The sequence below is a fragment of the Pseudonaja textilis genome, chromosome Z, assembly GCF_049901715.1.
Source record: "Pseudonaja textilis isolate UNSWEBS1 chromosome Z, rPseTex1.2, whole genome shotgun sequence".
NCBI lineage: Eukaryota > Metazoa > Chordata > Lepidosauria > Squamata > Elapidae > Pseudonaja > Pseudonaja textilis.
In genome coordinates, this window is record NC_142008.1 from 132,934,157 (window position 1) to 133,078,335 (window position 144,179).

General features: G+C 40.9%; 2 protein-coding genes across 7 annotated transcripts in view; both read right to left on the reverse strand.

Moving 5' to 3' along the window:
- Nucleotides 1-5,310: 5,310 nt before the first annotated feature.
- TTYH1 (tweety family member 1) lies at nt 5,311-96,036 on the reverse strand. 6 transcript variants are annotated; one of them, XM_026712035.2, is made up of 14 exons: nt 95,697-96,036; nt 64,246-64,418; nt 40,501-40,612; nt 35,911-36,131; nt 33,980-34,075; nt 25,267-25,339; nt 16,717-16,792; nt 15,244-15,299; nt 13,932-14,024; nt 13,692-13,784; nt 11,882-12,024; nt 9,919-10,110; nt 7,419-7,497; nt 5,311-6,113 (listed from the first exon to the last, which is right to left on the reverse strand). In XM_026712035.2, the coding sequence occupies exons 1-14, from the start codon at nt 95,820-95,822 to the stop codon at nt 6,033-6,035; spliced, it is 1,614 nt and encodes a 537-aa protein (XP_026567820.1). In that variant the 5' UTR covers nt 95,823-96,036; the 3' UTR covers nt 5,311-6,032. The 6 variants fall into 6 exon arrangements, with proteins under 6 accessions (XP_026567820.1, XP_026567822.1, XP_087774085.1 ...); XM_026712037.2 differs by having other exon boundaries at nt 10,062-10,110; nt 95,697-95,957; XM_087917959.1 differs by lacking the exon at nt 95,697-96,036 and adding an exon at nt 44,239-44,312 and having other exon boundaries at nt 64,246-64,351.
- Nucleotides 96,037-133,869: 37,833 nt separating this feature from the next.
- LOC148124416 (uncharacterized) overlaps nt 133,870-144,179 on the reverse strand; it is a 12,743-nt gene continuing 2,433 nt past the window's right edge. The window contains 3 exon segments of the mRNA XM_087917316.1: nt 133,870-134,058; nt 134,675-134,717; nt 143,404-143,689. Of these exon segments, the coding sequence (XP_087773442.1) occupies nt 133,870-134,058; nt 134,675-134,717; nt 143,404-143,689 (518 nt within the window).

Sequence of the window (144,179 nt, forward strand, 5' to 3'; positions counted from 1 at the left end):
TGGGGGATCAACACGGGATGTTATCTCAGGACATGGGAGAAGATGCAGGTTGTGACCTACATCCATCTCAGTGTCTTTGGACCGTTTGTTTTATTGTATCCTAATTTTCCTTGTGAAGAGACAAAAGTGGGGAAAGAGACTCGAGCTCCCTTGCCTTGAAGATCCAGAAGAAAAACAAAACACACATGACATAAAGAAGGAAACTTTCTCTCCCCTTTTCTCTTTTACCAGCTTCATAACTTTAGTAGCTGGCAAAAATTTTGGGGGATAGTTGGACTTGTTTTTCCATTAATATCACGGTAATATTTTGGTTTCTGTAGTCTATCAGTCACTGTTGCAGATCCCATTTACCAGATGTAAAGAGTACTCTATCCTTTCTGAAAGCAATTATCCCTTCCCCTCCCTTTTTTTTCCTTTTTACAATTTTCCTACCCAAAAAAGAATGGTTGCTTTATAGCATGATCAACTTTTCCTGGCTCTTGGTCAAAACAGTTGACTTCTGTATGCACTGGCTTCTGTACCACCCGGTGCCTGGATCCATCTGCAGCACTTCATACTCCATTTCTAGGGTGACATTCCAGTATTTGAGAGCTGCTACAAAGAGAAGAGGGGATCAACTTATCTTCTCTAAAGCACCAGAAGGCAGGACAAGAAGCAATGGATGTTTTGGAAGTTATGATTCACCCCTCTCCTTGGAAAAGAAAGGGACAGGAAAATTCCCATAAAAGAAAAGAGAAGTAGAAAATCTGGCAGAGATTCAACCCTCACCCTTGTCAATGGGGCCATTAAAAGCTGAAGCCAGTCTATTCTCCACAACAAAGGAAGGATAAAATTACATGAGCCAGCACATCCAAATACCATGGGATACAGAGAAAAACCCTACAAATTAGCTAATACCCCCCTTTCCCCTAGAAATCGAATAGATGGCAAACTATAAAATTGTGAAAACAGCAAAAGCAAACACCCAAAAGGAACAGAAATCAAGCCAAAGTAATTAAGAACTTTAGACACACGAGAAAAGGAGATATTCACCAAAACACAGTAATAAAAAACATGGAGGAACCAGACAGGCAGGAAGAAAAGAATTAAACCATAATAGCAAACCTAAGGCATAAACAGAAAGCTCAGGATATTGCAAGAAAATGCAAACTGATTAATTACAGGGAACGAGCAGCTACAAAGGGCCAGGAAAAACAGAGATTGGACTATAAAACAATTATTTATTTGCTTTCCGCCCAGATCCCAGGACGGAAGAACCCAAACAGGTTTTAAACACCATAAAAAAAACCAATCACACATGCCAAATCAAAAGACTTCAAAGGTTCACATGCCAAATAAGAGTTTAAAAGGGGTTTTTACAGTTCAACAGGCTAGCCTCAGGAATCCTGCCTTTGCCTTTTCTTAACTGGTTCCTGCTTCCAACGTAGCTGATTTCCAATCATTTTGTAGTAAATCTCCCAGCAGGGAAATTTGAATTCATAAAGGGAAAAAGCTCTGCCTTTCAATGATCCTTAAATAGAAAGGTTTCTTTTTTCCTTTCAGCAGATGGAAACTAATCAAGAAGAGAAGCAACCTGGAAGGAGAAACTTCCTAACAGTGAGAACAATTAACAAGTGGAAGAGCTGGCCTTCAGAAGTTGTGGATGCTTCATCACTGGAGGTTTTTAAGAAGAGACTGGATAGCAAATTGTCTGAAATGGTATAGGGTCTCCAGCTCAAACAGGGGGTTAGACAGGGGTGGGATTCTACCAGTTCGCATCTATTCGCTGGAACCAGTTGTTATCATTCTAAGCAGTTCGGAGAATCAGTTGTTAGAAGAAATTACTGGCCTAATCCTGTAAGGAAGGCAGGAAGGAAACATTCTGATGTTGCTTACAGAAACTGGCTCTCCATTAACCCTTATTACATTCTTGGCAGGACTAGACTTCCTGTCTCAGGACCGTCTCTAGAGGTTTTTTTCCCTCCTTTGCTGGTACTTTGCTTGTGTGGAGTGACCATTCAAAATTGCAATGGCACTGAAAAAAGTGACGTGACATTTTTCACACTTATGACTGTTGCAGCATCCCCACAGTCATGAGAGGCCAGGCGAGGAGATGCGTGCCTCGATGTGAGTGATATTGAGTTGGCCACTCCCAGCCAATAACATGACCACCAAGCCACGCACACCAACTAAGCCACGCCCACAGAACCGGTTGTTAAAAAATTTGAATCTCACCCCTGGGGTTAGACTAAAAAGACCTCGAAACTCCCTTCCAATTCCATTCTGAATCTGATTTGAAGACAAGACAAGAAGCAAAGGATGGAAACTCATCAATGAGAGAATAAACCTAGAACTAAGGACAAATTTTCTAACAGAATAATTAACCAGTGGAATGACATGCCTCCAGACATTGGGGTGCTCTGACACTGGAGGCTTTTAAGAAGAGATAAGGTTTACTGCCTGAGCTGGGTTGGACTAGAAGACCTCCAACTTGATTATTGTTTTATGTTATTATTCTATATAGGAAAAAATCTGAAATCTGAACTCATTAGCTGCATGAATGGAAAAACATTTGCTCAAATGGACCTGTTATAACTATATTTTTGCAGGTGTTTTAGTTGAAAACGATTCTTGGAGCAAAAGTTGGTTGAATCGTGAGGTTTAAATGTAATACTGGGAGTGCTTCAAATATGGCTGCCCAGTGCTGCTCCCTCAAGTCTTCTGCTTCTCCTTGCAATGGTCACCTACTCGTCATCTTGAATATTTCTCTATTTTCTTGCTCTAGCAAGTTTAGATAACTTTAGATTTTCAAAGAAAGACGGTGATGAAGTGGATAGTCTTCCTGAGGAAATGTCTGTAGAGATTCTCAGTCATTCAGATCATAGTTGTCTCCAAGATGTTTTTATTTAATTTTTTTGAAAAGGCAACTGGACTGTTTTTTCCTTGAAGAGGAAGAAGAAAACATTTCACTTCTCATCCAAGAAGCTCCATCAGTTCTGACAGGGGGCACGGGTGGAAAGATAGGGACAGACAGTTGAGACTGGACCGTGTGTGTGTGTGTGTGTGTGTGTGTGTGTGTGTGTGTGTGTGTGTAAAGATAGGTTTTGATAGAATGGTGAGGGGTGGGGGGGAGAGGAGAGGAATGGAAGGATTATATTTTTTGCAGTCATTGTTAGCTCTCCAAGGGAGTTCAGAGCAGGGGGAGGTATCTGTGCCCTCAGGGTCACCTGAATCAGGGTGCAATTGATTGTGAAATTTTCTTGGAATTGCTGCAAGGGCTGCGTCGTAGACTGGAGATAGGTGATGTCTTATTCCTCTTGCTGTGTAAAGGGACCGGTGTTCAATTCCAACACAGATAAATTATTTTACCCTTCTTTCAAACCAATGGGCCTCTTTATCCAAATTGTGGACTTTGCTATCTTCAAAAAGAATGGCCTTTGCCTTTCAAAAGCAGATGGACCACTGAATCTTGTCTTGATGGGTTTGATCTCCTATATTGTGCTATCTGATTGTGAAATGAGGAAATTTTATTTTATCCCCTATCACATTGGCCTCCCATCATGGTCAGGATTAGCACTGGATTTTGGTATCCTTGTATATTTGTCCAAACATTCTAATAAGGCTCATGTCAGGGCCAGCTCAAGAACAACATAGAATAATCCAGCCAAAAGTTCAGTTTTTATTTGCTTATGTCCAACAGACAAAATCATGTCAGACTAAACCTTTAATACTAGTAGTGATAGAATGGATATACCTTGGGAAATTCTATTCTCTTTCTCTGCCTCCTGCACAACTCCCAGCTGTGTTATGTCTTGTCACCTTCCTCTCTGGTCATTGGGGTCATTCAGATTTTTGTGAATGGAAAATTCACAAAAGAAGATTCTGAAAGTTGTTTGCATTAGCGTACCGACTTACTCTTTGTTTAAAAGTGAAATAATCTTAATAAAAGAAAAAGTGTGCCAGCCTCCAGGCAGTTAGGTTTTGGATCTTGAGGGTAGGGGTGAGGTTAATCATCAGGCATTGCTTGGAGTGCCAGATCAGGTATTTTTAAATGGTGCAGGCCTTAGCCAAGGGAAATGAGTTGTAAGGGATGGTACCTACAGAGGTGGAGGAGGTAGAACACATTCCAAGGAGAGGCAGGAGCCCCTAAAATGCAGTAACTTGACTCGGGGGCAGAGGTGGGTATTCAGCACGTTCTGACCAGTTCTGGAGAACCGGTAGTGAAAATTTTGAGTAGTTCGGAAAACCAGCAAATGGAGATCTTGCAGTATCCTTCCCCTGCCATGCCCACCAAGCCATGCCCACAGAACAGGTTAAAAATTTTTAATTCCACCACTGCTCGGGGGGTGGTGGTGGTGATGTCCGAACTTTAAAACCAGGTCATCAGTAGTTTTTGAGGAGGAGTCTATTATAACTTTGAACAGTTGCTAAACAACCACTTGTAAGTCGAGGACTACCTGTAAGTAGGCAAAGTGGTTGTAGTTCAGTACTTACTATTCCAGACAAAAGATAAAAGAGAAAGTCGGTAGAGGATGTTTAACAGTGAATTAATGGGAGTGACAATGGGAGGGAACAGCATCATCAGGTTGCTTAACACTTTTCTCAACCCCTGTGGTGGTCATTTTGTGAATGAACAAGCCCTCTATGAGAGCCCCTTTCTTCACACTGAACATGCAAATGGAGTCCAAATTGGTTGAGACAATACTGTTCAACAGCAATGTAACAATAGATGACTTAACCCAGGGTCCCCAACTCTTGGGCTGCGGCCCACTTCCAGGCCTGGAGGCATTCAGAACTGGGCTGCAGAAGTGATGGGTGCATGCATGCATCCCCACTTGCAGGAGCAGCAGTAAGCTGCTCACCACTTGTATAGAACCATCCTTTCAACCTCCCCAACCAGAAAATCTAGGGGAACTCTGATTTAACCCATGGCTCAACACTGGCAGGAAGCATTGTCATGTAATCAGATAAACTTGGAGTTTGCTATGGCTGAAGAGGACCCAGAATGGGCCTTGCCGGAATCTCTTCAAACCTGGAAGAAGGCTCATTTATGCTTCTTATGTTGGATAATATAATTCTAAATGAAATCAGAAGAAGAAAGATACTCATTTGTGACTGGATCAATCAACATCGTTCAGACAGTAGTTGAGGACTACTTGCACCTATATATGCTCTCGACATATACTCTTAATGTTCTTCGATCATTCCTCCCCGTAACGTGCCTCCCTCCACCAAGATGAGGTAGTGTAGCAGTATATTCTGTAGACATCCCCGGGATTGCATATTCTTTCGCACTGTTGTGTGCGTGCAAAATCAGAGATGGACACCATGTAAAATAAAGTTTCCCTTTTATTTTAAACTGGGCAAGTTCCAAATGCTTGTTAGTGTGGGGGTGGGGGTGGGGGGTTCTAATTAGGAACAAGGAGGCTGATAGGGAAGCAAGGGTAGCTCTGGGCCCCTAATGGATTCTCCTATTCTCTCAATTCTCTTGGTAGGACCCAGTGGTGTCCTCCATTTTTCCTGCACGCCCATGGTCAGAGCAGGGCGCATCCCTCTCTAGCTGGGTGGCTTTTGCTGTTTTGCCTCCATCGTCCATATACTCTTTCGATCCACCTCTCATGCCTGCACTCATGCAGTGCTTTTATTTATTTTTCCACAAAAACCACACACTTTTAAATAGATAAACGTCAATTTCTATTTTGAAATTAGCTCCGCTTCCAATTATTTTCTGTCATTCACCCTTTCCTAGGGCTCGCACTCGTTCTGTCTCTCAACCATGTCTCTCTTTATTTACCTTTCTTAATGTATTCATACTGCTCATCCCCACCACTGAAGGTTTCCCGGCCTAAGGAATATTCTCTCCCTCCCTCCCCTTTTCCTTTCCTTTCTTAGAGAAGGTAGGCTATTGAAGAGATTCAAGTGAAGGAGCAGGGGGCACCTGGTGAAAAAGGCTCACTTAAGTTGTATTCTAGCAAATGTTTGGGTCGGGGAGGGGTCTCTCTGTGTTAGTTGGGGGGTGGTGTGCATCTGGGTTGGGGTTTTCTGGACTGCATCTAGGACTGTAATCCGGTCTGGCAGGGGAGGACCACTTCTTCGCTAGCACCGACATAAGACGCTCGCATGCTGGGAGAATACTATGGAATGATAAAAAGAGAGGAGCGAGGAAGTTAATAACCAAGCAATATTAGAACAGCAGTTATTCTACCTTTTCAATCTGCCCCTTTCCAGGTGAGTTGGGAGCTGCAATTTTTAAATCTCCAACCAACATACTGGCTGAGTATTCTGGTAGTTATATTTGTAGAAACATTGAGAGGTGGGTATTTGGTTAAATCATGGGTCCCCTACCCCTGGGCTGCAACCCACTACTGGGCCGCAGACTGTTCAAAACTGGGCCAAGGGAGAAATGAGCAAGCGTGCACATGAACCTCCGTTTGCACAAACGGAGGACACTTGCACTCGTGCATGTTCCACTTGTGAGAACAGAGGATGCTCGTGCTCATGAGTGAAGCTCTGCTTGCATGAGTATCTTCTGTTTGTGTGAGTGGAACTTTGCGCACGAGCACGAGCATGTTCCGCTTGCACGTGAAGCTTGCACAAATGGAGCTGTGTGTGCCCCTGCCCCTCACATGCCCCGCCACATGCTGGGCCACCAAGCTGGAAAAGTTGGGGACCGCTGAGTCAAATAATTAAGTAGCTCTGGAACTGTGTATAGCTTCAGATCTTTTTGATGGCCCCAAGTTACCCCAAATTCTTCTCATCCAAAAATAAAGAGTTAAATAGATGTATGTTGCCTCAGGCTAAATACACCTATGTTAACTAAATTTACAAACCAGGCATGAAATTGTGAAAACTCTGCCCTGCTTCCTCTGGTGTCAGCAGCACCTGCAAACCCCCTCAGAACCACCTCCACCCTGCCCAAAGCAAAGAAAGCTCAGAAGACATACAACTTGTGCTGTAAAAAAAAAAAGGGTTGCCTTCCCCCACATTATAAAACTGATTCAACCCATTTTGACCAAAGGAATAAAAAAAGTAATTTTGCTACTAATTCTGTTATTTAAGTGATTGTCTAGTCATCCAGCTCATGTTTTCCAAAAGGCAGCTGGACTTTCTTGGTTTTTCTTTGAAAATGTTTTACTTCTTGTGCAAGAAGCACCTTCAGTTCCTGAAAGTTCTTCAGTGCTGAAGAAGCTTCTTGGATGAGAAGTGAGATGTCTTCAAAGGAAAAAAAACAAAACACCTTTGGGTCGGTTTAGGTGATTATTATTATTTTGAGAATCTTACACATCGGACATATATGCATCAGGTTTTCAACCCCCCACAATTCAGCATGGATCACAAAACCAAAGCCACTTGTTGTGTCTCTTCTCTGTCATAGCCTACAACTGATGATGGGCTGCATTTGGTTACCACGTATGGAGGAGTCCATGCTTCTGACTTACCGAAGGGGGTGGGGAATGACGGTCAATGAGAGAGATGCTCTCAAATTGAGGACTGCCACTGTACGAAGCGCTTTGACTCCTGCAAGGGACACCAAGAAAGATGCTGATAACAAATCCCTCCCTCCCCAAGCCAAGCTACCTAAGCTCTGGAAGGTCAGTCCATTACTTCATAAATACTAGAAATATTATTTTATTGGACATCAGCAACTTTCTGGAGGACCTCTACAAAAATGTCTATGTCAGGGGTCCACGACTCAGTGTCGGGCTGCAGTCCGTTCAGAACCAGGCTGCGGAAGTGATGAACGAGCACATGCATGAAGCTGCATTTGTGAAAAATGGTCTGTCCCGCCCCACCACCTCCATCGGCCCACCAAATCAGAAAGATTGGGGACCGCTGGTCTAAGTGACCATTGAAATGAAGGCCCTTGGTCTATTTAGATCGCATGAAAATAAACCATAGCCTGGATTATACAGTAAATCCTAGGTTCATCATGACATGTTTGGTCTTTTTTATTTGGAGGAGTAGATATATGCCCCATCTCACTATTGTCAACATATAGAATTTTTTCTATATGACATGAGAATTCCAAATAGAGATCATCTCCACTTTTAAAAAAATGTAAGAAGAAGATCAAGGATCTCAAGATTTGCATACTTATCTCTATTTGGAGAGTATATTTATATAGGGAGGGGCAATACCTGCTTCTCCAATATAAAAATAGAAGTTGCAGCCCAATAAGTTAATTAGGTAAACACAATTTATTTGACTATGCATTTTATCCGAATTGCACTCCAGAGAATGGGGCATGAAAAGCAGTGAAAAGGTTAAGGACTGAGGAGAAAAGAATAAAACAGTAGCAGTCAGTTTTGCTTAGTTTGGAAAGATAAGATAGTGTAGACCAGGGGTCTCCAACCTTGGCAGCTTTAAGACTTGTGGACTTCAACTCCCAGAGTTCCTCAGCCAGCAAAGCTCTGGCAGTTGAAGTCCACAAGTCTTAAAGTTGCCAAGGTTGGAAACCCCTGGAACTCCAATGTAGAAAATCTGGAGTAGGAAAAGGACGAGTCACTGGGAACACATTAGAGATAGTGAAGGGACTTGAGTGGTATTTCCAGAAGACCATTTTGATAAATGGATCATCTTAGGCTGGGCCAGGAATGGAAAGTGATACATAGGGCTGGCTCGCCATTATGGAAACAAGATGGAAAACATAATAAAAAAAATACAAGTGAAGAAAACAAAGGAATTAATGATTCCATCTCTATGGAAAACTGCTTTAGTGGGATCACTCCTGGTGATACCCTAATAAAAGACATCTAAAATGGTGTTTAATGGATAGGAGCAATATGGAACAGACTGCATCTGCAGGCAATAAAGCCTTCTTCATGAGGTGTTTATATCCTTTTTTTTTTGAGAGTGAGCAACAGAATTTCATTTTTAATATGTGCCAGTGTGCTCACAGTAAAAAAAAAATGACAATTAAAGTTATCTCATCTCTATCATCTCTCATCTCATCTCATCTTCTTATGTTTAAACAGATGCTGGAAGGTACAACAGATTCCTGTATGGGTCAGGGAGTCAGACAACATGATCTCCCAGACCCCTCAAAATCTGTATACTTTATGAAACTAAGAGTAAGAAGAATTAAATAAGCTGCTTAGATGTTTCTGAAGGAAATGGGGTGACAGTATAATGCAGTGTATGAAATAAACATTCCTTCTCCTACTCTGGTGATCCAGACAGTAGGAAATATAGATAGTCCTCAACTTACAACAGGTTGTTTAGTGACTGTTCGAAGTTACTTATGGCCACTGCAACATCCTCATGGTCATATAATCAAAATTCAGATGCCTGGCAATTGACTGATATTTATGATGGTTGCAGCATCCCGGGTTATGTGATCTCCTTTTGCGACCTTCTGGCATGCAAAATCAATGGGGAAGCCAGATTTGCTTAACAACCGTGTTAGTAACTTAACAACTGCAGTGATTCACCTAACAAGGGTGGCAAGAAAAGTCGTGAAATGGAGCAAAATTCACTTAACAAAAAAAAAAAAAAAAATTGGGGCTCAATTATGGTCGCAAATCAAGGACTATCTATCAGCTTTCCCAAATCTCCTATTATTCTCAATTCTTTAAACTTCAAAATGGCTAAACAATGTTGACCATCGCATCTGCCCTTCTCCTTGATTAGGGAGCCCAGATGAGGTGGTTTCAGACAACTAAAGCAGCACCGGGGAAGGAGAATGAATGAGATGAGGAAAATGCCAGGGAAGGAGGCAAGAAGGAGGGAGGAGGTGAGGGGAAAGGAGCTTGAAGAGGTAGAGGGAACAATCCATTCCTGATTTTGGGGGTGGGGGAGTCTGTCCTCCCTTCCCCCTCCCCCTCACGCGCTCGGATCTGGGCCACTGGGGGCCGCTCCATACCCCTCCCGCTTTGCAGGGGGTATTAAGACCAAGCACGTGGGGAGGGGGTTGGGAGGTGGGGGTTGGGGGTTACTCACATGTACTGTGAGATGGGGGCGTTGGAAATGGGGGGGGCTGAAAGGCGCAGGCTGCCCCGGCTGCCCCAGCTTGAACAGTGGCCAAAGGAGCTGGGCAGGCTGGGCCCAGCCCCCCCTGTGCGCACTGTTGGCGGTCTACATGCCTGGGGCGTGAAAGGGTCGTCATCCTCCATGTCGTCATAGTCCGAGTCCCTATGCAGGAATTCAGGGCGGGGGGAAAGGGGGGGGAAAGAAGCAAAGGAGTGAGTAACAAGGAAAGAGTCACCTAGTCTAATGATTGTGAAGAAAAACTACGGTCCTAGGGCATCTATCCAGAAAACAAGAGTTTGTGCCAAAACAAGCATCTAGGTTTTTCTTATTTTTCTTGCATTGGACTGCTGTCCCTTTAGGCCAGGGGTGGAGAACAATGGCCCGTTTTTATGACTTGTGGACTTCAACTCCCAGAATTCCTGACCCAACATGGCTATCTTAAGAATTCTGGGAGTTGAAGTCCACAAGTCCTAAAAGAGGCCATTGTTCCCTACCCCCACTTTAATGTGTAAATTCAGAACAGGAAAACAGGACAACCTGGCCCAATCTTCTGGCTCAATCTGATCTAGTTCACAGATTTTACATGTCAAATAAGACACACTCTAGTTTCATTTGGACTTCCGATCCCAGAATTTTCAACACACCCTTTTGTTTACAGACGTGAAGTGGGATAACCAAAGTTAACGAACAGTTAAAGTTTCATTCTGAAAGGGATCATCTTGCTGTGTATTTTCTATATCAGGGATGTGCAATATTTTTGGCCTATGTGTGGCCTACTGAGGATCATCCTCTTTTAACAACCCCATAATCACCTGTGGGGTAAAGTCTGGGTAATTGAATGGAGTGAGTGTTTACTGGTCAGATGTCCTTCCTGGTACCAATGCAGAGGGTTATTTTTCCCCCCAGCACATATATTCTCAGTGTGCCCAGAGAGAGAAATAGCTGCCTCTACCTGTGATCAAACTCACAGCCTCCTGATTGTGAGACAAGAGGTCCACCTCTAGGCCACCGTACTTGAGTGGCCTACTGAGGATGTATGCCAAAAAATAGGCAGGGTTTGGACAAAACCAAGATTTTACTGATATACCATTTAAAGTTGAATAACCTTTCACATTTAAGTTCTTTAATTTTAATTAAATACAACTAGTATGATTTAATTGCCTACTGGTAGTCCTCGACTTACAAGTGTTCATTTAGTGCAAGGGTCTTCAAACTTGGCAAGTTGAAGATTTGTGGACTTCAACTCCCAGAACTGCTGAACTAACATGACTGGAGGGGGAATTCTGGGAGTTGAAGTCCACCAGTCTTAAAGGAGTCAAGTTTGAAGACCCTTGATTTAGTGACTGTTCAAAGTTACAACTGCACTGAAAAAGTGAGGGTTTTCACACTTACAGCTGTTGCAGCACCCCCTTAGTCACGTGATCAAGATTCAGCTGCTTGGCAACTGCTTCATACTTATGACAGCTGCAATGTCCTGGAGTCGTGTGATCATCTTTTACCACTTTCTAACAAGCAAAGTCAATGGGAAATCCAGATTCACTGGACAACTATGTTACTAACTTAACAACTGCAATGATTCACTTAAAAACTGTGGCAAGGAAGGTGGTAAAATGGGGCAAACAAACATCTCACTTAGCAACATACATTTTGGGCTCAATTGTGGTGGTAAGTCAAGGACTACCTGTACTTCATAGTTCCTTCCTCTGGTTATATTAAAAGCTACAATGTGGTGGCTGATTTTGGAGAAGCCTGTGGCCCTGCCTTCAAGGCTTGGGCATTGATACAGATCCCGAGAACTGTGGTTATTCATATCTACAGCAACTACCATCAGTGTGTTTGAACAGGATACATTTCTTTTTGCCTGATCTGGTGCAGTTTCTGCCTGCCTAGAATGGAGGCTCACAATTCTCACACACTGGATATCAGCACTCACCTGTTCTGGAACCTCTTCCAAGCCCGGGGCAGACTACAGACTGCTGTGGTGAAGGAAAGGGCAGAGAGGAAGGAGAAGAGGAGGAGGAAAAGCAATCCCTCCATGCCATCATAGCACAGCCCTTTCAGGCCATCCACATAGTCCTAGGAGACACAGGAAATGACATAGAGGTAGTTCCAGATGGATGTTTAAAGTCTATTGGCAATGATTCCTGGTTTCTGGGTATCAGGATATCCAGATGGGACATTATACTTTTTAATCACTAATCCACATTTTCTCTCTCTTTTACAACCTTTTTTTAATGGGAATTATTCACTCCATCTGAAACACTAAGATGAGAATGACAGGTCTATAAAGTTACGATTATGCCATAGCTCTTTCATTTTCTAGATTTATTACAGCAATAGCAGTTAGATTTATATACCACTTCATAGTGCTTTACAGCCATCTCTAAGCGGTTTGTAGAGTCAGCATATTACCCCCAACAATCTGGGTCCTCATTTTACCCACCTCGGAAGGCTGGAAGGCTGAGTCAACTTTGACCCAGTGAGAATCGAACTGCTGGCAGTCGGCAGTCAACAGAATTAGCCTGCAGTATTACTTTCTAATCACTGCACCACCACAGCTCTTCATGGAAGAGGCTTTGATATCTGGACTGATGCTTATAATCTCTCCACTGTTCACACTCGCTGGTTGTGAGCCTGTGTACCGATGTTTCAAATCCTTGTGTATAAAACTGCTTATAAAATTACAGGATGCCATAAGTGTCATGTTGAGATTGTGCCATGTTGAGATTGCTCCATTTTGGTTTGGATGGAAAACAGCTCATATGAAAAGGAACCACACCCTTATGATGTAGAGAGGAAGTCATAGGACTCCCCCTATACATCATGGTCAGGATCTGGGGATCCATTGTTTTCTATCCTTGCCCATGACTGGGCATGCTGGGGTTGATGGAAATAGAAATCAAAAATATTTGGAGAGCAACAAGCTATAAATTCTTGTTATAGATCAGGGGTGTCAATCTCAAGGCTCAAGGGCCAGATCCAGCCTGTGGGGTGCTTAGATCTGGCCTGCGGGGGCAACCTGGAAACAGCAACGGACTGGCCCACAGTGCCTCTGCCAACAAAAATGGAGCTCAGGTGGGCCGTGTGTGGCTGCCCCGCACTCCGTTTTTGCTGGCAGAGGACTGCAGGAGGCCATTGTGGTCTTCATTTTCACTGGCAGACAACTATAAAAACAAACTAAAAACAAAACAAAAAGGAGAAATGTTTCCCCTTTTGCATTTGAGCATGCAAGAAGGGACAGGAAAGGAGAAAGGGAAAGAGGAAAGACAAAGACAAAGACAAAGAAGGGAAGATGGGAAGAGAGCAAGGAAGGAAAAACAAGGAAAGAGGGGATGGAAGAAGAAAGGAGAATAAAGAGGGAAGGAAAAAGAAGAAAAGGCAGGCAGGCAGGCAGGAGATTATAACGAGAATGAGGGAGGGTCTCAGGTACTTGGCCACCACAAGTACTCCTAGTACTTGGCCACCACAGGTGCCCCCGACACAAGAGACGTTGAACTGGCCATGTCCACCATTCCCATGCCTCTCCCAGCCATGCCCCCCGCCTGGCCCTCCAAGTTCAAACACAACCCTGATGCGGCCCTCAATGAAATCGAGTTTGACACCCCTTTCTGCAGATGATGATACCGTTACTATGCATGCATGCCCATTGTATCAAGATCTTAAAATGTACACAGAAATATTAAGAAATGTTATGCAGAATGGATGGAGCAATTAAATGACAAATAAGAGTAATTATGGGGTACCTTATGAAGTCCCCGGCAGTTGAGGAGAGCTACAAGATGATGGAAATTACTTTCTGTGATGTTCAAGGTACTCTGGATGGATACGATGTTCTTCTGTAATGAACGAACAGTGTGAATGAGGACACAGTTGCCCTAATTTGCAGCCTTCCCTTCCCCTCTGGCTAGCCTCCCATAACTTTTCCCTCTCCAAAAGAATCGTGCAATCCCACACCCCTTTCTCTCTGAACATTTCCCACTGACCTCAGCTGCTGGGAAGTGGGGGATGGCTTCCCTCTCCAATCCGTACAGCTGAGAATGTATGTTGGATAGTGCCCTCTGACACACCGTGAGTCTCTATAGTAGAGTTGGCAAGAAAGGAATGAGAGAAAAACACACCGTGTGCGTAGTCCTTGACTTGCAATCACAATTGCAACCAGAAAATTCATTGTTAGGTGGTGCAGCCATTAGCTAGGCATCTGGTGAGCCGGGCAGTCGATTTTAATATATCTATATCTATATCTATATCTATATCTATATCTATATCTATATCTATATCTATATCTATATCTATCTATATACACACACACATATATATATATATATATATATATATATATATATATATATATATATATACCCGCAAGAACCTCAGAAAATATATATGTATATGTATATGTATATATATATATATGTACATATACATACACATACACACACACACACACACACACACACACACACAAACATATATATATATAGCCTGATGATGGCAGATGAGATTCTGCCGGAACGTTGCTACAACTTTAAAAGCACAACTACAATGACGTGGGAAAATACCCAAACAAAGCTGAATGCCATACATGTAAGTACCCGCGAAAACTTAAGATAGATATAGATATAGATATAGATATAGATATAGATATAGATATAGATATAGATATAGATATATCCATGGCTGTAAAGTAAATCACCCCAATCATTAAACAAAGTGTCACATGATTGTGTTTTGTGATTCTGAGTTTGCTTATCAGAAGCTGGCTGCTAAGCTCTCAAATGGACGCCATGTGGCCCTGGAACGCTGCAGCTATCATAAATATGAGCTGGCTGCCAGGCACCTAGATCACACGTTAGAAAGTGCCAGGACTGTTCATAAGTCATTTTTGTAATTTTGAATGGCCAGAAAACAAATGGTTGTAAGTCATTTGAGGTTAGCCAACTTACAAATCCCCAATAGAAGGAACCCTCAAATTGGGATATTCCTCCCTCCAAAAGTAAGTTTAAATTCTATCATGTTTTGCATGAAACCAGGGGATTTCAAACACAAGGCCATTTGCAAATCAACAAATGAAAATAATAAAAGCAAAAGTTTAACTTTTTTTTTTTTTTTTGTCTGCTGTTAGAGGAGAGCTGAGCTAGCCATCAAAATGATTTACGGATATGACTATTGTGCAATTTTACAACATGCTTGGATTTAGTTTTGGATTTAGTCTGAGAATTCAATACACCTTCCTAAAACTTCTGCAACATCCACACAAGTCACATATTATTTGAATAGAAAAGAGGGAATACTTACCTGTTGAAAAGGGTTGAAAATATCTTGGCTGCAGGTTAAATAGTATTGTAGGATTTCTACAGGGTCAAAGGAAAAGAAAAAAGGGCATCAAGATACTGGGTCCATCTAGACATTGGGCCTTTTAAATGCCTTCTTTGATCTCCTGAGTTTGTTTATCTAACATCTGTATATGTTCAGATGAGGTAGAGAAAGAAATATGCGCACACGCGTGCACGCACACCCTCAAGCAGCAAGAAAAACAGAGACCAGTAACCAAAATAAATTGTATTAAATAGCTACATCCTGGAAACTGTTGGAAAGAATTGGAATTGCACCTTTTCCCTGGGCCATGTGTGGGTTGAGCATTCTGGAAATTGCAACCCTGATGCATATTTATGAATTTCTACCCCTGCACCCTAAAATAAATTCTAAGCTCAAGGGTATCCAACTTTGGCAAATTTAAGACTTGTGGATTTCAATCTCCAGAATTCCCCAGCCAACATGGAAAGACTGGAAACCTCTGCTCTAGCTGTTTGATACCTTCATGACAGGCCAATATTTCAGCAGGCAGAACAAGTCACCTTGCTCTAGGACATTAGATGTGCATCATTTAAATGTGATGGTTTATTTTTAATAGCCAAGATGGTGAGGCTCATTCATTCGTATCTGTTTTTATTTTTATAAACAACTCAAGGCAGCAAACATATCTAATACTTCTTCCTCCTCCTATTTTCCCCACAACAACAACCCTGTGAGTTAGTTGGGCTGAGCAAGAGTGACTGGCCCAAAGTCACCCAGCCAGCTTTCCTGCCTGAGGATTACAACTCACCAGTTCCTGGTTTCTAGCCTGGAACCTAAAACAATAGACCAAACCAGGACCATAGTGTAAAGTTACTCCTTTGCTTCTTCATTATGTTCAAGGCCGGTGTGTTACCCACATTGACTGCTAAACTTGGAAAATTACTCTTTTTATTAAAGCTGCTCTGTTTTAAGTTGCCTTTTGAAGCTAGGAAATTTGAAAACAGCTGCCTTTTTAAAAAATGAAATAGCTGCCTCTTTTGAGTACACAAGGATACACACACACACACACACACACACACACACACACACAATATCAGACTTTTACTTCCTCCTAAAAAGCTCCCAAAGATGCTTTGTTTGCAAACAGAATTTTTTTAAAAAAAATCAAATTGCAGATTTTAATTGCTTAAACAAACTCAGCACAGATTTGCCAAGGACCTATAGTCCAGCTAACAGGTCAACGGAATTTTAATTTAAAATTAGTTTTTTAAAATTTAAAATCTTGCCAATGGTCGGGGGAAGGGGGATTTAATTTTTCTGGAGCTAAAACACAATGGTTGCTAGAGTTTGCACACTGCATTCTTGTTAGGAAGGTATTGTGCTACAGTGCAGCTTTGCAGCCTGGGAATTGTATTATCCCTGAATGCAAATCCAACATCTTTATTCCTTAAGGAGCAACAGATCCTGTCCTACCTGGACTAAGTCCAGTCCTGGCTTGGGTTGTGTTCATCACGTAGCCATCCGGCTCAAAGCAGAAATCACTCAGTCCCTAGAGGGGGCAAAAACAAAAGTTTTGGGGTTTTTTTTACCGCAGTGCATTTGGTTGCTGTCAATGTGCATAAATATTGACAAAGGTGGACTGGAGAAGGTCGAAGCTGGAGAACAATAGTGGGTCAGGCTCAATTTGATCAATATCCGAGACGACTAAGTAAAACTGTGGGAGAACTTCTACTTTTAAGGCATGGGTGAACCCGAAGATTATTGCTAAAAGATCGATAGCTATATGGGAAGACAGAAAAATACAGGTAGTGAAGGACTCAGGTTGGAATTAAGAAAGTTTGGTAAAGGAATTGCTGACACAGAAAGTTGCAGTTGTGATGAAAGTAACACACGGTGGGACATTACTGCCTAGCAACAAGAAAGTTACAAGTTAGAAGGACACGCTAGAAGGATGCTAGCTAAGGCACGTAGATATTTAAACTTAGGTAACCTCTAGCTTATTATATTACACATAGTCCTCAACTTACGACCACAATTGAGTCCAAAATGTATGCTGCTAACAAAGAAATTTGTTATGTGAGTTTTGCCCCATTTTATGAATTTTCTTGCCACATTTGTTAAGTGAATCACTGCAGTTGCTAAATTAGCAATCCGGTTAAGTGAATCTGACTTTTCCATTTGCTTGACAGAAGGTCGCAAAAGGTGATCACATGACACCGAGACACAGCAACTGTCGTAAATGTGAGTCAGTGGTTAAGCATCTGAATGTAAATCATGTGACCATGGGAATGCTACAATAGTCATAAGTCTGAAAAATGGTCACAAGTCACTTTTTTTCAGTGCCGTTGTAACTTTGAATGGTCACTAAGTGAACTGTTGTAAGTCAAGGACTGCCTATAGTACAGATACACAACTCTTTTGGTAAGAAAACTTCTTAGCATAAGCATGAAATGTGTGAAGAAGGAGGTAAAGCAGAAGAAACCAACCAAAAGAAACATGTGTCAAGGAACCAATGGTTGATTCTTAGGGTGTTAACTTCCTTAATCATAGCTGTATAAAATTTGTATTTGTGCATTGTTCAACGATCTTGGCTCCTTTAACTGCTAAGACCCTTTTGCTGAAGAACTCCAATAAAAGAAGCTAAAAATGCCATTCCTCGTGTCTGGTGGTCTTTATTGGCTTTGGTGCCAGGCTAGGACTTGTTTTGGGAACAACACTACTCCTCGACTTACAACCACAACTGAACCCCAAATTTCCATTGCTGAGCAAGGCAGTTAAGTGAGTTTTGCCCCATTTTACAGCCTTTCTTGTCACAGTTGTTAAGTAAATCACTGTGATTGTTAGCCATAGCGATAGCACTCAGACTTACATACCACTTCATGGCACTTCACAGCCTTCTCTAAACACAGTTTACAGAATCACAGCATTAGCCCAACAATCTGGGTCCTCATTTTATTGATCTCAGAAGCGTGGAAGGCTGAGTCAACCTTGAGCCGGTCAGGATTGAACTCCTGGAAGTTGGCAGAATTAGCGTGCAATACCGCATTCTAACCACTGCACAATCACAGTGCATTCACACATTGCCTGGCTTGTGTTGTTTTTTTACTCTTTATAATTTAAACATGGTTATTAAGTGAATCTGGCTTCCCCATTGACTTCGCTCATCAGAAGATTACAAAAAATGATCACATGACCCTGGGACACTGCAATTATCATAAATATATGCCAAGATTACAAATTTTGATTACATGACCATGGAGATGCTGCAATGGTCATAAATGTGAAAAGCAGTTATAAATCACTTTTTTTCAGTGCTGTGGTAACGTCAAATGGTCATTAAACGAATGATTGTAAGTCAAGGGCTATATGTATTATAGCAGGAGAGGACTGTCATGCCTCTGGTGGAGACTGACTTTGAGGGAGAGAAGGAACAGCCTACAGGGAGTGGAAGTGTGACTCTGGAGGTTGTGGAGGAGGCTGGGGAAGGGCAGAGGTCGGCTGGCAGTCAGAGGAGGACCCAGGCCCATCCCCTCTCCATCCTAGGGCACACAGGGAGGAGAGGATAAGGGAGAGATGTAGTCTTCTCGGGAGGAAATGGTTTGATTCTCTTCATGGGCTGCAGCTGTGACAATTGAATAAGAGTATGGACCTGCGTATGGGCGAACACTGGAAACAAAGTGTGGAAATATCTCTAGTTTATGGTTTCTCTCTGAGTTTGGCTCCTTCCCAGTGTGTGTTCTGTTATCTCCAGCCCTTATCTTGCCTGGCTTATGTTGTTTTTTACTCTTTATAATTTAAACGGCATTTTCCTCCTACTGGTAACTGCTCATGTGGGAGTTTTTTTGTCTCTAGTCAAGGATATTTGGCGCTTAGAAGCAAAGTGAAGGAATAAAAGGACCTTCATCTGTTTTTGGGGACTGTGTTTATTTTGTATCCCACCCTGGGTCATCACATGGACATTCTGGAGCCTTCTACAACTTTTAGGTCTTAACTCTTATCAGATTAGATCACAAAGCTACTGGCAAAGAATTTTGAGAATTATCTATAGTATCTAGAGAAATAAAGCTTGCTACATAGCAATAACACTTATATACTGCTTCACAGTGCTTCGCAGCCCTCTTTAAGAGGTTTACAGAGTCAGCCTATTGGCCCCAACAATCCAGGTCCTCATTTTACCAAACTCGGAAGGAGGGAAGGCTGAGTCAACCTTGAGCCAGTGAAAACTGCTGGCAGCTGGCAGTCAGCAGAAGTAGCCTGCAGTAGCCTCCATCCTCAGAGGAAAACATTCTGATAAAATCTCTATCAAGAACGCAGATAGAATGCCTCAAAATAAAACAAAAAGGCTTGCTTTTGATTTGCTAGAACATAGAAAAAAAGTCCTACAGCTTGGTTGGTGTGAAGTGGAACTTGGCAGCTATCAGAAAGGGACACTCACAATCAGTGGCCTTTGGACCCTACACTTTGCTATAATTCAGTTGGAAAAAAAGAGTGCTGGAACTAAAGGGGTAGAAGCTGGACTTGGTCATGATAAGCGTACAAACAATGAGGAGAAATGAATTGTAAAAAGTAAGGAAAGCCACAGAGTCTGGAAGAACCATCCCCTTGCTGGGAGAAGTAAAAAAGGAGTCACATTAGCTGCATTTGCAAACATATGACTTACTATTCACCATATTTAAGCCTCCCGCAGTGTGCTTGATTAATGGGTCAATGTCTTATGCAAACTCAGAAAAATGAGCTAATGGGGTAAACTGGGGTTAGAGCAGTCATGTGTAAATGTGTTGGCAAACACAACGTTAGAGAATAAAATAAAGTGAAAATACGTTTAATATTCTAGGCTTTTCTGACAATCTGATGATAAAAAAAACAAGAGATATGTAGGCCCATTAAAAAAAGAAACAGTTGATGAATTGGAGGAATGGGGATGATGCTGAAAAAACAGACAAGGATATTTAATTGGAATGTGCGAACTAAAGACATGGTTTGAGTTGAAGATTTCTGAATTTTTGCCTTCCTTACAAAGAAATGGGGAACCATGATAGTTAAATACAACTGTGAAAGAAAGATTTACATGGATTTTCTATGCTCTCCCTTCCTTCCAAAGGTCCTCCACTCAATTTCTTGCTTTGATTAAAAAAGAAAAAATAGAAAAAGCATAGCAAATCACTCAGATTGATTTGCAGTAGGGAAGGGTTATCGGCTGCCAGGTAACCAATAAAGAACTGCTATTGATAAAAGAGAATATTTGTAGCTCAGGGGTGGAACTGTGTGATTCTTGATACTCTCTGAGCTTAGCTGTTTTCTTGCAGATGTTTCATTATCCAACTAATGCTGTGATGATACTGCCTAGTTGAGTAATGAAACATCTGCAAGAAAACAACCAAGCTCCCTCTGCTTCTCTTTCCTTTAATTGGGAGAGAGGGGAATCAGGATTATGCTTTAACTAGCTGAGCTGTATGAGTCTCTAACAACAACAAAAAAATCTTCAGTTGGCTTGCTTTCCTCTTCTCTTTTTCCTTTCCTGCCATCTGTTTTTAGACTGTAAGATGGTTGGTTGTCTTTCGTCGAAGAGTATGGCCGAAACGGCTCAAATGAATGCATCAACAAAGGCACAATCGAGCTTTCTTCAAAGACAAGATGATCAACCAACAATGTGCAGGGAGCCTACCATTTTCACTATTGAGTTTGCAGACTCAGTTCCCAGAATCCACAAAGATGAGGCAGCCAAAATTCATTGACAACATCTGCTGGGGAGACGAAGAGTATGCTAAAATTTTGGATCAACTTGGGGTACCTAGGAACTCTTGTTCCTATTTTACTTCTTGGTCGGTGGAGGGGAAGTAACTTTGCCCATTTGAAGGACATCATAATTTTAGAACTCCTATTGTCCTACCACTCAAAATATTTATTATAACAAGTGCCTCCTCTCAATGCAAATATTTAGCTCCAAAATCACCCTGCTTCGACTCAGGCTGTTTGAAAAGGCATTGAAATTATGGGAGGTTCATCAACAGGGCTGGTGGGCACCAGATTGGAGGAGACAAATGAGAATAAGAGTACTTCCACATCTGTGGGGGGAGATACTTTATCTTAATGGGAGGTAGGCCTAAGCTGGCGGGGCGGAGGGTAGGGAGAGGGAGAGATTGATGACAGGTGTAAGATTTTGGATTTGGAATAGCATTGGGGTTGGGGGCTAAGTTAGCTTAATGGAGCAGAAGTGCAGTTTGGCAGGGGTGCAGCTCAGAGCGGGGCTTGCATACCGTTGAGAGAAGCACTTAAAGCACTCATTCTCAGAAGAGCAGAATTAAGAGGGGTTAGTGAGACAGATGGGAAATGCAAAGCTTTCTCTTATTTTCTCCAGGGACTCTGAATAACGCCTACTAATTAAAACATCGGTAAGGAGAGAGTGTAGGCATGGGTGTGCCCATATGTGTGTTGTATGTGTAAATATATACACGAAGAGGGTGAGAAAATCCCTTCCTCACCACCACCATTCCTCCCCCCACCCACTTCCAAATGCCACCATTCCCCTGGCTGAAAATGCCAGCAATTAAATTCTTGTGCTCCAGAGAACAGAAGACAGTTTCTCAGGCAAGACCACCAACCAGTTGGTTTGGCTCCTGTCCCTCTGATTACAGAAAGTTGCCTGGTGGGCAAAAACCATGCCAGTTTCTCTACGTGCAGTGGCAAGAAACACAACTGCATTTTTATTTTTCCTTACACTCAGGGCCTTTACGTTAGAAGTGCAAAGAAAGCGTCAGGAATTTCATGATGCTTGATACCTTTGGAATCCAGAATAACAAAATAACAGGGATGAAAGGGACCTTGGAGGTCTTCTAGTCCAACCCTTGCTCAAGTAGGAGATCCTATACCATTCCAGACAAATGGCTGTCCAATCTCTTCTTAAAAACTTCCAGTGTTGGAGCATCCGCAACTTCTGGAGGCAATGAGTTCCACTGATTAATTAATCTAACTGTCAGTATAGTTCTCCTTGGTTCTAGGTTGCTTCTCTCCTTGATTAATTTCCATCCGTTGCTCCATATCTTCTCCAGGATGGATTGGGCCAACCTCTTCCACCCTGCTCCCCTCTCATGCACCTTCCCTTTCATTTTTTGCAACCTGGCCCCCATGTCTTTCCTTGAAATCCCCCAAATTGCCTCTTAAATAAGATTCCTATCCTGCTAACCACAAACATTCCATGCTAAGATTGAATAGGTCTTTGAACTGGCCCAAGTTATGTACACCTGGATTTATGGAGGTACTCTGTTAGATGATGATTAGATCTTTAGTCGTTACAAAATCCAGTAATAGCTTTGCTTCATTTTCAGATTCTTCTGACTGGGGTACTAGATTTCTGCCTCCACCCCTCATCCTACTCTGATAGCATTAGCAATAACAATCTGTGCTTATAAATAAATAAAATGTGATGCCTTGCAATTATACAATTGCCCCAGGGCTAGCTCAAGTTTTGCTGAAGTTCACTAGAGACTTGTGTATCCAGAGAATATGAGGCATAGTCTCTTCAGGAGGGTATAATTATTCCATAGTTGCATAATAACTAAATATAGTGTAAAGCAGGGATCCCCAACCCCTGGTATAAGTTCAAGGCTGGGCTGCAGCCCATTCAGAATCGGACCCCAGAAGTGGTGTGGGCACAAAATTGCATTTGTGAAGGGGAAAAAATGAAACTCTGATTTTGGTTTTGTTGATTAGAAAGATTTGGTGTTATAGAAATGGCAAATATGTAAAAGCAAAAAGTTGAAATTGGAGTGTTTTTATCTTGTACTGTGCTAGGAAGAGTTGGAAGTCAATGCTCCCTTTTCTTCCTTTTTCTGTTCCCCCTTGTATTTCACACCCCATTTTCCCGTTCCCTTTCTTTCCCTATTTTCTTTCCTTTTTTATTGTATTTTATATAATAAAAATAAAAAATGGAAACTGCATTTGTGAAAATGGTGCATGCACGCGTGAAGCCATCCTCTCTCCACACCCTGCACCACCGCCGAGCCGGAAAATTTGGGGATCACTACTGTAAGCCACAGCCCCACCGTTATTATCTACCTCTGCTAAATTACCGATTCTATATGTGTGTTTGTCATGGCAAAGCATGCTTTATTTTAAAAAGGAAAGTAAAATGACATTGCAAAGGTGCTTTTTCAAAAGGCAAACGGACTTCTTTCTCCTTGAAGACGTTTCGCTCCTGACTGAAGTTTCTTGGAAGAGAAGTGACATGTATTCAGCTGCCTTTTGAAAAAGTATCTGTGGTACAACCATTACCTGGATGACTGAGAATCTCCATAGAAAGTAAAATGTCCATTATATGACTTGGTGTTCATGAATTTCAGCCTCTTGGGCTTTCAGGAGGGAGAACAGAAACAAAATGTTTCTGTTGATGGATGGAAATGCTTGCCTACAGATGGTAGCATGCTTTATTCTGTAACATATTTTATTCTGTACAAGCTGTCCGCTCTTTTTATATACTGTGGTTTCCGAGAGTATTCTGAACCATGATACTGTTCTGTCCTGATACCTCTCAAAGAACGCATATAGGTAGTCCTTGACTAAACAACTATTTCTTTAGTGACCCTCTAGAGTTATTGGCATTGAAAAAAGTGACTAACAGCCAGTTCTCAAACTCATGACTGTTGCAGGATTATCCACATTCACATGATCAAAATTTGGGTGCTTGGCAACCAACATCTATTTACGATGATTGCAATATTCTGAGAGGGTCACGTGATCATCATTTGCGACCTTCCCAGCTCGATTTTGACAAGCGAAGTCAGTGGGGAAAGCCAGATTTCCTTAACGGCTGCATGATTCACTTATTTGCAGTGATTCGCTTAACAACAGTGGCAAAAAAGGTCATAAAATCATGTGCAACTCACTTAATAATTGTCTTGCCTAGCAGTGGAAATTCTGGTCCTGCAGTGGTGCTAAGTTGAGGACTAACTGGACAGGTAATCCTCGACTTAGAATTCCAATTATGTTATCCGGTTACCAAATATCTTGCAGTCATAAATCATAGCAGTCATAAGTCAGTTCCAAACATGACCAGACCTGGTTTTATGACAATTTTTACAATGGTCATTAAGAATCACATGGCGGTAAGTCTGAATCCACTTTCCTGGGTGTTGTTTTTAAAAAAAATCAGAAATCAGCAAAACACTCACAAATTGTGGTCATGTAACCCCAGGCCACTACAACCAGTTGTAAATGTGAATCAGTTACAAGTCCCTGAAATGCAGTCGTAACCACAAAAGAGGGTACTTGTGTATGTTGTGTAAGTGTATGATATTTTATAGTGACCTGAAGTGTTTTGTGGACTGTAAGGCAGACTCTGAGGTTGTTATAATAACTCTGAACAGTTGACAAACAATCGGTCCTAAATTGAAGATTATCTGTACTACAGATTGTAAATGGTTACAGGATAGCCTCTTGCAGAGTTTGTGAATGTAGTGTAGCTTCATGTAGTGTAGTGAATGTAGTGTAACAGTAGAATAGCTTCCTATCCCTCAACCTAGCACTGTCTCCAGTTGTGTGGGAATCCAGTTTCCATAATTCCTAGCTAGTGTTTGATTCAGAATAGACTGGAGATCTATTGATAGTAGAACTCTCAACAAAATGTCCAGGCAAAAAAGATATCTACTGCAAACTCTATGTGGCATCAGGAAGGGCATCCAGCCAGTAAATGCTCGGCTTCTTCCAGTCACTCCGACACTACTCCGAATTAAGGGATTAGAGAGTCATAAAAAGGGAGTTTGATATTATCATGGCGATGTTACAAATATGCCACTATTTTCATGTATGAAACTTGGAATATATCAGCTCCTAAAGAGCTGGCCGTGTCACAAGTGAATTTCCCTTGGTTTGGTTTGTTGTAGATTCCTACACAGTTTGCTAATATTGCTAGTTTAACTCTAATTGCCCCCCTTCTCAGCTGGCACTCTCCCAAAATGCTGCTGATTAACATTTAGCCCTGACCAACATCACTCTCCAACCCTGCCTGCTTGCAGCCCCGTCACTCACCACAGCTGCTGCTGTCTCCAGCCCCATGGAGCCCCAGCTCAGAATGAGGACCAGGAAACTCATGACAGTCATCCTGTTAGCACAAAAACAAAACAAAAGCCATTCAGATGAGCATGGAGATCAAGATGGGGGCGGCAAGGGGGGTTAGGTTCTGCCTGGTAGTTTCCATATCTCCAAAAACTTCACGGAGAGCAAAAATGGTTTATTTTCATATCCTGCTAACCATGGCACCAAGGCCTGCTTCTAATCATTTTTTTTTTTAAGAAAAAAAAAAAGGCTGTCTTAATAACAGAGTCTTCATCTCATTCCCAGTCTATTCCAATGGCTACCTAAATTTATTCTTAGCTATTTCAGGGTAAAGTTAGTGCTTTCCATCTTTTCCCAGTATAAGTCTTGCTACGGGAACAATCTAAGATGCCCCATTCATGAAGATGATGAGGAGTCAAGAGCTATATCTATTTAATCTCCTATTCCATTGCAGCTGCTGAAGCCCATTTTGGACTGGGCTTCAGAAGAGAATGGCTATCTGTTTTAAGCAGATAGATCTGACACACACTTTCCAAAGCTCCATGCAGGCAACACATGGATTCACTGTATATAAAAGTAATCCTTGACTTAGTTGCTTACTTATTTATATTTCATATTTCTTAAGCCACCCATCTCCCTCAAAGAGAGGCTTTGGGTGGTGTACACTATCATATGAAATGCAAAATATTTTAAAACACTTATGCTATATTATATTACGTTCATATTATTGCTTGCTTTTTTTGATGTATTGTAAATGGTTTTGAACTACAAATCATTCAAATATATAAATATTTATTTAATTAATTAAAGCGATAAGCTGTTTACAGCTATTTTGCTTCAAATAAATGCACAGAGATGCCCCAGCGGCACATTGCAACAGGTATGGTTGGAGCAAAATCATGAAAGATGTTATGGCTTTTCCCACACTAAAATACTTTCTGTGTAAACCAGTGTTGGCTGGGGAATTCTGGGAATTGAAGTTCACACATGTTAAAGTTGCCAAGATTGAGAAACACTGCAGTAAACCATTTATAATATTGAAATGTTCCCTAAAGGGATTCATTTAAATTACAATTTTAAATGAGTATTTTAAATGACCTATTTTAAATGAGCATTATTACAGTCCACAACAACACTGTACACGATCTCTTTTTTTCCTTCATTTTTGTTTATAATGAAGCAATAAATGAGTTATAATATGCTAAGTAGGAAGCTAATAACAATCACTGAATTTTCCATATGAACGAATTTAGGGCTCATATAAGTCAAACTAGCTTATGATGTAATTGAGCCCAGAATTACAAATGTAAATCATTCCAGTCATTAAATATGTCACTGTGTGATTGTGCTCAATTTTGCCACCTTTTTTGCAGCAGCCGTTAAGTTAACCCATTGTCCTCAATGGGTGTTTTAGACCAGAAACTGGAAATAAATGCCGGTTTCTAGGGAGGGAAATGTCATAAAATTGCAGTCATGTGATCATGGGGCGTTAAGTATACACCGGTTGCCAAGTGCCCCAAAGAGGCTTTTTTTCTGAACTGAAGAAGCTTCTTGGATGAGAAGCGAAATGTCTTCAAGGAAAAACGAAGTCCAGTTATCTTTTGAAAAAAGCACTTTTCGGACAACTATGACCTGGATGATTGAGAATCTCCATAGACAAGTACCTAAAATGCAACCACATGATTATGGACGTAGGCCTGACTGTCAAAATTTAAAATTTGGGTTAATAGCCTTCGGGAGGTCTGTTGTAACTTCAAGCAGTCACTAAGTGAACAATCATAAGTAATATCCTGGATTAGGATATTGGCTGTCTTGTTATCGTTAGTCACGAAGTCATGTCCGCCCCATTGTGGACCATAGACAACATTCCTGCAAGCCTTCCTGTCCTCTACCATTCCCCCAGAGTCCATTTAAGCTCATACCAACTGTTTCAGTGGCTTTCTAGAAGTCCAATAAATGTGTTATTAAAATGTCTTGAATTCAAGAAGCTTTCTTGATGCAGCTCTCCTTATTTATTTTATTTTACTTATTTGATTTGTCAATCACTTACAGGATAATAGGTATAAGAATAAACATGAGTATGAATACAGGAAAATAGGTATGAATAAATGGGGACAATAGGACAGGGACGGTAGGCACGATTGTGCGCTTATACACGCCCCTTACAGACCTCTTAGGAATGGGGGGTGAGGTCAATAGTAGATGGTTTAAGGTTAAAGGAGTCGGGGTTTGAGGATGTAACAACAGAGTCAGGAAGTGCCTTCCACTCTGTTGCTGAAGTTGTACTTTCTGCAATCAAGTTTGGAGCAGTTTACATTGAGTTTGTATCTGTTGTGTGCTCTTGTATTGTTGCAGTTGAAGCTGAAGTGGTCATTGCATCATACCCTCCTCCCAGTCTATTTTTGGATGTGGTCTCTAAAAGACCCATAGACCCATGCTCAGAAATAGTCCTAGTGATAAGTTCTTAATGTCAACTCATAAAATATTTCTATGGTCTTTTTAGAATTGCCTACAGAAAGGAAGGGGGGAGCAGTGCAGTGCAAACCGAAACTGCGTTCCATAAATGTTTTCAAAGATAGTAACTAGGTGACTGAAGTTTCTCCTGTGCAAACTTCTAACTGGAGAGCATGATTGATGACTCTTGGCTATGAATGTGTCCCATTGGAGAATATGAATTACGATACACCCAGGGGGTGGGGGAAAACCAGGGTCATGGTTTTATGTGCCTTAGATTCGGCTACACCCAGGCAGTGCCGGACATTTTAACTCCCAATAAATCCCTTTTTTTAAGTTTTGGAAGTGTGGCTCGAGACTCATGATTTAAATGGGGGTAACTGCCAGAATCCTGACACCTAACATGAAGCACTTCCATACCAGTAACTTGACAGAACTTCTCCATCTTGAGCATTAAGATAAGAATGCTTGCAAGGCCCTATGCAGATTAGCATTCCTTTGTCAGGAGAGAGAAAATTATAGGTGGCCCTTGACTTACGACCACAATTGATCCCACAATTTCTCTCATTAAGTGAGTTTCCCCCCACTTTGCAGCCTTTCTCGCCCCAGTGGTTAAGTGAATCGTTGGAGTTGTTACATTAATAAGACAGTTGTTAAGTGAATCAGGCTTCCCCACTGTCCTTGCTTTCAGAAGGTTGCAAAAGGGGATCACATGATACCCCCCCCCCCCGGGACACTGCAACCGTCATGAGTCAGATGCCAAGCATCACCATTTTGATCCCATGAACATGGGGATCCTGCAAGGGTCGTCCGTTGAAAGATGATCATGAGTCACTTTTTTCAGTGCCATTGCAATTTCAAATGGCCACTAAACAAACTGGTGTAAGGTGAGGACGAACAATATGGTAGTAAATTTTCTGCACTAAAGCAGGGATCTGCAGCCTTAAACACTCGAAGAGCGATTTGGACCCGTTTCCCACAGGAAAAACACACACACACACACACACACCAGGAGCCACAAAACCTGAGTGGGCGTGGCCAACTCGATCACTTACTCCCACCCAGTCACATGACCCTCCCTAGCCACGCCTACCTAACTGGTCCTTAGGGCAGAGAACCGGTTGTTAAAAACACCAGGAAGCACAAAACCCTTTTGACATCTCTCTCTCTCCCCCCCTCCCATCCCTCTCTCTTTTCCCCCATCTCTCCCCCTCTCTCCTCCCCCTCTGTATCTCTCCTCTCTCCCTCTCTCTTTGTATCTCTCTCTCCCCCCTCTCTCTTCCCCTGTCTCTCTGTCTCTCTTTCCCCCTTTCACTTCCCCTCTCTCTGTATCTCTCTCTCTCTCTTTATGTCTCTTTCTCCCTCCCCCGCTCTTCCTTTCTCTCCGTCTCCTCTCTCCCCCTCTCTCTGTACTCTCTCCGTGTCTCTCTACGCTTGTGTGTTGTCTGTCTGTCTGTCTCTCTCTCTCTGTATCTGTCTCTCTCTTCCTCCCTTTCTCTGAATTTCTCCCCACTCTCCCTCTCTGTTTCCCCCTCTTTCTCTCCCTCTCTCTCTGTATCTCCCTCTCTATCTTCCCCCATCTCTCCCCCCTCTTTCTGTATCTCTCTACGTCTATGGTGTGCCTTTGTTGTGTTTTGGCGGACCCCAGCTGCTCACTTGAAGAGGGTATCCCTACTTGTGTGCACCCTCCCGGCCCTGCCGCAGCCACCCCTGGGGGTCATGACTAGAAGGAGGGAGAGGAGGAGGAGGGTTGCCGAAAAGGAAACCTTCACCGCAACTCGCACTAGCTCCCCAGCCAGTCCGAATTTCCCAAAAGTTGCCAAGAAGAAAGAAAAAGAGTAGCAAAGAGCCCCAAGGAGAGCTAGTTGGTTGGCCCAGCTTCAGAGAGAGAGAGAGAGAGAGAGAGAGAGAGAGAGAGAGAGAGAGAGAGAAGTTGACAGCCAAGCATCCTTGGTGAGTTCATTCTGGCTTTCTCTGAGCTTCTTTACTCCTCTAGCGGAGTGATGCTGTTGGCGACTTTCATTGAAAAGCATCCCCCGGGCAGTGAAAGTCCCCCATACAAGTTTTAAAGCCATGGCCGGCTGCTGTGGACCCATCCCCCTTTCCCGTTCCCACCCCGCCAGCCCTCAGGTAAGCGAGGCTGGCGTCAGTCGTGGCTGTGTCAGGCCAGGTTCTCGGGTCAGAGAGCAGCTTGTGAGTCTCCCCAAGTGACCGAGGCATGCCCAGCACCAACCAGGGCTGGAAGAAGCTCCAGCAAGAGTGAGGAATCAGAGAATCAGCCCCGGACACTTCTCCCTTCCCTGCTGTCGCCCTTATGTGCTCAGGCCAGGCGAGGAGTGACTGGGAGTGGCGGGCGAGTGGCGGGGTCATCCAGGGGTGGGACCACCAGACAGGGAGCCATAATAGAGGGCCCAAAGTACCCAATGCGACTCTGGAGCCACGGGTGCCAACACCTGGACTAAAGGAATGTACATTAACACAGCTAGGAAGAAGAGCCTCGCAGTCCGACCAATTGTGGGATGGTCACACCACAATAAAGATTACATCTGAATTTAAAAACAGCTTTTGAACTGAAAGGCACAGTTCTGGATCCAAGGGGAGCTTTTACACAATTGGCTGTGAATTTCATTATACAATTTCTGTGACTGAGCTGACGAACAAGGCTTTTCTGTCAAGTGATGTCTGACTAAGACGATACAAAGGAATGTTAACAATCACAATGATTGTAGGTGATGCTCCGCAGAGCAACAAGCCAGCAGGAGTGGGTTCGAGTACCAAAGAGACTTACTTAGGTACAGGGCCACATCAGTATTGCCAAACAGTGTACAGGTAGTTCTTGACTTACAACAGTTCATTTAGTGACTGTTGGAAGTTACAACAGCACTGAAAAAGTGACTTATGATCGTTTCTCACACTTATGACAATTGCAGCATCCCCGTGGTCAAGCATTTTACAGTCAGATGCTGAACAACTGAACAACTGGTTCACCTTTATGACAGTTGCAATGTCCTGGGGTCCTTTTGTGACCTTTTGACAAGGGGGAAGCCAGAGTAACTTAACAACATGGTTATTAATTTGATAACTGTAATGATTAACCTAACAAATGTGGCAAGAAAAGTCGTAAAATGAGGCAAAACCCATGTAATAAATTTCTCACAGCAACATAGTTTTTGTGCTCAGTTGGGGCAGTAATCTGTATTCCAAACCTTTTCCCACTTAAATCTACACATGAGACAAATATGTCTTAACAGCTTAATTTTCCTCCTGTTAAATGTCCCCCTGGTGTTCCCTTTGCCTTATCCCCCAGTCCTTACCTAAGCAGCCACCCTGATCTTCTCCCAAAGTCACATTGTTGTTCCAGGCAGTTTTAAACTGGGTACAATCCGAAGCGCTCCACCAACCATTCTGTTAATGTGGGCAGGTGATTGGTAGGAGATGCAATCAACCTGGGTATCAGCCTCCATGATGTTTGCTTGCTGTTGGCTGCCATAGAAACGGGGAGGGGGGAACTTTGGTATTTGGTGGGGGGAAAGTTTGCTGGAGAGTGGAGATAATTTCTGTGCGGACCAAGTGTCAGGGGATACTCTCGTGTTCACTGGGCAACTGCATGGACTTGTTTATGCCCAGCTAAGGTCAACCATCTTGGCATACCAGATTGGGCGGGGTGGTGGTGAAAACACCTGAAGATGTACCCCACATGACACCATACTCTCTGGAGATTGGACGTCCAGTCTGTGTCCTCGGGGGAGGGAACTTAGGATAACTTTCAATATATAAATTTTGCACCTGTTGTCTCAGTTCTTGCTTTTCTTTCATTGCTATCACTTCTAACTCAAAGTACCTTTTCTCTGCAAACATGGAAACATGGGGGATTTCTTTCTTGGGTTTTGAATAGAAGCATGCCCGACACTGGGTTTGATTGGGGAACTCAGGCTAATGTAGCCAGGTTGTTTTTAAGCATCTCACAGCTGGACAGCGCTCTTTGGGTATTAAATAAGGTTGTGGGGTGTCTGGGTGCTTGAAAACAAGCTTGGTTAACAACTATTGATAGGAGAGGTGAGGCTGTCTTGTCTGCCACACACCCTCCCCATTCAAGTGGGTCTGTTTTGGAATGCACTCATCAAAACATTGCAGAACCATGAGTGAGTTTTCACAGACAGCTAAACCACCATTCCAGTCAAAACTCACTTCCTTCCTAAGTCCCACATCCCATTTTAACGGAAATGATTGGAAGAGAGGTTCCCTCCCCCCACGTTTTGTCCCAAAGGTGATTTTTCAAAAGGCAACTGGACTTTACTATTTTCCTTAAAGATGTTTTGCTTCTCATCTAAGAAGCTTCTTCAATTCTGGCTGAATGGTAGAAGAGGAATTTCTATTCCTTGCAGTCATCTGGTCGTTAGCACTCTTTCTGGGAATCATTGAGATCACTTGAAGGGTTATCTCTGCCCTCAGGGCCACCTGATTAGTGCAAATAGGTGTGGAATCTTCTTGGAATGTTTCTTGGAAAGTTTCCACCCCCATTTGAACTATTGAAGTGACCCTAAGGGCACAGATAAACCTTCAAGTGGCCTCAATGACTCTCAGAAAGAGTGCTAATGACCAGAGGACTGCAAGGAATAGAAATCCTTCCACCCTCCACCATTCAGTAAGAACCGAAGAAGCTTCTTGGATGAGAAGCAAAATCTCTTCAGGGAAAAAGAAAGTTCAGTTTACCTTTTGAAAAAGCATCTTTGGAACAATTATGACTTGGATGACCGAGAATTTCCATAGATGTTTTTTCACTGAGGATGAAATTTTGGTATGGGAGGAAAACAAATTCTAAGGAATACATCAACCCTAAAACACAGTGGCTTTATAAGCAGGTATGATGGGCTGTGCAATCAGCAAGTTTTATACTGTATGGGTTTCTGCTGACTCATAAATAAAATTTTAACTCAGCAGTAGAGAATGGCCCTCTAGCTAAATCCATTTCCTCACCAGTGATTTATAACATTCTTCTACTGTCATTGTGCTGAGATAACAGTAATGAGGGCAGGCTTTATAACCGGCTGGGTTATACTACAAGATGCTGCAAATCACCAGGAAGGAATGGCCATGGTGTACTTTAAAAAAAAATGGCCTTGCAATGAGAAAAAAAAAATTAAGGAGAAGGGAATAGGAGATAATGACTTTATATCTGTAGGATATCAGATTGAGGAACCCAGTTGTAAACCAAAGTTGGAAATTACATACTCCTGAACCAAGGTGGGGTTTTTTTTTTTTTTTTGGTCTCAGTAGCACAGCATAGTAAACCTTGATTAACTAAACTGAATTAACTTAATAACACAGAAGCCTAATTGGCTCAGAAAGGTTTGCATAATTGTCTGACCAAACACATCTGGTGCAAACCCAGCGTATATGAGGTATTTTGATGTGCAAGGTAACAAAATCTGAAAAATCATTGGAATTGGATGGCATATAAATTTAACAAATCATTATAGTGGATTGTATGTTCAGACAGATGTCAAGGCTGGATTTAGCAGTTTTAGCTACTCTCCCAAGGACCTGGGATAATTAGATCTTGTCGGATGGTGTTAAAGGCATTTTTGCAGGTGGCAAGTTGTTCCAAGTAAAGCTGCCTTTTGCAATTGACTGGTGCTGATTTTTGTCAATAGCGATGGGGTTCAAATGGTAATCCAGATACTTTGGGTTTGCACAGAAAGCATCTTTAATTATTGGTAAATAACCATTTTTCCATTATTCCTGCAGCTACTGGCCCATTCGTTGCTCAACCAGGACTTGCTAAGTCCTGGTTTACCAGATGTCCAGGAAGTCCAATAACTAGCACAGTCCTATTATTATCAGATCTGCTATCCTGTGAGATATCCTGCTATCTTTGCAGCATAGCTGTGAATAAATTGAATATTGCAAAGTTATCTCTCCCCAGTTTGCAGAAAATTCAATTAATCAGTGTGACTCTTTAGAACTGATTATTAAACATCCCTGGATATCTTTATAATACCTCATTACCTGTGGTTATATCTGATAGCAACCGTTTCCTCTATCTACTAAAAATCCCAAGACATTGGCTATCTTTAAAAGAATTTGATTTATTCTTTTGCAGCCATAACTGGGATGGATGATAGAAGATCAACCTAAATCTCCCTTGATCTAGGACAGCTCTGATAAGTTTGCTCTTGCTTTGTGCCCCCAATTTCTGTGCCCAAGTATGCCCACCAGGTGGTGCACTCACACGATTACCAGCCATTTGATCTGCTTTGCCAGTCCTAGTAAGATGAGGAGACAGATGATAAGGTCCAAGAGCAGCAGTAAGATGTAGGCCAACCACCTGAGGAGGTTAGAGAGCAACACAGTGAGTAAAACTGAAGAAGTGTCCTAACGGTCAGAAAATTTCTCCTTATTCCTAGGCTGGATCTCTCCTTGGTTACTTTCCATCCATTGCTTCTTGTCCTGCCTTTAAGAGCTTTGGAAAATAGGTTGTCCCCCTCGTCTTTGTGGCAGGCCCTTTGATTTTGGAAGACCATCTTCCATCAGAGTCCACCTTCCATCTATTTTGCCCTATTGTGGCATCTTTCATGCCCAAACGTTTGCTGCCTCATTTTCAACCATCTCAGATAGGATCTAAGATTCTCCACTGAACCTGAAAGAGTCAGATGCTTTATGGACACCAATGTATACATAACCGTTTTTGTCATTTTTTACTGTGGGCACACTGGTACACATTAAAAATGAAATTCTGTTACCTGCTTTCAAAAATACATACATACATACATAACACACATGTACACATGCTAAATGCATACATGCATGTATGTATATGTACACATATACATACACACATATACATATAAATAGATGCATTATATATATATATACATATATACATATATATGTATATATATATATATACACACACACACAGACACACACACACAGACACGTGTGTGTGTGTATGTATGTATGTATAAAAACCACTGTCCATCTTAAATATATATCAGAAATAGGAAACTTGAGAGTTCGCGAAGTTGATACTATATATGGAACAAAACTGTGACCGGATCTGTATGTTCTGCTTAGGATACCATGAAGTTCCTTCCAAAAGGTAACAAGGAAAACCAGCGGTGAAGAAGATGTGTCACACCCCAGACAATCCTGCAGACCCTGCTCAAGCATCGCTTATAATATGCCATGTCCTGGATAGAAGGGAGTAAACTGCCAATAATCTTTTCTGCTGTCCTCACCACTCTCTGCACCACCATCCTGTCTGAAGCAGTAACGCTTCCAAACCAGACTGTGATGCAATATGACAGGAAGCTCTTGATTGTCCCTCTATAGAAAGTGGTAAGGACAGGGGGAGGAAGATGTACTTTTCTCATGCGGTGCAGAAAATGCAGGCACTGCTGTGCCCATTTCACCAGTGTCTTGCTGTTGAGCAACCAAGCCAACCTACGCATTAGCTGCACACCCAGAAACCTGATGCTGCTAACCACCTCCACCGCTGAATCACTAATACTCAAATAAGTGTGGCTGTGCCTGCCTTTTCTTAAGTTGATAGACAATTATCTCTTTAGTTTTTCCAACATTTAAAACAAGGCTGTTTTTATTACACCAAATTCACCAAATCCTTTACCTCCTGTATATATGGTAGGATTCAGCTGGTTCTCACCAGTTGTTAAATTACTCCCCTGCCCGCGCTATCAAAGTGGATGCTGGGTGCTGCGCTGCATTGCAATGGAGAAACAGGCCACAGAGCAGCCAACACAAGGGAAGGAGAAGGCCGCTGTCTCTTTTTCTTCTCCCTGCTCCTCCTTCCCTTGTGCCGGCCACTCAGTTGCCCATTTCTCCATTGCAGCGCAGTGCAGTACCCAGGATCCATTTTGGTAGCACAGAGTGTGTGTGTAATTTAAGAACCAGTTCACCCAGGGTCAGGTTGGGCCACATCACCGACGATAGACAACCTGATCTTGGGCAAACTGGTTGTTAAATTATTTGAGTTTTAGCACCCAGTCTCTGCTTTCAACTACGCACTGAAGCAGCTCCTTGTCTCAGCCACATAGAGGCCAGTCTTAGTTTCTGCAACTTTTCTTTCCTTAAGTTGGTTCCTGAACTGTGATCAGATTTATTTTCATTAAATTATAGCCACACCACAGGCTTGAATCTTACCGGTAGTCTTCCAAATAGCCAACTTGTTCTGCTAGGATGCTGGCTCCTCCGCGGGCATCTTTCCAGAAGGGGATGCCATCCAAGGTCTGTGCTACTGCCTCAGCCTGGCGGCGTGTGTTCCGAACCACAGCCACCAGTTCAGTCCTCTGAGACAGCGTCTCCTCAAGCTGTGTCAGTTCCCCCCGTACTGTGGCTGAAATAAGTGCCACAGTTTCAGAAACCTATATGGGTGTAAGAAGATAAACATGCTGAGATACACCAAGAGGAAGAGAGTCATGTATATTATATGGTGTTGTGAGACATTCATGGTCTTGGCAGCAAATTGTAGATGTTCATCTACATGAAAAACTACACAAACAAATTCATGACAGAGTATGTTATTTGCCAAAAGTTCCCACTTCACCAGATAGCTCACAGCCAAGCTGCTTCTCAAGAATATACTATTTTTCCCCACCCATCCAATTTAAAAGTGGGGCAACCACCAAGAGCTTCTGATGAGCCACTATGATGAATGGATGCCTCCTAGAAAAGAGGGACACATTGTGGCTGAAAATGGCACTTGAATGTGGGATTTGGCCTGCCAAAATCTCTTTGGAGAAAGAAGAGATCACAAAATTACCCCTATATGTATTCCAAACAGTTGTTTTTTGTGTGTGAGCTGTTGGCTTGCAATTGGCTAGGGGTCATTGGATTCTATTGTGCTTAGAGCTGCTAATGTTGCCTGTGCAAACTCTAAGTTTGACTGAGACACAGTTTTTAATCATTGCGTATTTAATTTTTTTAGTTGTTTTTTAAACAGTGAGAACCTTCAGACTAGTAAGTTTTATTGAAATCACCAGGTGAGTTTTCTTTAATCCTTTGAGGAAAAAAAATAACTACGAGTTTAAAGATTTGTAACAAAAAGATTTTTTTTAAGAATACACAACACCAGAATGATGTAGTCTTGGCTTTAGAAAATTTTAAACAGATTAAGAGCTCAAATGAACTTGATTTAAGACTTTGAAATGAATTGAAAGGATCCTTTCTCATGGGAAAATTTATATGTTCATACTTCAAAATAACTGATAAGACAAAGGTTGGACACCAGAGGGCACCAAACACTACTTTTAAAAAGTTGTTTTTTTTTAAATGAATGAGTGTAGGACAGGGGTGGGCAAACTACGGCCCGCGGGCCACATCTGGCCCGTTGGACTGTCCAATCTGGCCCACCCCTGAAAAAAAATCGCAGAGCGTGGCATATTGCCCTGCGCCGCGTGGCCCCCAAAGCTGCAAAACAGTGCAGAGCGGTCTTGGGGTAGGAACGAAAAGAAGAACTTTGCAAAGGCCTCAGCTGGGAGTTCGAAATCACCTTCGAGTGCGATTTCTCCGAAGGTGAGTCCCCGCTGATCCCCCTTTTTTTCCCGGGGCTTCCAGGCTTAAACTTTGCAAAGGCAAAGTTTGCAGGCGGGAGCGTCTTCTTGCCGAGGAGCGGGAAGGGTTCCGCCCGGCGGGCGGGTGGGCTGCTTGGAGGAGGCAACCCTGCAGCGGGTCATTGCCCACCCCTGGTGTAGGATGTTTTCAAGTTATTTATATTTTTGGAAGAACTAGAAATTAGAAAAACAAGCCCCCTTGAATAAAACTGAAATTGACTTACAGGTAGATTCAGAAAAGGTAACAACAAGGAAGATGAAATAATGTATTTACAAATGAACTTTAATGACTTAAAAGATGTGCAAATATTAAACTAGAAGAATGATGTGCATTTTATTTTTACATTGAATTTACAGATGAGATTTGCTGAAATTGCCACAGTAGAATTGCAAAAGGAGCTTGACAAAGACTTCCTTTGAGGAATATAATGATCATTGAGAGAAAGAATATATAGTATAATTTGTTTACTTGATCCATGTTAAAATAATGGGATGCTATTTGTAGTTAAAATGTATTTTAACCCAAGCTTTGAATTTTCCTTCCAAGGAATATCCTCCTGAATCCTTCCACCTTCAAAGATCAAGCAGATGGAACATCCATGATTGTGTCGTTGCTACCCTGGCATTAGAACACCCCTATCTTTCTTTCTTCGGATTCTTGCTCTTCTGACTTGCTTGATAACTTGTGTGTGTGTGTGTGTGTGTGTGTGTGTGTGGAGTAGAGGGTTGAGATTTTATCGCTGCAGGCTGTTCAGAATTTCATTCTATCAGCTGCTCTTACTTTATGAATGTTTTTATCAGATTTGATCATTGTATGCTTTTTGTTCTTAAGTACTTTGGGAGTCAGCACAAAGGTTATAAATATTTCAAAATAAACAACCTAGAAAATTGCAAATAGATTTCCAACAGAAAAATCATTATTTACCTTCCCTGCAGTAGATGGCTGCAAGAGAATGTACCATACCTATCACACTCTATGTTCATACCATGAAATCCAACTGGTTTAGTAGCCTTTGATGGGAAGTAACTGTGCCACATAAGGAGCCCCAGAATCCTTTGCAACATGCAAAAGTACTGTAGTGGGGTTTCCTCAGCAAATGAGTAAATATGAAAAAGACATTTGCTTTTGGTGGAAAGCATATGAAATGTATGAAAATAAAATACAAGCTTAAATTGTCTATGCAGTAATCCGTGCATCGCTGGTGATTCACAGGTTATGCAACTGCTTTTGGATTTTACTTGAGTCCATAGAAGATAATATTTGTAGCTCAGAATTGAACTGTGGGGTTCCTTGGTTTTTTCTGAGCTTGCTGGTTTTCTTGCAGATACCAGGAACACTCCTACTAACACTGACAGGGAAAGTGACTGAGAACCAGCCCCACTCCCTACTAGCACTGACGAAGTTACCTAGTTTGGTAATGAAACACCTTCAAGAAAACAACCAAGCTCAGAGAGCACAAAGAACCCTATTTGATGAATGAAGGTGAATATATATTTCCCAGGATAATGTTGCAGGATCCAATCTGGAACCAGAGGTTTAGTCTTCTGAGCTTTTGGACTTGTACTGGGGCCCATCTTCACAGAACTTCTCTCTAGCAGTGTTCTATTTTTTAGTTTACTCTATTGTCATTGCACCTCGTACAACGAAATCAAACACCATCTTCAGTGCACATCATGACCATGACCGTGAAAATAAACACAACCACACATCCTTCACCTTCACACATTGAACCAGAAACCCCAGACACCACACTATACAGCAGAATTCAAAAGAGCTACTGCCCTGGGATAGAAGCTGTTTTTCAGCCTATTTGTTCTTGTTTTTATTATTCTGTACCATCTGCCAGATGGTAATAGTTCAAAAAAAAAGGTTCCCAGGATGAGATGGATCTTTAAGAATATTTTGAACTTTCTTAAGGCAGCGGGAGCTATAAAGCTCTTCCAAAGAGGGGAGAGGGCAACCAATGATCTTCTGGGCAATGGCGTTAACCCTCTGGAGTGCTTTCCTATCTGCCACTATGCAATTGGCAAACCATACAGAGGTGCAGTATGTTAAAATGCTCTCTATGGTGCGGTGGTAGAAGGTCACCAGCAGTTTTCCATTCAGTTGTTGTTTTCTGATAAGTCTCAGGTAATATAATTTCTGCTGGGCCCCTTTGACCAGGGCTGCAATGTGGGCACCCCAGGTCAGGTCCTCTTTTAGGGTAACACCCAGAAACTTCAAACTGGCTACTTGCTCCACTCGGTCTCCACTGAAAAGCAATTTGTGTAGGGTCCTTGGTGGTTTCTGAGCTTGGTTGTTTCCTTGCAGATATTTCAACGCTACACTAGGTAACATCATCAGTGCTAGAAGGGAGTGGAGTTTGCTCTCTTTTTACTTGGTGGTTCCTTGATTAGGCTATGATTTGCTGTTAGCTTGTTTTCTGAGTTGGTAGTTCCTTGGTTGGATTATTGTTTATTTCTTGATTGTTGGTCTATTACTAACCTTGATGTTAATTCTGCTCATCGAGGCATTGAGCCACTAGTACGGGAGTCGGCAACCTTAAACACTCAAAGAGCCACAAAGGCCCTAACCAGAAGGCCCTGTTCAATTCTGGAGCCAACCGAACTCTGGTTTCCCCCACTTTTTCCTTTTACTGACTGGCGACAGAGAACTGCAGCAGAGGGATGAAAGAGCCACATGTGACCCCTGCACTAGTGCATTAAAAGAGATCAACATCCCTCCTCCTTCCAGCACTGATGATATTACCCAATGTGGTAATGAAATATCTGCAAGAAAACCACCGAGCTCAAAGAGCACCAAGGCCACCCCACCGTTCAATCTTGAGCTACAAATATTGTCTTCTATCAGATTATGGTTTTTGCTCTATTCACCTGCACACCAATACTTGTAAAATAATAAATAACCTTTTAGTATCCATAAGGCATCACGTTAGCTGCCCTTTGCAACATATATTAAGAGGCCATCAAATTCACACTCAATATGTATCCCTGAGAGAAGCCTGAGTCAGGAGTCACAAATCTCATCCAAGGTTGTTGACAATTAATTTCAACCTTTGATTCATTTCTAGGATGTGTGAACATAAATGTGTTTCCAAGTTTCATCTGAGGACAAGAGGTTGCATAAAACATTCAGGGGTATTTCCTGGATCTGTTGCCTCCTCCCCATTTGTTCTCTTACCAGGCTGTCAATGGAGCTTAGCGTGTGGTTAGCACTGAGCAACGAATATGTGACCTGGTATACTCCATCATTGGTCTCGCTGTTTCCATAGAAACCGATGCCGATCCCAGCGCTGTGACGGGTTGGGATAAGCGGAAGAAAAAGAAGGAGAAATAAATGAGCATAAGGATTTAGAAACCTCGTAGCCTTCTTCCTTAACGATGGGTATGTCCTTTTCTAAAAATGTTCACAATCCTATTTCTTTCTTTTTTTTTCCTGGCATCACTCTCTCATCATGCCTCACGATATAATACTTAAAGTAGACAATGTATGTGCAGTACTATTTCAAGCACATCCATAGGACATACAAGGAGTCCTCAACTTATGACCACAACAGAGTCCACAATTTAGTCGTTAAGTGAGAAATTGGTTAAGTGAGTTTTGCTCCATTTTACAACTTTTCTTGCCACATTTGTTAAGTGAATCACGGCAGTTGTTAAATTACTAACATGGTTGTTATGTGAACCTGGTTTCCCTATTGGCTTTGCTTGTCAGAAAGTTGCAAAAGAGGATCACGTGACCCTGGGACACTGTGACCGTCATAAGTATGAGTGACTCACCAAGCATCCGAATGTAAATCACATAACCACGGGGATGCTGCAATGGTGATAAGGGTGAAAATGGTCATGACTCACTTTTTTTCAGTGCTGTTATAATCTCAAAAGGTCACTAAACAAATAGTTGTAAGTTGAGGACTACCTGTACCTTCTTGAATCTTCCTCCTTTCTAAAATACTGTATTTCCCTATGGAGTAAGTAAAGTACATGGGCAGTGGCACTTTGAGGCAGGATGAGGTAATTGCCTCAGGGACGCTGTTCAGAAGCATCTTAAAGGTGGTAGAGCAGTGTTTTTTCAAACTTAGCAACTTTAAGATAGGGAGACTTCAACTCCCAGAATTCCCCAGCCAGCTATGCTACCACCCATTATAGATTTGCTGAGTTTGAGAAACATTGTGATATAGGGAAGTGATCCAATGGTGGGATTCAAATTTTTTTACTACCAGTTCTGTGGCTTGGTGGGTGTGGTTTGGTGGGCATGGCAGGGGAAGGACAAAATCTCCATTCCCACTCCACTCCAGAGGATGGATATTGTAAAATCACCATTCCCTCCCCACTCCACTAACCTGCTTTCCAGCTCCATTCTCCTGTGCAGGGCAACAAAAAAAGACCCAGCCGATCAGCTGGGACTCAGGAGGCAGAAACTAGATGGGGGCAGGACCAATCAGAGGTGGTATTCTGAACTACTCAAAATTTCTGCTACCAGTTCTCCAAACTACTCAAAATTTCTGCTACCAGTTCTACAGAACTGGTCAGAACCTGCTGAATAGCACTTCTGAAGTGATCTATCAAAATGTCTTGGAAGCTTGGTAGTTATATCAGAAGAAGAATGTTATAGCCTAGCCTTCTTACTGACAGGCTCATTTTTTTTACTTGATGGGGTTTATTTGTTCCCATAGCATAGAATAATCCCCAGTTCCTCACATGACTCTAAATTGGTACATCAGAAGCATAGGTTCATTAGGTGCATGTCTTCATATTAATATGAAAGCCTGGCAATTCTCTTCGGCCTGTAAAATCTTAAAATAAGCTGACCCGATTCACAGGTCTCCATTAAATACACAGACTAGATATAATTAGCCATTCTAGTCCACACTTCACAAATCTTGCAATCCCACACTCCTCCTCCTGTACAACATTCTGTGATACCAACGTACTTATACAAGCCCATTGCATTACGAAACATCTATACATGTATATGTTCTACAAAAACGTATATAGGTCTGTAGCTGTATGTATGCACAGACACAAAATCAAATGTGCCCTTATACAACCTGATGATGTTTCACAAAATGGTGAGAACAGTCTTCCTCAGAGGTACTACCTTATCTGTTTGGTTGGATTTAGGAAGAGTTTTTATAAATTATATTTATTGGTTCTTAATTGTTTGGGTTGTATGAGTATTTCATAGATGTTTATTGTGTTCATTGTAAACCACCTACAGTTAAGATAATCTTTCTTAGAATCTGATTGATGGAATGGCACATAGCCAATCAATAAATGGTCAAGCTAAACTAAATTTAAATATAAGGACTTTAAAAGTCTATTGGTTAATATAACAAATATTCTTCTATATTCCATGTGAAAACCTAAGCTCTTTTCCTTTTTAAGGATGTCCCAGTGTTGCTTCTTCTTCCTATCTTACTAGCTACCAAACCATGATTAAAAAATAAATGCCTGCAATTGTGCTATGATTTCTCACATAAAATAGGCCGCTTGCAATAACAGTGTCTCCAGGAGGCAAAAGGGCAGTTCTTTGACAGCATAAATCACTTTCTGATCCCTCTCAAGCAGCACGTTTAGCTTCTGGGAGGAAACACACATCATTCTTTCATCTCAGGTGGTGAAGAAGGAAAAGGTTTTGTATTCTCTGCCCAATCACGTGCTAATTATATATTTATAGTTCTGGAAATATTTTATTTACATATTTGCAAACAGCACCTGTTCCTTTGCATTCTGGTTATTATTGGGGTGGGGGGGGAGGTTAGATATCCTTAGAAGATCTTCTCTTATCTTTCAGTCACATTTCTGTTTTGTATTCAGCCTTCTACCCAGGAATATTACTGGCTGAGTTAGAGATTCATTGCAATAAAACTGGAGTACACATAAAGATACCTCTAGTATGCTCTTTTTTAATCAACAATGTAATATAGCAGTTTATAGTGATGCTTTTTCCTTTTTTTGTGCAAGGGTAAAACTAGAGTGTCTTTCTTTGGAAAGTGGGACATTCAATATCCATGTTCCAGACCCCAAAAGGATCTGTAATTCTGCAGCTAAAAAGTAATTATTTCTTTTTGGGGACAGGGAGGTGGGGCCAGGAACAGAGGAAGGACACGGTGGACCCCTTCACTTTTCTTCTTTCCCAATTTTGACAGCCTGGCCAAGTGTGAAAACCACTCAGGACAATAAAAACTCATCTACATTACGAGCATCTCTCTTCCCCTTGACTCTGCCTACCTCTTACATCTCTCACAATGGCAAGAGAGATGCTTGAGGAATTTGATCGCTGACACAGGCTGATCTTATGCACACACTCTGAGCCAAATAGGCAGTCACGCTCCCCAGTTTCTGAATTTTGCAATCGATTCTCTGTTCAAAGGAACATCAACATTTACTTTAAATGTATATTTTATGATATGCTCCGCTTAGAAATAAGTAACTTCAGAGAAAATATATTTAACAGACATATTTAAATGGGTCTTCAAATGTGAATTTCATGGATGCTTTTTATAGACTTATAAAGTCGTACAGAAATGGGAATAATGAACATGCATGAGAATGAGATCATCTGAAATTCATTCCTCCCCTTTTTTTTTGAAGTCTCTCTCTTCTTTTTTGCAGTAATCTCAAGCTAAGTCCAATAAAGCTTTGGCTCTACTTATATTACACATGCATTTTTTTAAATGCCTTTAAACAGCTTCCACCTGGGAATAATAGCCTAGTTAAAATGACCTGATTCTCTGTGAATAGCATCAAAGAGAAGAGGTATAGAAGATGACCTTGAAAATAGCCTCTTGTTGATCCTAATACGTTCCCACACTCCTACTCAGTGACTTTACACAAAATGATTTTTTTGTCTGTTGAATCTCCACCCCTTTTGTTGGTCCCCCCTGATGAGACCAGGCAAAGAATGGCAGATTACTTGTGGTGGGCTTTCATGGACGGGGTTTGGAAGCACATGGGAGGCAGTCACTCATGCTACAGCATCATCATGTCCTGAAAAAAAGAATTGGACAAGAATAAGGAGGGTTCTTCTTCCTTGAAAGTGGGGAAGGAGTAAGGATGACTTACAAAGAGGAATCACATCAGATGAAACTGTACAGATGGAGAGAGACAACAGGAAAGGAAATTAGGGAAGACCACAGATACGCACAAAGCAAACAGAAGCTGCCCCCACAACTACAGTCAGGCAAAACTGTGTAAGCTCCTTATGGCAGCTGCCAGGGATTGGGAACGGATTTGGAGAGAGAGAGAGGGGAGGGAGGGAGGGAGGGAGGGAGGAAGGGAGAGAGAGAGAGAGGGAGGGAGAGAGACAGAGAGAGAGAAAAAAAACCAGAGGAACAATGTACAGGGAAGTATCGTCTCATCTATTTCTTTCTATCATTTTGGATTGATCCTGACAACCTGTGCTTGCTCACCCACTCCCCAGCTTGTTTCTTAACTGTAATTAGGAAGCATGCAGTTGGGTAATTATAGCCTTTCAGAAAATGACACAAACACGCAGGAAACAGCTGCAACTGAAAGTATAGCGATTAGCTCAAGAGGGACCAAAATACCAAGCATCTTTTCTTCAGTCTATCTTGGTGGCTGCTCCTTCTCCATCCATCCTCCTAAAGCTGACCTGTTCAGGTTCAGTCCACATCTCGTGCTATATTCCAGCCGTTTCCATAAGGCATGCCTGTGTATTTCACACGGGTTTTTCCACTTCTGGAGAAGTTCCATTGTACATGCTTTCTTTCCATCCATTTGCCCAATAAACTTATCCATTAGTACAACGTGGACTTAGTTGCAAGTTAGCTTTTGTTCATTATGAACAAAAAGAAAGACAACCTATAATCAAACCCAGAAGTCCCACTTCTTGACTCCTCCATGATTTCCTGTGATTTTGAAAGAGCAGCCAAAAGAACCATCAGAATATTAAAGAACAAGAAGAGTTGCACACACACACAAACGCGCGCACACACATACATATGCACACACACACATGCACACACATGCACACACACACACACAGACAGACAGAGTCCTCTCCCCATTAAGCTAATGCTGAGTTACAATTGGTGTGGGAAAACCACTCCTTCCTTTCTCGATTTAGGAAAGATTGCACTGACAAATGTTGAATAACTTCCTAGCCAACCATCCCTTCCTAGTCAGCTCAACTTGTGGCATTTGGAGCAGGACCAAGATTAGCAAATGGTGACTGAGCCACTCATTCCAAAGGCACCTGAGTCTGAAAAAAAGGGCTTCCCCATTTAGCTTATTCGTGGGAGTATTCTGGGAGTTGACTTTCTTTTCACGGGCCCACCTGCTCAGCCTTTACCCATCATTTGCTACATATCAATCCCATCCATTCTCCTTTTCTTTCCCTCTCCTTCCTTCCATTCATGTATTTACCCTGCTCCCTCCACCCAGGTCTTTGCCCCCCATTCCTGCCTCTGAATCTTTCAGTCACACAAGGCCCCCTCTTTTTCCCTTTCTCCCTAAATCTTGTTTCTATGACAACCACCTCCCTCATCCTCCTCCTTTCACAGCCAAGCAGGGCGGGAGAAAAGCAGTGTCATTCTCATGATAATCAAGCTTTTTTTCTTTAGACTGGAGGCAGTTCCCAGACCGGCAGGGGGCGGGGGGGGGGATAAAAAGTTTTGGGGGTGAGGAGGGGAGAGATCCCTGGCTTCCATCCTATGCAAAGAAATTGGGGTCTTGGTTCCCATCCCACGCTCCCACCAACCCTCCAGAATATATTCCAGCGTGGTTCAATGATCTGATCTGGAATCATCTCACTGAGCTTCTGGATTTGTTCCGAAATCTGACGTGAGTGACCTCCATCCCTTCCCATCTCCCAGTTTTTCACACGGCAGCATCAAACTCCATCCCACCTCAGGAAGTTCAAATGAATAGATAGCAGAAGGTAGAGGAAGAGATCACCATTAATAAAGTTCTCTCCTTCCGGTTGTCTCTTTTGCAAAAGGCGCAACCACCGGAAAGCCCTGATTTTGTTTTACATCTTTAATGATACCACCTCTGGTGGGTAAGAAAGATGACCCATGATGGAGTTATTCTCTGTGTTGTTTCTCCATGTCATATAATACACGTGGGTATATGCATAATTTTGTATTTATTTGTTTATTTTATCATTCATTTTTTTACATTGTTTATGTAGTGTATATTGGAGGTGGAGACCCTTCGACAGCTGCATGCAACAAAATTTCATTTTAATGTATGCCGATTAGTGTACATTCAAAGGGACAATACAGTTATTCTAAGTCTAAGTTCTAAATCTAAATATACAGGAGTTGTTACCTGGGCAAAAGATGGTAAAACATTTTTAAGTCCAGGACGGCCAGACAATATTCAGAAGTGGCTTGAACAGATGCCTCCCTAATTCACTGAACTACAAGGAAGAGGAGGAAGAGGTACAGAACAATCAGACTTATAAGAATTCTATTATACTAAGTCAGTTTCAGTAAAGGTGGTTTTAGCCTTCATGCAGAGTTGCTTTCCTGGTCTGGTCCCTCTAAGTGGGGCTGTCACCAGCAGAAGAGGGAAGCAGCTTCACTCTATTTGCACAACCTGGGATGGGCAGTTCCTAAACCATCATTATGAATGCAAAAGATCTTGGCTGCAACTTCATTATTCTTAGGGATGTATAACCATTTTTTCTTCACAACTGTTACATCTCTCTCCTTCATTCCCCAATATCTACCAATAACTTGTCCCAGCATTGACAGGAAAGGAAAATTTTCCTTCACGGAACATCCTAGGATGACCTTCCGGTCTCGTGATTAAGATGGCATGGAGCAACATTTAAGTGTATTCCTTTGAGATATTTTGGGGGCAGCTTCCACATATACACATTTACCCCTAAGATGGCATCTCTTTAGGCATCAGAGCCATGATGCAATCAGATTCCATTGCATCTGCTCCCTGGTCCACCCTGAACCAGGGAGCAGAAAACAATATGAAAGTTTCTTATGTAGCATAATGATCGGAATCTAGTTGTGATGGACTAGCTTCGTTCTTGGTTGTGGTCTTGGCTACATATATTTCAAATTGCAAAACAACTGTGTCTTCAGATGATCCTATATATATTTTGGGGGTAGGATTTAGATATAGGAGATGACAAGGCTAAGCATGAGGGAGTGGTTAAACATGTCATCAGTCTCAAGTCCCTTCGTACCTACAAGACATCTAAGTCCAACCCACTTTGAATTCCAGTGACTCTGATCTATCGTTTTAACCGTTAGTAGTTCAGATTCTTGTAGAGAGCTTTAGTGAGTAATAAAACTATCTATACATTCATCTGAACTGCCCAGAGTCCTGATTTCCTGCGCTTGGCAGTATTCTCTATTAGCATGTGCTCTGACTTCCTACATAAATTCTAGACTATTTATTGGATATGAATCTTTCTTCACTATACACCTTCACACTCTTTAAACATTAAGAGATGCTGTGATAGTTTTATATATACTCTTTTCTTTAGGAACTATACAGCATTGCCTTCTCTGGTTTTCCCCAGATCATTAATCCTTTGAGGTAGATTGGGCTGAGATTAAGTATAACTAGCTCAAAGACACCCAGTAAATTTCCATGGTTGAGGATGGACTTTGGTCTGGGTCTCTCAGACCTAATCCATGCTTAGCTAAGGCCAGCAAAATCCATATTCAAATTTCCACTGAGCCTTAAGCTAATGTATAGCTGAATCATGGTTTGTTAAATAAGTTACAACACTCTATCAATAAATGATTTACAACCTACCTTCTATCCTGCACTTTAGATAGCATGGATTATGTGAGAATCTGATCGGTAGCAAATTCCATTTGGAATAATGGATCGCACTAGTTCTTTTTAATCTCATCTGTATATGATGACACCAGATGTTCTAATATCGTGTACAACTTCCATGTATCTGGAATAGGTTTACTGGTTTCTGTATCCATAGATGCATTCCTCAAAAAACATCCCTTGGCTCCCAATCCTAATTCACAAAACATCTCTACCAAATTCAGAAAACCAAGGAACTCTGAGATGTTTAGTTTGAACCAGCGCTGTTCAGATTAATGAACAAATAATCATCCATGGCTCTAGGAAGATTTCTGCACTGCAATGGATGGCATCTGGCTGATGAACTATCTCTGGCCATCTGGCCATTTTTCCCTGGGCTAAATGAATAAAGGTCTTTATGCTAAATATATTTCCTAGCCACCTGGCTTTTTGGTACAATGCACTCCAAAGAGCAAGAGAATCGCATAGCTCATCCATCCAAACAGAATAAGACTTCTATAAACAGGGGTCTTAGTATATAGGCGTCTGGACAATCTATTGCAAAGATACACATTTCAGTATATAGCTATGTTGCAACCTTAAAGGTGGAACTTCAGGGTGGAATGTACTTCATATCTTTCTAATATTTAGACCATTCCTCAACATAAAAATTGCTTGCCTGATTTTTCACGGGCTTTTTTTTCAGAAGGGGTAGACTTGGTACTTTCACATTTGCCAATACAATCCCTAAATGGGCCAAACATTTTGGCTCCTCCCACATCGAGGTCCGGAACTAAGATGAGAGCTTGTTATTAGCAAGAGAAAGAACACAAAATGATACCACTCATTTTCAAGTGGGTTATTCAAAGGTAGCTGGAGAGATAAACTGGGGAGCGGCGTGGGGATGGGGGAGAGAAATGATGAAGTATTGTGACATTGTGTTTATTTCATACTTGCCTGGAACATTACCACACAAGTATACATACACACATTTTTTGTCATTCCAGCATCAGCATCGCAGATTGTAGAGGACATCAATGGGACCACGGTAACGCAGATTTCACTTTAATTTTCATGAAGGTTTGAAAATATAGGTAGTCCTCAATTTATGACCACAATTGAGCCCAACATTTCTGTTGCTAAGTGAGCTAGTTGTTAAGTGAGTTTTGCCCCATTTTATGATCTTTCTTGCCATAGTTGCTAAGTGAACCACCGCAGTTGTTAAATGAGTAACATGGTTGTTAAGTGAATCTAACTTGCCCATTGACTTCGCTTTCCAGAAGGTCGTGAAAAGTGATCACATGACTCCAGGACCTGTGCAACCATCATAAATATCAGTCAGTTGCCAAGTGTCCAGATATCTGAATGGGATGCTGCAACGGTCGTAAATATGAACAATTGTCATTTTTTTCAGCACTGTTGTAACTTTGAATGGTCTCTAAGTGAACTGTTGAAAGTCGAGGACTACCCGTATTCTGCATGAGGTTTGAAGAGCTGATGTTAATCCGTGTGAATATTACTGGGTCAATTGGACAAGGGTTTAAGATCTGCTGTTTTAAGAATTAAAAACAAACATCACATAAGACAATGTTCTCCAGAAACAGTTAATTCAGCCCGAGAAACTTTCTGAGCTTTTGAAATGTACCCTACTCCTGACCCAGTTGAAATTTTAAAAATGTTCCTCCTCAAATACTTGCCTTCGCCTTCATTACTTTTCTGTACCACGCTGATTATTAATGGAAGGCCTGACATCTTCAGTGAATTATAACAGGATGGTCAATGGAACAGAAACACAAGCACTCTTGCTATATGAAGAGATGAAGAGGACAGGGAAATGCGGTATATGTTACCTGCAGGGAAAAATCCACTTACTGAATTTTCCTTTTTTTTGCACCACAGATAAAAATCAGATGGAGGCTGGTAGCACCTTTTCAGACTATCACATTTTATTAAAAAACATGCTTGCATCTGATGAATGAGCTGGAGCTCACAAAGTCTTAAATTAATAAAACGTGTTAGCTTGAAAATGTGCTACCAGATTCCTCCTGATTTTTGGCTTTTGTAGACTAACACTGTTAACACTGCTCTCTCCCTACCGTGACCATTATTAAAGGTGCAGGCAACTGATTTTATTTTGCTCTAGGACAATTACATTAAAATTTTTCAAGAGTCTTTCTATAAAGTTTTGGATCAAACAGATACATATTTTTTATTAAAGTCTGATTATAATCTTTATAATCAAAACCAGATCATGCCAAATAAATCTTATTTTATTTTTTGACAAAGTGATTAAAGTCATGGATCAGTGAAATGCTGTGGACATGGTATGCTTGGATTTCAGGAAAGTATTTGATAATGTAGACTACAACCTACTTCTTGGTAAGTTAGAAAAATGTGAAATAGAGAGCAGCACCACCAGATGGGTTTGTAACTGGCTGACAAATCATACTCAATATGTAGACCTATATCCACATGGAGGGAAGTAAGCAGTGGGGTACCCCAGGATTTTGTTTTGTATATCTTTAAAAATGACGAATTCATGGCCCATGGGCCGGATGCGTCACATGCTAGCCACGTCCACCCCCAGTTTAGCAAAGGGGAGCAGTCATGGTATATCACGTGATGATGTGACATCGTGAGTTTAACAACCATGACCTAGATGAAGGAATAGCAGGGGAACTCATCAAATTTGCAGATGATGAAAAACTAATAGGAATAACCAGCACCCCAGAAGACAGGCTCAAGATCCAAAAAGATCTTGACAGACTTGAATACTGCATCATATCCAACAAAATGAAATTCAACATAGATAAAAGTAAGTACTTAGATAAGAAAAACTAACTGTATAGGTGAATCTTGGCTTCATGCCAGTAATTGTAAGAGTTATTAGTGGACAATCACTTAAATATGAGTCAATGATGTGCAGCTGCAGCAAAAACAACAACAACAATGCAGTCCTAGGCTGCATCCGTAAAGGGATAGAATCAAGATCATGGAAAGTTCTAATACCGCTTTATAAAGCCTTAGTAAGACCACACTTGGAGTACTGCACCACACTTGGAATACTGTATTCCACACTTGGAATACTGGTCTGGTTACAATGATATAAAAAAGATGTTGAAAAACGCTGGAAAGAGTGTAGAGAAAAGTATGATCAGAGGGCTGGAGGCTAAAACCTACGAAGAATGATTGCAGGAATTGGGTATGTCTGGTCTAGTGAGAAGAAGGACTAGGAGAGACATGATAGCAGTGTTCTAATATTTGAACGGTTCCTACAAAGATGAAGGCTATTTTCCAAAGCCCAAAAGGCAAGACAATGGATGGAAATTAACCAAGGAGAGAAGCAATTTATTAATATTTTTTATTATAATCTGTATCTCTCTATCATGAACAGAAGGAAGGATAGTCTAATATTGAAGAGGACATAAAAATGTCAAAATCTTTAGTGTCACTCTAACAACAGAGAGTTTGAATTGTTGCCATACTAAACTGGATTTATTTTTATTAAGCTTTAATGAAAAAAATAATATTTGGCTGGGCTAATACAGCATGCCAAACCACACATCACACTTAGAAAATGTGATAACTAGATTCAGACAATATGCCAACTCAAGCAACATCTCTTGTTTAGCAATGATATATAAATCTATTCTCTGGCTGGATTGTTACATTAGCCCACCTAACATGTGGTTTCTTTGCTTTTGATTTAGTGTGTTATATCAATTTAACCACTGTGGCATATACAATAAATGTTATCCTCATAACAAAATGTCTGTTGCAAGCTATTGCCGTGGGAACCATATTCTAGCATGTAATGAAGTACTAATATGGTAACAATGGGGATTGCAGATGGCTAGAACTCTAACATCCCCTTATATATATGAGAACATCATTATAGCTTTATCAAATGGAACCAGCAGTTGCTTCAGTAACAGCCCAGTTATAAATCAGTCATACTCCACTAGCAGGAAACCAATAATACTACATTAAAAGAGAATTACCAAAGGAGTACTTATGTTCCTGGTATTTCTTTAGTAATTAAGGACTATTAATGGGGATTCAAGATATTGCGCTAAACAATTTATAATAGAAAAGACTTCAAAGCTATTAAAATAGGATAATAACGATGTTTAGAATTGTCCCCATTAGAACCAGATAAAAGTATACATAGTGATCTTGTGACATTTACCCATGATTAAATGACTCCCACTTTATTCAATTAACACTATTGCCTGTTTGCAGGATACTCTAATCATAACACAGGTAGTAATAGCAGTAGCAATCACACTTAGACATATTATACTGCTCCACAATGCTTTACAGCATTCTCCGAGCAGTTTACAATGTCAGCATATTGCCCCCAACAAACTGGGTCTTCATTTTACAAGCCCTGGAAGGATGGAAGGCTGAGTTAACTTTAGGATTGAACTCCTGGCAGTGGGTAGAGTCAGGCAAAGCCATCTAGGAAAGTTGCAAATGGCAGTCACATGACCCAAAGATGTTGCAACCATCATAAATACCTGCCACTTGCTAAGCACCCAAATTTTTATGCTGTGACTGTGAGGATGCTACAATGGTCATAAGTGCAAGGACCAGTATAAGTCATTTTTTTCAGTGCCATTGTAACCTTGAATGATTACTAAACAAATAGTTTATACTAGGCTACAATATGGCTGGTAAAACATATGCATTCAATAGGGTCTGGTAAAGAAAATAATGGAAAGTTACAAGAGTCAGGCAATGCTTTGAAAATAATCAGAGAATATTGCAGTAGAGTTATGTTCCTTCTATTCCTTTAGGATTACACATCATCTTAAAAGACAGGTAGTCCTTGACTTACGACCACAACTGAGCCCAGAATTCATGTTGCTAAGTGAGAAATGTGTTAAGTAAATTTTATCCCACTTTATGATTTTTCTTGCCAGATTTGTTAGTGCAGTTGTTAAATTAGTAACACGGTTGTTAAGTGAATCTGTCTTCCCCATTGACTTTGCTTGTCAGAATGTTGCAAAGGGGGATATCATGACCCTGGAATGCTGCAACCGTCATAAACATGAGTCAGCTGTCAAGCACCTGAATGTAAATGACATGGCCATGGGGTTGCTTCAATGGTCATAGATGTGAAAAATGGTCATACGCCACATTTTTCAATGCTGTTGTAACTTTGAACAATCACTAAGTGAAGCAGTAAGCAGTGGTGGGATTCAATATTTTTTTACTACTGGTTCTGTGGGCGTGGCTTGGTGGGCATGGCAGGGGAAGGATACTGTAAAATCTCCAGTCAGGGGTAGTATTTGCAGGTGCTCCAAATTACTCAAAATTTCCGCTACCGGTTCTCCAGAACTGGTCAGAACTTGCTGAGTACCACCTCTGTGTGGGATGGGTCTAATCCATTATTTGAATTCCACCACTATATTTGAATTATTTGAATTCCACCACTGATAATGCATCAATTGTATGAATATGTCTACCAACTAAGCCAGTGGTAGGAGTCAAATTTGTTTACTACCAGTTCTGTGGGCATGGCTTGGTGAGCGTGGCAAGGGAAGGAAGGATACTGTAAAATCTCCAGTCAGAGATAGTATTTGCCAGTTCTCCAAACTACTCAAAATTTCCGCTACCAATTCTCCAGAACTGGCCAGAACCTGCTGAATACCACCTCTGGTTGTAAGTCAAGGACTACCTTTATCTGGTAAACAGTCTACTAAAATACGGGAGCGCAGTGATTTGCTTAACATAATAATATTCTGGTAATAAAACAAAATATTGGTTGAGCTCATTCAATATATATACTTATGGCTAATCTGTCTTATTCTTTATTAAACTGACCTAATTACCAGTTCATATAACACAATGAACCTTAAAATAATTAATTAGCCAATTACTCCTTTGCCTGCTATGTCGTACTATGCCTGCATGCTGGAAGAAAGATTATTATATTTGTTTACACAGCTTATCATATTGCCAACCGCTAAGGTTTCTCAGTGGCTTAGAAAAAAAAATTAACTTAAATCAAAATATTAAAAATGATCTATAGCAACAATTTAAAACAATTGAAATTACCCAAATAAAACCAACTATTTAAAAAGCCTGCTTAAAAACAGGTGGTTTCAGGATATTTAATTAGGTGTCCCATCTCAGCAGGATAAGCATTTCAAGAAGGGCAGCTCTTCTAGATCTAAGGATCTGGCAACCATAGGTAAATCTCAGATTCTCTCAAGGAAGTTCTATAGGTCTTTGAAGGTAATAAAATAGCACTTTATGTTTTACTCTGAACAGATTGGCTTTTGGCACTGATGTAACATGGTCCCCTTGAACTCTTCCAGAACCAGCTTGGTCATTGAGTTTTAGTGGAAGGTGACTCACACACCAATGGAGGATTAATTTCACCTTGGTATTTAATAATATGCAGATAGTCCTCGATTTACAACAGCTCATTTAGTGACCTTCAAAGTTATAATGGCACGGAAAAAAAACATTTGTTAAGTGAGTTTTGTCCCATTTTACTATCTTTCTTGCCACAGTTGTTAATTGAATCATTGTTAAGTTAGTAATATGATTGTTAAGTGAAACTGGCACCCCATTGACTTTGATTGTCAGAAAATCACAAAAGGTGGTCGCACGATTCCAGGACTCTGTAAATATAAGTCACTTGCCAAGTGACTGAATTTTGATCATGTGACCATGGGATGCTGCCACAATTGTAAAGGTAAACAATGGTCATATGTGATTTTTTCCAGTGCCGCTGTAACTTAGAACGACCACTAAACAAATTGATATAAGCTGAGGAGTACCTGTATTGAAGAATGAATATTGTTGTAGCTGAATACATTTGGGGCAATCAGTCTGGGAAAATACATTTTATGAACTTCCAAGTCCAATTGATCTTCTGCTCCTGCTTAGATGCTCCCTATAACTATGCCGTAAATCAAGGCTCTCCAACTTTGGCAACTTTAAGACTTGTGGGCTTCAGTTCCCAGAATTCCAAAGCTGGCTGAGTAATTCTGGGAATTGAAGTCCTCAAGTCTTAAAGTTGCCAAGGTTGGAGACCCCTGCCATAGATAACTCATTTATTAAATTAGTATTGTATAACTAAGCTACTGACTTGGCAGCAGCATATTCTATTTACCTTTAAAAAGCAAGAGAAAAACCAAGGATGTGAATGGTTTTAGGATGAAATATTTAGCTGATATTTCTCACCGCCCCACTCGGTTCCACTGGCAGAATGTCCTAACCTCACCTCTGAACTCATGACAACCTCAAGCTTGTTCTCCTGTCCAAGACAATCAGATTCTGAAATAAACTCAAAGGGGGTGTGAAACCAACTTCAACAGCCTCCAATGAAAAGCAGCAATAAAAAAAGTGTTAATTTGAATAGGGGTCTTTTCTTCTCTCTCTTTCAGATTCTAACCCTTCCCCCATCTGTTATTTCTTTTTTCTACTGTAGTCGAAAAAAACAGCTGCTGGGCTAGAAATTGTGCGTGGAAAAAGAACTAAAAAAAAGGAGAAATATTCAAAGATTGGGATTACTTAAAAAACCTATAGTTCCATGGTTTATCAGTTTCAGGGCTGTTCACATTTTTTAAAAAAAACACAGGATAAGAATTCCCTCTCTTGTCTCATCTAATGTCTGGCTTGTGACTCTCTTATTTTTGAGTTAGTTCTTGATAACCAAATTTTTCCAGCATGCGATTTCTGAATGGCTAAAAAAGCATCCCTTTTAGGATCACCCATAACTCTAAACTTTTTTATAACCGTGATTTGTTGATCAAATCATAATAGAGGTAGTCCTCGACTTACAACAGCTCATTAAGTGACTATTCAAAGTTACAATGGCACTGAAAAATATGACGTATGACCATTTTTCACATTTACGACTGTTGCAGCACCCCATAGTCATGTGATCAAAATCTGGATGCTTTGCAACGGATTCATATTTACGGCAGTTGCAGTGCCACAGTGTCTTGTGATAAGCTTTTGTCATCTTCTGATGACAATAGGGAAGCCAGATTCATTTAACTGTATTACTAACTTAACAACTGCAGTGATTAATTTAATAACTGTGGCAAGAAAGGTCATAAAATGGGGCAAAACTCACTTAGCAATTGTTTCATTTAGCAACATAAACTTTGGGCTCAAGGGTAGTCGTAACTTGAGAACTACTTGTACACAGAATAACTCATAATGCCCAACCATTAAGTATGGTGCATAAATTGCAAGCAAACTAGTGTAGATTCACATGGCTGCCATCTGTCAGAATTGGTGTCGGGTCTCCTGCTTGTGTAGGGGGTTGGACTAGATGACCTACAAGGTCCCTTCCAAATCTGTTAATCTGAAGAGGATCACAAACCATTCAAAATTCTTAAGCTGCTCTGAGGGAGAAAGAGAAAGAGAGAATGATGTTTCTATTTTTAATGTTGTGATTTCTCCCATTGTGATGGAAAGAGTGGCCCAAATCCTTCCCTTCGCCCATCTCTTACAGAGCTTGGGACCCGTCTTGTTATTAGGCTGCCAGTAGTAAATAGCCTCGCCAGGCCTTGAACCAGGATGAGAGGCTGCCATTCATGAGAGTGACGAGCAAACAGCCGCCCTGGTAAAAGGTGAAGGTAACAAAGTGCGATTAGCATAAATGGGGAAGACTGTATGTAAAAGGCCTGGTCCATAAGGCTTAAAGCCGGGCCCTTAGGACGCCCCTAGCAACAGCTTTTGTTCTCCGCTCCATGGGCTGATCCTGCCTCCATTGTCAAGGCTCTCTACTGTGGGAAGGATTTGGAAGGATTGTGTGGTGGGGCACAATGTCTTTAAGCAATCCGTCCCCATCCATCCTTAGACTACCCCAACTGAGACCAAGGAAATAGACAGAGACACCATTGTTCCAGCCATGAATGGACCCAGCCTCCTCATGAATGGCTGCCTTATTTTTATGGCTGCTGGGCTTGTTCCCAAAGCGGCTGGGAATGGACCCCAACACGACCCTTGTCAAATCAGGACAGGAATGGGGTGTTGAGGGGGAAAGGGGGTAGTGGATAGAAGTTAGACTTTTTTTCTATTTTAAAAATGGGGGTGGGGTTAAAAAAAATCCCACAGTTCTCCTCCCAGAGATGGAGGAGAATTGAAGGAAAAGATGGTAGATTTGGTGCTGGAATTGGGGGTTTCTCTCTCTCCCTCTCTCCCCCCACCTCCCTCCCTCTCTCTACCTCCCTCTCTCCCTCTCCTTCTCCCCCCACCTCTTTCTCTCTCACACACACACAGAGTTCTCTGTGGGAGATGGAGGAAGATTGCTTGCCAAGTTTCCCTGCTGAACCAATTTGGGCCAAACAATTGAGGGAAGTATTGTGGTATCTCACAATCGTTGTCAGCTTGTATCCTCCCAACTATGCAGGGTTCTGCCTCCCGCAGATCGTTGTTGGCTGTTCCAGGATGTAATGTCCCATACTTTTAAAGAGTCCCAGATCGGGGAAGGCTCATAGAATAGCCCCAAAGTTGCTCCCTCCAGACCAAATATTTTTTTCCATCTCGGCCCGTTTAGTTTGGTTGTCTTACCTGTTGCTCCGGTTTCCAAAATTTTGCAAAAGGAAAAGGAGGAAGATATTGGTGGCAATGAATAATCTAAAAATATGTAGGTTCAGGGATCTTTGGTGGTTTAAGCCCTTATGCATTATTGCCTTTTGCTTAATTGGCAAGGTCTAATTAGTGCTGGATCATTTTTTTTCTTTATATGCGCACTTAGAGTCATAATGGTGCAATGGGTAGCCATATAAATCACATACATACATAACATGTGCACAATTGATAGCTTGTCTGTATTACCAGATGTTTGATGTTTACTTCTAAGTGAGAATTCCAGGGATTTTAGGCACCTTTTCTTGATTTCGATTATCTGTAGAAAACTTTGTTTTTTTTAATTTCCTTATTTAGTACCATCTCTCTTTACATGTACCGAAAGTATAATTTTCAGAATTTCTAACATGGGGAATTTTTAATAGATCTGTTGGGATGGTTGACATGTTGGGAATGGGAAATGAAAGAATTACAGGTAATCGTCGACTTACGATAGTTCATTTAATGACCGTTCAAAGTTACAACGTCACTGAAAAAAGTAACTCATGGCCATTTGTCACACTTACAACTATTGCAGCATCTCCATGGTCACATGATAAAAATTCAAATGCTTTGGCAACTGACTCGTATTTATGACTGTTGCAGCATCCTGGTGTCATGTGATCTCCTTTTGAGATCTTAAAAGCAAAATCCATGGGGAAGCAGGATTTACTTAACAACTGACTTAACAATGGCAGGGTTGGACTTAACAATGGCAGGGTTGGACTTAACAATTGCGGCAGGAAAAGTCATAAAATGGGGCAAAATTCATGCAATGAATGTTTCACTTAGCAACAGAAATTTTGGGTTCAATTGTGGTCCTAAATTGACTAACTGTACAGTCAACAAGAATGGAGACTCCCAGGTTCTTTGACACATGCAAATGTTCCTTTTTTGATGGCTTTGGGAAGAGAGTGGCTTCATAAAATACAGATTAGGACGGGAAGGCTGGGAGCGAGGATTCTATTCACACATTCCAATTTATTGAACAAACTCCAATTGGCTTTCACCTAACATTTTAACCATATTTAACCCAAAAATTTTAACCCAATTCCGACAACTCAGATATGGTTCAGTGCTACATATGGCTCAATCAAAAAGTTCCTAGGAACAGGTTTATATGTGGCAGATAAAAAGCATATGCTGTAGTACACCATTTTTTAACTGTGACAGGTTTAAGATGTGTGGTGGACTTCCAATTCCCAGAATTCCTCAGCCAACCATGTTGGCTGGGGAATTCTGGAAGTTGTAGTCCACACTTTTTAAAGTTGCCAAGGTTCAGAAATTCTGTGGTAGTGCCCTCCACTGCCTGTAATTCAACACTGAATTTTGCCTATCAATGGGCAGATTAATTCCAATTTATTTGGCTGTACCAGAAGTAAGCCCTAAAAGATAGTCCTTAATTTACAACCCCAATTTGGACCAAAATTTCCAATACTAAGCAAGGCAGTTTGTGCCTGATTTTAAGACCTTTTTTGTCCCAGTTGATTAACGAATCACTCCAGTTATTAAGTGAATCATGCAGCTGTTAAGTGAATCTGGCTTTCCACATTGTCTTTGCTTGTTGGAAACTGGCTAAGAAATTTGCAAATGGCAATCACATGATCCTGGGATTCTGCATTCATCTTAAACCCATGATGGTTGCTCAGCAGTTGAATTTAGATGATGTGGGGATGCTGACACGGTCATAAATGTGAGAACCCAGTTGTAATACTCCTTTCTTCAGGGCCATTGTATTTTCAAACAGCCACTAAACAAATCTTTGTAAGTCAAGGACTATCTATTTTACATACTGCTTCTAGCATCCCACTTTCATGTCTCATATCCATATCCTCTGTTGGAGAAATGATCGGGATCACAGGTGGTATTCAGCAGGTTCTGACCAGTTCAGGAAAACCGGTAGCGGAAATGTTGAGTAGTTCAGAGAACCCACAAATACCACCTCTGACTGGTTCTGCCCCCATCTATTCCCTGCCTCCCGAGTCCCAGTTGATTGGCTGGCTCTTCTTTTGTTGCCCTGCACAGGAGAACGGAGCTGGAAAGAAGGCTAAGTGGGTTGAGGAGGCAATGGGATTTTACAGTAACCTTCCCCCTGGAATGGGGAGGAAATGGCGATTTTACAGTATCCTTTCCCACACCCACCAAGCCACGCCCACAGAACTGGTAGTAAAAAAAATTTTTGAATCCCACCACTGATCAGGATATTGCTTATTTGGCTGATTTCAACATCCTCTTGAAGCCTGGAGGAGTGGGGGAGGATGGAAGAAGAATCTTGACTTCTAGTCCAAAAGCACATAAACATATTACAAGTTGACTATAAAACAACACCATGCTGCTTCCCTTCTGCCTGCTAATCTCTGTTCAGCAAATGTGCTTTGCTTTGTTACTATTTTGTAGTAAGTACAACACGATCCATTTGGAGCTTAAACATTCTGTTAAGACATCCGCCAGCTTCTCAGAAGCGAAGCTGTTATGACCCCTTTATTAGCAGGCTGTCCTTGGGAAAACTCAGCAGAACAAGCTGCCCAGGGAATGAATGACAGAGCGACGGGGGCAAGGAGGAACTTTTAAGCAGCCTTCCTTTGTGTGAGAACAAAGTGTTAAAACAGGAATTGTATCAGATCGCCACCTCCCAAGGATGAGTCCTTCCTTTCAGCTTCATTCAGGTCAAAATTGACAAAAATACATGCTATTCGTCAGGATCCAGTTTTGGTCACCACACTATAAAAAAGATGTTGAAACTCTACAAAAAGTACAGAGAAGAGCAACCAGGATGATTAGGGGACTGAAGACTAAAACGTATGAAAAATGGCTACAGGAACTGGGCTTGGCTAGTCTAGTGAAGAGAAGGATCAGGGGAGACATGATACGAGTCTTCCAATATTAGAGGGGCTGCCACAGAGAGGAAGGGGTCAAGCTACTTTCTAAAGCAACCGAAGGCCAGACAAGGAATAATGGATGGAAACTGAACAAGGAGAGATTTAACCTGGAAATAAGGAGAAACTTTCTGACAGTGAGAACAATCAACCAATGGAACAGCTTGCCCTCGGAAGTTGTGGGAGTGCCATCACTTGAGACCTTCAAAAAGAGATTGGACTGCCATTTGTCAGAAATGGTGTAGGGTCTCCTGCTTGGGCAGGGAGTTGGACTAGATGACCTACAAGATCCCTTCCAACTCTGATTATCTGTTATCTGATAAGGATGCCAGTTCAGTCATTAGGTTTGATGGTTGGCCATTTTTCTGTGTGTAGGCCGTACACTTTTCATTCTTTTAAAGGGGGATGCATTTACAGGTATCGTTATTCGTTCCAAGCATTTATGGATTTTTTTTAAAAAAAAGCACGGTGAGCTTTGTAAAGACAATGCTATCTGTAACCAGCTACAATGGAGCAAAACTGAAAAGGGGCAGAAGGATGTTGTGACGCAAATCCTGTTTTGGGGAGTTTTCATCCCAGGGTCTGGCACAGATGTGCACGTTAAGCATTACGATGCATGTTTAATTTCCTGTCTCTCCTGGTCTCACCTGAGGACATCCAGATCGACAGAGTTGCAAAGGTGGAACAGGGATTATAGGAAAGGAAAACGACAGCTCAGACAGATCACTGAGTTCAAGTGCATGAAGAGGACAACAAGTTCTCTTCCTTTGCTGTTTCTACTGTTCCAGGGACGTCATGTCTCTCCCTAACCTACCTGTTACAGGTCTACAACCTCTATCAATATGGCAGTCTCCTTCTTTTTACCTTTCCAGCTCTAAAGAGCAGGTTTTTTGATGCAGAAACGATGGAATACTGATAAGGATTTCAAAACTTTGCCTTACAGCACAGCCAAACTCTACCCCCCCTTGGTGTGAGAGAGAAAATGGGGTGGGGGGAGAGGGGAGAGACAAAGAAGCTAAAGGGGGATAGCAGTAGAAACAAGTGAAATTGGGGACTGGTTTGCAGAGAGTGCAGGGCCTGGAATAACAAGTACACAAAGGGGCCTGGTGAGGATGTGATGGAATAGAGAGAATGGGACACAATTTCTTATTCTGAATGGAACAAGAGGCTCATTGTGGCTTCATTTCGGGGGGGAAGGGAGGGAGGGTGGAGATGATGGGAGATGAATGAGAGATGGGAGAGAACCACCAGAGGCTTGAAAGAAACAGAGGAACCAATAATATTCAGACAGTAAATGTCTGGAGGGGGTGGATATTGAGGAACTGAGCTTTGTAGCTTTTCTCTTAGAGAAGGAAACGTAGAATTCCCACGAAAGTCACTTTTGCTGTGACTTAGCTGCCAATTGATACATAGACCTTGCATTTGCTCAGTTTCTTCTAGCCTGTGTTGCTAAATTAACCAGGAATTTAATCTTACCCTATTGACTGAACCAAAGTGATTGAACCATTGCTTTATAAAACCAAAAGAAAATCTTGTTATGCATGACTGGCTTGTAAAAGAATGCCAGAATCCAAGAAGCTGAGCTTGGCTGAGTGTGATAGATTTATGCATGCATTTAGGAGCATTGTCTTGTGTGTGACCCTTATTTGTGAAATAATTACCTTGGCAAGGGATTAGCGTGTCCTTCCTTCATCTAAAGTCAAGACTTCTTTTTCAATTGAGCTCAGCTGCTAGTGACTTCATGGTCATTCCCATCTAACTGTCTTGGCAGCAGTACGGAAATGGTGTCATTGCCTTTTTCCAACAAGCCTTTTCCATTTTCCAGTCTAGGCCAAAGCCCTGGGATTCTCTGGAGAACTCCCATTCAAATACTAACTAGATCTGAGCCCAAACAAAATTGACCAGGTGCTGCCAGCTGGCTGATCCCCAATCTATTACTTGCCATTGTTTTAGACCGTAGTTCCCATTTTCTTTGATCATTGTCCTTAATGATGTTGGGGACTCATAGATGACTTAAAAATTAGGTAATCTTGGATGGAGAAAGGTATCTTTGATAGCTCTTGAAGTACAGGTAGTCCTTGACTTACAATCATTCATTTACATGGCTGTTTGAAATGACAATGTCACTGACTTCACACAACCGGTGCAGCATTCCCAAGGTCACATGATCAAAATCCGTGCACTTGGAAATTAGTGTCTTGTAATTGTCATTTGCAATTATTCCCATCTGGCTTCTGACAAAGCAAAATCAGTGGGGGAAGCCGGATTTACTTATTTATTTAATATATATATTTATTAATACAGATAAAAAAGAGCAACATGTTCAAAATCCATATATATGGTGTGTTGCCTGGTTACATTTTTTGGAGTAATATTCGGGAAGCCGGATTTATTTAATGACCCTGCGATTCACTTAATGGTGGTTTGCTTAACAACCATTGCAAAAAAAGGTCATAAAATCGAGTGCAGCTCACTTAGCAACTGCCTTGCTTTGCAATGGAAATTCTGGACCCAACTGCAGTTGTAAGTTAAGGATTACCTCTAATAGAATAACAGAATTGGAAGGGATCTTGAAGGTCTTCTAGTCCAACCCCCTGCTCAAGCAGGAGACCCTATACCCTTTCAGACAAACAGCTGTGCAACCTCTTCTTAAAAGCCCCCAGTGTTGGAGTGCACACAATGGTTGGTTGGTTCAGATGAGCTTTTCTGCATCTTAGCGACTTGAAGACTACATCTCCCAGAATTCCCCAGCCAGTATTTGGGGATTCTGGGAGTTGAAATCCAACACTGCTTAAGAGTAACCTTCCCTAAATTCATGTCCTTTAGATGTGCTGGGAATACAACTCCCAGAATTCTCTGGCTAATATGTCTCTGCTTGTGCTATTTAAGAATTATGGGAGGTGCCGCCTGAAACATCTGGAGGCCACTAGTTTAGAGAAGGCTGTTTTAGACGTGGGAAATGGGGCGTAAAAATCTTTCTTTCAGAAAAGGGTGAGAAGGCTGTCTAATAGGTGAAATGGGGCTACCCTGCCCCAAGACTGAAAGTAAAATTATCCTGGAGAGAGTAGGGATATGCGGCCACCGGGTGGGATCTTACCAACTCCACAAGCCACTTGATCCAGAGTATTAAACAGTCAGAGTATTGAAGAGTGCAATACAGGTAATCCTCGCCTTATGACCCCAATTGAGCCCCAAAGTTCCATTGCTAAGCAAGACAGTCATTAAGTGAGTTTTACCCAATTTAACCATCTTTCTTGCCACAGTTGTTAAGTGAATCGCTGCATCTGTTAAGTTAGTAACACAGTTAAGTGAATCCTGCTTCCCCGAGACATTGCAACTGTCCCAAATACATGCCAGTTGCTAAGTGCCTAGATTTTGATCAGGCGACCGCGGGGATGCTGAAACAGTCATAAGTGTAAAATGTCGCTTTTCTCAGTGCTATTGCAACTTTGAACCATCACTAAATGAATGGTTGTACGTCAAGGACTACCTATATAGCTCTCTTTACATCTGTCAGAAATTACTTCAAAGCAGAACCAGGCTGGGCATTACAAATGCATCTTGAGGATTAAACCAGTCGGTTTTCCTAAAAAACCTCTGAACCTGTTTCAATGCCTGGGGGGCCTATTCAATAGACAATGACATTTCTAGCCTAGAAGTGACAGCTATTACGGAATGGGGTCTTCCTTTACCAGCAGATGATAACCGCAGCCACACAGCTCCAGGTGACACAGCAAACCCTTTGTGCCTTTGTCTCCTCCTCATCTTCATTACTGCAGCAGCAAAAACGGATCAGGTAGACACAGATGAGAACAAGACTGATGGCAAAGCACAAACCCGAGACACTGGCCAGAAACAGAAGTGCCTAAAGAATGAATAGAGATTTAAAAAAAAATAATAATAAAACTAAGCAGCCAGAAGTTTTCAGCATACAGGTTAGTGTAAGAAAATATAGGTAGTCCCCTACTTACAACCACAATCCACTATTACTATCCACTATTGATCTCACCCCATTCCTGAAAGGTCTGTAAGGGGCGTGCATAAGAGCACAATCGTGCCTGCTTTCCCTGTCCTGCTGTCGGCATTTATTCGTACCCATTTCCTGTATTCTTACTCATGTTTATACTTATACCTATTATCTTGTAAACAATTGACAAATCAAATGAATAATAATAATAAACAACGGAGCACCCAAAATTTCTGTTGCTAAGTGAGAGGTTTGTTAAGTGAATTTTGCCCCGTTGTATGACCTGTCTTGCCACAGTGGTTAAGTGAATTATTGCTGTTGTTAAGTTAGTAACGTGGTCGTTAAACAAATCAGGCTTCCCTTTTGATATTGCTTGCCAGAAGGTTGCAAAAGGGGATCACACGACCCTGGGACATTGCAACCGTCATAAATATGAGTCAGTTGCCATGCATCTGGATTGTGATCACGTGACCATGGGGATGCTGGAAAGGTCGTAAGTGTGAAAAATGATCATAAACCATTCTTTTCCATGCTGTTGTAACTTTGAACAGTCACTAAATGAATTGTTGTAAGTGGAGGATTATTTGTAAAGTGCAACATTGTACACCCGTGTTCTCCTTATTAACACAAACGCTCCATGTCTCCTTTCTTTCTCTGTCACGTTTCTAGTTGTGATGAATAAGGAGAAAGGTTTGAATAGCATGTAGATAGAATCTATTTTTAGGACCATTTTTTCATTATAGCTGTTTTGAGATTTCTTCTCGTTGACAAGCAATGACTGAAAGATTTTAGAAGACACTGTCAAACACCGATAAGGAAACAGCACTAGAGTTCTTGTAGGTCAAAGCTATCCAGTATTGATGTTCAAAAGACATTGTGTAGCTTCTCTGTTTTTCCTTCCTTATGTTTTTTACATGGCTAAAAATAAAAGATGGTGAGAAAACATGGCTAGCTTTGAAAAGAAGACAACATCCCCCCCAAATTCTGGGAAATGAATGCACCACTAGAAGCATAAGGAGAAAGCTGTGGGCAACTTTCAAAGCATTTGGACAAAATGCAGCTGCTTTAATGTTTCAAAAAGAGAAGCTTTTGTGCTTTCTGAAGTGTCTTTTGCAAGGATTTACACAGACCTATTGTTCTATGAAACTTTTATCTGGGAAAACTGTTGCAAACCTGGTACCCTCCTGATGTGGTCTCCATCAACGTGCCTCCTTTGCACATATCCATTATTCCTATCTCTTACTTCATTCCCTCCCATGAAACTGTTTGCACAGGCTTTTTGGACACAGAGTAGAAAAGAGGGTGGAAAAAACAGAGGCTGATTCATATTCCAAAAGTCTTTGCCATGCTTCTAGTATTTCTGAGTTACAATCCAGAGAAATGAAGGGAAAGCTTGTTTTGCATTTATAAAGGTAGTCCTTGAGTTACAATTGTTATAACGGCACTGAAAAAAGTGGCTTGTGACTGTTTTTCACACTTACGACCATTGCAGCATCCCGGTAGTCACATGATCAAAGTTGGGTGCCTGCCAACTGACTTATATTTATGATAGTTGCAGTGTCCCAGGTCACATGATCATGTTTTGCGATATTCTGACAAACAAAGTCAATGGGGAACCAGAATCACTTAACAACCATTTACTAATTTAACAGCTGCGGTGGTTTATTTAGCAACTATGGCAAGAAAGGTCATAAAATTGGGCAAAACTCACTTAACAACTGTCTTGCTTAGCAACAGAAATCTGGGGCTCAGTTGAGATTGTAAATTGAAGACTATATGTACTGCTATTAAGGATTTTATTGCTTATTTAAACCAGGCTCTATATTTGTTTTGCTCACATTGTCTAGTTTTGATTTCAAAATTAAAGATAACTTATAAAAATTCATACCCAGGCCTGAGCACAAAAGATTTCTTAAGAATATTTGACGAATATGTTCAAAACCATGGCTTCCTGCAAATCTCCATTGCTTTATGGATTTTGGAGAAATTATTGAGCTTCCCAGTCATTATCGTTTAGCTTTAAAAAAATTCAGTCTACTGCAAGCCAATTGTTAATAATATATAATATATATATATAATATATATATAATATTATAATATATGTTCCTCAGTCCTCCCTCCATGGGGTCTTTGGTGATCTCTAAGCTTGGTGGTTTTCTTTCAGACGTTTCATTACCAAACTGGATAACATCATCAGTGTTAGATGATGTCAGTTCTGTAGCTTGGTAATGAAGCTACAGTCAGTAGCTTGGTAATGAAACATCTGAAAGAAAACCACCAAGCTCAGAGAGCATGAAGGACCATATTTCAAATCCCGAACGACAAATGTTCTCTTCTATCAATCCAACCTCCATTTTTTTTTCTCTTTCTCTAAAGGCTGGTTCATGCCATGATCTTTGTGGATGTCATTTGCCCCTTTCTCTGCCCTGGGAGACGCCTGTGCCTTCGTTTATTGTCCTCCTCCATATTTTTTTTAATTTTGGAATGTATTCCTATGCAATCCGGTTAAGGCCAATAGGAAGCCTGTGTAGCCTGCCAGATATTGTGCTAAAGTCTTCTGGCCAGCAGTCCTACCAGTAAATCAGGATAAGAAATACTGGAAATTGGAGTTCAGCAAAACTGAAAGATCACAGGCCCACACGCATTATGAAAGGGTACAATAGAGTAATAGTACTAATAAAAACAACAGAATTCAGAGGAAGCTTCAGTCCCATTTCCTCTTAACTTGACAATGAGCCAAAATAAAACAGAATTAGGCTTCCTTTTTGGTAAACACACTCTGTGTCCCTGCTTTCTATTCAAACTCAGAATTTGAGTGTTTGGAAAAACAAAGGCTTGAATATTTTAAAGTAGCACAGAATACAAACAGTCTTGCATTGTTTAGATGTTAATCCTCGCTGTACAGACTTCTCCAGATACCCCAAAACAACCCCTGTTTATATATTTAGGGGTTCTGGATTGGTTTACAACTTCTGTGCACAGGTTCTTCAATCCTTGATGTCTGGAGAAGGTGTTTAACAAACATACAGACCATATACAGGTAGTCCTCGACTTACAACAGTTCATTTAGTGACCATCCAAAGTTACAACGGCATTGAAAAAAATGACCTATGACCATTTTTCACATCTGTGGCCGTTGCAACATTCCCATGGTCCACATGATTTACATTCAGATGCTTGACAACCGACTCATATTTATGACGGTTGGAGTGTCCTGGGGTCATGTGACCACCTTTTGCAACTGTCTGACAAACAAAAGCAATGGGAAAGCCAGGCTCACTTAACAACCGAGTTACTAATTTAACAATTGCAGTGATTCACTAACAAATTTGGCAAGAAAACTCGTAAAATGGGACAAAACTCACAACAAATTTCTCACAAACAGAAATTTGGGGCTGAATTGGGGTGGTAAGTCAAGGGCTGCCTGTAAATATTGATATATTTTTCCCTCATATTCTTCCTTCTCCTTTCTCATCCAGTTATTTGACAGTTTTTCCAGCTGAGGTCCCAACTCAGAATACAGCAGGTTCCAAGCACCATCCTGATGTCTGATATTGCCCGAAGCCATAAGTTCTGGGCATGAGTAAGAGTGTTTATTTTGCTTCATGCGCCCTCTCTCTTTACCTCTTCCTCTGACAAACAGATTACAGGCAATCTGACAATTTGCCTGGGCTGAGACTCTACAATCTGTGCCGACAGCAGCTGGCACAGGCAGGGAGTGGCTGGTGGTGGAGTCTGTTACTAGCCTTTCAAGCCTGAAAACATTTTCAATCACAAGAGCTCATCCAGCATCTTTTCAAGGCTCACACAAGCAGCCATCCATTTCACACAGAGCTGATGTACCACTTCACACACAGGTACTTACCATCTTCTCTTCCTGCAGATGCTATTCATCCAAAGTGCCTTAGCCTTTGTCTAACCGCAAACTACCCACATATCAACCAGACACGCCATCTATAACACACCCGGTTCATTGTCAGATAAGTCCTCTTCTCAACTCTAAAATCTTTCATTGCTGCCTCATATCTATCTTGCAAAACATTGGACAGCCAAATTAGACCGAATGCATCAACTTTAGCACTTACGCAGGGCAAAAAGGTTTATAACTACAGGGCAAAAAATGCAATTAAAAAAATAACAAAGCTTAGATATTTCTAGGAGAACCCAGATCCAAAACAAATGCACTAAATCTCACCACTGTGGGTCAATCAATGAGAATAAAACTGGTAGGAACCCTGGGGGGTCTTCCAGTCCACCCCCCTGCTCAAACATTCTATACCATTTCAGTCAAGTGGCTACGCATTCTCTTCTTTAAAAAACTCCAGTGATGAAACACCCACAACTTTTGGAGGCAAGCTGCTCCACTTGTTAATTGTTCTCATTGTTAAGGGGTTGCACCTTAATTCTAGGTTGCTTCTGTCCTTGGATTAGTTTCCATCCATTGTTTCTTGTCTTGCCCTCTGATGCTTTGGAAAATAAGTTGACCACTCCACACCCACCCCCGGCCGCCTTTTTTGTGGCAGCCACTTATAGGTGGTGCAATCCTGCTAGTAATGATGTGGCTCCAGAATTAGTAGTGTTTAAAATAGAACCATTTTCCTAAGGGTTGTGATTTGCATATATATAGGATTTCAGCTTTCCCACAAACACATACTTAGTGTGCAACAGACATAAAATCAATATATCTGGAGGGCAAGAGGAAATGGAAGGTCTGTTTTTAGGTGATATCTCTCAAGTTGTGTCCATGTAGGTGTTTCTTGTATTCTTACAAGGTGGTCTTTTAGAAGTGGAGCAATGTAGGCCAATATTTCTCAACCTTGGCCATTGGAAGATTGTGGACTTTAGTTCCCAGAATTCCCCAGCCAATGGCTGGCTTGGGAATTCTGGAAGTTGAGGTCCACATATTTTCCATTGGCCAAGGTTGGGAAATATTGGCTTACATTGCTCCATCTCTGAAAGATTCACCTCATAACAACACAAGAAAAGCCTTGCTGGATCAAAACATATATTTTCTTTTTTCTGACAGAAACCAGGCAGGTGCTGACAGAAGCTTCACAAGCAGGACATGAGCCATATTTTTTTGTGTTGTCCAGCAAGTGGAATTGAGAGGCATCTATTACTACTGGATGTAATGTGTGGCCGTCATGCTTAATAGCTTCTAGAAGCATTATTCTCCTTGAATTTGTTAACAAGCACCTGCCCATCACTTAAGATGTCTTTTGGAAGGCCTTCTCTTGAAACATTAATAGTCTTCTGATAAAATGGAATGCCACAAATATTTACATCATAATAAATTTGTTAGCTCCACAGAAATCACCAGACATTTTATTGCTTATGCTGCAACATTTGGAAGATAGTTACCTTTCTGGAAATTCTGCTAAAACATGTTCATCTTTTAAAAAACATATTTTAAGTGCCATGGGAAGTCCTTTCAGTGCTTCCAGGCATTTCCTTGTTTATTGATTAGATTTTTATTCATTGAATACACAATTATCTCCTTAATTCTCCCCCCTGACCCCATATTCTGTGAGATAGATTTGATTGACAGGGTGCCAGATTTCTTTGAAATACATTTTGCTTCATTTTAAATGATTTTGCTTCATTTTAAATGATAGCTGAAAACAATTGTATTGACCAGAGTTTATTAGAAATTTTAACCCTGAGTTAATTTATGTGCAATTTTAAAAAGTTGCGATCATTTGTGTTTTAAACTGGTTTTATTCTAAATTTGTTTTAAAGATCATTTCTTTACTTGTCTATTTGATTTTCTTTTAAAAAGCAGGACAAAGAACTCATATAAAAAAATTCCAGCCTTCAATTCCTTTTCATCTAACCAGTGGCACTGAATTAAATAAAAAAGAGCCATTTCCAAATTTGACCTGCAAATACTGAAAAATCATTATGAACCACGGTGGTGCGGTGGTTAGAGTGTAGGCTACTTCTGATGACTGCTGGCTGACCGCAATTTTGCAATTCAAATCTCACCGACTCAAGGTTGGCTCAGCCTTCCCTCCTTCTGAGGTGGGTAAAATGAGGACCCAGATTGATGGGGGCAATAGGCTGACTCTTTAAACCACTTAGAGAGGGCTGTAAAACACTGTGAAGTGGTATTGTAAGTGCTATTGCTATTATTTAACATTGAGTCAGCCTTTATTTTTTTGCCTACTCATTTTCACAGGGCTGTGATGATTAGGCAGAAAAAAATGCATTATTCTAAATTCTTCAAAGGAAAACAATGTAATAATACCAGGATATGATAGCGCTACGATATTTGGGTGGCAAACCTTGGATAACCTTTAGATGGCAGCAAAGAGATGCTGAACACGGCAATATTTGCTGCTAACTTATGGTCATCTGGATATCTGCAGATATAATAGTACTAAATAAGCTGAAGAGGAAAGCATTTTTTAAAGAGATCAGCTAGGTTAAAATGGAACTGAATGTGTGACTCCTAAGAAGAATATATCAGGTATATATTTGTATGTTTTTAATACCAAGTGGTTCTGAAAAATAATAAATATTGGGCAAAGACATCCTATGAATGTTTAGTATACTTTCATCTTACAAATAGCTTCCTTCTATCTAGCGCTGGGAAGAAGGGCATCCATGACGACCCAGAATTTGGGGAGCAATATGCTGACTCTGTAAACTGCTTAGAGAGGGCTGCAAAGCACTGTGAAGCAGTATATAAGTCTAAGTGCTATTGCTATCCAATGCAATATTGGAGATAAGCTTGAATTCAAGGCTAAGATGTTTAGAGTAGGTTGCTACCAAAAAGGAATCTTTGGGTTCTCTCCCTGTCATTTGAGTCTTATCCACCTCTCTTGCATACACATATCATCAGCAAATTGGATCAGCTGCAGCTGTGAGGCTTGGCCTGACCTATATATCAGAACAAGCAAGCTGAACTCCTTGCTAGCTGTGACAAGGGAAACAACTCCCACAAACATCTTCCTCCTCACCCACAGACCGTGATGGTGGTGTGCAGTTTCAAAATTACTCACAACTTTCCCCCGCAGCTGAGCAAGAGGCATTTCTCCAAATTGTTCTATTTCCCATCATCTTGGCTTCAACTCTCTGTGTCCTTTCTGGTATCACACACAATATTTACTTTTTCTTGGCCCTGAATAATCACATTTCCTCTGCTGGTAGAGACTTCTGTCTTACAAGAGAATGAATTTCACATATGGAAAAGTTGGGGAGAAAGATGAACCAACAGTGGGAAATCCAAGATGAGAAAGGTCTTGAATTATAAATGTCTATTGAGATTCGCAGTCATGATTGTCTCAAAGATGCTTTTTCCAAAGGCAACTGGTCTTTCTTTGTTTTTTTCTTGAATACATTTCGCTTTTCATCCAAGAAGTTTCATCGGTTCTGGCAGAGTGGTGGTGGTGGGAGGGGAGGCTGGAAAAATTAATTCTGAAGGTTGAGGGGTGGGTAAGAATGAAAGGATCGTATTTATTTGCAGGTCTCTGGTTGTTAACACTCCCTCTGGGAGCCATTGAAGCCACTCAGGATCAACTTAATCAGAGTACAAATGGATGCAGAATCTTTTTGGAACTGCTAAAAGGGGGTATCTTATCTCTCCCCCTCTGTGAGAGATGGTGCTTCAATTTTAACCTAGATCGGGGTTGCCCAACCCCTGGGCTGCAGCCCATTACTGGGCTGAGGGAAGATTGGAACTGGGCCACAGAAACAATGAGCGAGCTCACACACGAGCATCCGCACTTGTGCAAGCAGTGTGTGTGCATGTGCTTGCCAGCCACTTGTGTGGAACCATCCCCTCTTGCCCTTCCAAAGCCAGAAAGGTTGGGGAATGCTGACCTAGATGGCCTCTTTTACCCCTCTTTCAAAGCAATAGTCCTCCCTATCCAGAATGCGGACTTTGATTAATACTCTAAACCGAATTATTCTTTGCCTCCTCAAAGAATGAGAAGAAAGCACCGGGATACACCTCCTTTTGATTCTTTTAGGAATAAAGGCATGATCTGTATTTTGGAGGAAGGGCAAGCTCAGGTGAGAAACTGAAAGTGTCTCATTCAAATCAGAAAGGAAAGCCAAAATTGCCCCATGTCTTAAAACATAGCGGTATCTTAAGGTATCGTACATAGCCAAGAAAAGTTTTACCTATCACAGGAAGCTACAATATAGTCTGTTTCTTTCCTAAATTGTGATTTGTGGTTTACTATTTTGTTCAAATGCAGTGACTCCAATTGGAATCTGTAATTTATGACTTAGTCTGCTATGGGAAACCAGCCAACTCTGGTCTAATTATACTCGGTTTAATGTGTGAAATCAGTCATAAAGTTGGTTTGGTTTTGACTTGGCTCACTATATACAAATTTGTAAAGTGGGTTGGGGGAAGCTATACTGATATTAGAACAACCAAGGACAATGTTAAGCTGCCTCAAGGATGGGGTGGAGCGGGATGACCATTTTAGTAGCGGGGAGAAGAGTTGCAAGAAGTGTTTGTGGCAGGGAAAGCATGGCAAAAGCCCTCAGCCAAAGAGAAATAAACCAAATAATGCTCACCATATTATTTCCACCATCTGCCGTTCCCATCCTAGCTGACTGTGTCATTCTTCTGATATATAGCTAGTTGGTTTCATTTGTTTGTCTTAAAAAAAACATAGCCAAAACTCATATCTTCTAATCCTAATTTCTCTGATTGTAGGAACCTACTTTTATTGTTAATGGGGTGTCAATGATGCACTCTCCATTTTTCAAAAGTTCACTCGAGACAGAGTGGAGCAAGTTAGATTCAAGGAGAAAAGATCCTTTGGAATACGCAGCATTGTTCCTATAACTTATGGAGGCCATTCTTTTCCATGGTGCTTATATATTTTCCTAAACTCATCCTACCACCCTTCACAGCTTTGGCCCAATCCATGTTTGGTGCAAAGATTGCTGAAATATGCTAAGTGGGCATTTCCAGGGAGTTTGAACCACTCCTTTCTCTTCAAGTCCAAGCTGAGGTCCACCTGTGTTTCCAGGCTTCCGGAGTGAAAGCTTTAAACTCTGCAGAAGAGATTGGACAATCATTTGTCTGAAATGGTGTAGGGCAGAGTTCTCTAACCTTTCCGGCTTTGTGGACTAAGTGGGAGGAGGAAATGATGCCATGCAAGTGGTGGCAGGTCCATTTTTGTGAGTGGCACTCAAACACGCCCACTGCTGCTAAAACATAGAGTGCATGTGCATGCACTTACCTACCGCTTGTGCAAGGGGGGGAATGCACGCATGTGCTTGACCCCTGCTTTGGGCAGCCAGTTTTAAACAGTTCACAGCCCTGTGGTTGGCTGAGCCCCCTGGGATAAGGCTTCGTGCTTGAATAGCGGAGTTAGATAAGAAGATCTCCAACCTCCCTTCCAACTCTGTTTTTCAGATCCTTCAAGCTTCCCTTTTGCTCTTCAAAGCATCTGTATTTCTTTCCAAAATGAGCAGTAACCTCCACCACTTTTGAAGTAAACGTGGCTCTTAACATGACTCCCAAAGTCAAGGAGGTAGCCATGGTTCAAAGGATGTGAGAATCAGGATTCCTTTTGGTGACAATTTCATGCCACAGTACTATAGCAAGGAGACATCTTGTCAACCCTGGGAATCTCAAGTCTATGTATTAAATTGCAAAACTTGTGAGAACGGAAGACTCTTTTCTAAGCAGAAATATTTTTATAGGCAATTTCTGCTAGTGCGCCTCTAAATTAAAATTTCTCTCTTGAGCATCTACTGCATGCAAAATGCAATTGTCTAAGGATTTGTACTGAATAAAGTATCCACAGCTATGAAGAACATGTAAACTTATATTCCATATAAAACTTGGTTCTCTTACAATAAGTATGCCCTGCCCTAATGAATATAGTCCTAGAACATGTATGTTTAAGCTAGACAGCTTTTTAAAAACTATATCTTTTTTGTTTTTAACCAGTTCCTTGAGGGAAGCATAAATTGGGGACATTCTTTCCTCCCACCATTTTCCGGACATCTGGATGATTCTTTGAACAGATTTACAACTGATCCTAATCTCTCTCTGTGTGTGTGTATGTGTGTGTGTGTGTGTGTGTGTGTGTGTGTGTGCTTTTTTTTTTTTTTTTACAATACAGTTCCTTGATTTGAAGTTCCTTTATGGCAACAACACATACTTCTCTTATCAGTATTTAGCTAAATTAGTGTTTCTCAACCTTGAAACTTTAAGATGTGTGGGCTTCAATTCCCAGAATCCCCCAACCAGCATAACTGGGGAATTCTGAGGGTTGAAGTCTACACTTCTTAAAGTTGCCACGATTGAGAAACACTGCACTAAATAAAACAATGAGACAGTACATCATAAAAGTAGTCTGGAGTGGGGGGGCTTATATTGTGGGAAAATAGCATCAGAGAACAGGTTAAAGCAGGTATTGTGTACCCCATGACTGAATCAATTATCATCCTGACAGAATCGACCATCTGGATTTCTTTGCCCTTGATCAGATCGAGATCCATCTCAAACAGCATTCTTTCTAACCAGCCTAACAGACAACAAATAATATAGAATTCATAAACTTGGCCAGGGATTAACAATGGACTGCAATCTCCTTACAATTAGCCCCTGTTCTAAATGTGGATTTTTAGAATCAGCATATTAAGGATAATCTGCAGCAAAATGATCGCTTTTACAGTAGGAACAGGTAGATTAGAGGAATCTAAATGAGATATAGTCACATGGTGCCAACCTGTGTTCTAGGCTTAGCAGGATGTCATAGGTTCCTCCTTATATCTATGCCATCCTATAAGTTTGGGTAAGTTTCCTGGCCAGTGCATCAACATTCCCAAGCAGTACTATAACGGGGTTTCTTGAAACCACTATTTCAATGGTACAACAGTTTCAAGAGGAAGTTCTATATAAATATTTTTAACATCCTATAAAAACCAAGGGTGTCTAGTATGTAGGCCTGGTTGACACATCTCACTACAGGTGTCCTCAATTTACAACTGTAAAGGAGCTTGCCCCTTACAATCATATATTGTGCCACCTTTGTGGCTTGGTGGCTCAACTGGGGTGTGGAGAGGGGAACTGGGCCATGCAAGTAATGAGCTGACACGCACCCACACTCCAGCCACTCACTCAGCCCAATCGTGAGTAGGCCACAGCCCAGTAGAGTGCCACGGCCCATGGGGTTGGGTACTGCTGATGTAATCAATCTGATTTCATGACCTTTTTGTGGTGGTTGTTAAGCAAACACTACAGTTGTTAAGAGAGCACTACAGGTGTTAAAGCAAACCAGTGGTTTTCTGTGGACCAGTTTTGCCACAAAATCAGAAGTAAATACTGAGTTTTGGCAAAACTGTTGTAAAACATAGTCATATGACTACGGAATACTGCAGTGATGGGATTCAAATTTTTTTACTACCGGTTCTGTGGGTGTGGTTTGGTGGGTGTGGCAGGGGAAGGATACTGTAAAATCTCCAGTTGCAGGCGGAACTTGCCGGTTCTCTGAACTACTCAAAATTTCCACTACCAGTTCTCCAGAACTGGTCAGAACCTGTTGAATTCCACCTCTGGGACACTGTAAATAACCATAAATCCTGGCTGATTGCAAAATGCTTGACATGCTGTCAGGTGACTGGGGAGGGAAGCCATCGGGACTTCAGAACTGGGTCATAAGTATGCCCAAGGAGGACCATGATAACTTTGAACAGTCATTAAGCAACTGGTCATAATTAGAGGACTATCTGTATGTCATAACATAGGCCTTGTCTATTTCTGGCATTCTAACTGAATGCGTGATTTCTGAACTGTGATCTATAGCTTAGCATTCTGCATTCAATTGCAGTTTAAGTAAACCATGGCTTAGTTCAACTGAAGAATACAGGCAATGAATCACTCAGCTGCATTGTGTGAAATATAAACGTCAGATCTCACCAGGTCAACCTTTTAAATTATCCACAATGCCATTGAATGAGACTGTGTGTTGGAGACAGCCTGGGCACTGTACAAATTTAATTGGCTAGACAAGAACTGCGTCAAAGAGCGGGCAGAGAGAGCAGATGGGCAGTTGGATTCTCCTTGCTGCCCACCGAGGAGCCGCCAGGACTACTGCAGCCCCCCTGCAGCAGGGCTTAGTAGCGGGAGATTGAAAGATAATCCAACCCTTGCTTACTGGAGCCACAATGAGGTATTAATTAAAGTTCTAAGAAATCTGCGCAAATGAACCATGCAATAGCCAGAAGATGTAAAGGGAGCTGTGAAGAGATGCCAGGTAAAAAGCTATATCTAAGATGTTTTAAAGAACTGTTTAAAACAAAGGTTTGTGGCACGGAAGAAGAAAAAGAGTTCTGTTTAAATCTCTCTGTTCAGTGTCTCCAAAAAGTAGATTAGAAAAGGACAGCCCACATATCATGGGATAGGAAATCTCAATTTTTTAAAACAGAATTACCCAACGTTGAGTTGAAAATGTTAACATAGCCTGCACATTTCATATCTATTTCAAACACAGGTAGCCCTCAACTTACAACTGTTTGTTTAGTGACTGTTCGATGTTACACCAGCACTGAAAAAAGTGACTTATGAGCAGTCCTCACACTTACAACGGTCTCAGCAACGCCATGGTCACGTGGTCAAAATTTGGGTGCTTGGCAACTAGCCTGTTGCAACGTCCTAGGGTCATGTGGTCACCATTTACAATTGATTTATGACAATCAAAGTCAATAAAGGAAGCCGGATTTGCTTCATGACTGCACAATTCACTTAACAAACGCATTGGTTCGCTTAGCAGCCATAGCAGAGCTCATAAAATTTCATGTGACTCACTTAACGACCATAACAAAAAAAAACAACCAGTCATGATTTAACTTAACAACTGCCTCGCTTAGCTATCGAAATTCTGGTCCCAATTGGTGTTGTAAGTCAAAAACTATTTGTGTGAAATTTTGTGGTATTCATGGTGCTTTTTAAGCAATGAGGAAGTGAGAAAAACAAACAAACCCTAAAATGAAAGAGGAGTCTGGTAATTGGGCTTGGATGTGATGATGGACCTCAACGCCGTATGTGTCTGGAAAGTTGAAATTCCGGTTACGATTCTAAAAACAAGGTAATAACAACTAGGACTGAGAAAAAAAACAGCTCTTCCCTTACATTGTTACTACACAAATGTAGTAGGTTTTTTTCCAATTCAAAGTCCTCCAGTTATGTTAGATTTTAATTACAGATATTCCTCGTGTGTGGATGGCCTGAAAGGGCTGTGCTATGATGGCATGGAGGGATTGCTTTTCCTCCTCCTCTTCTCCTTCCTCTCTGCCCTTTCCTTCACCACAGCAGTCTGTAGTCTGCCCCGGGCTTGGAAGAGGTTCCAGAACAGGTGAGTGCTGATATCCAGTGTGTGAGAATTGTGAGCCTCCGTTCTAGGCAGGCAGAAACTGCACCAGATTAGGCAAAAAGAAATGTATCCTGTTCAAACACACTGATGGTAGTTGCTGTAGATATGAATAACCACAGTCCTTGGGATCTGTATCAATGCCCGAGCCTTGAAGGCAGGGCCACAGGCTTCTCCAAAATCAGCCACCACATTGTAGCTTTTAATATAACCAGAGGAAGGAACTATGAAGTACAGGTAGTCCTTGACTTACGACCGCAATTGAGCCCAAAATGTATGTTGCTAAGTGAGATGTTTGTTTGCCCCATTTTACCACCTTCCTTGCCACAGTTTTTAAGTGAATCATCGCAGTTGTTAAGTTAGTAACATAGTTGTCCAGTGAATCTGGATTTCCCATTGACTTTGCTTGTTAGAAAGTCGTAAAAAGGGATCACACGACCTCAGGACACTGCAACCGTCATAAGTATGAACCAGTTGCCAAGCAGCTGAATTTTGATCGCAAAGGTCAAAAGTGTGAAAAGTGGTCGCAAGTCACTTTTTTTCAGTACAGTTGTAACTTCAAACAGTCATTAATTGAACTGTTGTAAGTTGAGGATTATCTGTATTGTAATGTCTACCTTTCGTAGCTCATTTGAAAAAAACTAAGTTAAGGATTGCTTTTTTAAATTCAAGGAAAACTATCCTAAATAGTTTAAATAGAACTTTGACTCCGTTGCAGCGTGATCAGTCTATTATACTCAGCACATTTCGGAGATAGATCCCTACCAAGTATTCTTCTTTATGGGTCATCCAAGATTTTAATTACAGATATTCCTCGTGTGTGGTCTAGGGGAAGAAAACGGGGTGTCCACCCTTGAGGGGTGGACATTTTCTTATTTGTTTTATTTTATTTATTTTATTTGTCAGTCAAAGATAATATGAATTAAGTATAAACATGACTAAGAATACAGGAAATAGGTATGAATAAATGGGGACAAAAGGACAGGGACGGTAGGCACGATTGTGCACTTATGCACGCCCCTTACAGACCTCTTTGGAGTGGGGTGAGGTCAATAGTGGATTGTTTAAGGTTAAAGGAGTGGGGGGTTAGAGGATGTAACAACAGAGCCAAGTAGTGCGTTCCAGGCCTTGACCACTCTGTTGCTGAAGTTGTACTTTCTGCAGTCAAGTTTGGAGCGGTTAACATTGAGTTTGCATCTGTTGTGTGCTCTTGTATTGTTGTGGTTGAAGCTGAAGTAGTCATTGACTGGTAGTCTTCCCCTAGATCAGTCTTTCAGTGGGATTGATGTTCTCTTTTTAAAAAGTGCATTACTAGAGAAAGTATGCCAATAATTATTAGATTAGTAAGTGCTCAATTTACAATCACAATTGAGCCCAAAATTTTCATTGCTAAGCAAGGAAGTGATTAAATGAGTTTTGCCTTGTTGTACAAGATTTTTTTGCCACTGTTGTTAAGCAAGTCACTCCAGTCATTAAATGAATCCTGTAGTCATTAAGCGAATCTGGCTTCCTCTGTTGACTTTGCTTATTGGAAGTAGCAGGGAAGGTTATAAATGGTGATCACATGACCCCCCCACAAAAGTGCAACCGTCGTAAATACCTGCCAGTTGCCAAGTGCCTGAATTTTGATCATGTGACTGTGAGGATGCTCCAAGGGTAGTAACATGAAAAGCCGTCATAAGTGACTTTTTTTCAGTGCCATTGTAACTTTGAACAGTCACTAAATTAATGGTTGCAAGTCGAGGACAACTGTGCATTTCATTTTTTTTCATGTCTTAATTGAATTATGTACAGGTTGTCCTCAAGTTATAACTGCCCACTAGAGTCATAAATTGCTATGGTCGTAAAGCAGATCAGTCACATGATTGATTTGATTTTTACAACCTTTTCTGTGGTGTTGTTATATGAATGCTATGGTCATTAAGTGAACCAATGGTTCTCTATGACTGTGGTTTTGCCAAAAAAAAGAAGTAAATGTTGATTTTCATCAAATTATCATAAAATATGGTCACATGACTGCGGGACACTGTGAAGGGCAACAAATGTGGCCATGTTGCCAACACCTAAAATGTGGTCATGTGACTTGGGGGGGGCAACTGTCAGAATGCTGAATCCAAATCATAAATATCTGCAGGAAGTCCACTGGACCTTTGGAAGTCAGTAAGTGACTGGTCATAAGTCAAGGACTACAACTACCAGCCCTTGATTTTAATCATGACTCATAGTGCAAGCTCTGTATCTTTGGAGCAGACCTGCAACATGAAATGTAGACAAGGCAAGGGACTTGTGTTGTGACTGACATTGCGACTCTGCTTACATCACTCAATCCCATCCCCCACCCCCAGCAACCTTGAATTGGTTAATCAATATAATAAATAAATAAGGAAAACTTTAACACCGGCACAATAGGAAAATAACAGAGATGGTAAGTTCTCTCTCTCTGCTGTCCATCAATCTTTTGCAAAAAAGAAAACCAACAAAATAAGAACACACACAGGTGCAAGATATTGTTTTCTAAGAATGTGCATGCCAACACATAGCCTATAGCTCTTTTGATTTTGCTATGCAAATAAGAGCTGTCCTGATTGAAAGGAAATGTGTCTGCCTCTTCCAGCTGGAACTAGAAGGTAAGACCAATGGCAGGGGAGGGAAATCCACCCGGGGGGGGGAGCTTGCTGACATTGGTGGGAAAGTCGGTTCCATATTCCAGAGCTACAGTAGTCACAGGACTGGCCCTTTGGTCATCCCAGAGCAGCTGTTCCTCCACCTGGGTTCACCGGCCTGCCATGGATTGGAGGAGCTGCTCCGGGATGACTAAAGGGACAGTCTTGTGACTACTGCAGCTCTGGAATATGGGACCGACTTCCCACCAATGTCAGCAAGCCACCGTCAGTCAAAATTCACATTAGTGATCCGCAGGATTTAAAATTATGAGTTTGGTGGTCCCTGAGGTCAAAAAGATTGGCGACCCCTGATATAGAATCTCTTGCTTGAGTAGGGGAATTGGACTAGAAGACCTCCAAGGTCCCTGTTCTGATTGATTGATCGAACCCTCTTGCCCATTTCACAGACAACACTGATTTAATGAACCACGATCCACTCCGGAAGTTTTTCAGACAATTTCCTTTCCTTTCAAGATCACACTCTGAAAACACTTCCCCAGCACTTGTAGCAATTCTTTGCATTAAATAAAAAAGAACTATTTCGTTCAGTATTTTTCTTAGCTTCTGCTGCCTAGAAAAGCTTTATAAACTACATGTACGTTAGGAAATACACAGTGCAGCAAAGCAGATTAGTGGTAGCATCTCACTTCCTTGCTAAATACCTACCTGTGTCTGCCAATGCTTTCAAAAATTCAAATAAATTAATTCAGCAACTGGGTTAAACGGATTGCAGGCTCCAACTATCACACCTGAACAAAGCCTTGAGGAATTCTAGCACAAAGCTAGTTTAACGGTTTATATCCACAGCTCTACGATACTCCTTCTCGAACGCAACTCTTTTAAAGGAGAGGCTAATTCCATGGGATGTACAATAGTACTTTGGTACTCAACCGCTTTGAAACTCATCAAATGTTTTTACTCAATTTATTTGATGTGAAAATTTTGTCCCAATACAGGTAAACCTCGACTTACAACCAAAATTGAGCCCAAAATTTATGTTGCTAAGTGAGACATTTGTTAAGTGAGTTTTGCCCTGTTTTGCAACACTTCCTGTCCCAGATGTTAACTGAATCATTGCAGTTGTTAACTTAGTAACCCAGTTGTTAAGTGAATCTGGCTTTCCCATTGACTTTGCTTTTAAGAAGGTCACAAAAAGTGATCACATGATCCTGGGATATGGCAACTGTCCCGTTGATATGAACCAGTGTCCAAACATCTGAATCTGGTCAACTGACCATGAGGATGCCGCAATGGTGACTGTGAAAAATGATCGTGTTTCATTGCATTATAATTTTGAATGGTCACTAAATGAACTTTTATAAGTCAAGGACTCATCAATCTCTTTGGTACTCATCAATCTCTTTGGTACTCAATGCACAAGATAGAACCTGTTGGAGTTGGCTGCCTTGTGATTCAGTAAATTATTCCTTACGGAAAAAATTATTTCATACTTATCCTTTTTGGTATTCTGTGCCTCCAGGAACCAATTAACGATGAATACCAAGGTACCACTGTAGTTATCTTGCTTGTTGGATCTCTTATCGTGTTGCCTCTTCCAATAATAAGCTGGTCAAATTCAAGCTGGTCAGGAAAATATTGAAGTCTAAGTATTCCACCCTACACTAGCTTGACAAAACTGGAGCTCATCATAACAAGGCCAATTTTTAATCATGGATTCAAACTGTGATGGTTGTTATTTTAAGAACAACAACATGGTCACCTGATCAAGATTCAGATATGTTTGGAAACTGGTTCGTATCAATGAAATAGAGAAGGAATAGGAAGCATTATCAACTTAGAATAGGCCAGTGTTCTCAATCTTGCAGGCTTAAGATGTGTGGATTTCAACTCCCAGTACACATATCTTAAAGTCCATATATCTCAAGGCTGAGAAACACTGGCCTGGGCCTAACAATTCACGGTTGGTTTATTCAACCATTGCCCATTTTGTTAGTTAAAAACATCTATGAAAAATTGTCAGTGAACAAATGAAGCTGTCTGAAAGGACCATTGATGACTACACTCTATATACTCAGCCCACCCGTTCATAAACATTGTGAAAACCCTTAGGAAAAGCTAATCATTTTTATAAAGGCTTTTTGTCACAATCCTCTAGCCTTGTTTGTAGAAACCAAGTATTATGGCTGTAGAGAATCTACCCTTCCAAGAGAGAGAAAATGATCTGGCAACATTCAATTCACACGCTGAATAGTTCCATAGAAAACAACTCAACCAAATTTTCAATCAGTGGGTTGAATTATTCACACCAGCCTCAGTACACTTTATGTCCCCAATTTCCCTTTGGTCAATTTCAACAAATAAGTCTCTACTATTTGGTTTATCACTGGCCATATTCTTGTCTGAACTCAAGAAGTCTACCTGCTTGCTTTTTTTATTCTCACAACTTTCTTGTAAGACACTTACAGAGATGATTGAAGGGGAAACACCATTTACAGTACAGAAGAATAAAACCATCAAAAGATGACAGTGGGGCGAGCTTATTTACTTTTAATTAATTATAAGGCTGGAATGGGGACCACAGATCTCATCACAATGGCATAATTTGGAAGCCCAGAGCTCCAAACTATGTCCATGTCATTTGTATTAAAAAGGACATCCAACAGCAGATTGTGAAAACAACTCAGATTTGGGGAAGCAGATACTGTCATTCCAGCACTTACAGCTATATTAAAGAGCCCAAATTAAGAGTATTTGTTGATTTTTCATTTGGAATATCTAAAGTTAAAGCATGTTTAATAGAGATGCCATTATAATTTCAGATGATGCATCTGTGAGGTTTATTGCTCAAGCTGGTGTCCCTTCTTTGAATGATCTGTGCATATATTTTTGCTGAATTATATGTACCAGTATTTTAAGAAGCAGAAATATTAATTCATGTGCATCACAGAAAAAGTGGCATGAATTGGCCACAACTATATTTTAAAACGAGAAATCTAAAGAATTGCACACCACCTATATCTGGAGCTATATAAACCTTTGTCCTCTGCTAAACAGAAACTTAAATAAACCATATCAGAACTGCCCACAGGAAGGAGAATATATTTATATGCATGTATATATACATACATACACACGCACACACGTGTGTGTGTGTGTGTGTGTATAAAATCTTTATATTATATATAAATATTTATATTATATCTTTATTTTCATATATATATTATCTTGAAGATATTATTTTTGGAACATCACATGGGAAGGTATAAATGGATTCCATTCATCAATCAACATATTTTTTTTTAAAAGGCACTTGTGTTCTAAATTCTATAATTCGAATTGTTTATCAATGGTTGTTTTTAGCTTGGCTGTTTTTTGCTTGGCTGTTTTGTTTTGTTTAGGCTTCTAATGGTTTTAATTTAGTATTTCATTTTGAAAGCCACTCAACGTCTGCTGGAGTGGGCTGTTATAATAAGAGTAAGGCAATAAGAACAGAAGATGAGACTCCTGTTTACAGGGCAAGCTTATTCATCATACTTTATTAAATTGTCATTTTGATTAAATCTATGAAATTGGAAAACTCCTGGTACTTACAGTTTTAAAAACTGATTGGCATAAAAAGTTTATTGGGGGTTCTATCTCCCATGGAAAGTCCACAAGGAAGATTTTTCAAATAAGACCCTATCTTTTTGTTTTTGATGAGGCTGGGCAAAATCTCTACCATCTATTCTCATTGTAGAGCTCATTGCTCTATCAAAACAAATACTATGATGCTAACAGCTAAGTTTATGTATTTATTTCTAAATTTTATTGGCTGCCGCCACGGACCAACCAATCAGAGGTGACTATGTAAATATCTATCACCCCCTCCCACCTGGTCTGGTCTACCCAATCCTGTTCTGCCTAGCGTACATAATCACGTAGGTAGGCGGGACTCTTATGGGTGCGACTGGACCTGCGCAGATCAGTCATCAGCTGGTCTTTGAGTTGTTTAGATGGACCTATCTCTTCTCCTGCCTCCTCCAATGGAAACTCCTAGAACCTTCTCATTAGGGCGGCCATTTTACCTCCACTAGATGCTGCCCTTTCGCTATCTCCCCAGGCCTGTTCCTGCTTTCGTGTGTCTGGTAAGTGTGTACTAATTCTGTTCAGTGTTTTTGATGGTATTCTTAGCTGCTGAGATTGTGTCTCGCTATCCACTAGAGCCTGTTCTGTGTTATTTCTTGTTTGGGTGGGGTCTCCCCCTTCCTCTCTGGGTGTATTGCATCTGTGTGAAGGGTTTCCCCCTTCTTCTCTATTTATGTCCATGTTCCCCCTTGCCCCTTGGATTCTTAGTTGATCTATGTGTCATCTCCAGCATCGGCCGTCTGTTGTATCAACCCTGTAAGAAGAGGCCCCCGTTACTTGGGCCACCTTCACCGGGACCCATAGAGGTTCCTCTGTTAGATTTTTTGTGTAAACTGGATCGTCCGTTTGGAATGTCTGGCATTTGCTGGATGAATCTAGTGGTCTGTCTGGATTGTATGTGAGATGCAATCTGTCTAAAGGTGATCTCAACTTTCTTCCCATGAATAGTTTGGTAGGGCTTTTATTTGTTGTTGCACTGGGTGTTATGTGCTGTATACTTAATAATTTATCTATTTTTGCTTGCATGTCTCCTGGCCCCAGTTTCTGGAAGGTTTCTTTTGTGTATCGGACCATATGTTCCACTTGTCCATTTGTCGACGGATGTCCAGGTGCCGATAGGGCATGCCGTATCCCGTTCTGTGCTAGAAAACCCTCAAAATGTGTGGTCGTGAATTGGGGTCCATTGCCAGATACAAGTGTGCCCAGCAGTCCATGTGTGGCAAATAGTTTCCTTAGGTTTCTAATGACTGCCTCTGTTGTCGTGGTTTGCATGATGCTGACTTCAGCCATTTAGAATATGCGTCCACTACGATAAAAAAATGTGTGTCCCTTTACTGGCCCAACGAAATCAATATGTACCATTGACCATGGTCCCCTTGGTGTTTCCCACTCATGGTGGGATGCTGTGGGGGGTGCTGGTCAGCTTTCCTGGCAAACTTGGCAGGTAGAAACCCTTGCCTCGATTTCTTTATCCATCCCTGGCCACCACACATAACTCTTTGCTAGGTATTTCATTTTAACTATCCCTGGATGCCCTACATGCAACATTTCTATTATATCATCCCTTAAACTGACTGGAATTATTATTCAATCCCCCCCACAGTATGCACCCTTTCATTATTGATAATTTTGTTTGTCTGTTCCTGAATGGTTTAGTTTCATCAGCTTTTTCCCTCTCGGGCCACCCTCTTCCCAGCCAGTTCAAAATGCATGCCAGAGTTCTGTCTGTAGCTGTTGCTCTCGCAATATCGGTTGCTGTCACCAATGTTCGCTGAAATGTTTCTATCAGGAGGGTGGTTGTCACTAGTGCTAGATCCTCATCCTGGATGGGTAGGGAGCATCGACTCAGTGCATCGGCATGGTCAATGTCTCTTCCTGGCCTGTAGATTAATTTGTAATCGTAGGCAGCCAGGAATTCTATCCAACGTGTCATTCTGGGGGACAAGATGTTCGGTGAGGCTCTGTTCCCCCGCGATGACGCCCAAAAGTGGTTTGTGATCTGTGACTAAGTGTAAACTTTCTTCCATATATGTATTAATGGAATCGCTTGATTCCGGTGACTGCGGCTAACGCTTCTTGTCTTGTTGACTACAATTCCGTTCTGGTTTGGATTATGTCTTTGAGTAGAAGGCTATTGGGGCTTCTTTTCCATTTGGTAAGATGTGGCTGATGATCACACTGCCCTCGAATGGTGATGCATTGCAAGTTAATATTAATGTTAAAGTCTCGTTTTACTGGATTAGTACTTGGTCTGATGTAATTATGCTCTTTATCTCTTGGAATGTTGCTTCCTTTTGTCTCCAAACCCGGGCTGCTTTCTTGTCAAGGAGTCCATGGAGTGGATTCACCACTGTTGCCTTTTGTGGTACGAATATATGGTAAAAGTTAATGAGACCAAGGAAGGCTTCCAAGTCTGTTTTGCTTGTTGGCCTGGGGGCTTCTTTGATTGCTTTAATTTTCTGTCCGTAAGGTGTATCCCTTCACTGTCTATTAAATAGCCCAGGAATTCTACCTTGTCAGCTGCTAGCTGGCATTTTTCCTCTTTTCCTTTTAGCCCCACCTCTTTGAACCGGCTTAGGACTTCCCTTAAACGTCCTTGCAGTTGTTCTTTGTCCTCAGCTGATATGAGGACATCATCAAAGTAAGACGCCACCCCTTTTATTCCATACAATAATCATTCCATGAGGCTCTGGAATAGCCCCGGGGCAATGCTAACCCCAAATTGTAGGCGGTTACATTTGAAAGCTCCTCAGGGTGTTACGATTGTCTGTGCTTCCACCGTTTCAGCATCTACCGGTAATTGTTGGTAGGCTTGTGCGAGATCAAGTTTTGCGAAGATCTTTCCCCACCCCAGGGAGTGTAAAAGGTGTTGCACTACTGGGATGGGGTACGCACTCTGTTGTAGGACACGGTTAAGGGTTGCCCGGTAGTCAGCACAGATGCACAGAGATCCATCTGGCTTTATAGGTGTGACAATGGGGGTTTCCCATTGCACGGTCTATGGGTTCTAGAATTTCTTGGGAAATGAGCTTGTCTAACTGCTCATTTATTTTTGGTTTAAGCGCAAATGGAACTTGTCTTGCTTTTAGTCATATTGGGGCTATGTTTGGATCTAGGTTAAAAGAAATAGGGGACCCCAAGTACTGGCCCAATTTTCCATCACAATTTTCCATCAATTCCATCCTGGAATTCCTCCATCAGGTTATCCTCCCAATCGCTTTCTGTGATGCTGTGGATTCTGGTGAAATAGATCCCCAACAGCTTGAACCACTTGAGTCCCAGCAGACTTGGCCGGTCCCAGTCTACCACGGTTAATGGCAGGATTCCAGAGTAGTTCCAGAAAGTCACTTGGAATTCGCCTATTCCAATAATGGGAATCGTGTTCCCTTGGTAGTCCTTTAGGATTATTCTTTGTTTTCTCAGGTGGCCTTTTGTCAGTTTGGAAATTAAACTTTTTATGATGTCCCATGACATCATCGATAGAAGAGACCCGAAATCCACTTCCAACCGACATAGATTACCTTCTATTGTGACTTTCGCTCCTCATTTTGGTCGATTCATTGCTCCATCGATTTTGGCTAAATTGGCTCTGGCAGTTCTCAGGATAATTCTCTCGGTTCCTTGGAGGTGTGCCTTGTCTTGGCCTCCTGCTGCTTAGAATGAATGCTCGGCATGCCCTTGCGATGTGTCCTCTCTTCTCTCACCATTGGCAGATGGCATCACACATTCATTCCAACCAGAGTTTTTTTCCTTCGCAGCCCGCACACCAAAATCCCTTCTGCTTCTTTTCTCTGCTGTTCTGGTGCCTTTCTGGATGTAGTTGATTCACTTCCTCATTATCGGCCGATCCCAACTCGGACTCAAGGTCCTCGTGGTGAATGGTGGTGGCGTCTTTCTGGGGGCAGGTTGCGGAGTCTTATTCATCTTCCTCATGGCTGCAATGGACTTCTGAGATGCTTCTACGGTTGATGCTTCTTCGATGGCCTCCTTTAGTGTTATTTTAGGCTTTGTTAGGAGATGGCTCTGGAATGTCAGGTCCCTAAGTCCAAGGACTATGCGATCCCTCATCGCCTTGTCCACATTCAGGAATTCGCATGCCCCCGCAAGGTCCCTCAGGCTCGCAACGAAGTCATTGATGCTCTCTCCGTCCTTCTGGTCTCTCCAGTAGAATTCGTGTCTCTTGATTTGACTGGATACCGGTGATGTGTAATGGGCCCTCAAAATTCTCTCCAAGCCTAGCCAGGCCATCGTTTTTACATTGGTTGGGGCTGCGAGGGCTTTAGCCATTTTGAATACAGCAGAGCTGCAATGCATGAGGAAGACGGCTCATTTCCTCTGTTCTGTAATGTTCACCAGATCACTGGTCTCCAGGAATATCTGGAGTCGATTGACGTAGGATTCCCAGTCCTCGGTCATTGAGTTGAACGGTGTGGGTGGTGTAATGTTCCTGGCCATGTTGAGTTCTTTGTCCGGCTGGTAGCCACATGTCCACAGTCCCACTTCTCTCAGGATCCCATCCTCATTGCCAGTGTTAACTTGTGGGTGAGAGAGATAACGTGGGAGGCTCCGATTGTTAGCTTCTGTATTACATTGTTCAGAACAAAGAACGGCAGCAGCGGCAGTTTCTTTTACAGAGGAGCTGCTCTCGGCTACAACCAGTAACAGCTCTTTAAATTCCCGCCGCCACGGACCAACCAATCAGAGGTGACTATGTAAATATCTAACAAAAACCTAAGTACATGTAGGGAAGGTGGGAGGGATCTGTTTTTGCTCAATCGATTACCTTCACTGTGCTGTTCCCCCATTGGGGCCCTTGGCCAACTGGTAGAACCACACCTTTAGGCCCTTAAAAAAGGATAGAAGTTGGGGCCAATCCCATATGTGGGGGTGGGAGGGAGATGGATAAGATGTTCCATAGGACAGGAGCACCAGTAAGAGAAGGCCTTCTTCCTGGACCCCACCAACCAGAATAATTGGGCTGACGGGACCGATGAAAGTGAGTCAATCCCAGTGGGTTGAGATGGTCCCTCATGCAGAGGTGGTATTCAGCAGGTTCTGACCAGTTCTGGAGAACCAGTAGCAAAAATTTTGAGTGGCTCCGCCCCCATCTATTCTCTGCCTCCCGAATCCCAGCTGATCTGCTGGGTCTTCTTTTTTTGCCCTGCGTAGGGGAACAGAGCTGGAAAGCAGGTTAGTGGGGTGTGGAGGGAATGGAGATTTTACAGTATCTTTCCCCAGCCATGCCCACCAAGCCACGCCCACAGAACAGGTAGTAAAAAAAATTGAATCCCACCACTGCCCTCAAGTAATCTGGATCCATGTCATGAAGGGCTTTAAAGGTGAAAAGTGAAAAGTTGACCCCATATCACAGACTGTTCTTCCAACTACAGCTCAAGCTGGATTCACCCTAGGCCAGTGGTGGCTAACCTTTTTGGGCTCCTGTGCTGAAAATTGTGCTGGCACATTGCCAGAAGGCAATGTGCGTGGGCCCCCACGCACTCTGTGCATGCACGTGTGATTCCCCCCCCCCCGTTACCTGCACTGCCTGCCTCCCAGCTGATTTTTGGGCCATTTGAGTCCTTTTTCGGCCTCCCAGAGGCTCAAGGTAAGCCTCTGCAGCCTTTGGAGGACGAAAAACAGGCCTGAAGTGATGAAACATGCCTGTTTTTGGCCTCCAAAGGCTGCAGAGGCTTCCCTTGAGCCTCTGGGAGGCCAAACATCAGCTGGGAGGCATGCACATGTGCAGCGCAGGTAAGTTTGGCTGGGGCTCACATGCCTGCACAAATGTCTCTGCATGCCACCTGTGGCACATGTGCCATAGGTTCGCCATCACAGCCCTAGGCTGACAAATTTCTTATAACAGTAGATTTTTAAACTGATGTTCTTGCTTTAACTCAAAATTAACAAAATCCAGATGATCATATTTTTTCAAAACTAAAGGTTTTGCAAAAGTATTGTAGAGGTAGTCATCAACTTACAACAGTTTGTTTAGTGACCGTTCAAAGTTATGTCCCTGAAAAAAAAATGATTCGTGACCATTTTTCACACTTATGACTCTTGCATCATCCCCATGGTCACCTGACCAGTTTTGGCAACTGGTACATATTTATGACGGTCGCAGTGTCCTAAGTTCATGTGATCCCCTTTTGCGATCATCTGACAAGCAAAGTCAATGAGGGAGCCAGATTCACTTAACAAACGTGTTTTTAATTTAATAATTGCAGTGATTCACTTAACAAATTGTAAAGATTGTAAAATGGAGCAAAACTCGCTTAACAAATTTCTCACTTAAGAACATACATTTCGGGCTCAAATGTAGTCGTAAGTTAAGGACTACCTGTATTGTAAATTGACAAGATTTATTCAGCTCTTAAATTAGGGATAATTCTTAATAGCCTGCCTTCTCCTAGGTTAAATGTATGCTGAATACATGTCATGGATGCCCTCTTTAATTTAGTTTTAGGAACTTTTTGCAATTTAGGTAGAAATTGTGAAAAACACACTGCAAATTAAATTGCCTGACAGGGAAACATACCATTTTATATTATGTTGATAATGTGCTTCCTCAGGAGACCAGAAATGTCTGTTCCTAATCTTATTGCATTAGCACATGAATTTGGAATCATCTATGATTACTTTTTGAACTGGGGTAAATCCCACTTGGTGTTACTGGTCACCCTCTGATCCTTTTGCTTATCTTGGCAACAGAAGATTTCTCAGCTGGTAAATTTGAACTGACTCCTTGCTTGATGTCAGTACAGATCTAGACAGATGGTTTAAAACTCTCATGATTACTTGAAGTAAGATAAATGTGATTACAATGAATAAAACTCCAGGCTTCATTTCTATATTTCCCAGATATTTTCATTACATAATTTTAAATATGTACAAAACACAATGGATACATTTCTTAGCAAGGTCATCCTGTAATATTTTCACTGAGTTTATTATAGCTACTATTAAGAAAGGTGGTTTGAACATCTCTTGCACACGCACGCACGCACGCACGCACACACACAGAAGTGGGGGAGAGAGGGAGGGAAGAGGGAAGAGAGACAAAGATTCATCACTAGGCATTTATCTTAGCATCAATTATTGTCTGCATTAAAAGTGTAAACTCTCTTCTTTGGGCTGAACTTGGGGATTGTTATTATTATGGTTTGTCACATAGCCAGCCAGATGTTCTCCACCTGTCGAGTCTTTTCCAAGGACCTGAGATATGGAGATGCTGATGTTTGGTGGTATTATTGGTATCATTGTAGGATAAAGACTATTCTAAGTAAAGCTGACTTTTGCAATTGACCAACAGTGAGTTTGTCATTGACAGTGATGTTCAAATGGTGTTCCAGTTATTATTATTATTATTATAATTAGCATTAGCATTATTATCATTATTATCCATTGAAATTGAGATCCTGACAATACTGGCATCCTTGTTTGTGTAGTTTCATACATATAATTCACTTCAATCTACAAGTCATATATGGGAAATATTGGACTGCAAACATTAAATGTTTATCCATGAGAAGCTTTTCTTCATGGAAACATCTAAGTTATCTAAATGACTAGCATTTAATATGTCTTTTGGGAAAACTGGTCCTCTTATCCCGGATCCACTCAGCTCTGAGAAAACTTTTAAAAAATTTTGCAGTACTAAATATAAAATAAAATTGTCTCTGAGGGCTTTTTAGCAATATGTGTAGCTTAGATATTTATTACCTCTTCTGATTTGTCAGCCTTCCCAGGTAGTACAGTCAGGAAACAAAACCAAATAAATTAAAGCTGCTTTATTGTAAAGCTACATTAATAGAATCTTGCAAGTCTGAAAGTAAAATTCTCCCGCAGTCACTTTTATAGCCCAAGAAACTAGGGAAAGTCCTTTCTAAACTTCTTGCCCCACCCACTATGCAGTTGTGGGCTATGTTGTCCCTTATCTGACCACTCCCCAGGCAGAATCCCTTCACCCCTTCTCCCATGATCCTTCCCATATACCTTTGCATGATGATCCATCGAGGTTAGAAGTTCAGGAACAATTATCTGTGGGTCCTATATCAGTAACCCCTTTCTTTGAAAGATGTTGATGAAATTGACCTAACTTATTTCACTATACAGGCTGTTCCCGTTTAGTAACTCCAACTGGGATTAGCAATTCAGTTGTTATGTGAAACAATCACTAACTGAATAATTATGTAATTGTGATTGTGCTCATGATTTAACACAGAACCATATGTATTAACTGGTTGTAATGGAAGCACATGACTGAGAAAAAGATGACATAAAGATCGTAAATGCTGGCATTGGTCGCAAAGTTACTTTTTTGACACTGTCGTAACTGCGAAAGGTCACTGAGGCAGTAGCTAAGTGAGGATTACGTGTATATGAGATTGCCCATCTAAATCCATGAATCTGAATGGCTAACAACAGCTTAAAACATCATATAGCAATAGCACTAAGACTTACATGCCTCTTCATAGTGCTTTTTACAGCCCCTCTGAGGGCTGTAAAGCACCGTAAAGCAGTATATAAGTCTAAGTGCTATTGCTATCAACTCTTTACCACCAAGTAGATAGATTTTCTCCAAGGTGACCTTGAGCATTGGACCTGACACATCAAAAGGCAATTCGGTGGTGAGTAAAGTAAGATCTTGCACTTAAACAGGGAAAACCAAATGTGCAGGTACAAAATAAGCAATACCTGGTCAACCGTAGGGACTGTGAGAGGAATCTAGGAATCCTGATGGACCACCACTTAAGTATGAGCCAGAAATATGCTGCAGCTGCCAAAAAAGCCAACGCAGTCTTAGGCTGCATCAACTGAGGGAAAGCATCAAGATCTCTCGAAGTCATAGTGACACTCTATATTGCCCTAATGAGATCACACTTAGAATATTGCATCCAGTTCTGGTCACCAAGATACAGAAAATATGCTGAGTTGCCAGAAAGAAGGCAGAGAAAAGCGACAAAGATGACAAGGAGTCTGTATGCTAAATTGTAGGATGATTGGCTAAGGGAACTAGGCAGGCTTAGCCTGATGGAGAGAAGACTTAAGGGGTGACACAATAGCCACCTTCCAATATTAAGGGCTGTCACATGGAAGAGCAGGTTGATTTATTCTTGATAGCACCTGAGGGGAGGACACGTAGCAATGGGTGGAATCTGATCACCCAACATGGAACGAAGGAGAAATTTTGTGACAGTGAGAACGATTAACCAATGGGACAGCTGATTCCCAGATTTGTGGTCCACATCAAGAAAAGATTAGACCACCATTTGTCTGAGATGGTATAAGGATTCCTGCCTTGGACAGGGAGTGAAATGGAAGACTTTCAAAGTCCCTTCCACCTGATATGATATTCTGAAATACTGAGATTAAAGGATTGTACTAAACAATGTGAAATCAGTTCACTATGACTTTAACAAGATGTTAAATACATTAACAACAAAAAACTTGGTTTGTAGATTGTTGACATTTCAGAAAATATTTAATAAGGATGAGTTAAAATTACCACGGTGATAGAGGTATAATTCAGGAGTTGGAACATTAACTGCTATGGTTTGGTCTTGTCCTATTATTGTTGCAATGTGAGTTGACGCTGGTTTGTTAATAGAATTCTGGATCAATAGTGATATATTAAGGAGGCATGTGATATTGGATATATGACCAGGATTTAGTATCTACCAAGGTATCAAGAACTGTGGATTTTTTCAGTCATGGGTTTAGATAAAAGGTATTGTATAATATTAGAGGGAGAAATCTACACCTGATTCAAAGAAATGGATGGATATATGTTGTCTGTGGACACTACACTTTTTTTTCTCTGACAGACAATTCCCCCCTACTCCAAAAGATATAGTAGAACCTTTTAGAAATGTTTTATAATCTTCCTTCCTCCCCTCCTTCCTTCCCCCATATTTTCTACGATTCATGCTGGTATATGCATTTGTATTTTTTAGCAATTCGAATAGCACAATTACTTTAAAAGTGAACAATTTTTAATGGACAAATATCTACTTATTCCCAGATAAGTAGTTTCCCAAGTTCCTTAGGTCATACTTGCGTTGTTAAAAAGAAGCAAAAGATTGAGAAATAAAATGTTGGATTGAGACTAGCTAAATGGAAATACGCAGGTGAGTGCTTGTAATTCTGTGCCCACCAGTTTGCTAAGCTATGTTTCCTTTAAACCACAGCATGTTGAAAAAGCTACAAGTGTCTGTGTTACTCTTATTGCTTTTTATAGCTAAATCATGGATTACAAAGCAGAGTGGCTGAGTTCACACAACATATTAAGACAAAACTCATCAAGTGATGGCTTGTGAAAATTGATACAGATAATATGGCTGCCGTGTACTCTCAGTCATGCTAGATATGGCTGCTTTCGAGCAAATAGTTGTGAATCCACCCAACACAGCATTGGTTGATATCTACTTTCACAACAGGTGTAGCACTTTTTCTCAATGGCACAACTGTTGGATCATTGCCAGCTGTATTCAGGTTCTCTTCATTCCTCTGAACATGTCTTTTTAATGGGAACTTCTTTAGATCAGTCTTTCTATCGAACTCAACTTCTATGTGACCCCACAATTCAAGATCCTCCAATTTTGCACTTTCCCGGTGTGTGTGATTTTTCTGGGTTCCCACCAACATGGCCAAAGACATTCCATCACGTCTGGAGGTGACGGGTTGAAAAAGGACACCACTAGGGTGGCAAAGGACATTGAGTGCCACCAAGCACAAGAGGACTACCCAAAATTCTTCCCTTAAGAGAAGAATCTGAATTTTCTTGCATGCTGTAACGTCAAAGGAGCTCGGGGTCTGGGAGACCATGGCTGCTCCTTCCTGCTGATCTTCATCCCCACCCTCGGTTCTCTTACTCTGATCCCTTCCGTTTCCATCCCCCGCTCCACCTCCACCTCTCCCTACCCCAACTTCATTCCGATCTGCTCCTCCATCTTTCCCAGGGCTCGTCTCCCTCCGGGTATCTTCCATCCCTTCGCTCCTCCCTTAACCGCCCCCCACCCCCGGGTTCTCCAGTCCACCCTCCCCTTCTCAATCCTCCCCAGGACCAGGCTGACTCGCCCTTCCCTCCCTCCCTCCTTGCCTCCCTTCGAGTCCCACTTTTTTTTCTTCTGCCCCGGGGCTTCCATCCCTTCCTCTGCTCCAAACGCTTCGCCTTTGCCCCATCCTATTTTGAGATTCCCACTTCTCCACCCCTCTTCTGCCCCGCTTGCCTTTCTTTGCCTCCGATCGCCCCCTGCCTCCATCCCTTTTTACATCCATCCGCCGAGATTGCTCGGCGCTGCGCTGCAGCTGAATTCGCGTTATCCAAGTGTTTCCCCCGCCCCGCGCCGCTTTTTCCCCCTCTCGCTTTTCTCCCCGGCTTCATCCATCCGCTGTCTTCCTCCGCCTCCGTCCTCTCTTTTCTCCCTTCGCCTCCGTCCCCCGGCTGCCTTGCCTGCCGGCTCCCCACTCTTATCCTAGCCCGGGTCCCGTCTCTCTTCACTCCATGCCTTCGATACCCACGTTCCCACGAGAGAGAGAGAGAGAGAGAGAGAGAGAGAGTTGGTGGTGGTGGGGAGACTCACCTGCTGGTAGCCCAAATCCTCTGGAGCAAATTCGCTCCCCGCTGCCTCGAACTGGAAGTTGATGTGCGGCGCCTGGTGCAGTAGGAAAGTCCACCACGAAGCTCGGTACCCCTGGGGAGACCCCATCCTAACCTCCCGGGGCACCCAGAAAGCCGGCACTGCTCACCGTGCTGGACGTCGCCCTCCCATGCTGGTGCAGGGACGGGTTTGGGGAATGGAGTGAAGAGAGGCTCTGCAAAACATCAGGGCTTATCCGCGCGGGATATGGGGGGAGGGAGGGGTATTATGGGGAAATCGGGAGGGGGAGCTGGTTAGGAATGGGGAAAGGATGGAGAAAGGCGCAGAGCCATCTAGCGAACGGGTCTGTTAAGTCACCAAACTCTGGCTTGCCCTCTCGTAGACCGAGAGCTGGGCTCCCTCCGGTGGTCTCTGCCTTCTATGCAATACAGATAAACCCCACTTAGCAGACCGATTAAAGGTGGTCCTCGACTTACAACAGTCTGCTGGCAATTCAACATCATGAATCTCCAAAGATCTATGCAAGGGTCCTCTTTGTAGACTTCAGCTCAGCATTCAATACCATCATTCCAGATATTCTTCTACCTAAACTAAAATCAGCTAGCTGTACCTGACCACACTTCTAAATGGATCATAAGTTTCCTAACAGACAGGAAGCAGCAGGTAAAGCTGGGCAAAATCACATCAGATACCTGTACAATTAGCACAGGAGCCCCCCAAGGCTTTTGTGCTCTCTCCACTTCTCTCTATATACCAATGACTGCATCTCCAAAGATCCTCTGTTAAAGTACTGAAGTTTGCAGATGTTACAACAGTGATTGGTCTCATTCTACAGAGTGATGAATCTCCATACAGACAGGAGGTTGAACAACTAGCCTTGTGCAACCAGAACAATCTTGAACTAAATACACTCAAAACTGTATAACTGGTGGTAGATTTTAGGAGAAACCCTCCTACACTATCACCTCTTACAATACTGGACAAAACAGTATCAACAGTAAAAACCTTCAAGTTTCTAGGTTCTATGATATCTCAAGATTTAAAATGGACACATAACTTCAAAAATGTCATCAAAAAAGCACAACAAATAATGTTCGTTCTGCGCCAACTCAGAAAGCTCAAACTGCCCAAAGAGCTGCTGATTCAGTTCTACAGAGGAATTATTGAGTCTGTCATTTGCACCTCTGTAACTGTTTGGTTTGGCTCTGCAGCCAAAGAAGACAGACACAGACTTCAATGGATAATTAGAACTGCCGAAAAAACAATTGTTACCCCCCTGTCTTCCATTAAGGACCTGTACACTGCACAAGTCAAAAGAGAGCTGTGGAAATATCTATAGAGCCCTCACATCCTGGACATAAATTATTTCAATTTCTACCCTCAAAACAATGCTATAGGGTGCTGCACAACAGACTAACTAGACACAAGGATAGTTTTTTTTCCTGAATGCCATCACTCTGCTAAACAACTAATTCCCTCAAAACTGTCCCAACTATTTACTAAGACCGTATTACTGTTATTCTTCTCCTTCCTTTTACCTATCTCTTCCCACTTATGACTATAACCGTGTTGCTTGTATCATTACAATTCACATTGTTTTATTTGTTTCCTAGTATGATTTGATTGCTTATTAGTAACCTATGATTATCACTAAGTGTTGTATCTTATGATTCTTGATGAATGTATTTTTTTTTCTTTTTATATATACTGAGAGCATTTGCACCAAGACAAATTTCTTGTGTGTCCAATCACACTTGGCCAATAAAGAATTCTATTCAATGTATTTATTTATGAACCACACTTAATGGTTGGGTGGTATGCGTGATTTTGTCTTTGACTTATGACCCCACTTGAACCCAAAATTTCTGTTGCTGAGTGAAACGTTTGTTAAGGGACTTTGGCCCCATTTTATGGCTTTTCTAGCCACAGTTGTTAAGTGAATCAGTGTAGCTGTTAAGTCAGTAGCCCAGTTGTTAAGTTAATCTGGCTTCCCATTGACTTTGCTTGTCAGAAGGTCACAAAGGGGAACAAACTTGATCCCAGGACACTGTGACCATTATAAATTTGACTCAGTTGCCGAACATCTGAATTTTGATCGTGTGACCATGGAGATGCTGCAGTGGTCATATGTGAAAAATGGTTGTACATCCCTTTTTTCAATGCTGTTGAAACTTTGAGCAGTCACTAAATGAACTGTTGTAAGTTGAGGACTACTAGAATTATTTATCCTTCTTATTATCATCTTTACTCTCTCCTTTTATTCATATGATGAAGAAGAAGAAGACGCTGCTTTGCACGGACACTGAGTTCACTTGGTCAAATAACGTTATTCTGTTCTATTGTTCTGTTCTGTTCTGTTCTGCAGGTAGTCCTCAACTTACAAGAGTTCATGTTGTGACAGTTCAAAGTTACAACGTCTTTGAAAAAATTGACTTACGACCATTTTTCACATTCACAACTGTTGCAGCATTCCCATGATCATGGGATCAAAACCCAGATGCTTGGCAATTGACTCATACTTATGACAGTGGCAGTGTCCTGGGGTCACGTGATCCACTTCTGTGATCTTTTGATCAGAAAAGTCAATGGGGAAGCCTGATTCACTTAACAACAGTTTTATTAATTTAACAACTATAGTGAGTCACTTAGCAACTGTGGCAAGAAAAGTTGTAAAATGGGGCGAACTCATTTAACAAACGCTTCACTCAGCAACAGGACTTTTGGGCTCAATTGTGGTCATAACTCGAGGACTATCTCCTATTCCATTCCATTCCATTCTATATTCTATTCTATTTTCTATTCTATTTTTTATTCTCTATTCTGTTCTATCCTATTTCTATTCTATTCTATTTTCTATTCTATTCTATTTTTTTCTTTTCTATTCTATTCTCTTTTCTATTTCATTCCATTCCACTGTTCCTAGTGTTAAGGCTGCAATATGTGATAATGTGAACCCTCATTTCCCTCCCTGCAATGCCTTTCTTTCATCCATTTTAGGTCTCATTTTAGGGCCAACACAGAAGGAAAGAGAGGCAGCTTAACAAGCAAGCAGAGGAACAAATGCTCTTTCCACTCGTCTCCTGCCAAGCCTTCTCCATTCAACTCAGATCTTTTTACCACTTCCATGCATTAAAAATGTGCAGTTTAAAAAACAACAACCCCAAAGTGCAGTGTTATCCTGCTGCCTTTCCTTTTTCCATGAGAGCTGCTGAAAGCACAGGGCTCGAATCCCCTTTTTGGAAGAGAAAAGGAAGCTAAATCTAAATTGCATTCAAGGTGTGACTCAGAAAGGCTCCTATTAAAAATCCTTCCATAGGTGTGCATAGCAAAGATAAAGTGTATTTCCTCCCAATTTTTTCTCATCATTGGTGCTCAGCCTCAGGCTGGTGTGCCTTACACAGCAGGTGACAAATGCTATCTTTATGAATTAAGTTGAGGACTTGCGGGTTTGGGAGCTAATAATAGGTGTGGGGGACTCACTATTGATCAGATTCACAGCATGTGGAAAAGCAAGTTTTATTTCTTCAATTCTGGCTTCCTTCTTCACCAGAATTGCACCCTTGGGCTGCAAATATCAATTCACTTTCCTAGTCTAACAAGAATTCCAGGGAGCTGGCTGGGTCAAGTTTTGATCTGTATGGCAGCTGGGGAGGAAGCTTTAAGGCTCTGTACCTTGTGGGATTGGCAAAAAGAAATCTGACTTGTTAAAATGTCAGTGTGGTTCCAGTGGCATATTTAGCCACAACAATCTCATTTCCCAGATGGGATTCAGCAGTGGTGAGATTCAAATTTTCTTACTACCAGTTCTGTGGGCGTGGCTTGGTGGGCATGGCTTGGTGGGCGTGGCTTCATGGCTTGGTGGGTGTGGCACGGAAATCCCCATTCCCTCCCCACCTCACTAACCTGCTTTCCAGAACTATTCTCCTGTGCAGGGCAACGAAAGAAGACTCAGATAATCAGCTGGGACTTGGGAGGCAGGGAATAGATGGGGGCAGGGACCAGTCAGAGGTGGTATTTGCCAGTTCTCTGAACTACTCAAAATTTCCGCTATTGGTTCTCCAGAACTGGTCAGAACCTGCTGAAGACCACCTCTGGGATTCAAAACATGTGTATCAAAGAAAAGCAGATGCCAGAGTTGGAAAGATTCTGGCATAACACTTTAAAAATATTTTTTTTTTTTTGGTAACCTTTAAAGTTTCAGCAAAAATACAGATAGGCCTTGATTTACAACAATTTGTTTAATGACTGTTCAAACTTACAATGGCATTGAAAAAAGTGACTTATGACCGTTTTTCACACTTACAACTCCTGCAGAATCCTCATGGTCACATGATCAAATTTTGGCCACTTGATAACTTGCATGTATTTATGACAGTCGCAGTGTCCCAGGCAGTGGTGGGATTCAACATTTTTGACTACCAGTTCTGTGGGCGTGGCTTGGTGAGAGTGGCTTGGTGGGCATGGCAGGAGAAAGTTACTGCAAAATCCCCATTCCCTCCCCACCCCACTAACCTGCTTTCCAGCTCCGTTCTCCTGTGCAGGGCAACCAAAGAAGACCCAGTTGATCAGCTGGGACTCAATGGGAGGCAGAGAATAGATGAGGGCAGGGCCAGTCAGAGGTTGTGTTTGCAGGTTCTCCGAACTACTCAAAATTTCCGCTACCGGTTTTCCAGAACTGGTCAGAATCTACTGAATACCCACCTCTGGTCCCGGGATCATGTGATCCCATTTGGCGACTTTCTAACAAGTCATGGGGAAGATGGATTCTCTTAACAACAGTGTTAACTATCTTAATAATCGTGGTAAGGAAGATTGTAAAATGGGGCAAAATGTGCTTAACAACTGCCTTGCTTAGCAACAAAAATTTTGGGTTCAGTTGTGGTCATCAGTTGACTACACATAGTCCTCAACTTACAACAGTTCCTTTAGTGACTGTTCAAAGTTACAACGGTACTGAAAAAAGTGACTTATGACTGTTTTTCACATTTTCTACCATTTTGGCATCCCTATGGTCGCGTGATCAAAATCCAGATGCTTGGCAACTGGTTCATATTTATGACAGTGTCCTGGGATCATGTGACCCCCTTTTGCGACCTTCTGACAAGCACAGTCAATGGGGAAGCCAGTTGAGATATGATGGTGGATATGGTAGGTGTTACCATCCATCCATGGTTAGATCAGTCTTTGGTTGCTTTGGGGCTGTTGTTCCCATCCTACAGAAGTAGAGGATTTATTGGACTGACCTCATGGACCTGGAAGGGAACTAGAGACGCTTGAGGAACTTCCTGATGTTGGTGGGTAGTTTGACCAAGGTCTTAGTCAAGGCTTGGGATGCAATTTGGAATTACTTGGTGGTGGTAATTGCAGCAAAACTTCTTATTCCTCCATTCTTTTCATCTCTGCAGATAGCTGTTTAAAATGACCGTGTGACTCCTCGAACAGAATCCTAAACTCTTATAAGTCTGACGATTTTTTAAATGGATCCATGCCCCTCCTGTTTAATTAAGATTTGCAAGGTCATGGTGTGGGTTTGGATCTATGTGATGGCCTGTATGAAGAGATGGTGTCATCTGCCCTGAACAAGGTGGTGATATGAACTCTCCTAAAAAAGACACTGATGGAAGTGATGGGGAATTTCTGTCCGGTCTCCAACCTTCTGTTAGGAAAATAGTTTGGAGGTAACAATTGTGAATGATCCCTGACAGAGCCTAAGTGGGAGTGTTGCAACAACCCAGACTCTTCTTGGTCTCTCAGTAACTTCCAATACTATTGACCTTATGGGTTGGTATCCTTATGGGTTATCCTACAGGATTAAGAGTGGGAGGCACCATATTCTCTTTTCTCTTAAGTGGGTTATAATCAGTGTTGGTAGGGAGGTGGGGGAAGGCAAGCCTTCTTATCTGAAGGGTATGCCTCAGAGCTCATTGTCTTCTATTTAAAACCCACTTAAAACAGTGGATGAGGCCCTTCACTGTAGGGAGGTCCAATATTATCAGTAGGTTCAGTTGGACATCTCAGCCTCAGATCAACCAATCATGGCCATGTCACTGTGCCAGGAGGCTGTGGAGATCTGGATCAGGAAGAACAGATTTAAACTCAACCCTGACAAGAGTTGAGTTCTTCCAGTATCAGAGATTTGCCACCTGTAGTTCTCAATAAGTTCATACTTCCCAAAACAAAACCATTGTGCAATTTGGAGATCTTTCTGGACTCTCAGTTCCTGCTCAAGGAGCAGCAGTGGCTGAGGGAAAGGTTTGGTTGCCCAGATTCATCTGGTGCAACAATTGCACCCTTTCCTGGACCAGGATCTCTTCCTCACAGCCATTCATGCTTTAATCACATAACATCTGGATTATGGTACTTGGCCTTGAAGTTCACTTGGAAGTTGTGAGGCAGCCACATGAACAATTATCAACATCCCGAAGAGTGCCCATGAGTTATCTCTTCTGAATAAACTAAACTGGTTGCTGGTGTGGTTCTAGGTGCAATACAAGTGCAACTTGCAATCTGAATGACACATGGCCTTGTTTGTTTGTTTGTTTTTTGCCTTTCTGAACTGCCCATCTGTAGGAGATGACCAGGCTGAGCCAGAGGGAGGGGTCAAATGTATGATAAGTCATGAGTCCCTGTGCTCCCTAAGAGAGATCTAAATCCAGCCTACTTTGAATGCCTTCTTAACTCATTTCCCTTGACTATTAGTAGCTCAGATTCTTCTAAATCTAGAGAGATAAAGCTTGCAATAAATCTTTATACACCAACAATAACATTTCCTAAACTCCGCTGAAGATGTTAACTTAGCCTGGTAATGAAATGTTTGGAGATTAACCCATAGGCTCGGAGAACGAACCTCCACCCTCATCCTACACCCGAGCTACAGATATTTGCCATTATCTCAAACAAATGGTTGTAACTCAACTTCTAGCCAGTCACTTTGTAAACATCACTTCAAGTGGGACTCTAAAATAATATTGAGTTTATGTCTGTATGGAGAAGTGATAACCTGGGGGCACACTGTTCTCAAAAAAAGATATTTTATTTGTATTTATATGTTTTGTGAAAACTTAAATAAAACTTTTATTAAAAAATAATAATATTGCAGGATCCAAACTAAATTGGCCACAGGACAAGAGATTTTTGTCTTCCAAGATTTCGGACTCATACTGGAGCTCAGGGAACTTGTAGATAGAGGTTCCCCGAAGATGGGCTCCAGCACAAGTTCAAAAACTTGGAAGACAAAATCTCCGCTCCTGGTGATTGTCCCAGATTGACTCTCGTAACATTATCCTGGGACATGTTATATTCATTTTCATTTGTATTAAAATAATACGTTATGAAATGCCTGTAGCAGCTTCTCAATTGCTGCCTTGGGGCCCGTCTCAGAATGTCCTCTATAGAACAATTAAATGGAACAGCAAGTTGCTTGGAGAATTGTAAAACTTGTGTGCAATGCAGCAGCTGATCCAGGCAGTTGGCTAGGAGGGCAGTAATGAGGAACTTGACCACAAAACTTACCCATTCCATCTGCCACTTGAAGTAGCTGTTTCATTTCACCTAACTATAAGGTCACCTCTGGTCATGGTGGCTTTGGTGGCTTTAGATATCTTGGAAGAATGTTAGGGTATAAGCTAAATCTATATGAAATGGAGAAGCTTCACCGAACTGCAATATAGTTAGTCTCAACTTACAACAATTCTTGTAGTGACCATTCAAAGTTACGACACTGTAAAAAGTGACTTATGACCAGTTTTCACACTGGCGACCTTATAGCATCCTCATGGTTATGTGCTCAAAATTCAGATACTTGGCAATTGACTCATATTTATGACGATTGCAGTGTCCAGGGATCATGTGATATCCTTTTGCAACTGTCACAAAATCAAAATAAATGGGGAAGTCAGATTCAGTTAACAATGGTTTGATTAATTTAACAATGATTCACTTAACAACTATGAAAGAAAGGTTGAAAAATAGGGCAAACTCACTTAACAGATGTTTTACTTAGCGACAGAAACTTTGGATTCAATTGCGGTCGTAAGTCAAGGACTACTCATAAAGCTAAGCTGAGCTAAACTCAGTCTTGAAAAGCAGCATTTCAGGGCACATAAATGTGAGAATGACTCAACTTTTCAGCCTAACTTCAACCAAACCAACCAACCACCTTATGGTTTACTACAATTTATGAAATCAGATTCACTTGATCTGTGGTTCAGCAAAGACTTTTTCAAATTAACCACATCAGAGGTTTTCATAATTATGTTCTCTATTCCTTTCTTTGGTGGAGGATACTTAGCTGTCTTGACTAAGCCTCTAGGGTTTTCTGATGATCTCCTATTCAAAGTATCTACTTTGTTTAGTTTTTCTGGGATTAACCAAGACAGACTACATGCACTTAATCTGGCTAAATCTTGTGATAGAATGGGAATTTTGAAATTACTTGAGAGAGAGAAAAATCCACTTTAGATTTTGCAGAACTATAATTATCACTGAGAGAAAAATATGTGACTTTTAGTATGAAAAGTGCTAAACCACATTAAGCTTCCCATGATAGGAAAAAAAAATGAGTCAGGTCAAGTTTAAATAAATAGTTTCAGCACACCAGCAAAATGTGACTGGACCTAAGCACCAAGCAGAGAAAATTCTACCTGCATAACTGGGAGCCAGTTTGTCTGAAGCAAACAAACAAAAAAGAGACAGAGAACACATTTGTTTTTTGTGACACTTCTGTGGTGCTTATGTTCCCCTTAAAATGAGCCGTGGTCGCACAGTGGTTAGAATGCAGTATTGCAGACTAATTCTGCCAACTGCCAGCAGTTCAATTCTCATCAGCTCAAGGTTGGCTCAGCCTACCATCCTTCCAAGTTTGGTAAAATGGGGACACAGATTGTTGGGGGCAATATGCCAACTATGTTAACCGCTTAGAGCAGTGGTTCTCAATCTTCCTAATGCTGCGACCCTTTAATACAATTCCTCATGTTGTGGTGACCCCCAACCATATAATTATGGCTCGGTTCCGAAGACCATCAAAAATATGTATTTTCCGATGGTCTTAGGCGACCCCTGTGAAAGGGTCGTTCGACCCCCAAAGGGATCGCAACCCACAGTTTGAAAACCACTGGCTTAGAAAGAGCTGTAAAGCACTGTGAAGCAGTATATATATCTAAGTACTACTGCTAAAAACAGATGAGAAATAGGAACCTGATGGAGCCCTGTCTTAAGCTCTATGTGGAAAGTAAAATCTAGTGTAGTATGCTGTACTGTGGTACAGTGTCATATTACAGGTAGTCCTCACATAATGATTCTCATTGGGACCAGTAACTCTGCCTCTAAGCAAAGCAGTCACTAAATGAGAAATGAAGACCATGACTGTTCTTTCCAGCTGAAAAAAAAACCAAGACCAGTCAATTTCACACCCTTGTTTGCCTTCTAGCCATTTCTTGCCCTTTGGAATGCTCACGTCAAAAGTAATGTGTTGACTATGGTCAACACCATAGTCCAGGGTTGGAAACTACAGACATGCAATACAAACAGCTCACTCTCTTGAAATCCCTTTCTCTCCAATTTCTCCATTCTGGGATGGGAGGAGGGTAAAGAGAGACGGTCTACAGAAATTGATTACCATGTGAAGCAGCATTAATAAAGGACACCCAGCTTGTTCCATTTGATTTAAATTTAATAAAGGACAGCTTGTTCCATTTGATTTAAATTTAAGTCAAATAAAATTTACTTAATATGTTTCTTGTTACATCAATAATTACTGATTAATGTATATGTTTGAGCATCTCCAGGTTTTAGTATGATCTGTATGAACTGGATCGTTGCCTTTCTCACTGCAATATTGAAAAAAGAAACTAGGGGAACCTCACTTTTTGTTTCTTTACTTTAAAACCTTTGGTTTCAAAGTAAAAAACTTTGACTTACCTCCACAGATGTTTTGATGACTACCTCATCCATGTGACAGCAGCTGGCTTGTACTTGTTTGCTGATCCCAGCTCAACAAATATGCTACTTGAGGGGGAGGGGAATCATCTTTGAGCAGCTTTTCTTGCTTTCTTCATTAAGCGTGACAGACAAATCACAAGAACAACCATCCATTGTCTGTACTGGTCAACCGTGACACTTTTATGCATTGCAATCTTTGACTCTTTCTTCAAATAAACCAAAGTGGCCTTCTCCAAAGCCCAGCTGCCAAACTCAGCAGTACACCTGGACAGACCTTCAAACAACCACAGTTTTTTCTATTTCTGCCTTCTTTCCAACAGCACAGTTAATTCTGGCTTGAACCCAGGATTGCATATCTGGTCTTTCTAACTCAGCCTTTCTTAATCTGGTGCCTTTCAAATAGATTGGACTTTAGCTCTTGTATGGGTCAGCTGGGAATCTTTGAAGTTGTAGTCCCAGCACACCTGGAGGACAACAGATTGGAAGAAATGCTGGCATAACTGGAGGCATGAATGTGTTTTGGCTCGTGTTAAGCATTTAAGCAGTTGTGCAAGTTTTAACAGCTACATTTTGAAAAGAGATGATGTTTTGACCAATAGTTTGGTGTTAAAGATGAGTTTTCACTTATATGGGGTTATTGTAGAATAACTGAAGAAAGATTGATGAAGGAATGGTTGAACATCAATGGATGGGCACAATTATTATATAATTCTTTACGTGTCTAACCCACTTGGCCAAATAACTAAAGTATAAGTAAAGGCAATTATTAGAGCAAGTGAAACTTCAAAGGGATGCTTGGCTTCATTGAAGTTTTGAATTGAGGCACCCTCTCAAACCTGTTTTATGGACCCATAAAGAATCTCTTACTTCTGGGACTTCCGGTGATGAGATATGGGCGAATGGTGGTGCTGAAGCTCGTCCTAGGTTTCACGCTATCTCCTCTTGCTGTTGGAGTGACCCTTAGGGTTGCACGCATCTTGTAGAGAAGCATGCCAGTGTGGGGAGACTCAAGTCGCGGTGTGAAAAAGGCAATTCTCATCGCGACATAGAGAAACCCTGTGGAGACCGACAACAAGAGACTGTCAGCAATGGCGGTCCTTAAGCCTTGATCATTGCATACAAGAGGAAGCGAGTGAGTGACAGACCGTGGTGAATGAAGAGTGCGAGTGAAAGAATTTGATTCTTTCAAACCTGATTGAGCATTGAATATTGGAGTATCTTAGTCAGAGCGAAGCCCGAAAACAGTGGCCAAAGCAGATACGAGTGGTGGCGAAAGCAAAAGGGCTCGTGAGACGAAAGAGGGTAAGGACGCAAGTGATCGGACAGAGAAGATAAGAGAATCGGAGGGATCTGAGAGACTGAAAATAATTGGGGGAGAGAAAGAAGAAGAAAGAATAACAATTTAATTTAAGGGAACTTTGAAGGGTTTGAACTGTGGACTTTGGGGGAAATTGGAAGGACGAACGTGAGATGTGGGGAGGCTTGAAGTAAGGAATTAAATTACAACTTTACACATTCCACGAATGAAACTGAATAATTTACTGGTCTCCTTTTGGATTATTGGACTGGAGCTATAGTAAGTGGAGATTTATTAAAGAAAGAGACTGTTTGAATCTAAAAATTGACTTGTAAAGCTTTTAAACAAACGGAGAAACAACTACAGTGGAAAGTGTGGTGAGATAGTGAAATCAGAGACATTACTCAGCAACTCTGTGCTTCCAGTGCGCTCGGTGAAGGAATCTTGAAGAACTGAACAATTATATTAAGACACTTTAAGCTTTTAAATTTGTGGATTGCAACAATTATTTTTTGATATCAACTTAACTGATTTTTGAATGTGGTAAATGTAATTTAAATATATTTAATTGATACTTTAGTAAATATTGTAGTTTAGATTTGGTTATAACACACACACAAAAAAGGGAGGTGATAATTAATTATTTAGGTATAGATATTTGATTATAGGCATTGATTAGATTGAATTAAATAATTAATTGTGATTAATTGTGATTACTATAGATTAACTATTATTATTATTGTATAGTAAGGTTGATATATCTTTATTTAGATTTGTAAGTATTTGAAATATTATTTCATAACACTATTTTGAGATTTGGGATTCTATAGCACTTATAGATATACAGGTCAATAGTATTTAAATTTAAATAAAGGAATTTGATATATTATTAAGATCGAGATATTTGATTTAGAAATTAGCTGTAAAAGTGTTCTGGAGAATATATATATATTGATAAGAGAGGTTAATCCTGTAACATATCATATTAATTAGCATAGTGGCCATTTATAGTTGATACTTCTCAACAGTGAATGTTAATTTGGAACAACATATGTAATATAATATAAAAACAAAAACAAATTTTACAAGAAATGACCTCTGTCACTAATACAACACTTAAAACTGGAAAGAAGACCTCTTCAGTACAAACAACTTCAATGCCATCAACCTCAGTGATGGCACAAAAGACAATTGAAGAAACTCTACCTGGAGAAAAACAACCTACCAAATGAACTAAAAGAAGAGATGGGAAACTTAAAGGCAGAAATGAAACTAGATATCCTAAAGTTGGATCAAAAAATTGAAACAATACAGCAAGCATTAGAAAGGAATCAATCAACAATAAAGGAGGTTGAGAAAAGAACGGAACAAACGGAAAAGAAGCTGAAAATAGTTGATCAGCAATTAAGAATTGTGAGTAAAGAAATGTGAGTAAAGTAATGGACGACTCCTTGGTATATTGGAAATGAACAAGGCCGCAGCATATCTGAGATTCCAAAATATAATGGAATCTAAAGAAGAGGACTTAGAACAAGTGATGGCAGGAATATTAGCAGACTATTGGAAAAAGATAAGGATGATATTCTGAAAGAGTTAGACAAAGTATACAGAGTGAGCACAAATTACGCAAGATGACATAAACATCCAAAAGAGGTCCATGTGAGATTTGCCAGAAGGAAAGTTCGAGATATTATATACAAAATTTCTAGAGAAGAAACAATTACATACAAAGGAAAAGAAATCTTGGTGCTTAAACAAATCCCAAGAAGAGTGAGAGAGCAGAGGCAAGATTATAAATTCTTGGCGAACCAAGTAAACCAAAAAGGTATCATATTTAGATGGCTAATCCCAGAGGGAATGCTAATCACTTGAGAAGAAAGAAAAATTAAAGTAGACTCCATGGAAAAAGCCCAAGAATTCTATGAACGATTGATCGGCCATGAAGAATTGAGTAGTAGAGACGAGTTAGAAATGAATTCGCAAGACGACCAAGACGACCAGAAAAATAGAGATGGGAATTGTAGGAATTTGAAAAATAAACAACATCAAGAGAGAGAAGAACCGAAGACGTACAATCAGCCACAAAGAGAGACAGGAATAACTACAAGACGAAGAGCAAGAGTCAATTAGGTGATGGATGAAGAAAAGAAAATATTATCAATTAACATAAATGGCCTAAACTCTATGATAAAAAGAAAAGACTATTAACCAAATTAATTAAACAAAATGCAGATAGAATATGTTTACAAGAAACTCATATAAGGAAGGAAAAAGAAAAATATCTAGAATGCCCCAAGCTAGGGAATTTGTATACGTCGCCAGCAGATTTTAGGAAAAGAAAGGGATAGCAGTATATGTGAAAGATGATATGAAAGCAGAGCCAATTTGGATAGACCCCAATGGAAGAATTCTGGTGTTACAAATTTGGATTAAATCAATTCCAATTCCTCTAGTGGTAATCTATGCCCCTAATGATAACCAAAAGGATTTTTTAAAACAATTACATGGGAAATTAGTGGAATTAGATAAAGGAATATTTGTATCTTGGGGGATTTCAATGCTATTGTGGACCACCAGAAAGATCATAGTAGTGGGGGCGGGGGGGAGAAGAAAAAAGAGAATAACCAAAAACATGTGAAGAAATGATGATTGAACTAAATTTGATAGACATGTGGAGGAAATTAAACCCCGAGAAAAAGCAATTTACATTTTACTCCAACCCTCACCAATCATGGACACGAATCGATATGGTGTGGACGAATGGTGAATTAGTAAATGAATTAAAAGAGATTGAAATTTTACCAAACGAATGGGCAGATCGCAACCTGATTCAGATAGTGTGGAAAGGCAGGAAGAAACCAAGGAAAAAGTGGACCTTAAATACACAGCTAATTAAAGAGAAATAATTTATGAATAAACTTGATGAGGAATTAGATTATTTTTAAAAAGAAAATAATAATGAGGCAACTACAAAACAGAATATTTGGGATACAATGAAGGCAATAATAAGAGGCACAATGATATCATATACTGCTAAAAGAAATAAAGAAAAATATGCCCAATAAAATAAATTAGAACAAAGAATCAAAGAATTAGAAATTCAGCTGCAAAGCACCCCAAAGGATTGCAAATTGACAAAACAGATGATAATAACTAAACATAAATTTAATTGAACAAGAAGGAATGGTTTCAAAGTTAAATACAGCCAGACAGATATTTTTTGAACAGGAGGTGGCTGGTCTTTAAACTTAAAAAAGAAAAACAAAAAAGATTGATCTACCAATTAATAGATGAGAATGGGGATTCCCAACAAGGGATAGAACAGAAAAAAGAAATTGCATGTAAATTTTTTGGAGATCTTTATAAAAAGGAGGAAAATGAAGATATGATAAGAAACTATTTGGGTATTACTAAAGATAAAATAATCAAGGAGAAGATGAAGGAAATGTTAATTAGAGTTATTACATGGCCCGAGTTAAAAACAGCAATAGAAAACCAAAAGAACAATAAAACCCCAGGTCCCGATGGGATACCAGGGGAACTTTATAAGAAAATAGGAGAACAAATAGGACCCCTCATGGTGGAAGTATAAAATGAGGTCCTACTAGCAGCAAGAATGCCGGATTCATGGAAGGAGACACTGATATCGCTGATTCCGAAAGAAGAGTCAGATTTACGATATATACAAAATTATAGACCAATTTCCTTGTTAAATACTGATTATAAAATATTTACCACAATTATAGCAAATAGATTGAAAAAAATATTGAATGAATATATACATAAAGATCAAACGGATTTCTTCCTAATAGACAAATTAGGAACAATTTAAGAATAGTATTAAATGTTTTGGAATACTACGAAGCCCATCCGGAAAAACAAATAGCCCTTGTATTCTTGGATGCACAGAAGACCTTTGACAATCTAAATTGGCAATTCCTAATTCAGCAAATGTACAGTATGAATTTAGGCACTAAATTTGAAAACATCGTGACTACAATTTATGATTCACAAAAGGCAAATATTATAATTAATGGAGAGTACGCTCACTCAATAAAAATAGAGAAAGGAGTCAGGCAGGGATGTCCATTATCCCCCCTGCTCTTCATATTATCTTTGGAAACATTGCTTACACGAATTAGACAGAACCCAGGAATAAAAGGACTAAAAATTAAAAAAGAAGAATATAAACTCCAGTCATTTGCGGATGATATGGTATTTTTCATAAAAAAAACCAACTGAAACAGGTCAAGAATTATTGAAAGAGTTAGATCAATTTGGGGAAGTTGCAGGACTTAAAATTAATAGGGAAAAAAATGAAATTAAAAATTAAAAATTTAACAGAGAAACAAAAACTAAAATTGGAAAGGATAATGGGATTACAAATAGTAAAAAAAGGTTAAATACTTAGGAATTTGATTGACGGCTCAATGCAAAACTCTAATGGAAAATAATTATAATAAATTATTACGGCAAGTCAAAAAAGATTTAGAGATATGGGTTAAATTGCAAATCTCCTTATTAGGGAGGATTGCCACTATAAAAATGAATATTCTGCCCAAATTTATTTACTTATTCCAAACAATACCAATAAAAATACATAAAAATTACTTCGTGGAACTTAACAAGATAATTACCAAATTTATTTGGCAAGGGAAAAAACCGAGGATAAACCTAAAGGCAATGCAAGATATGAAGAGCAGGGAGGTATGGCACTCCCAAATTGGGAATTATACTGAGTGCAGCCTCCTTACTTTGGTTGAAAGAGTGGGTAAATCTGTCGAATAAAAGGATCTTATTTTTAGAGGCCATGATTTACAGAGGGGATGGCACGCATTTTTATGAGACACTGGAAAAATTAAGCAGAAGTATTTCCACAGACATATAATTAGAGATTCCTTATTGGCTAATTGGAATAAAATAAAATAAATTATTTAAAAATCCCAATCTGGATCTCAGCGATGGAGGCAATGATACATCCAAATAATCTAGATCTTAATAAAATGATAAAAAACAAAGATCTTCTTGATACGCAAGGAGCTTTAAAATCATGGCAAGATCGCCAAGAACAAGGGCTACAAGTAGACCGGTGGGCTTATTTGCAAATTCAAAATAGATATAGCCAGGACAAGAAAAAATTTGGAATTTATACTAAGGCACATCAATTAAATAAAATTCTATTAGGTCCAGATAAAAAAATATATAACTACATTTTATAATTATTTATTAGAGATGGAATTAGAAGAGGAAGTAGTCAAAGGCAACATGATAACTTGGAGCAGAAACATAGGACGTAGCATTATATTATTAGAATAGGAAAAGGTTTGGACAAGGAATAATAAAATAACAAAATCAGCAGCATATAAAGAAAATGCCTATAAAATGTTTTATAGATGGCATCTCTCACCCTCTAGAATAGCGAAAATGTCTCCTAACATGAATCCGAATTGCTGGAAATGAAAAGAAACAGGGAACATTCTTTCACATGTGGTGGTCCTGCACTGAAGCCCAAAGATACTGGCATAGAATAAAAAAATGGTTAGAGGAAATAACGGCGGAGCAAATTGAACCAAAATTCTTCCTATTGGGGATATTTAACAGACAAATTTCTAAAAATGTCAAATATATAATACTGCATATTCTTACTGCAGCCTGAATAAGCTTTGCACAGTGTTGGAAACAGGCAGATATTCCAACAGAGGAAACGGTTATATAGAAGATAACACCCTGTGCAGAGATGGACAAGTTAACCTTAGCACTTAAGGAAAAAGAAACATCAGAATATTATAGAAGCTGGGATGCTGGTATGACTGAATAGAACAAAAATAGAAAATATATTACTAAACAACATAAAATGTAAAAGAGGTAGTAATTATATATTCACAATAAGATGTATTTGTAAATATATCACCAATATTGATAACAAACAAAGAACCATAGACTGTCGATAATAGAATTGTTAGTTTTTGATCATTTTCTTTTCTCCTATTTCTTTTTTCTTTTTCTGTGTGTTGTGTATGTGTTTGTTTGATATTTTAGTTTTATAATCAATAAAGTTTGTTTTTTTTAAAAAGAATCTCTTGCTTCTAAGGGCATCAGGCCCAAACAACCAGATCCCCATGTGAAGGGTTCAAGTGACTATTTTTGTCAGGTTTCCAAGTGATGAAATCCATTTAAAAAGAAAAGAACAAAGTCCATCTTCCAAGACATTTATTTTATGTAGGAAAGCATCAAATTGGCAAAGTCCATGGTAATTCCAGATCTGACACAACCCGGAATTACACCACAATATTACAAGTTAGAAACAGCCCCCAAAAGTCACATTCTCCAATAGAAATAATTCAATGTTGCTTGATGTCATAAATCTCCACCTCAAGGGGCCTAAGCTCTAACAGCTCGTGTTTCCATGGGAAGAAGAATCACCTAGCCTAAACAACTCTATCTCCACTCCTCCCTCCTTAGGAATGTGGCAAGCTCAAAACCCTTCCCCCCATGATTGCCACAGAGAAAGTAAGAAAAAGAATATATACTAAGACTAACTAAAATGGCTATGCTTATGTCAATTTTGGGCTTGACAATTTTATCGTACAAGTAGTACTCGATATATAACAGTGTCCATTTGAAGTTATAATGGCACTGAAAATAGTGACTTGGGATCATGTTTCACACTTATGTCTGTTGCAACATCCCCATGATCACATGATTTGCATTCGGATCCTTGACAACTGACTCACATTTATCACGGTTACAGTGTCCTAGAGTCATGTGATCCCCTTTTGCAACCTCTTGACAAGCAAAATCAATGGGAAATCCAGATTCACTTATCAATCATATTACTAATTTAAGAACTGCAGTGATTCACTTAACAAATGTGGCAAGAAAAATCATAAAATGGAGCAAAACTCACTTAACAAATATTTCATTTAACAACGTAAATTTTAGGATCAATTGTGGTCGTAAGTCAAGGACTACTATTTCATAGTTTCTTCCTCTGGTTATATTAAAAGCTACAATTTGGTGACTAATTTTGGAGAAGCCCATGAGCTACCTTACTTAACAAATTTCTCACTTAACAACGTAAGTTTTGGTCTCAATTGTGATCAAAAGTTGATGATTACCTGTATTTTATCTATAATTCAAAATCTCCCCAGGCTGCTTGCGGTCTCTTAGGAGCAAACAAATAAGGTTCCATGGAATTGAGAGGGGGTCAGTCTTTGGTCTCTTGTGGCTGTTCAATGATTCAAGGCTAATTCCTCATTTGACACACACCCCCACCTCTTGCCTGATTGGCAATTCTAAATCAGGAGTGAAGCAAAACAAACACTTTGCATTACCTCATTTTGCATTGACAACTCGACAGAATGTGCCGTATAGGGAAAGGCCAAAAGGACTTATCTGTGAAGGCTTTGTCTTAAATTTTGGAACTTAACAGACTTCTGAAAAGTTGGGGATGGCTTCACATAAATTAAAACCTCTCTGAAACTACAAGTGGTGACTGTGTATAGTATCAGGAGTAGGAAAAGCTGATAATTTCCTTCCTTGTAAGAATTATTTTGTTCATTGCATTTTGGAATCGCTCATTTCCTTCAAAGAATATTGTACACTCTAGGCCAGGGGTGTGAAACTCGATTTCATTGAGGGCCACATCAGGGTTGTACTTGACCTCGGAAACTGGGTGGGTGTGACCAGGATGGGTGGGGGCAGCATGATGTCACTTGTTATGTTCTGAGAACCCTAGGAGTTCTCACTCAGGTCCATTCACTTTGCGGGGGCGTTCTTCCCCTTCGCTCATTGGTTGGTTCTCCCCAGCAGCCAGCTATAAAAGCAGGCTGCGGGGTCCAACCAGTTGCTGATCACTGCGAGCCAGTTCCCGGCTTGGCAAGCACGGTCAGCCCTTTATTGTTATAATAAAGTATTGTTGCACTCATGCTCTGGTTCAGCCTCTCTTTTCCCAAACTTAACACTGGCGGACGAGGATGGGATGGCTACCAGAAGCACCATGCAACCGCTGAGTCACCAGCCGCCGATCCGCAGCCAGAGAGAGAGCGATCGGCCGGCAATAAGAGCAACGCTGATCCGCAGCCAGATAGAGCGGTCAGCAAGCAAAAGAAGCGACGCTGATCCGCTGACAGAGAAAGAGGTCAGCAAGCACTAAGAAGCGAACACTGATCCACAGCCAGAGAGAGCGGTCAGAATCGAAAGTTAGAAGCGTCTGTAGCCGCTTGTTAGCCCAGCTACAGGGAAAGTGAAGCGCTGCGAGCCGCAGCCGCTCGTTTTTGTTTGGCGCGAAATTCAAACGGCTGTCATTTGAATTTCAAACCTAAAAGGTACAGCGCGGTGCTGTAGTCAAGTCACTGACGCCCACACAGGCGCAATTCAAAGCGCTGCCAACGGCTGATAGCCAAACCGTGTGCTAGCCCAGAGAGAGAGAGGATTGCAAAAAGCCTCTCCAGAGCTGAAATCACTTGCCTGCCACAGGCACTCCAGAACCTTTGCCGCTGCCCCAGAGAGATTTTGTCCACAGGTTGTTCCACCGGTCCCATCACCATGAATTCCAATCCAGTCTTCCCAGCGTTCAAACCGGATGAGGAGAAGTGGGAATCATACAAGAACCGCTTCAACCATTATATTGATGCAATCAGGCTGGCTGATGCTGGGGAGCATCAGAAAAATCGTATTTCCTAATCTACTGTGGAGCCATCGTTTCGATACTGCCACAGCCCTCGTGGCTCCACGTGAGTTGAAAAACGTTCCTTGGTCTGAACTACTTGAAATCCTCACTAACCACTATTCTCCCAGGCCCTCACAGATTGCCAGGAGATTCACCTTCCGTGTGAGGAAGCAATCGGACAAGGAGACCATCAATCAGTACATGGCCGCCCTCAGAACAGCAGCACTGCATTGTGGGTTTGGAACCTACCTAGAGGACATGCTCCTCGATCAACTAGTCTGCGGGGTCAAGGACCTCCACCTTCAGAGGCGCCTTCTCGCTAAAAAGGACCTCAACCTAGCGCAAGCCGTCGAGGAGGCCTTGGCAGCAGAACTGGCAGCGCACTCAGCCACCGAAATACATGGCCCGACTGCAAAGCTAACGACAGTTCCAGTCTACTCCGAGGAGGTGGTAGCAGAGGAAGCCCCTAGTGATGAAAACGACGTCCACCGCCTCTCCAACACCAGACGGCCGCAGGTAGAGCCAAACAAGCAAACATCGGTCCGCCCAAGCACATCACCCTGTGCCTAGCCTGTGGTGGATCTCATCTGAGGAGCCACCTGCAAGTTCAAAGGAGCCACCTGCAATAACTGCCATAAGGGGCACATCGCGAGTCTGCCAAGCCCCTCAAAACTCAGCACAAAGGCACCCCTTCTCACACTCTGGACCGCAGAGGCAAGTATTGAACTGTGTGCACGCACCACCATGCCAAGCACACTTGCCACACTGTTAGTAAAATCTCTCTCTCGTTTACTTAGAAGGTAAACCGTTGCCGCATGGAGGTTGACACAGGGTCAGCGCTCTCAATTATCTCGTGGAACACCCTCAGAGGCTCCAGCCCAGCCTATCAACTAGCCTGAGCTCCAGAAGTGCCAGTTTAGCCTGAAGGACTACCAGGGAGGACCATTCCTGTAATTGGCAGAGGCAAGTTCCTTGTCAATTTTAGAGCTTTTAAAGGTCACCTACCTCTAGTGGTAGTTAACGGCAATCTCCCTACTTTATTGGGGCTCGATTGGTTTCCCCATCTCGGCCTAGGGCTAACAGGAGTCCATGCTGTCTCAACCTCTGACACTGACTCCTTATTCGCTGATTACTCAGATGTATTCAGCGATGAGCTGGGGTGTTATAACTTGGTACCCTATCTCATTCTCAGTCGACCCCCAGGCAGTCCCAATCAGACTAAAACCAAGCAGAGGGTCCCATTAGCTATTGCCAAAACTAGATGCAGAATTGGATAAACTGTTAAAACAAAGGGGTCATTGAGCCAACAGATTTCGCCAAATGGGGCGCCCATTGTCACACCCCTCAAAAAAGGCGGTAGCCTGAGAATTTGCTCAGACTACAAGACCACAATCAATAAGTTTCTACAAGTCAGCGCTTACCCAGTGCCCGTCATTCAGCATTTATTACACACTTTTGAACCCGGCAGCATTTTTGCCAAATTGGACATGTCTCAAGCGTATCAACAGTTCCTGTTGACAACCAAACAGCGGAACTCCAGACCATTGTCACTCACAGGGGTGCTTTCAGATGCAAGCGTCTCCAATTTGGCGTAAGTGTTGCCCCAGGTATTTTCAATCCCTCATGGAGCGGATTTTGCAGGGCCTCCCTGGTGTAGTACCCTACTTCGACGACATCTTAGTCTCGGCCAGGGACAGACCCCAACTCTTCCAGAGAGTCAGAGCAGTGTTAGAGAGGTTCAGACAGCATGGCCTCAAATTGAAAAAAAAGAAAAATGCGCCATTGCCACTAGACAGGTGGACTTTCTGGGTTATAAAATTGACGCTCAGGCATTCACCCCCTGGAGTCCAAGGTTAAGGCAATTCACGAGGCACCCACTCCAACCTCCAAAACTGAACTACAGGCCTTCTTGGGGCTATTGAACTTTACGCCTCCTTCTTGCCCCATAAAGCATCAGTAGCTGAACCCCTACACAGATTACTGGATAAAAATCACCTTGGCACTGGGGCACAAAGAAGACGCTGCTTTTCACGCCGTCAAATCACTACTCACGTCAGAGGCGGTACTTATTCAATTCGACCCCAACCTTCCATTAGTGCTGGCAGCAGACGCATCTCCTTTTGGAATGGGGCAGTATTAAGTCACAGGCTTCCCAATGGCGCCGAGGCTCCCATTGCTTTTTCTCCAGGACGCTCTCTACAACAGAGTGCAATTACAGCCAGATCGATAAGAGAAGCTCTAGCAGCTGTTGCAGCAGTGAAAAATTTCACGAGTTTCTCTTTGGCCATTTTTTCGAGCTGGTCATGGACCACAAGCCCCTCCTGGGTCTACTAGCTGGGGACAAACAGACCCCTCAGGTCCTTTCTCCTAGAATGACGAGATGGACCCTCTTCCTTGCAGCCTACTCCTACAGACTCATACACTGCCCAGGTAAAACATTGTCCCACGCTGACGCTCTCAGCCACTTGGGACAGCGTCTGTGGTGGCCCGAGCAGTCTGCCCACAAAAATGGGCTCCTGAGCTCTGTTTTTGGCTGCAATGACCTCCCGCAACCCTCTGCCAGTGAAAACCGAGCTCAGGACCTTGCGACCTCAGTTTTTGCTGCCAGAGAGACGGTGGACCAGTCCCTCAGTGTTTCCAGGACTGTCCCTTAGGCCAGATCGAAGCACTCCATGGGCTGGATCTGGGCCCGGGGCCTTGAGTTTGACAACCCTGCTCTAGGTGGTGTACAATAAAATATTAAAAAATAAAAACAGTATATAAAAGTTAAGGTAAAAAAGAGGCAAGGATGATGAAAAAAAATATTAAAAAATAATTAAAAGGTGAAAGGAAGGCTCCAGGACAGCAATTCGGCCCCATGGTTGCATGCTTCTCTGCGTTCCCCAAGCAAGGCCACAGAGCCATGTTTTTACAACTTTCCGGAAGTCGGGAGAGTGGGGGCTTCCTCACTTCTGGGGGGAGAATGTTCCATATTGTAAGCTTTTGACAAAATAAATATATAAATAAAATAAATAGTTCCATAAGTAGCCTGATTTCCTGGCATGCAGGGCTTTAAAAGTAAAAATAAATAATTCTGGAAGCAGAACTTCCATCCAACAGAAAAACTGGGCATCAGATAAATGTAGTCTTCAACATTACAGACAGGTAGTCCTCTACTTTACAACAGTTCATTTAGTGAAGTTACAACAGCACTAAAAAAAGTGATTTGTGACCACTTTTCATACTTATGAGTGTTGCAGCATCCCCATGGTCACATGATCAAAATTGAGACGCTTGGTAACTGACTCATATTTATGATGGTTGCAATGTCCTGGAGTCATGTGATCACCTTTCGCAAGCTTCTGACAAGCATAGTCATTGGAAAAGCCAGAGTCACTTAACAACCATGTTTCTAACTTAACAACTGCAGTGAGTCGCTGAATAACAGTGGCAAATAAAATGGGATAAAACTCATTTAACAAATGTCTCATTTAACAACAGGAATTCTGGGCTCAGGTTATAGTAAAGAAATAACATATCTGATTAATATGTTACAATATCTGAAATAACACATCTTAAAAGAAATAGACATAATGAATGGGGAGATAGCAAATTGTGGATAGGGATCTCTATAGAGACTGAGTATAAAGGGATGCATTGAAGGAAGCATAGATGAAATCAATCTATAGAGTCAGAAACATGGTGGAAGAACAAGCAGATTAGAATCAAATCCTTGCAACCAGTGACAATATCTCAGAACCATCTGGATTTGGAAAGAAGGAGATGGTGCCCATAGAAATTGATTTTAGTTATCTTGCATGGATGTGATCTTCATATTAGCTTTTCTCTGAATTATGCTTTGATTCAGGAAGGGATGATCAGGTTACAACTCCAGACCTGAAGTCTTAGTCTCACCTCTTTATAACAGATCATAGACAATTATAGAAGTATTTTCACACTATTCCAAGATTAGGTCTGCAGGAAACAATATTTTTTTTCTCTTCTCCAGGGCAGGTTAAATATAAGTGTTCCCTTAACAATGCCTCCAAACTAAAACACCTCCATTCAAAGCAAAAGAGTATAGCAAAGGTTTTTTTTAAGCATGTAATTTAATAATTTAAAAACAAAAGCCACTTCCAAAACAGGAAAATACATTTTGAAAATGCAAAACTATCAAACAAGTAATACATAAACATCAAGATAGCCCAACCTGATGAACCAATATGTTATATAACTCGCTTTTTTTTCAGCAAACACAGCAAACCTTTTAATGGAGCCTATACATTTATGATAAACAGATTTTATCAGAATCAAAAAAACAACCCAAACTTTTATAATACTCATATTCCTCATAATTATTTTACTAAGAATATGATGCAACTGACAGTATAAAACAGGGGCGCCAACCTTTTGGACCCCAGGGACCACCAAACTCATAATTTTAAATCTCGTGGACCACTAATTTGAATTTTGACTGAGAGTGGCACACGAAATTTTGGCCAGGCTCTCAAGAGATGAGAGTGACTCCGTCTGCTTCTCTCCGCTAATGAGCAAAATTGGTTCTCTCTATTGGCTCTCCTAAGTATCAAAAGTGAGGTGTCACATAAAATGGTTCACTCTGTATTGTTGAATGTCTACTGCTTATTGCCTCACCTCGATTAGGAGGGGGAAACATTTACTGTTTTGCATTTCGTGATTATCAGAATCTACTCTCCAACCAGTATAATAAAATGGAACTATTTTTCCATTATATTACAATTTCTCTTTCTCTCAACAACCTCTCTACCCCAACTATTATATTTATCAGCCTGCAATGGGCCAGTAACATAAAATACAAGAAGCCTTGCCAAAAGGCTCCAATTTTGTGACAGGGACCCACATCACAAATACGTGAAACTCTTGATTCCTCCACCCCGTCCACAGGAGAAAAAAAAACATGGCAACACAAGGAACCAGGAATCTCCCTGTCAGATAAAGGAGTGGCTGGCTGGATGCGGTTTTGCACCCGGTGCCCCAAAAGACTCCAGAAGCTGGACTCAGCTGCTCCCGATAGACACATAACGGAGGGCAGGGGGCGCATCCGCGGCAGGACTGCAAACAGGATACCGGGGAGCTGGCAGGGTTTAAGAGAGGGGCGAAATCAGCAGTGGCAGCAGTGGGAGGGTTTTCTTTCCCCTTTGTGAAAGCCCCTTCAGGCGCTGCCTCTTCCTTTCCAGTGCTACCTCCAGCGCCAATTGGAAGTTCAGCGCTTCTGAATGGAACACTGGATGGGCGCTTCTCTGGCTGGCACGCTTTGGTGACAGGTGCAGGCAAAGGTGACGTCCTTGGGGCTGCGCTGCTGGAGCAATGCTGGTGCTTCAGGGATGAGCCCCCTCCCCCCCCCTCCATGTTACTGAAGAGCAACAACGTTGTGCTTCCCTTTGCAGAGGAGTTCAGCCAAGCTACCTGCAAAATCGTCTCTCTTGAGGAGCGCTTGACAGTTTACAGATGTCTTGGCCACCTGTTAGCAGAGAGAAGCAGCTGAAGTCACTCTCATCTCTTGAGAGCCCAGCCAAAGTTTCCTGCGCCACTTGCGCTTCAGCGCTTTGACTCCCAGGGGCAGCAGTTCGGCTAAGCTACCTGCAAAATCCCCCCCTCTCTCTCTTGAAGATTGCTTGCAGAGAAGCAGCCAGAGTCACTCTTGTCTCTCAAGAGCCCAGCCGAAGTTTCCAACGCTGCTTCTGCGAGCGCTCCTCGAGAGAGACAATTTTGCAGATAGCTTAGCTGATCTCCTGCCTCTGGGAGTCAAAGCGCTGAAGCAAAGATTTCCAACCCCACCACAGGCCAATCCCATATTCCAGAGCTGCAGTAGTCACAAGACTCTCCCTTTGGTCATCCTGGAGCAGTTCAACCATGGCAGGCCAGTGCACAGGCCAGTCCTGTGACTACTGCAGCTCTGGAATATGGGACCGACTTTCCCACCAACATCAGCAAGCCACCCTGGGGAGGATTTCCCTCCCCCACTGTTGGTCTTACCTTCCGGTTCCAGCTCGTGTGGCTCTATTCGAGGTAAGGTTTGTGCTTGGCTGAAGGGTGGGGGCCAGTGAGTGGGTGGGCCATGTGGTCGGTGCAGATGTGTTACTGCACAGCCTGGATTAATTGCTTTGGGGGGGTGTTTTGGGGGGACATTCCTTTGCGGCCCACCAAAATTTTCTTGTGGCCCACTGATTGGCAACCACTGCTTTGGAACATCAACACCATTTCTCTTGAAATCTCACTCCTTTCACTCTAATGGAGCATCTTGTCTTAATTTAATAAGTCCTGCTCTTACTTAAGTCCAAAAACAATATATTCCAGGTCCAATGTTAGTCCTCAGAAAGTTCAATAACCATAGTTCTTTACATTTCAGGATTATTAATCAATTCCATTTAAATAGTTCAGGAAGCTTCCACAAATCAAAAATCATTTTGCTTTACTTAAAAGTCTTCCATAATAAAATCTTCAGTGATCATAAAGTAACTAGTAATAAAACAGTCAATGTCACCACAGTCCTCCAGATTAAAAAACATTTTTTTCTAAACTTGTAGGGGTCTGGTGTATTCCATTCACCAGTAGATGGCGTCCTCAGCTTAGGCTTTAGCAAATCTTTTTTCAAATCTTAACAAATTAATTAATCCAAATTTAGTTCAATTTATGGAAGCAAAATCAGCATTTCAAATAGATTCAAATGGATAGTCCAGCATTTTATAATGCCTTTCCAAAACAATGCCTATCCAATTTAAAAATCCAATTTTCTATGTTTTAAAAGGTCTTTAGTTTCTCTCCTCTTAGTTCCTCTTTTGGGTCTAGGATTTTTCTCTCTATGGTAGTTTGCCACTTTGAAAAATTGTTCTAAGAGTCTCTTTTTCTGGATTTTCCTCTTTCTTTTTTTCTTTAAGGTTAGGTTTAACAGAAAAGAATCTTCTCACCCAGCACCAATCACTGTTCATCTTCACTACTCCTGCACATTTCTTAGCTGCCTCGGCTGTCCCAGCTTTGTGGCAGCCATGATGGCTGCCTCTTCTCCTCGTTGAGGGAGAAGGAAGAAGCCCTGAGTCCAGCAGGAGAGTTGCTGCTCTCCCTGAACTACGGGGCGCCCCTCATTTATTCACCACCCTACAAGGTGGCTTTAGCTCCTTTCAGAGCCCTTCAACAGGAAAAACTTGGTGTCGGAGCAAGGAGACCTGCTCCTCACATCTGATAGCACTGCAACATCAACCTGATGTTCATTCCATATGATTCTTAATGTCAATAAAGAGTGAACATTTTCTGCATCTTGTTGCTGCCATGTTAATAGTTTGCTGGACTTTAGTGACCTGGACATGATGGTCCAAGTGTAAGAAGAGCTAAAGTAGCATAGCAGGGCAGCAAAAAGAAAGGAACGAGCAAAGGTAAAATTGCTAACCCCAACCCTAACCCTAATCCCTCACTGTTGTTCATATCATCTCCATCTCCAGTATCATTCCAGAGTCAATGGTCGCTTCAGGACCTAGTGCATAGATTGGCAGCACAGAGATTATTTCCTTATTGATTACTGCTGGATGATCTCTCCCCCCCCCCTTCCTCACATCCATGAAAGAAGGAGAGAGAATAGACATACCATATTGGGGTGAAAATATTTGGGTGATTATTAAATGGCAATTGAAGGAATACAAAAAGCTCTGTGTCCTTGGAAAGGATCCAAGAGATACCGACATATACCCCATTGGAGCTGTTTAGACTGGCCTTCCAGTCAATAGGTTTGCCATTACTGAATGATCTTCAGCATTTGTGATGGTATGTGGGAGACAGGAGGAAGAGCTGCATCTAGGGCAATGGACAGATAAGTAATAATTTAGCCCTCAGAAATATGAGTGAGACAAATATCACAGAAGGGACCCTTCCTAGTTTCTTGAGTTGTAATGCACTAATAAAGGAGAATATTATAGTTCAGGATTGACATGAGGGATCCTTGGTGCTCTATGACTTGGTTGTTTTCGTGTATGTTTCATTACTCAAACTAAGTAATCTCATCAGGGCCAATCCTGAGTGAATTGCTAGTCTCTGAGCTTGGTTGTTTTCTTGCAGACATTTAATTACCCAAATTATTAGTAATTAGTATTAGCACTGATAATGTAACCTAGTTTGGGTAATGAAATGTTTGCAAGAAAACCACCAAAATCAGTGAGCACCAAGGACCCCACATGTCAACCCTGAGCTACAAATATTCTCCTTTATTTGTAACACATATTGGTATTAAATGCTTCAGAAAGCAAGCAAATGGGAAATATTTGCCTCCAGAGACACTTCCACCAAGGAGCAACTTTTCTTCCTAAATGAATACCTACGAAAGAACCTCTAAGAACACCCCACCAACACTAACAGGGCCAATCATTAGAATATAAACCGAGAGAAAACCCCACTCCTTACTAGCACTGATGATGTTACCTAGTATGGGTAATGAAACGTCTGCAAGAAAACAACCAAGCTCAGAGAGCACCGAAAAATGTACTTTCAGAATTGCAAGAATCTGTTAATGTTACCTTAGCAAAAAGTAGAACTAGTATTTCTGAATGTGCTTCTTGTCTGGAATACCAACAAGAGTGACAGTCCTTCAAATGAGCATAGAAGAGACAACTGCAGCATGCTAATATATCTCTTTTGTCCTTAGGCTACTGCTTAACCAACAGCAGCTAAAGTTTGAATGTTAGAAAGAGAGGAAATATTATGTATTTGGCATGGAACTGAATCTTAGAATTAAAATAGGTTTGTTTACTAGTACTGTGTTGGGCAGAAGACAAAGAATGGGAGTTGGAAATGACCCTGGTCTTCATGTAACTCTTTTGCTTTCCTGCACTTTTATCCATTGCCTGTCTGTCAGTTCTTATTCTTAGGAACTGCCCATTGTTATGTAATAGTAGAAGTGAGAGACTTTGTTTCATTATAGGTGTGTGTTTTAAGATGCTCTTTTAACTGAAGTTTTGTGCAACTGGGTTTCAATATATCAAGTCAGGTTGAATCATTAGCATATGATCCAGTGAAGCCTGCAAAGGAAAAAATCTTGAAAGGACTTCAAACTTAGCAAAATTGAGACCATTTTTTTAAAAAAATGCATCTGCAAAGGTTTCTTGCACTCAGCTTTAAATCAGGCTTATTCATTCATCTGACCACATTGCAAAGAGGTTGGATGCAGCTGTAGTTATCCTAACAGTTAACCAAGTGACTTCAAACCATGACAGATGCTTTTGTCAGTTTGAGGGGGAAGGAACTGTGATTAAGTCAGCTAATGTTCCTTTTCCTCAAAAATCAGGTGAACGAGAAAATGCTAGCTGGAAACCATTCCCTCTTTAGGCATAAATAGGCAATAAATTATATTGCTATCATTTGTAGCAGGCAAAAAAAATATATTGCATAACATCCTTTTCCACCCAAAAACTCCAGATTGAGGTTGATGTACCCAAAAAGACTTCTGTTCAAAGGGAAGTCTTAAAAATGCAAGGTTGATCTTTACACATAAGACAGAGTGAAAAGATATCACAATCAGGCTGAAATCATTACAATACCAATTCTCAGGAACAAAAAAGTCACAAATTTAATAATTTGTTGCTAAACCTATCACAATCTTGAGGAATGCACAATTGTTTATTATCTGTTCCAGGTAATATCACAAGGTTATTTTTATTCTCACTTGATTTTTAGATTTTAATCCATTCAAATAGCTGGGTGACTCTAAACATGGCTGTCTTCTACAATATCACAACATCCTGAGTTTTCTGGAATTCACTAGGCCTTAATGAAATATTTTCTGAGCTGGATATAAAATAAGAACATCATTTCTTCATTAATATTGCTTTGTTAAGTATCCTTTCCCAACATGGTACATTTTTTAGATGTTGGACTGCAACTTTCATCCCTACAAACCAAGGATTCTTTGTTGCTTTGTGGGAATTCTAAGATTATGAGAGGATGGTGCCACTGAGGTGAGCTGATATGATGGACTACAATGAAGAGGCATTTTCCATAGGAGGTTATACACAATCCAGAAAAAGGGGCAAGAAAAGAGGCAGCATAGCCTGGAGAAGATAGGACGAGAAGGGAAATAGAGGAAGAGAATAAGGATAACCACTCCCTATATCTCCAGCATATATCCATTAAGATGAAAGGGTTTAGACTGGCAAGATTCTGTCTATTGTCTGTAAACAAATAAAGAATTGCATTGATTTGTCCCAAATCATTATTGGGCTTAGTCTGACAAAGATGTCTTCAGACAAACAGATTGGAGGAGGAAATAAACTATTTCTACGTAAATTCATGAGGAGCACCCTACTGGTCAAGGTTGTCCAAGAGAAAGTGTCAAGTACCAGCGAAATCAGTGTAGATGACTAAACTGAGCCCAAGGGAGGGATCAAAGGCATCACCAGACTCAATGTCCTTCACACCCACAAAAGATCTACATCCAGCCCACATTGAATGCCTTTCTTATCTCCCACTAATTTCCCTTGACTGTTAGTAGCTCAGATTCTTGTAGAGAGCTTAAGCTTGCAATAAATCTTTATACTCATTTGAATTGCCTGATTCTCCTGATTTTCCCGGCCCTTGCCAATCAGGAGATCCAGGCAGTTCAAATGAGTATAAAGTATAAATTGCAAGCTTAAATTCTCTACAAGAATCTGAGCTACTAATGGTCAAAGCAGTATGGTGGTGGATAAGGAATTCATAGTGGGCTGAACTTAGATCTCTTATGGGTGCAAAGGGACTCGTGACTGATGATGCATTTGACCCCTCCCTCAGGCTCAATCTGGTCATCTCCTATAGAAGGTATCAGAACTTCACATACCAGAATCAAAAGAGTGTAATTCATTTGCCCCATTCCCATGGCAAGAAAAGGACATTCTTTTTCAGACAGTTCAAGATTTTGATCCTACCAAGCCTTAGAAAAAGGGACCACTTTGGGAAAAAGCTACAGCTGAGATCTTCTCTAAGAAGAAATGTTGGGTTTAAATTCCTCCTTGGTCAAACCTGCTTATCCAATATGACAATAGGGTTTTTAAAAAAATTATTTACATTAAATTTAGGCTAAATGGCAGATCAATGTTATCTTAGAGGTTAAAAGATAACTTGGGCTGTTTTGAATGAGACCATCCCAGGCTCAAGTATTTTAAAAAGGGTATATAGTGGGTAAAATATAAACAGTTAAGATTCTGGTAAAGGAAAATAATTCTGAAAATGTAACTCCAGGGTTGAAGTGAGTGAGTGGAGCCTTGTTTGGCTGCAAGATAGCCAGAAGATCTCTTACAGTGACTTATAGTTTTGATAGTTGGAAAAAATAGGCTACAGATAGTCCTCAACTTATAACCATTCATTTAATGACTGTTCAAAGTTACAACGGCACTGGGGAAAGTGACTTGCAACTGATCCTTGTGCTTACAACTGTCACAGCATCCCCACAGTTACGTGAACAAAGTTTGGGCACTTGGTAACCAGTGTGTATTTTATGACGGATCAGCATCCTGGGGTCATGTGATCACCATTTGCTACCTTCCCAGCTTCCGAAAAAGTTAATGTTGAAGTCAGATTTGCTTAATGACTGCATGATTCACTTAGTAACTGCAGTGATTTGCTTAACAACCAGAGCAAAAAAGTTTGTAAAATCAGGGACAACTCAATTAATAATTGCCTTGTTTGACAATGGGAATCCTGTCCTCCTTTGCAACGGATGGTCAGCGTATTGTGATCATAGACTATATCAGGACAGCAACACATTCAAGGGTTGGGGCTGAATGATGTACCCCAAACAGTAGCTCTCCAAAAGTAAAGAGTAGCCATCCAAAGGATGCCTTGGCACAAACTATTTACAGTTTTTATTACTTGGTAAACTACTAAGCCAATCCAGCAGGTGGCCCCATCCAACTGATTTCAAGTCATTTTGAGAAATTAAACAGGATCAGGTTTAAGTAAGGCCTAAATAGGAAAGTAGTTCTTTGTCTTTCCTATGCTAATATCCATCTTTTCCTGTCTTGTGGAAACATCAGGCTCCAGTTTACATGCAGATGTTTGTCCTTATTGCCAGTGCCCAAGAATCAGACAGAGGGTTCTATTCTTCTAATTATGTATTCAGACAAAGCTCTGAAGACAGATACTCAAAGTTTAGTAACAAAATAAAAGGATTCATTTTCTGCATAATTCTTCTACAAACAAAACTTCCTTGGCTTTGCATTTTGTAAACGTCAAATAACGTAAAGAGCTTCTAAATCTAGAGGAGTTGCACGCAGTCTTGTGAGTTGTGAATTCACTGAGGCCTCAGCTATTACTGAGTTCATGTACTGTCTTAATTAGGGTCTTTCTTATGCACTGTTTTAAATAATACAGAACAACCAGTAAAGCTGAAGTTAAATTAAGCAGATGTTGTAGTAGCATAAAGGGCAAAACCAAGTTTGCCATCTTTGGGTCAGACTGGAAGGCACAATACAGGTCCTCAATCACAATTGAGCCCCAAAATTATGTTGTTAAATGAGAAATTTATTAAGTGAGTTTTGCCCTATTTTATGACTTTTCTTGCCACATTTGTTAAGTGAATCACTACAGTTGTTAAATTAGTAATACAGTTGTTAAGTGAATCTGGTTTCCCCATTGACACTGTTTGTCAGAAAGTTGCAAAAGGTGATCACATGACCCCAGGACACTGCAACCGTCATAAATGTGAGCCAGTTGTCAAGCATCCAAATTTAAATCATGTGACCATGGTGATGTTTCAATGATTGTGAGTGTGAAAAACATCACAGGTCACTTTTTTCAGTGCCATTGTAACTTTGAACCATCACTAAATGAACTGTTGTAAGTTGAGGACTAACTATAACTCCAGTTATTGCTATCAGCTCAGAGAAAGCCGCATTGCATGTCAAGGACTACCTTTTAATTCAATTATTAAGAACATATAGGAATAGAATAGAATTTTTTATTGGCCAAGTATAATTGGACACACAAGGTATTTGTCTTTGGTGCATATACTTGGTATACATAAAAAGAAAATACATTCATCAAGAATCATAAGATACAATGCTTAGTGATAATCTGTGATGACCTGGGGCATGACACAAAAATAACAAAGTCACAAAAGTAGAATAAACTCCCTTTGATGCTTCCAACTTGGCCCCAATGTCCAATTATCCTCAGCTGGATAACAAACTCTTCAAAAAACAGTCTACGAAGGGCAGAAATGCAGTCCCAACCCAAAGTAAAGATGATTAGAAATTTAAAAACCAACACAAACCACACTGAAGTAATTAACATGGCAGGCCAGGATGATAAATTGCAGACTTTCAAAGGATAATGCATATCCACAGTTGGGAGGACGCCAAAACCCAGATAAGCCTCGACCAAGGTAATGCATGCTTTGCTTCCAACAAGGAGCCGCATGCAAACGCCCCACTTATATCCTGTTCTCCCAGCTGCAACTAATGAAAGGGATCAGGGCCTTCTTCTCTCTCATAAGCCATGTTGCTCCCTTCTCTGTTCCTCCCTGCATGCCCTAGGATGAAGAGGGGATGACCCTGGGTCTTCCTCTGAATGCCAAGCAGGACTGTGCCTTTCCCTCATTTCCTCCACAGCCACCAGAGCCACACTCCCACTCCCTGTCAGCTGCTCAATCTCCCCCTCAGAATCAGACTCCAACAAGGGCATGACATAGCCATAGGTTACTAATAAGCAATCAAATCATACTAGGAAACAATAAAAACAATATAAATTGTAATGATACAAGCAACATGGTTATAGTGAGAAGAGATAGGTCCTAAGAAGGATGAGAAAAAAAATAAATACAATCTTAGTAAATAGTTGAACAGTGTTGAGAGAATTATTTGTTTAGCAGAGTGATGGCGTTTGGGAAAAACTGTCCTTGTGCCTAGTTGTTCTGGTGTGCAGTGCTCTATAGCATCGTTTTGAGGGTAGAAGTTGAAAAAAATTATGTCCAAGATGTGAGGGCTCTGTAGATATTTTCACAGTCCTCTTTTTGACTTGTGCAGTATACAGATCCTCAATGGAATGCAGGTTGGCAGCAATTAATTTTTCTGCAATTCTAATTATCCATTGAAGTCGGTGTCTTTCTTGTTTGGTTGCAGAGCCAAACCAAACAGATACAGAGGTGCAGATGACAGACTCAATAATTCCTCTGTAGAACTGAATCAGCAGCTCCTTGGGCAGTTTGAGATTTCTGAGTTGGCGCAGAACGAACATTATTTGTTGTGCTTTTTTGATGACATTTTTGAAGTTATGTGTCCATTTTAAATCTTGAGATATCATAGAACCTAGAAACTTGAAGGTTTTTACTGTTGATACTGTTTTGTCTAGTATTGTAAGAGGTGGTAGTGTAGGAGGGTTTCTCCTAAAATCTACCACCATTTCTACAGTTTTGAGTGTATTTAGTTCAAGATTGTTCTGGTTGCACAAGGCTAGTTGTTCAACCTCCTGTCTGTATGCAGATTCAAAACTGTGTTGAATGACACCAATCCCTGTTGTAACATCTGCAAACTTCAGTCCTTTAACAGAGGATCTTTGGAGATGCAGTCATTGGTATATAGAGAGAAAAGGAGAGAGCACACAGACCTACAAGGTTCCTGTGCTAATTGTACAGGTATCTGATGTGATTTTGCCCAGCTTTACCTGCTGCTTCCTGTCTGTTAGGAAGCTTATGATCCATTTAGAAGTGTGGTTAGATACAACTAGCTGGTTCAGTTTAGGTAGGAGAATATCTGGAATGATGGTATTGAATGCTGAGCTGAAGTCTACAAAGAGGACCCTTGCGTAGATCTTTGGAGATTCAAGGTATTGTAGGATATAGCACAGAGTCATATGAACAGCATCATCTGTTGATCTATTTGTTTGGTAGGCAAATTGCAAGGGGTCTAACAATGGTTTTCAGATGGGCCAACACTAACCTTTCAAATAGGGGTGGGATTCAAATTTTTTAACAACCGGTTCTGTGGGCGTGGCTTAGGTGGTGGCCGTGGATTGGTGGTCATGTGACTGGGTGGACATGGCTTGGTGGCCATGTTATTGGCTGGGTGTGGCCAACTCAATATCACTCACATCGAGGCACGCATCTCCTCGCCTGGCCTCTCATGACTGTGGGGATGCTGCAGCAGTTGTAAGTGTGAAAAATGGTCAAAAGTCACTTTTTTCAGTGCCATTGTTACTTTGAATGCTCACTCCACACAAGCAAAGTACCAGCAAAAGAGGGGGAAAAAACTCCAGGGAAGTTCCTGTGACAGGAAGTCTAATCCTGCCAAGAATGTGATAAGGATTAATGGGGAGGCAGTTTCTGTAAGCAACACCAGAATGTTTCCTTCCTGCCTTCCTTACAGGATTAGGCCAGTAATTTCTTCTAACAACTGGTTCTGCAGACTGCTTAGAATGATAACAACTGGTTCTAGTGAATAGGTGCGAACTGGTAGAATCCCATCCCTGCTTTCAAAGGTTTTCTTTTTTATATATATAAAAGTTTTATTTAAGTTTTCACAAAACATATAAATACAAATAAAATATCTTTGAGAACAGTGTGACCCCGGGTTATCACTTCTCCATACAGACAGAAACTCAATACATATTTATCTTATGCATCCTAATCCATATCTTATAACTATTTTTGCAATTTTTTCAATAGCTTTTCCCTTTCTTTACTTCCTATAGCCTTATTTTGAATTATCTCATTCCTTTCTTAATTCAATTACATATCTTTTTCTAATTTTTAAAATCTTTCTAATCAATGTTTTTATACTTTTGTCTGTCCTGTTGACAATTTTGTATTATCTTTTCTCATAGAACAAATTTCCCCCTGTAATTACTAGATCGGAGTGTAACTCCTTTGTATCTTTTTTCAAATCTTGTTTAAAAATTTAAGTTACACCTTTACAGTTATAGCATTCATTTTTTAACCTCTATTTTATAACACACACCTATTTTCAATCAAATTCTGCTTGGTACATTCCCTTAAAAATACACACTAAATTCTTAAAAGAAAAAAGTATATATGTATGTATATCTGTGTATATATGTATAACAATAGTAAATGGAATAATTATTCTATTCAAGTACAGCTCTGCCATTAATATTAACAATCTTTTACATTTCTATTTCTTTTAACAAACATTATCCCAGTAATATCAGTTGTCTTTCACTTTAATCATCTATATTTCATATTTTACTTATTACTGTCTTTAAATAAAAAAACAAAACAATAGTTATTAACAGTAATCAATAAAATTATTATTCTTATTCAAATTTATCTTGTCAATTGAGAAAAATCTTCCATGTTTCTTTTCAATTTTAACTTTAACTTTCTTTTTAAATCATTGAGAACCTTATTCTCTTTACAAACAAAATATTCCATTACACATCAATACAATTTTTTTCTATCACTTTAATCATCTAAACATATTTTCTAACCCTTTTCTATTTCTAATATAACAATGCTATCCCATGCACCCTTGCAGAATCCTCTCCTTATGTTAAATTTCAACCATAGTCTCTGTCTTTTAAATAGGTTTATACCTTTAATTTTTGTACGTTTTTCCTGTACCTTTATATCTTGTTTTTGTCTTTTGTAGCTTCTTTTCCTTTCCTTTTTCCCTCTCTTCTTCTCCCTCCCCTTTTTATTCCCTTTTCTATCTGATTCTCCCTTCTGTGATTCTCCCTTCTCTTCTTCCTGATATTATGATTGCTTTTCAAATTACTATTATTATTTTTTTGGTTGTTGCTTCAATGCTTCAACTTCCTTTCCTCCCTTTACCCCACTTAAAGTTGCTTGGTCATTGAAGATGGCTTCTTCTTTATCCCGCCCTTCTTGTTCTGCCAGTGTTTCTTGTTTTTCATAGTTCAAAATCTCCATTTCTAAAAATTGAAATATGAATCCAAAGGATCCTCTTCCCTCTTGTGCTTCTTCTTTTTGTTCTTTAAGTCTCATTTTTAACTCTTCAAGGAGTGATGCCATTTTAAAAAAATTTAAACAACTTCCAATTGATTTTATTTTGTTTCATTAGGATCCTCCATCCAAAATTCCAGGAATCATCCAATAATCCAAAACTGTTTCTTGCTTCTTTTCTCACTTTCTCTTTCCAGGGGATTTGTTCTCTTGTAACAAAGTTTCAGCTACAATGTATCTTTTGCAAGCCTTGCTAAAATCCCACTATCATTTTTTTTTTAAGTTCCAGGTGGTCTCCTCCATTTTCCAGATTCCACCCTCTTTTCTCCTTTTTCCCTCCTCTGTTTTCTTTCTTTTTTTAAGAAAATTTTTAAATTGTCCAAGAATCTTTATTCCTTTGACACTTTATTTTCAGCTAGAAATAGCCTATTAATGTCAAAGTGGATTAGTGTCAATTTCTTATTCCAATCTCTTCTTCTTAACGTTCCAAGTCAGTTAAAACTGTCAATGTTAGAGGGGAAAAAGCCAATTCCATTTCCTTTCCCTTTCTCTTTTGCAGCTTAAGATATTTTTTAGGAATAGTATTAGTCTTTAAAATTCAGGTTTCAGGTACCTTAAATAGATGTTCTCCATTCAATCCAGTCTGTTAAACTTTCTCCTTTAAACTTCCTCCTGCACAATCTTGTCCAGTCGGGTTCTTCTTTGGGGTGACCATTTCTGATCACCGCTGCAACCGCCTTTGGGAAAGGGAGTAATGGCCAGCCGAGGAGGAGAGATGCAGCTCTCCTCAACCCCGCTGATGGCTCCCCTTTCTTCACCACCCCTACGGAGTGGCTTCAGCCCCAAATCCGGGCAGCTCAGGGTGCTCCAGCGGTGAGCACGGATCAAAACCATGCATGATCATGGATTTTGGTCCATCGCTGAAGAAGCCCGAACCAGAAGTCTAGAAAGGTTTTCATAACTACAGATGTTATAGACCAGGAATAGATTTCAATGTCAACAACTTCCTTCAACTTTGGTTAACGATGGATGGCAAGAGTGATGATGGTAAGAGCCTGTGCCTCAGTGCTAAAGGATCCACAACTCTCCTAAATAATGTAGTCAAGGCCATTCTGATGACCTCATTTCTGGAGCCCCAACTATAATTTATTTTATTTTACTTATTTATTTATTTGATTTGTCAATCACTTACAAGATAATAGGTATAAGTATAAACATAGTTATGAATACATGAAATGGATACATATAAGAAAAATAAAAAAAAAACCAATAGGACAGGGACAGTAATCTGGTCCTTACATCTGACATCTATAATTACAGATTGATGGGAAAATAAAAATGTTATTCTTGCTTGTATTCATCTCAGGAGTCCCCCCAAAATCTTATGACATACAGTATATGGCTGAAAAACTGTATTTTTGACCACGGATGCTTATAAGCAAGGTTAAGAAGTTTGCCTAGGATCATTTGCCAGTTGGGTTTTCTGTGGCTGGTGATTCAAAATAGCATAGGAGACTTCATCCGGATGTTCTTCAACATCAGAAGACTAGAAAGAAGAAGAAAGGCTCAGAACACATGCTTTCCTTCTCTATTGCAATACGACCACATGAGATGATGTAATGGTGGGTGGGACTGAGCTTGCAAGGGAAAGAGATGCTGCCTAGGGAACGAGCAGATAAAAGGAGGGGGAGCCTGCAGCTAAACAATGGGCCAAGAAAGAAGCTTAGCAAGGATCCATCCTAACTTATCAGGTGGTAAAAAGAGACAGTGGGGGCTTTGTATTTTAAGATTTATAAGGTTGATGTCAGTCTCCCAAGTACTAAACTCCCTCTAAGAGCACAAATCTCCTGCCATCTCTGGACTAGATCCTTTCTATGATTCTTTCACAGATTTATAGATTTCATAGATACTTTCTGTGGGGGGGAAATATTTAACTTCCTTAAGCCAGACTATGTTCATATCCTCCTTTGTTTTTACTTAATTCTCTTTCACTGTTCAATTAGGGAAATCAAAGAGTTATACAAGCCTTTTCTCTTGGGTTATAAAAACCCTCCTGGGTCAATTTTCAAAATTTTCTAATTTTGTCACCTATTACTAGCAAACTTCAAGTTTCTCTTTAAACCACAGTGTCTAAAAATGTGCTTTGCTTCTCTCTCTGATACCATTGCCCAATATCTTTTATGGAGAAGCTTTTTTAATGCTGCTCTGTGAAAATGAAGGCAATGCAGTCATTATGTGAGGCTTATAGACCATAGTTAGTGTTCTACAGTATTGAGAATACTATTGGAAGAAATATCCATTTGGTTCGGTTCCAAGCTGGGAGAAAGACACTAGAAACATGGAGGCTGATTGGAAGCATGGTTTAATGATGAATAGAACTGCTAGTGTTTATGGTTCTGGCACAGCTGAGAAAATGGAGTTGAGAGTGGGGGGATTTTTATACCTTCTTTGGGCTTTGTATTTGAGCTTCCTGTTCCTGTGCAAGAACATATCCTTTAATATTCTATTGGCTGTTGTCAGATTTCTATGGGATCATGCAGGGGTTATGTAGGGGTCATAGCTGGCTCTACAGGCAAAAGAGGAAATGCAAATCCTAGGTACTTGTCTGAGCTAATTTGGTCAACCTCTGGCTTATTGTTTATCTGAGCAACCAGGTGAAGTTTGGACTGCTCTGGGGGTCATGCAATGAAGGGGCTTGTGTTCTGAAAGGGTGTTGGGCAATCTCTACTGTGCCTAATGACTTTCATCCTGTGTTGTATCTTGGGTGTGGGGCTGCTTCTAATCCTACCATTCTGCCTTTGTTCAGACTTTGCTGCAGGGAGTTTCAAAATACCTTGAATGGATTTCTGCCTTCAGTATTTGCTTTGGTTATGAATAGAGCTATCTAGATACTTGTCTTCCTCTTTCAATAAGCTCCTTATCTCTTAAGTGTTGATATCTGCTATTGGGATATTAAGAAATGAGTGCTGCTTTCTGCCTCAAGAACATGTTTCTCCATTTCTCCTTTAAGGAAATTTAATATTCTGCCTTTTTTAATATTCATCAAAAATATTTCATTCTTCTAGCAGGGAGAGCTTCTCACACTATTTATCCACTTCTCTGTAACCATGTTTATTACAAGATCATCTCCATTTACTTTTTCTTCTTCTTTTGTACCATACCCTGACCAGTAGTGACAAGACAAGCAGGAAAAGGATCACAGCCATGTGTACCCATAGGTATGAGTTAATAATAATACCTATAAAGCCAATACATTTGCATTATATTTTTCATTTCAAACAGCCCTGGTTTCTCTGAGTTTCTGTATCAGATCCAAAAAACAATGGCCTATAGATTAACATGACTCTTCTACAATGTTTATAAGGTGCAGTAAATTATTTTTGTAAAATTAAATCTTTCTTCTCATTAGCTGTTCTGTATATTATAGCTCTGCCAGGTAAGTCATCATGTCCTGGTATGATTTTATAGGAGAATATAAATATGATATGTCCTGATTAATGGATAAATTAGGCAGGGAAACTTGATGCTTTTTAGATATTGCTGAAATAAACTTTTGAGCCTTGTTTCTCATAGATACACCAGTTGTGGGTTTTGCATAGTGATTCAGCAACACCTGCTTCTTACAGAGATGATGGTACTGAGATTTGATAGACAAACTCTTTTGGCCAGTTAAATAGGAGGGATTTTAAAATGGAGAGAAGACAAGAAAATCCCTTATTATAAACATTTTTAAATAAAGTAACTGAGACAGGGAAAGTTAATGGAAGACAAAGAGGACTTGTACACAATTGCCTTAAGTAAATTTGAATTTGCCTTGAAGGACACATCCTCATGACATAGATTTGTTCTCTTCCATCCATAGCTAAGGATGCTTTAGATTTACCTAATTCAGTGTTGAAGTAGTATTTTCACCTTGCTGCATGCTACTTTTGTAGCATCTGTGGTGACAGTTATGAAGCAAGGACTGAGACCTTCTGAACTCCTAAGGGTCTTTTTTTGCTGCTATGAACACTTTCCCTCTTTTGTTCCAATTACTTGTGATTTCCCTCTGTGTCCACTTTAGCTTTCTGAGAACAAATATGATCGGGCACTGGGGTTTTTCTTGATCTGTGTCTCACAATATGCTAATCAAGAATTACAGGAACTCCTTGTGCACGGGTGGGATTCTACCAGTTTGCACTTATTCTCTAGAACAGGTTGTTAACATTCTAATCAGTTCAGAGAACTGGTTGTTAGAAGAAATTACTGGCCTAATCCTGTAAGGAAGGCAGGAAGGAAGCATTCTGGTGTTGCTTACAGAAACTGCCTCCCGTTAACCCGTATCCCATTCTTGGCAGGACTAGACTTCCTGTCTCAGGAACATCTCTGGAGGTTTTTTTTCCTTTCTTTGCTGGTACTTTGCTTGTGTGGAGTGACCATTCAAAGTTACAATGGTACAGAAAAAAGTGACTTATAACCATTTTTCACACTTTTGACTGTTGCAGCATCCTCACAGTCATGACAGGCCAGGCAAGGAGATGTGTGCCTCGATGTGAATGATATTGAGTTGGCCACACCCAGCCAATAATTTGACCACCAAGCCACGCCCACCACCTAAGCCATGCGCACAGAACCGGTTGTTAAAAATTTGAATCCCACCCCTGTCCTTATGTACTCTAGCTCCTTATTTGCACAGTTCTAGCAGTCTCACAAATTAGACACAATCTAAAAAACAATCCTATGGATGACAGACAGTTTGTGGGATGCTGGTGAAGCAATGAGTCCACCCACCAGTGTTGGTCAGCTGTTTTTAGACAGAGCAAGTCAGCAAGAGAGTGACCTTGAGAGACAGGAGAAAAAGCTGGCATTTAAAAGATGTCTCAGCCCTCAGGAAGAGGGTGGAACATGGGGAAACATTTCAAAAGGGACCCTCCCTAGTTTGCCAGAGAGAAAAGGGAAAGGGGAGGGGTGGAGAAATACTCTACAGTCTTGCAAGATTCTGGCAATAATAAAGACAGAGCTAGCACTCTTCTTTGTGTTTCTTCACTAGGCTGCCTTGCAGGAATTACACCAATCTTGCACGCCTGAAAATATTCCTTAGAAATCCTATACAGTAGGTAGACTAAAATCTAATAACCAGATAAAGTTCAGCTAATCTTCGACTTGCAATCATTTGTTTAGTAACTATTCGGAGTTGCGATAGGGCTGAAAAAAGGCCAATCCTCACACTCACAATCATTTATTGCACTTATGATTGCCATATCACCCTCGTGGTCACATGATCACAATTGGGATGCTTAGTAACCAGCACGCATATATGACAGTTTCCAGGATCCTGTTCTCCTGTGGTCATGATTTGCAACCTTTTGTGGGGGGGATGGCAAAAAAAAAAAACAATTTAGAAGAATGGATTTGCATTTATGACTGTGGCATTACTGGCCATGGGTGATTGTTAATGGCTGTCATAATGGCCATCAAAAACTGGTCTGACTTGACTTATGGCCACAAAGACTTAACGAAAGAAATTCCAGTCCCAATTGTGGTTGTAAGTTGAGGACTACCCATAAATCCAGGAAATGGAAACTCAGAGAGCATGAAGAAGTGCAGTACATGCAGGGATGAAGGGGAAAACAAGACTGTGAGATTGTTCAGCCATGAAAAGAAAAGTACAAAGTAGCACTTCTCAACTCCCATGAAGGGATATCCCACAGGATGTCAAAACTTGTTCATTTCTTGTCTGGGGTGTCAAAAAAGGGAAGATGGTGGTTGCCTAATGCAATTGAAGCCCAGCCCCTTTGTGTGTGTGTGTGTGTGTGCGTCAGAATTGCGAATACACAGAAAGGAGTAGGGCTTGGGTAGCATTATTGCATCCTCCTCCTCTTTCCTGTTTTGACCAGTCCCTGCAAACAGCCTGATTCCAGCACAGAGCAAGTGCTTGGTGTCCAGTGGAATTTTTCAACTCTGGAATTCTGTGAATCAGAATCCAGTTCAAATCACAGCCATAAGAATTCTTTGCAAAGATGAAGAGAACGCTAACGTGAAGGGGACAATCCAAATTGGTAGGAGATGCATATGAAAAAATCATCATTATGAATGTTGAAAATCCATGCAATACATTTTAAGGAATAAAAACAAGGGTCAAATATACAGTAGAGAAGAGTAAAGCAGAAATAGAATTCCATCCACCATTCACTCTGCAAAAAGATCTATAACCTCAGGTGTCTTTATCTGTTTTCAATCTCCATCCTATCTTCTGTAAGATCTCAATACAATGGAAAGTAACCACAAATAACCGCCTTGAGGCCAGCCAGGCTCTATGTCCTATGATTTTAGCAATGCAGCCAAACAAAGCAATATTCCTTAGCAACAGGTTGGATTTCATTAATATATTTGAACCTCCAAGTAGGTCCAAGAAACAGAATTAGAAAAAAAAAGAGTGACTGAAAATCAATATTTTATTTGAAGGTATGCCCACAGGAGCAATCAAAAGTAAACTATAAGGGGGCCAAAGGGGAATTGAGGAGACGTTGTCCCCGTGTGCTATTTGGGAAGTGGGCATCTTTTGACTAAAGAAACCATCATGGTGGCTACTTGGAGAAGAAGAAAGCTGTCAAGGCAGCCATCATGGTGATTGCCCAAAGCATACTTCTGCTTTGGGCAACATGCTCACTTAACCTTCCAAGCTGACCACTCCTGCCCTCTCGCAGCTGAGCACCTCTGGAAAATGTTCCACTAGAGATTTCTGGATGGAGGGATTATGCAATCATTCAAAATATGGGACATTCTGTCTCATTGACTGGAGGCAAGAAATTGGAAATAGGTTTGGTCTATATCCTCAAAATCCAACTCAGACCAGATCTGAGCAATTTTATCTCTGTTTTTCGCAATCCTCACATCAGCCTTGAAGGTGTTCATTAGACCCTCCCTTCCACAAAGGGATGGTTCAATCTCTTTGTTCTTAATTCTAAGGATAATTAAACAAAGTTAAACCTACCTATGCTTAGTATGTTGAAGTTGATGGGTTTATCATTGGTTCAGCAGGAGATGGCAATAGAATCTGGAGAAAGACAGCCCTCATTCTTATTTATGAAAGATGAAAGCGGCTGGTGAAAGTACTGTATATTGTTCATGTATAAACAAGCATTTAACTACGTTATATGTACCTAAACTGAAATTTAATTTGTTATCAATAAGGGCTTTAGTTAATATTGCTTATGTAGTAACCTTTAGGGGAGATAACTGTATAATAGAGAAAGAGGGTAAAAGTGTTACTGTTAATTTAAAGAACGATTTATATGTGATACATGATGACCAGTGAAGATGGCTAACTTGGTTTATAACAATGTTAAGCCACATGACAAATGCATACATTTATTGCATAGACGTCTCGGGCACATTAATTTCAAAATGCTCAAACAAACTGTTGAATAGTCAGAGGGAATAAAATTAAAACCCTATAGCAAATATTTAAACTGTAATGCCTGTAGTCAGGAGAAAAGCAAGGTTATTCCAGCAAACAGACTTAATGGGTTTAAGACTGAAGAACCTTTAGAGATTGTTTTTGCTGACATAATTGGTCCTAAGAAACCCAGTTTGGGAGGTGCCTGCTATGTTTTGAGTATAATGGACCATTACTCAAGGTACGGTTTCTGCTATCATGAAAAACAAAACAGAAACATTCCAACATTTATTTAACTGGCTAAGATTTGTTGAGAGAAAAGTAATTACTTTAGTTACTGATAATGGGACTAAGTTTATTAACAAGAGATTCCAAACTATGTTGAAATTGGCTGGTGTCGAGCATAAACGTTCTGCATCTTACAGACCACAACATAACTCGTTTGTAGAACAAAGAGGGCAAACATTACAAGCCATGGCTTGCACTATGTTATCTGAGGGGTGAAGCCATAATGTGTAGTAACGATGTGTTAAACAATGTAGTTAACACAACAACTGGTGAATTGCCATTCACTCGTTGACATGGCAGAAAACCAAATTTAAGTTACCTACACACATTTGGAGCTCCAGCATGGGTGCATATTCTCTCACAAGTAAGTCTGAAAGGGCAACATGAAAGGGCTAAAAATTATTTTTTGTATGTTACGAGGCCAACCATAGATCATTTAGATTCTGGGATCAAGGCACAGCTCATGTTTATTGTAACGCTAGTGCAAAATTTCATGAGCATGTTGGGTGGGATAAACTGGAACAGGCATCCAGCAATGATGTTATTATTGACACCCAAATAGTCCCTAAAGATGAATTAAGTAAACCATGAATAGCCATTAAAGAGGAAGAACAGGCACAGGAGGAAGTAGGAGAACAGGCACAGGAGGAGGTAGAAGAACAGGAGCAGGTGGCACAGGGGAGTCCACCATTTAGCCCTGTATTACCGAGACGTTCAACCCAAATAAAACGACCACCTGATAGATATCAGGCTAGTATTGTATGCCAAGTGAATACAGTTCTTAGTAATTATAATGAACTGAAACTGTATCCTGCTAAGGATCAGGCTGCTTGGCAACAAGCTATGGATAAGGAACTGAAATCCCTACAAAAACTGGAGGTATATGAAAATGTCAGGTTACCACCAGGTGAACATGCCATAGGATGTAAATGGATTTATAAACTTAAGTCGGGTGTGGATTGGACTGTTACCCATAAAGCCAGGTTAGTAGCACAAGGGTTCAATCAGACAGCAAATGACTACGATGAGGTGTTTGCACCTAGTCTGAAAGCTACTACATTAAGGGCACCTTTAGTGTGGGTAGCTAAGGAGAAATACATTGTAAATCATTTGGATGTAGAGATGACATATTTGCATGCACCGTTGCAACACACTATTCATTTGAAGAAACCATTAGGTATAAAAGATGATAATACAACTGATTGCTGGAGATTGAAAAAGAGTCTTTATGGCTTGAAGCAATCAGGATATGAGTGGAACCAATGTATAGTTAAGGAATTAACTACGATAAGTTTTGTTGCTGGCATGGCTGATCCATGTTTGTTTAAAAAGGAAAGTAATGGCGTAGTGTCATTGCTGCTATTGTTTACTGATGACATAGCATTAATCACCAAAACTGAACAAGAAGCTACTAAAATAATATCACTGTTAGAGAAGAAATTTAAAATAAAACAATTAGGAGAAATTAAACAATATCTTGGTTTAAAGATAGATAGAACTAGGGGAGGACACAAAATCTCACAGGCAGATAAAATTAACCAATTACTGAAAACTTTTTAAATGGAACTTTGTAAACCAGCTAAAACACTGATGAGCCAGGAGTTTAGCCATAGTGATGTTCAAAGTCCTGTTTTTGATAAGAACATTTATCAGTCTTTGATTGGTAGCTTATCTTACCTCAGTAATTGGTCAAGGCCAGATTATAGCATTCTTCATTAACCAATTAGCTAGGTTTAATGCTGAGTCAACTGAAAGGCACTAGCAAGCTGCTAAGCGTGTGTTAAGATGTCTGAAACAAACAATGCATTATGCATTATATTTGGAGCCTAAGGATGAACTGAGTTTAACTGCATATGCTGATGCAAGTTTCGCTACAGACGTGAATACACGTAAATCTACGTCAGGTACTGTAGTATTATTAGGAAAGGTACTGATTGTATGGAGGTCTATTCGACAGAAATATCTAAGTTTGTCAACAATGGAGGCTGAATTCTCATGTTTATTATGTACAGATTTAGTTTATTATAAACAACTATTGATTGATATGGGAATTGATGTAACAGATTCTATTGTTGTTTATGAAGACAACCAATCAGCAATACAGATGGCTTCCAATCTTGCTGTTAAGACAAGATCAAAACACACAGATTTAAAATATTTAAATGTGAGACAATGTGTGCAAAGTAAGATGATTAAGCTGGAATACTGTATGTCAGAAAATAACATTGCAGATTATTTTACAAAAGCCCAAGGCTCTGTAAAGCATAAGGCTTGCTGTGAGGATTATGGACTTAGAATGTAAGGTTGTATATATTGTCCTACCCAAAGGGAAGAATGTTAGGAATGTAAGTCACCTAACAGTTGGGTTGGAAAATATATAAACCAGGATAGACATTTTAATACTGCCTCTTTAAGGGAATGCTAAAATTGTCATTGGGTATGGTTTCTCAAATGGCTATAAAATGAAGCCAGAAACCTGAGTTGTTGTGTTCTGTTGTTGCTGAGAGTGTTGCCGTTCCTGCATTTCCCTATTGATTGTTGCTGATCGTTGTTATTCTTGGATTTGATGTGAGTCTTTTACTGAACTGTTTATGATACTGGACCTTGATTTTGGATTATCCCTGGACTGAAAACTGACTGCTTTAACCGTGAATGACTTGGACTGTTTGTTGAACTTTGCTTAACCGTTTTTACTGGAAGTAAAAACCTACATTTTACAGTGTATCTGTGTGCTGCTGGTGCGTTATTCTTCACTACTCTCACTACGTCTCCCTGTGTGTGCTCATTCTCCTAACGGGGAATTACCTCAACAATAACCTATTAAAACAAGAATGATCTGTCTCTTCTTGCCTCTCTGTCAGCCTTCATTGTACCTTATGATTCTTGATGAATGTATCTTTTCTTTTTATGTACACTGAGAGCATATGCACCAAGACAAATTCCTTGTGTGTCTAATCACATTTGACCAATAAAGAATTCATTCATTCATTCACGCACTCACTCATTCATTCAATCAATCTTTCTCTTTCCCTGTCTCCCCTGAAACATTCAATGATCCCAAGACAGATACTTGCCTATCAATGGTCACCTACTGGCCTAATGTTTATGACTTCAAATCTGTATGATACCCATTACTAGAAGTTCTGCCCTAGTTCGAGATCTCCCAGAAATTCAGTCCATCGCAGATGGGCAAAGGGAGAAAAGGATATATGCTGTTTTGATGACGTATCTCTCAAAGGCAACTCCAGTGGGTCACTTGGCACTGACCAGACATAGGAGCTGCTTTCCTGGTGGTACCGGCAGGTATAATGTGCTGCCTCTTTCAATCTCAGGGATCTGAGAAGAAAAACCACTTTCTTTTCCCCTGGCTTTGCAGCTATGTAACCTATCTTCTGCCTTGAGTTCATAAGAGCAAATGTAAGATGTGGTTTTGTCCCCTCACACTGTACGGGGAGGTATAGATGATTTTCTGCATTTAAAATCTGGATGAAAGGCTTGGTCAGGCTGGGATCTAGAAGGGAGAAAGATTCAGTGAAACCTCAGAGATCCTTGTAGACAAATATCTCCTGCTTCATTCAGCCATAAATAACATCCCTCCTTTTTCAGGCTTTTGGCAATAAAAGGATAATATCCTCCATTCTCAATACATGTATAAGAAAGCTTATTTATTTTTTCCCCACTCTATTGTTTTAGCCAAGGCCCAAGCACCCACATTTTCCTTATCTTACATTCTGTGTCTTCAAAGTGATATACTAAACAATGTTAGCTTACAGAGAATGGCATCCATAAAACCAATTAGTTATTAAAATGGAGTTATAGGTGCCATGATGTAAGTGCACAAATGATTGCAACATCTGATGCAAAGATGTAAGTTACCACATTTCTATCTTCATGCACATGTAGACCCTCTTTTTCCCAACCGAGTGGGTGCCCAAGCAGAGTTATGGATTTGCCGTTTCAAGGACTGAGAAAGAACCTAATCCATATCAGGGCAAGAAAAT

Bases quoted from the DNA above. Each gene is read 5' to 3' on its own strand.
- TTYH1 (XM_026712035.2), bottom strand. From the start codon at position 95,822: ATGGGGTCTCCCCAGGGGTACCGAGCTTCGTGGTGGACTTTCCTACTG. The intron at 15,300-16,716 runs GTAGGACAGGAT...TTGACCCTGTAG, and splicing joins CAGGACTGGACTTAGTCCAG to AAATCCTACAATACTATTTA. The intron at 14,025-15,243 runs GTAAGTATTCCC...ACTCTACTATAG, and splicing joins TTTTCAACCCTTTTCAACAG to AGACTCACGGTGTGTCAGAG.